The 144,179-nt window shown below is 38.8% G+C and overlaps 1 protein-coding gene across 2 annotated transcripts; it reads left to right on the top strand.

Annotated features, from left to right (window-relative positions):
- Window positions 1-44,683: 44,683 nt before the first annotated feature.
- Window positions 44,684-100,093, top strand: LOC149067958 (splicing factor 3B subunit 3-like). Of its 2 annotated transcripts, none has more exons than XM_089252000.1 (24): window positions 44,684-44,887; window positions 50,524-50,789; window positions 54,975-55,051; window positions 56,030-56,117; window positions 56,224-56,399; window positions 56,510-56,749; window positions 59,229-59,366; window positions 60,046-60,146; window positions 62,038-62,299; window positions 69,867-69,960; window positions 70,111-70,262; window positions 70,959-71,111; window positions 71,202-71,351; window positions 72,381-72,503; window positions 79,477-79,557; window positions 79,650-79,775; window positions 79,922-80,044; window positions 81,045-81,202; window positions 81,315-81,489; window positions 81,566-81,768; window positions 81,855-82,140; window positions 82,260-82,472; window positions 91,342-91,773; window positions 98,038-100,093. In XM_089252000.1, exons 2-24 carry the CDS (start codon window positions 50,564-50,566, stop codon window positions 98,080-98,082), a joined length of 3,822 nt encoding a protein of 1,273 aa, XP_089108126.1. In that variant the 5' UTR covers window positions 44,684-44,887; window positions 50,524-50,563; the 3' UTR covers window positions 98,083-100,093. The 2 variants fall into 2 exon arrangements, with proteins under 2 accessions (XP_089108126.1, XP_089108127.1); XM_089252001.1 differs by lacking the exon at window positions 44,684-44,887 and adding an exon at window positions 46,269-46,353 and having other exon boundaries at window positions 98,038-98,212.
- Window positions 100,094-144,179: the final 44,086 nt, after the last annotated feature.

Genomic DNA, 144,179 nt, shown 5'->3' with positions numbered 1-144,179 from the left:
AACAGGTGTTTGATCTATATAGGAATTAAAGTTCGATTTTTGCAGGCGGGAGAGGTTGTTACATCAAAATATTCTTCCTGGAAATCTGTCATTATACCAGTGGTAAGATCGATCTTGGTGAAGTCCAGATGAACTGTGTGGGCTCTTGGAAGACCATGGTGGAGGTGCCAAGTTTATTCGAGTAGGAGTCCAGATTTCATGTCCATAAGCCAGGGAGGACCATTGTTGTCTCCTCAGGTCCGGGAGCACAGTGATTCAGATAACCATCTCGTTTCTCAGGCTTGTAGATCCATTCGCATCCTCCAGACCAATATTCTTCATCCCAGAACGGATGACCTGACACGTGGGACTGGAATTAATTCATGGTATTATTTTTTGTTTTCTTACCATTTAACCCTTAAGCATGATTTTTAAGAGCAGAGGTGAAGCAGACCTCGCTCATTCGCAGCCGGAACCAGAAGAGACAAGAAAAAACTAGCGTCGCCCCAAGACAACTCCACAAACAGGTTTTTCCCTTCTCTCCTCAGCGAGCTTGACTTGTCTTGGCGAAGGTCCCTTGGCACCAATATCCATTTGGTGCTATGCTTTACAATAGCATCACTTTGAGGGACAGGCAAAGGATGATCCCCATAGAAATTAGTATTAAAATTGCCAATTTTACTGTAGAAATGCAGGAATTTAGTGGGGTTTCCTGCCACATCAATAATTTTAAAAATTGTATTGAATTCTCGATTTTTGATGTATTGAGTTCGCTTAGAGATATACGAAGCCCAGAAAATAGAATATGCAGTAATTAGCCGGACCTACTTTTGAGTTGGATATCCATGAAATAACATTGATTTCAATTTTTCATTTAAATTTTCTCAAGCATGAAAATTAATGTCTTCGTATTGCCTTTTGATATTCAATTGCATAAATTCATATAGTTTAGGATGTTTTAAAATTAGTTATGGGAAGTACATCGAAAAAATTCCACAGCTTTAATTAAGCATTTTTTGAAGCAGAAATAGGCAGGTGGATAACTTAAAAAAGTTTAGGGATCGAAATACCTAGCGCCACTTAAAAAAGGGGGAAAAAATATATTAATTTTTACATTTCTTTGAATCCAGATTTCTTTATTTCATGATTCGCACAGGTAGTCGCCATATTGTTTAACTTAGACACGGTTTGCATGTCCCTCAAAAAAAATGGGAGATATCACGTGATCTGAAAAGCCTCATTAAAGAAAACCCGGGCAGCGCCGGGTATTACAGCTAGTAATGTATAAAATAGGGTGAAACTATGTAAATTGTCGTTCATCTGTGCAATAATGAAAAAAAACCCTTTCAATTGCTGTTTCCAGCTATTTTTTAAGTACAAAAGTTGACTCCTAAAATTTATGTGTTCCTTATGCTAATTTTTTAAATTGCATTGATTTTCCCTGACTGGCTGTATTTGACGAAACATTCATGTATCCTTCAACAAAATGGAAAAGTTCATGAAAGAATGTATTATCACACTGGAAAAACAGCAATGACTAATGTCTTCACCATCAGGAGTTGCGACATAAAAGCTGTCAGTAAATTAAGTGTCTATGATCATGGAAAAGTGATGAAATCCCGGAAAAGTAACGAAATGAGTGAAAACAGATGTACTTGGATTGAATTTTCTGTGAAAATAGAATCATTTCATTCTATTAAATTCTAATAGTTTAATCATTATTTTATAGTTTTTATTTTTATAGTTAAAGTTAAAAATAATTAAAGTCTGTGGTTTTTAATCATTATTAAATTTCTTTGAATTTCTAATAAATATTCTAAGAATGATCCAGCAAAAGAAGTCATTTCAAAGTATGATGAATCAAACTAAGGCAATGATCAAGAGCGAACTCAGAAAGAAACTCATCATTTTTAATATGAAATTGGTAAATTCTGGTAAAAGAAAATCAAATATTCAAAAATGCTTGAAACTGAAGAAAACAAAAACACACTTTAGACTTGCGTCAACGGCAAAAACAAGAAAAATAATTACTTTTCTAATGAGCGTTTCATGTCTTCCATGTAGTGTTTTTTTTTTTTTAAATTTGTGATTACCAAGTTTACAAGGTAAATCTAAAAACACTTTTCAAATTATTTTTGAAATCTGAAATACCATGTTAAAATGTCTATGTTAAAAGTCTCACATTTGTTGATGTTGTAGAGAATGTAAAAATATAAATATCAAGAAGTCTCAAAGTTTTTGATTCAAAAATAATTTTCTTCTAGAGGAAATCTGTGCATTTTATGCCTTGGGGGGCACCCCTTTCTTTTGAGCTGAGATAACACTGTTTTTCAAAGTAAAAAGTAATCCGATGTATGCTACTACATACATTTTTGTATATAAAAAATATTTTATTTACTACCAAAATTTTGAAGTGCTACAAAACTGATAAATGCGGCTACAAAAATCCAATTTCCATTTTTCATACCTGGGATATGGCTTCTGTCTTGGAAGGTTGTGAGGTGTGCATATGCTTCATTGAGTTTTTCTGGTTATCTTGTGAAATTGTTGGAGATCCCACCAACATTTAGTGTCTAAAAGTCTTCCGCCCCCAAGCAGAGATGGACTTGCGTTATACTCTTATTTTCATGGCAATTATTTTCGTTCATTTTCCACGTATGTGGTCAGCATGATAACTTTTCTTCTCGCCAAACAATTGCCAGTTTCGTGCCGGTCAATGCAAGATGGCGACAAGGGTTATTACACAGAAAATAATTTATTACATTTATACAAAAAAACTAAATTAACACAATATGATAATTTTTACAGTAAAACTACAGAAAAGATAATGTGCAGAAAACATTCATGAAATACGCTGTTAATGAATGTGGAAAAATACGAAAAAATATGTACAAAAAATTAGAAAAAATGCAGAAAACACTAAACTAACGCACAAAAATATATACAAAAATTATATAGTGACTATCATTGAATCATCGAAAATGTCCTCAACAGCCCCATGTTCCGTTTTGATCCGAACTAAGCTTATGAGGTGCAGATGTTTCATCAAAACGTGAAAAGCCATCATCCATAGTGCCACCACATGCTGACGTTGGCAATTTAGGAGATTTCATGGATGCATGGCGATTTTCTTCATTTAAACTATAGAAAAATCTACGAGGCTCTGTAATAAGAGTCCTTCGCCATGCGAGACAGGACGCAGAGCAGATGGTATGTTAGGGTATTCAGCTGTCCACTTCTTTTTCTTGGTGATGCCTCTAAAAACTGGTGGTACCTTGCAGAAATAAGTCATCAACGTGAGATTGGTCGGCTCCCTCCAAATCATGGGCACAGCAAATGGCATTGCCTTTCTTTGGCTATTAAGCCACCGTGAAATATTTATTGCGCAAGTGCAACAACATTAGTGTGGGGCCCAGTCTTTGTCCTGGTCGCCTATCTTGCACCCAAAATACAAATGATGCGCTTTCTTAACTATTGCACTGATAGTCTTTCTCTGTGCAGCAAATGTCACTTCTCCGCAAATAAAACAATCTATTAGCACTATTAACGCAGTCACGAGGCATTACTACAATGGATTTTACACTGTCATAATCACGTGTATGTTAAGTATGGACAAAATGAAAGGAACTTATTCGAGCCGTGCCGTAGATGGTCCTTGCGCCAAAAAAGACCAAAATTCAATCAAACCGTGCCGTCTCGCGTTTACAAACTGTTGCTTACTCTTGCTCAATCACCGCGAAGCCACCGATAGAAACATGGTGAGGTGATGCAATAACTTATTTGTGTAATGGCATGATGACAATGCAGTGACAATTTCATCTCCATGTATTTATCGTACTAAATTGCATTATATTATGCGATAGCACCGATATAACGGACAAAACGTTTGTCTTTACGAGAGCCAATCAACTTTTTTTAAGGTGAATTCGTGTTCAGCAGGTTGAAATCATTCAGGATTGGGTTCTTTCATTTCAGGTGCAATTTCACTGTTGAGCCAGTGTAAGTATTCACACTGGAGAGAAGCCATATGAGTGAGATTGTCGTAATAAATTTTTTTCTAATGACGGCAATTTAAACAGGTACGAAAGTATTCACACTGGAGAGAAGCCATATGAGTGAGATTGTCGTAATAAATTTTTTTCTAATGACGGCAATTTAAACAGGTACGAAAGTATTCACACTGGGGAGAAACCATATGAGTGAGATTGTTGTGGCAAATTTTTCCTTACAAAATCGACAATTTGGAGAGTCACGAAAGTATTCATACTGGAGAGAAGCCGTATGAGTGAGATTGTTATTTTTTTAAATAAATTGGCAAATTAAGCAGTCACGAAAGTATTCACACTGGAGAGAAGCCATATGAGTGAGATTGTTATTTTTTTAATAAATCGGCAATTTAAGAAGTCACTAAAGTATTCACTATTCACACTCGAGAGAAGCCATTTGAGTGACATTGGCGTAATAAATGTTTTTTCTAATGACGGCAATTTGAACTGTCAGAAATTATTCACACTGCAGAGAAGCTGCATAGGTGAGATTATTTTTTTAATAAATCGGCGATTTAAAAGCAGTCACGAAAGTATTCACACTGAAGAGAAATCATATGAGTGAGATTGTTGTGGCAAAATTTTTATCAAATCAGCAATTTAAACGGTCAAAAAGTGTTCACACTGGGGAGAGGCCATATGAGAGATTGTTGTGGCAGTTTAACCCTCCGTCGGTCGCAAGTGTATCAGAATGATACAAGTAAAGTATTTTCCCTCACCATTTCTGCTGTTGGAGATGGAGAGGGTACACCTCGTCAGTACCTTCATTGTTCATCTTTATGCTGATTTTAGTGCAATTGGATTTTGAACTTATTGGCGCAAGGACCGATTGGTCAAACTGCGCCAAAAAGAGACACAAAAAATAAGAACTGTCATGTCAAAAAGAAACCACGCATGATAAAAAAGAACGTAAAACGCAAGACAGTGACGTAGATTGTAAACTATAATTTGTTATAAAAACCAAAGACTTTAATGAATTTAAAAATGCAAGATGCATCGCAATGGTCATTTAAAATGTCGCGAAGTGGAAGATGACTGACCAAAAGCGGTCGTAAAATGATGGCGATGTGAACAAGTAAAAGCATGAGCAATGGACTTTGACAATGTGTGCACTCTGGTTGACTTTCTCGTAATAACAAACATGATTGCGTGAGGCGACTGTGTCCTATGCGTAACTGGGCAAGCAAAACTTCCTTTCGAGTAATCCTGCAGTTCGAACGCCAATGTCCAAGTGCGGGCTTGATAGCATGTAGTTTATTTACTTGCTTATGTCAGTGCTCCTGCCAGCGGCGATGCATCACTTCCCGGAGGATTGAGAAGTGGTCACTGGCAGGTACCAAAAATCTATTATCATTGTTGGTTGTTAGTGCAATTTACGCTGTCTTACTGTGCGTGTGGACATAGCTGTGAGCATCTTGTATCAGTTTGATACATTCATGTTTCAGACAAAGTTCCTGTAAACAGCTGTGTATTGTTTTTTCACAGATAATATTTATTTAGTCATTAAGCATATAATACATGGTGGGCGAAAAGTCCGTAGAAACTTTAAAAACGAATGAAAACCGGAAAAATAACCGAAATAAAAAAGGGTTTGCAGGATTGGCGTTGGTAGGTCACGGGAAGTTTTAAATCAAAATAAAACAAAAAGCAGCCGATAGGTGGCGTGGACGTACACAAGTCAAAGAAAAGTGTATCGATCCGGTCCATCCAATCCATATGAGTGAAATTGTTTTGGTTATTTTTTTTAAATCCTCAATTCTAAATACCTAATTGAGATACTAATGCACCATAACAGAACAATTTTATTACTATCTCGAAGTACTTTTAGGAGCTTAAAAAAGCTCCTGCCTTTTTATTACGGTTGCTGTAATGTTGAAGTATATGACATCCACATTTTTTTTTTGTTATTGGCAACTTTTCCTCAGCCACCTTGTTGGACATTTTTGCCTGTTGTGGTACTGAATTTGTATAATATACTGTTCACACTGAAGAGAAGCCAATATTAATGCAATGCCTATTGTATAAAACGTTTTCTGAAATCTAAAGGCCCACAGAAAACATCACAGTGGGTTTGAGAAAACAAATATTCTCAAATCGGCAATTTGAATACTCGCAAAAGGGTGGATGCAAAAGGTTATTAACAATTACAAATGTGAAGTCGTGGAGGGCAAGCCAGATTTATATAAATACAAAGCTTCAGATCCGTTTGCACCAATAACACGTGAAGGTCAAAATTGACATATGCTAGCCAATGAAAGTTGCATTAGCCGGACCTTTAAACTTTTCGATCTTAGCTTGAATTTTTTTAAGTTCTCCCTTTTCCTTGTGAGATGCATTAATTTAAAGATATATACATGATGCGACGCTGATCCTTTTTGCAATGGGGGAAATCTGAATTGAAAGTTGTATACGTGGCTAAGCTGATGTAATTACAATCATGCGCATTTATAATCTCGCAGGCAGTGAAGTCATTTATTGATGGGTCTATATATTGTGACAATAGTTGTACGGACAGTCCATTGAACATTTTTTTTCCTTCATTTGGTGTGACTGCCAATTTCAATATGCTTAATTTCTTCTACAATAACTCAGTTATCGTATGTGTTAAGAATTGTTTGGAGATTCATTGGATGTTCATGTTTGATGGCAATCTTTTGCTTGTGCCAGTGTCTGTTTTGTGTCTTAACACCGTGAGTCGATTTACTACCTTACCAGGCTGTACTGAGAGATGTCACGGGATGTCTTAGTGTTATAACGTGACACGTACAAGAACAAACGAGACATCAGTTTATAAGCTGTTAATATTTCATCACGGAAAACAAACACATTCACACTAAATAGAACAGACAAACAACACATACACCAACTAACTTGACCAACCCTGCCAACTCTTTTTTCGGTCGACGCATCTCTATCGCACACCCAGATTCATTTATTAGAGTTTAAGCGTTTCAGCGTATTTATATACACCCAAAGACCAAAAAATGAGGAACACCCTGCTATACTCACCACTAATATAGTGTGAGACCTCGGGCTTTGATGACAGCAGATATTCTTCTAGCCATAGACTCTACAAGTTGCTGAAACAGTTAAGAAGTAATATTTGCCCATGCTAACGAAATGGCAGCTCTTAATTCCCTCAGATTAGAAGGTGGTGTTTCGGAGCCTTTAACAGACTTTTCAACGTCATCCCACAAATGCCCAATTGGGTTGAAATCGGGTGACTGAGGAAGCAATTATAACTATGAATCATGTCAAACCAATCCAAGATAATTCCAGTCCCGTGGGAGGGTGTATTGTCCTGCCGGAGATAGTCATCCTCATCAGGAAACATTATGGCTATAAACGGGTTGTACTGCGCTGCAGCTCTTTGGTTGCTGCATACAATGCTTGTCAGTCGTCTGGCAGCTCTTTCGTTCACAACAATTTACGCTCACCGCTCTAAGTCCTTTGGCTTAGCTGCGATTCTTTCATGACTCGAGATATTGTTGTATGAGAAAAGCCAAGAAGGTTAGCGGCTTCGGCGATATATGGAATCGCCCCTTCTGGTACCCACAATCATGCCGCGCTGATAGTGACTCAAATCTCTTGTTTTTCCCATGAAAAAGCAAATTGCAACGTTAACTGGTGCTTCTGACCAAGAGAGAGTTTATCAGCAAATCCGGTTTATTACGTCAGCGCACGTGCTGCACGGACAAGTCGAAGTTTGATTAAAGGGGTGTTCCTAATATTTTCGCCTCTGACTGTATGTACAAGAATTTCGAGAAAACGGTTGCGGCTCTCACGACATTCTGGATTTCATGTCATGTGTATATCGATGGCTTGATGTCTGGTGAACGTGTCTCTACTGAAAAAAAATAACAAATATCGTTAAAAGCCAAGAGAAACGGGCTTTCTGAGCACATTTACTCAAATGAAGAAAGGAATGTCCAGGAATACTAGGACAAATAGTCACGTAACGCTCTTTAATAGTTGATGAAAATAAATGAAGGATTTCAGCTTAAAGTGGAAAAACAGTCCCGTTTCAGAATTTTTTTTTTCAAAAAATGAAACTACTGAGAATTTTGTAACCAATTGTGTGCGAAAGGTCAGTACAGTTCATCCGTCCCGCTTGAACACATGGGATGTATGGTCGACGTACTTGCAAACGAATTTTTCGGATTTTGTTATCATTTGGTTATTGTTGTCAGGAACTCCGAGTTCCGATGTGATCACATAAAGCACAGTATACTGTATTTCTGATGTGTGGCAAAACGAATTTTCAACTGCTCATCACTTCCCCGTATATATAGAGCCTATAAACAAGCATATGAAAAAAAGAATAATTTTCGGTAGATTGATAATTGAATGTAATATACCCAACCGAGCTTAGTAGGAACAGACCGAGTACGACCACGCTCTGTCGCTTACGCGATTTTAGCTCATAGCCCGGAGGGCACGGTCGTGCGGAGAAAATTCTGGAAAACAAGAAGAGAGATCAGGGGCTCCCCTTTCGTAGGGTACAATATACACGCAATCGTTGCGACAATATACAAAAACACAATTCACAATGTGTAAATGCAAAATTACAAAAAGAAAAATCTAGAGCCGTATCATGGGACCCAAAGGAGGGAAACCTAACTCATGTCGTTAGTGGCTCTGCGCAAGTTTCAGGTCCTATCCTTCTGCTTCCGACTGGACCTCTGTGTACACTTGTGCCTTGCTGTCAGCCTATCTGATCTCCGGTGGACCACTGGGGTGTCCGAGTCCACCCTTTCTTCATCATTCGGGCTCCCGGTCAGCTTGGCTTTCTCTGGGTGGTCGCTCAGGAAGGTGATGAGGTTTACTAATTTGATTAGTTGCGGTCTTTTGAGTATCTATTTTATCCAGGCCGCTGTCCAGCGTTCAGCAGGGGTCCTAAAGTGCAGATGTGCTGTGTGTGGGCAGGTCGTCGCATAGTGCATCCTGGGTCCCAATCTGACCTGGTCGTTGGTACCACTTGGAACGACGAAGGGTCCGTGTCCGGTGATAAATATCTCTCTTCTCCACTTGTTATTCTTGACTTTCACCTTAATGATCACGTCGTGTGTCGTTCATCCGGATGCCTCCGGATTATCTCAAGTTGGATGCAAGCTTAGTAGGAGATGGAAGTCAATTTTTGTTATTCGCTAATACATGACAAATCGCTATTCATCTTCGATCAATTGTGGCATTAAACTATTGAATTCCCCAGACAGCTGTCGGGCTGCATTTATGGGATTGAAGCCATCCTCTTACCGGGCTGTATGGGATGCATCCACATTATTGTCGAGCAACTTGCTACAACCTTTAATGTAGCCTATTCCTCATTAAGATCATCCAAAACACGTTACACACATCCATGCGTGCTCAAAACAACCGACGTGGTATCACGTACGGGGGCTCTGTCGGTTGTGCCTAAATATGCTGTGAGGAAACATCTTTCAAACTTAGCTGACGCATTCTTTATTCGGTGGAACTGTATACTATCCTTCAGACGTCACGTTGACCATTACTCACGCTTTTATTTGTTCACATCATCGCCATCATTTTACACAGCTTTTGGTCAGTCATCTTTCACTTCGCGACATTTTAAATGACCATTGCGATGCATCTCGCATTTTTGAATTCATCAGGGCCATTGGTTTTTATAATAAAATATGGTTTACAATCCACGTCATTGTTTTGCGTTTCATGTTTCTTTTTATCATGCGTGGTTTTGCTTTTTTCACATGGCAAGGACAATGCTTCCTTTTTTATGTAGTCTTTTTTAGTGCAATTTCACCAAATTGGTTTTTGCGCCAATAAGTTCAAAATCAAATCCAATCCGTAGAGGGGCCGGACTTCGTTGAGGACTATTAGTGCTGTTTCACTTTGATCTTGAACGCGTCTGCTCGTGTGCTTTAGTTTTGTGTAGCGCTCACCTAGCCTGGCGTTGCTACTAATCTTCATTGTTACGTGTGCGCGTCCCCTCGTAGGCATCATGGAGCCTAAAATAAAGCAACAGCATTTGCTGCCTTCTTACTTAAGATAGTGAGATTTTTCCTATTCATATAAGGGAAAACATTAATAGAAAAATTTTTATTTTCAAAATTAGGAATTTTGTCAATTAACACAAGAAAAAATACGTTATTTGTATTTAAGAGTTTGATATACTTATACGAATTCACATCGTTTTATGAGAAGAAACAAACTGCTTCATTTACTGCATTTTAGCAAAGCTAAGATGATATTTTACGTTGAGTATGCATTTTTTACTTTGTAGTTTTTTTTGGCAATTTTACTTTATAGCATCCCCACTAGTACTATTATGTTTTCTTGTATGTATGTCAATATGTTTGGTAGTCTTTATAGCCCACCCACTCCAAAACCTTGCAAAGGAAACCTGGTTCTCGGAACTCGCCGGTTCCCTTCATGTCGGCGGCTCTATTATTTCGAAAGGCCGTCGAGGCGCCAGAAACTAACACCGTCTGCGTCTCGCGGTGTTACATAATATACACAGCTTATTTTTTCTATATTGTAAATATAATTGTAATTAATTTTTTTATTAATTATTAATCATTCTGTAACTCGCGCGGGGCGGTCTGCTGTCTTCCAGAAGCACTGAAATTGCCTTCGGGTAGCGAATGATTTGTGCTTTCACCAAAAGGGTCTAACGTGCTTCAAAATATTTCATGAAGCCAAAAAATAGACTGATTTGTAAATATTTTTGCTCATAGGACTTGTACGTATATACTGTGACTATGATTTCTTATGAAATAATGAGATAAATATAAGAATTTTTTGTGAGGGGAATGGGGTGTAAAGTAGCATGCCTCCCCGTGGTGCATCCTGGGTCACGCTAAATCTGCTACACAGGTATAATACAGTGTTTTTTATTCATATGCAAAAGCTTCTACTCATTTACGCCTTTTACTGCGATGCTCACTTAGACGCACTTTTCCAGCTTATGGAACAACCACAGAATCAAAACGGTAAGTGCAATCTTTACAAAATTATACCCGCGTACTCTCTCCTTTAGGCCTAACCAGACAGCCTACAACTTTAAAGGGTAGTGCGCCGTTATGCACCACACCGGGAGTCAGATGCTATGTCATCGATCTTTCAAATGATAAAAAATGGTGTAGATACTGTTTATCAAGAGCTGACTTGATACCTCGGAATACCATGTAGCTCGGAATTCTTTTACTTCAATTGGAATTCCCTTTCCGGAATACACAGCAAAAGGCATGAACAACTTTGGCTCATCATATGTCAGTGTTGGTTTCTTTTTTGAGGTTTTCTTCGGTTCTTCGCTCAAGGTTCTCTTTTTAGCTCCTGGTTATGAGGTTGTGGCGATGAGTTCCTCGCTCTCATTATCAGTCGGATTAGCTATACGTTTCTTTCGTAACTCTGCATCTAAGTCTGATTTGGAAAATTAGAAAAAAATTATATTCAGCTATATATTTTAACCAAATAAAAAAAACCATGAAATTTGAAGTAAATTGTATGGTACAGTAATATCGGAGTTAAACTTTCTGTGTAGAATTCAATCAAATACTAAGTTCACCGTGACTTTTGACAAAAAAAAGAACGAGTTTGATGTGATGTATATTGAAAAAAAATCAATCAGTCCAAACACTGAGGATTTTAAAGAAAAACTTAAAAAGTAGAAAACTGATGAATCTAACAAGAATAAAGACTACTGAAACCTCAAAAAGAAAATTAATATATGATATATTATAGAAAAAGAATAAGTGCGTATATGATCAAACATCCATATAACGATACTCCTTATATGGATGTTTCACCATTTTGAATTTTTTTGACTGCCCGATGGGTTGATTGAATTCACGGGCAATGCAGGAATCACAGAGAATATGGTTTCGCAACCCGACGTCGACCATTGTGCTGACCTTGTGACCAGCTGCATAATTTCAGCAGCCAATGAAACCAATACCCAAAGTCTTCTCGAAACTTCGGTGGAACCACAAATGCAATCTTACGATTAAAGCACAAAAGAAAGTAAGGAGAAGGTTCCGGTGGTATCGTACTCATGACAAGTTGACATTTTTAATAGCAAAGGCGATAGCAAGGTGAATCAAGTGCTAGGCTCAACGTGAGTCCGAAAAGTTTACCGTAGGGATCAACTTCATCTAAAATCATTTGGGACCGGGTTTCAAAAAAAACCAAAACAGTTATTTGTGATATCGTATCTAAAGTCTGAATGACTTGATTTTTAAATATTCATTATAAACCATGAAAAAACTGACTGTTGTCATAACATCAAAAATGCTTGTTCCTAAGAAATTAAAATCTTACCTAAGAGCAGGGGAACTTCATTAGGATGAATAATACATTTACCCCGTTTCAAATGCGCTTTTTGGATGCGATAGTAACATTTTTATCAAAAATTGCTAAAATGCTTGACTTTAAAAAAAATACCACAGGTGATTGCAAAATTTTTTCAAAGCAATTGACGAAATGCCCTTATTTCTTTTCATATTTCTTTAAATGGAGTACCGACTGTCGATGGCCTATCCAACCATGCTTTAACATACAAATGTTCTTCAGATAATTTTAAAGCCAATTGCTGTCTAAATAAAAACATTTTAAAGGAGTGGATTGCTTTTTGACATCCATCGAGCATGATATAAAGTCCCTGGTCTCCCGATTTTGATAGTAGTCCGAGTTTCTAAGAATAAAAACTATACAGGATTCAACGAGCCTCCGATTATCGTGCTCAAATAAGGTAATTCACATTACTCATTATTTATACCCGTCCATATAATTTATTTTTCCGAAATATTCCATTTTTCTCTGATCCTTTTTTAAGAAGAAACATTTTTACTACCAGTCACTTGAGGTAACTCATGTTTGAAAACACTTTGTAGCACTAATTCGTACATGTGGTGCCGACATGGAAAGTATGTCATCACTCGATTTGCAATCGCACCGTTAATACGACCAGTGTTGAAACTGGTTGTCAGAACAGAGAATTCAAGCCTTTATCTTCCAATCCCCCAATCTTTTAGAGCTCTGAATTCAGTGTGGTTCCTATTCTGGCCAGTGCAAGCTTCTGAAAAGACATGGATATGTTTTGCTGTTTGAGGAATATGATAATAAAAGATTATTATCCTAAAGCTGTCATTTTTTTTGTAAGGTTCTTTACATGGTAATTTAGTTTTAGAGCTTGGCATCGAAGAACGTTGTGAGAGTTCGTATGGAAAGAAGCTGTCCTTTGGTAGTAGGTTGCCTTGTATCTGTTCGGCGAAGACAGGTCGTGTGGCCTCTTTGTTGTTGATGGTGTGTATCCAAGGAGTGTGAGGTTCCACCATAGATCCTGCAGATCTGTTGTATAGGTTAGGCAGATGAAATGGTACCTTGTTGGTTTTCCACATGTCTTGGTAGTCGGAGAAGCCAACGAGATTAGGTCTGTTGGTGCAGAGGTTGAGAGGTGTGACGCTGAAGACGATTTTTCTGACGATGCATACCTGAGCTTCTGTTGTCATGAGAGCATTATTGGAATCAAAAAGAGGAATAAGTTTAATAAACATATTAGGTATAGGTTTATCATAAGTGTTAGTTTCTAAGCCACACATGCGATATTTTTCAGTGTTGGCTTCTTTCCAATTATTTCTCATCCATTGAAGGTTACGTTTGTTAGGTGTTACGTTTAAATCATTCATGCTTATATGGTGTTTCCATACGGTTTTAGTTTTGTATGAGGGATCACCATGTTGCACTGCGCAAGTGTTAAAAACAATGTTAGAATCTTGGTTAGCAACAGTCCAAGACATAGAAACAGAGTTCTTACCTGGACGGAGTTCCATAAGATCTTGGGCGGTAAAATATAACGATGGTAGGTGTCGCTTCCGACCACGTTTTGGCCTTCTCTATATTCGAGTAGAAGATTAGTGTTAGTGAACTCGAAAGGCATAGTTTCATAATTGTTATCGATATAAGCTAAAGCATATATAGTGTTATTAAATGCATTGAATGTCGTTGTACCTTGGATAGCTACTTGAGAAGTGATAGGTATCATATTTTGCACTGTATATACATCACTGAAATCAATGTTCGACAAACATTGATTTCGGAATTGGCGGTTACAGATTTTGGCGAGAATTTGATTTTTCAGAAACTCTCTTAAGGATGTATTGAAGGATCATCGAAATCTACAAGATAACATGATCGTTACTAAAGAGACCGTTGATCAGGGTAAACGAGGGTGCGTGAGCAAAAGATGCCATAAGACGCGGACATTTCTATTATTTCATTTATAATGATGCCCGAATGGCTAAAATATGCTCTAAAAGGAACTAGCCCAGTTCAAATGCGAATGAAGCAGGTATTAACAAGTGCAGAGTACATCGTTCTCTAAATATATGTCGCCGTCTGGTGTCTTGATGTCATTTACAAGCCATAGCTGGTTGCTGTTACCGACAATGCACGGTACCATTCAGCATATACACTGAAGAGCCAAAAAAACTGGTCACCTGCCTAATATCGTGTAGGGCCCCCGCGAGCACGCAGAAGTGCCGCAACACGACGTGGCATGGACTCGACTAATGTCTGAAGTAGTGCTGGAGGTAATTGACACCATGAATCCGTGGGAGTAAGAGGTGGTGGAGATCTCTTCTGAACAGCACGTTGCAAGGCATCCCAGATATGTTCAATAATGTTCATGTCTGGGGATTTTGGTGGCCAGCGGAAGTGTCTGAAGTCAGAAGAGTGTTCCTGGAGCCACTTTGTAGCAATTCTGGACGTGTGGTGTGTCGCATTGTCCTGCTGAAATTTTCCAAGTCCGTCGGAATGCACAATGGACATGAATGGGTGCAGGTGATCAGACAGGATGCTTACGTACCTGTCACCTTTGTCAGAGTCGTATCTAGACGTATCAGGGGTCCCATATCACGCCAACTGCACACGCCCCATACCATCACAGAGCCTTCACCGGCTTGAACAGTCCCCTGTTGACATGTAGGATCCATGGAATCATGAGGTTGTCTTCATACCCGTACACGTCCATCAGCTCGAAGCAATTAGAACCGAGACTCGTCAGATCAGGCAACGTGTTTCCAGTCCTCAACAGTCCAATGTCGGTGTTGTTGGGCCCAGGCGAGGCGTAAAGCTTTGTGTCGTGCGGTCATCAAGGGTACACGAGTGGGCCTTCGGCTTCGAAAGCCGATATCGATGATGTTTCGTTGAATGGTTCGCACGCTGACACTTGTTGATCGCCCAGCATTGAAATCTGCAGCAATTTGCGGAAGGGTAGCACGTCTGTCACGTTTAATGATTCTCGTCAGTCGTCGTTGGTCTCGTTCTTGCATGATCTTTTTCCGGCCGCAGCGATGTCGTAGATTTAATTTTTTACCGGATTCTCGATATTCACGGTACAGTCGTGAAAATCCAAATTTCATCGCTACCTCGGAGATGCTATGTCCCATCTCTAGTGCGCGGACTATAACACCACGTTCAAACTCATTGTAGCAGCAGTAACCGATCTAACAACTATGCCAGGCACTTGTGTTATATAGGCGTTGCCGACCGCAGCGCCGTACTCTGATTGGTTCCATATCTCTTTATTTGCATACGCATGCCTGTACCAGTTTTTTTTGGCTCTTCAGTTTATATACGCTCCATGGTTAAGTATTTTGTCACTTTAGCTTAGTTGGTAAAGCATTCGAGGGATCCGGATTCGATTCCCGGCTAGAGATGAAATTTTTTCCAAAAATCAGTATCTCATACAGAAAAACTGGCTAGTTTTTTAATCTTGTATTAGCAAGTAGAGAGTACATCTTTCTCTAAATAACTAACAGTGTACCAAAAATTGGTCCATTTTTCAAAAGTCACCCCTGAGTAGGGAAAGCAGTCGAGTTCATGCTAAAATTAATGATCCTTAAAAGAGATCCTTAAGAGATCTTGCAAATTTGAAAAATTGAGAATAATTATTTTGTTTATCTCTAGTGGACTTTGATGACGAAAGTGTTTTTTCGAACGTGAAGTGTGCTCAAAGTAAACACCCAAAATTTTAATAAAATGGACCTGTGGAATTAGAACATTATCATTAGCAAAGGAAGGAAAGTGAACTGTATGTTTTCTGGAGAGAATTTTGATTTAGTTAGTGAAATCTCCAAAGAGCTATTCTCGGGCCAACAAGTAATTTTAGAAATGGATTCTTTCGTATCTAATTCTGCGGTGGTACCATCTTGTGAAATTACATAAAGAAAAATATGATCAGCAAAAATAAAAATACTGTATGTAGAATACCGGTGGAAAAAGATTAAAACATCGAAAGAAAACATCTTTTATAGACTATTTCTGTAGTTTAAATGCTTTCTGAAAGTTGGTAACTCAAATTTTTCGAATGAAAATTTCTAAGCCTCCTTCAGAGGTCAGGGTCCTAACTAGAATTTTTGTCGCCCCACAACTTTGAAATTCGATAAATTTGTAACGGTGTTTGTTTCCACCTCTAGTTCCGGCCGTGTGCTGCGGTGGCATCTTTTTAGGAATCTTATTCTGAATGCCTATCCAAGAAAATATATGGATACAAAATATTTTTTTCAATTCATTAAATTAAGGTAAAAAATTTTCATGAATTTACAATAAAAATTCCAAAATGAGACTTTCCCAAAACTATGGAATAAATTCGAAATTAAATTTTGGTTAGAAAAATTACTAAAAGGGGAACACGTACGTTTGTGCAGAAATTCCCTTTGTACTTTGCCGTGGTTTTATCTTTCTTATAGCAGTTCTATAGTCATGGAAGTTGTCAGAGAGATCTGCTTTAAAAATCTATTATTTATTGAAGAAAAAAAAAGCATGTAATTATTCAAGGGTCAGAAAATACGTAGTGAATTCCATCACCTGTATCAATTACGGAATTATCCCGAAAAATGTCAAGCCCACTTCAGCATGGATCTTCGTACATTTGATTACATCCTGCAAAGAATAGAGAAAGAAGTTGGACTAATTTCAGTTAGAATCCAATCATTCCCTCCGAACGTCTTGTAGTAACTTTGAGGTAAGAATACGTATTTGTTTAAGATGTAAAGCAAGAGAAAAAGAAAGCAAAACGCTCACTCAGTTAAGGAAATTAAAAAATATTAATTTTTCAATGCGTTAAAAGCAATATGATCCGAGTTTTATCATTACACAAAGAATGCTATGAAAGAATATCTACGCCATATGAGATTTGAATCTCAGGATTCCTGGGCGTGATCGAAAGGGGTTTCACGATTTTTATAAATGGAGCTGGGAATAAGTTCCTGCATTTTTATTCTTAATATTTTCTGCTCTGGTGTCGGGGCAAACATGAGGGAAGGTTCTCGTGGTTTTTATGCCCTCAATTTTTAACAGTGCATCTCCAATGTCAGCGTCACTCTCACACTTCCGTTTTGTTCTTTTGCTTACAGGTGTGGGAGCACCACAAGATGTCGTTATTCCCACTTCTGAAAGCGATTGCACGACGCTGAAACTTCAGAATTCGATCCATTAAGATCATCAATAGAATAAGACATATCCTTGTCTGCATCACGTTCCACAGTATTGGAAGTAGTTCCCTCCTCAGGAATGTCTGGCAAATTTCCATCACTTGCCGTGGGAGTAAATTAGTCTTTTAGTCAGTGCAGACTGTTGAAATATTTCCACGAGGATGCGCCATCTCCAGATCTCTTAACATTTTTGATGGCTCTACTGTGCATTCAGTAATGTTACACATTTTTAAATAAACTTCCCGAAAATATATGAAATCAATGCTGAAGAGAGCCCTAAAAATGTCTGAGTTCCAGTCGTATCCGCTGATGTTGATCCCTATAACTCTAAAAATTCATTTGTTGCTGCGTCTAAAGACTAGGCGGATTTGTTTGACCTATATACACTATCTACCAATAAGTATTTGGACACCTGTGATAGAAAAGAAAAACTAACTTTATTCAAAATCAATAGTTGGTAGAGCCTCCACGAGAGGCAATTACAGCGTGAACCCTCCGGGGCATACTTTCCACAAGTCCTTGTGTGACGGCTAGTGGTATTTTCTTCCACTCGGCTTGGAGAAGACATGTCAGTTCCTTCACCGATTTTGGACGGGTAGGGCACCCCTTAATTCGGCGATCCAACTCGTCCCAGAGGTTCTCGAATCGATTTCTATATTGCCAAAAAAGAAAGGAAAATAACCGCAGCTTGATAAAATTCTTTCTATCCACTCCGACCGACGAAAAACAAGCATAAAAAATTAAACCAGTTGTGTTTTTATGCGTGTGACCGGTCCTATACAATCACCTATTCATTTTTGTGCAGTTCCTCTACCACTTTACGCAATTCCTGGCAACATTTTCCGTAAGCCTAAAAAGGTTCACGAATTCTTTATCCGACAGCTCGAATGCATTCATGACATATCTACTTCGAAACGGAGCACGTGCTGGCATTTGAGAATCGTAATAATCATTTAACAACACGTAAGTCGACGGCATTGCCATTGTTAGGCCTCCTGAAAAAATTGTCTTTCCCACGCGATCCGCGTTATCGTTCACGAAGAATATGGTCGCAAAAACTTACCTTTTATGAATTAGAATTTAGCTCAAAAGTTTTTTGGCCGATATGAAGTTCAGTTTTCGTCCGCACGATTGGCGAATATTTTCAAGAAATCTTTGGTCAATATCTCCGCTTCAATCTCTGTGTTGTAATTTGTTTCAATGACTGGGTATTCTCTTATTTTTTGTTTATAAATCTCCCACTTAACCACTTTAAGCGGTTGCGTTATTTTTTCTTCATACATGTCAAACGTTACTTCTAGCGGTAAATGATCTGAACTAAGTAAATCTAAAACTACTGGATTTATGTAGTGTTTCATATTTTTAACAAGTGTGATGTCAAGTACATCCGGTTTATGCTCAGTTATTTTTGGTATGTGTGTGGGCTTATTTGTACCTATGATTTGAATATTATTCTTGTCGCAAAAGTTCTTGAGAAGTTTCCCATTTTTATTTGTGAGTCTGGATTTCCAGTACTTATGTTTCCAATTCAAGTCAGCCATTAACATACAAGGTAAATTAGTGTTAAATATTATTTTTAACATCTCAAAGTCATGTTGAGCGTTCGGTGGTTTGCTACAGCTACTCTGATATTAAGCGATCTCGGGAATGTGATATCTGCCACCAGTCATTCTAGGTTATGAGGGGAGTCGGTCAACTGAACAATATTATATTTCAAGTTGTGTTTAATATACAGTGGCACTCCACTCTTAGCTGCATGCTATCTTTCGAATACACGTGTAATTGGCTATCTTTGCATGTTTTCCTGGTTTGAGAAAGGTTTCTCTTATTAGCCCTTTATCTATTTTACGATCGTGCATTGTCTTCCTCAATTCTGGCAAGTCTTTGATAATCCCGTCTGCATTCCAGTGTATTATTGTTATCTGTATAGTGTTGTCCATTATTTTGCGTGCTGTCTAATGTTTGTTATTTTATGTTTGGATGTGGTTATCAATTACTGCTTGAGTATATGTATGATATTGAGCAGGGCTTCCTTAAGCGCTTCAAGTTTGTCCTCCACTGTTTTATCAGTGTTAAATTCCAATAGGCAGTTACCTGCTATGTCGACAATTTTTTCTTTTTCAGTAATGCTGTCTGACGCTTTTTTTTCATTTGATGCTGTTTGTGTATTGCTCTGTGTTTCTTTTAGTGTTTCGTCTACTCGGCTCTCTGTTTGAGCAGCATCATATCCGTCTTCTTCCGCACTCATCTCAGAAACATCCGTGTATTCATTATTTTTCTGCTTTTTCCCAGCTGTTTTGGGTGCATTTGATTTTCTTACTTTTTTCTATTACCCTTGCAATTATTTGTGGCGTGATTGCACTCTGATCTGAAAAACGCCAATCTCTCTCTTCAAGAGTCAACTCCTCAGGGTGATCGTTACAATAATAGGAGTATTCTTTGTAAAGCTTATGAAAAGCAATAGCATTAGGGCATTTGGGATAGAATATCGGGATGCCATCTGGATGGGCAAATTCAGCTGCCGTTATGGCCTCCTGAATAGTTTCCCAAGTTCTGGCATGTTGCCAGCTCAGAAATGTAGTTTTGGGTCTCTTTGGACCAAGTATGCACTTAATTTCAGTAACTGCAGCCATATCCATTGCCCCCAAAAAAGGAGAAGCATGCAACGTAAAAAGGACTTACCACCGGCTTCGATATTGTCCCCAACAAAGGTAACGTTTCACAATTAAAATTTGGATTCGTGTGACTGAAGGCACGAATGCGACAAAAACGCGTAAATAGGGGTAAAACCTTTAACCAGGAAATGCCGGCCGGTGCTGTCTGCTGCGTGTCCGTGTTCCTCAGAAAAGGCTTAGCTTGGCCATGCCGAGTTTTCGAAGTTCTTTGGCGTTACAACTACGTTGGAGTGACCTGTAGCGACAAGGAGGGGAGGGGCCGTAACTTTTCCGTCTACTGCTGCCTTGTTGACAACATCATTTTCCCCTTTGATTTTTCTCCAAGAAACCGTTGGGTTGCCGAAAATCTACTCGGAGACGGAGAGCTATTCGGACAACCTGTTGCTCAAGTCGTTGGGGAGAGGTTGCGTTCGCTTCGTTAGCGGGCAAAAATCGACTACTTACGCCTTCACCCTGCTTGAGTCGCACTGCCTCGTCGGGATTGGTCTGTTGAACCAATCTGTTGTTCCTAAGGGCTCTGAATAATTCTTGGGTTACAATCTCATCATTTTTAAAATGGGAAACCAAGCACTGTTAATTAGATGGTCGAGCCCCAGGGTGGTTAACAAGCTCATTCTTAAGCCCCTTTCACACGTAACGATTTTGTGTCGTCCATTCGTAGCTTTCACACGCCCCTATTTCCTGCCAGACGGTTTATTTTTAGTTCTATCAATCTTACGAATGTAATTTATTATTTCAATTTGATGACTCGGAAGTACCAATCTTTTTATTTTTTGTAAATGAACATTCAGGTTAATACATCTAACATTGAAAATTACTTATATTTTGAATCTGATCTATGACAGGGGTCTTCAACCTTTCAGACACGGCGGGCCGAATTGAAACTTCCCACAAAGCCCGCGGGCCACCAACAGATGTAATTTAGTGAAATCTTTACAGCAGGGAAGTCTATGGAGCCCCGAGTCTAATAATAATTGAACTGTCAACTTTGATTAGTTAATGATCAAATTAATTCTGATATTAATTTTAATCTGAAATCACTGAATGATTGTTTAATTACTTATTTCGGTAATTGCGAAATTTTGTTTTTCAATAAACCACTCTTTTATTGATTGTAAAATAATTTCTCTTATTGATTTGTGAGTTATTTCTCCTATAGTTCTGAGTTTTCATCAATTTTCCAGAATCGTTTCTTGCATCAATTCGGAAATTATTTATTCCATTAATTGTAAAATTAACCATTTCCTGAAAATGATCCAAATGTGGCTCGCGGGCCATGCGTCTGTCCTATGGCATTAAAATTCTCTTTCAGTTCGCACAAACTTTTTTCCATGCTTTTCGTGGCATTATGGTCCTTATAAATATCTAGGAATTTATTCCATAGCACTGGTCTAACAATTTTGTCATCGTTCAGAGAAATCATGAATTCCAAATCGATATGTTCATTCTTTTCACGAGTAATTTGATCTCGAAAAAAAAGAATACTATGGATGACAGACGGTAACAAGTCGTGACATGTGAATGGAAACCAGCTTTACGCAACATAATACCCAAAACCTGTAGAGCAGTTCGCAGCTTTGAACAAAGAATATCTGAAGGTTAGTTAATTCCACTTTTGAATTGTACACAGATTTTGGTTTAATGTCTGGTGTTTGAAAACATAAGTGACGGAACCTGGGGCTGAGGCCATTAGAGGGCCCTCAATAAATTTTGTAAGATAGCTGAGTCTCCCTCCCAACAATTTCTGAAAAAAGAAAAGTGCAACGCGCACCTTCTCTCCAGCAACTTCAAGCGACTCTGTTTGAATGTGAACCTTCACTTATTACTTCATTCCAAACGAACTGTAAATATGAAAATCAAGGCTTGAGAAATCACTGCTGCTAGGTCGACTGTAAAACGAGTATCGGCGCCCAAAATTTTCCAAGAAAGTTTTTTTTTTTCATATCTTTGAATATTATATAAGAATTATTGAAAACATTGCGAAAGAAAAAAAAGGAAATGGATAGGATTCATGGAATTTCGCGACTATGCAAACCATAGTCTGTCAAAGACGAAGTTGCAGAAATGACCGCAAATGGTGGCGAAGAACGATATTGCGGAAAACGCAAATGTTCGAATGGTTGTGGCGGGAATGATTAATGGTGAAAGTAAGTAGTTCTGGTTTGTTTCATATCCAGATATAAGAGGGTTCTTTCTGCCCCCGTGCAAATGATTTTTTGCAGTGTATGCCCAGAGATCTGATTTCTCCTTCGAACATAGCGTCCCTTATTAATTTCTGGACGCGACCTGATGTTTTAGAGTCGATCAGCTACGTACTTTCCGATCCGATAAAAAGAATCCGGAGTTCAATGGCTCTAATTTTTTTTTTTGTCGCCATCGCCAGAACATCAACAATTTTGTCATCGTTTGCAGGTTCTTTCTTCTTCCTAGACAAGCGAAGAACTCTGGATGCTGAGGTTCTCCAGTTGGCTGACGTTGCTGCAGCAAGGATTTCTTGATAACTTTGGGCCTCCTGAAAAATATCACAAACAATAAAGTCTTGATAATTCAAGGTGAACAGGACCGAGACCATCTCGGATTTCTGAAAATGCGGAGTGTCCAAAAGTAAGAGAAAACGGCATTTTAAGAGGGAGGAATTACCTACTGTCTAACCTTAACCCGTTTCCCCTTGATATAACGGCTACGTAAATCATAAAAAAACTGGCAAGATTCATGGCCTCTGTATGGAAGAGACTGACGGGGGCTCCAGCTCTAGAAGTTGCTGTGAATTATTTTTGCCGTATTATAAATGTAGTTCAGAAGGACGTGTGAAAAATTCTGGCCCGGGGTTCCGCCGAAGACACCTTCAAACCAACCCAAATTACTCGCATTCGTGGAAGGAAGAGAAATTTAATCATTTCTGTTATGCATATGTTATATTTATGTATGACTTGGCAACAGCGCAGAGCGCGCTGTTCGATTGCTGGGGGTTCGAGTTCTAGCGACCATGGCGGTCGGTTGTGTTTCTCCGTAGCTATTGTACTAATGTTGGAATAAAGTGTATTTATGCTCCTTCAGTATGACTTTTATAAATGTGTAGGGAGAGGCGTTTCAGTGGCGACTAGGACGGGATCTATCGTCATTCTGCAGGAGTTGAAAATCGGCGTTTCAGCAGGACAAAGAAGATAGAAGCAAGCTGTAGTGAGTAGCTTAGTTTTTTCAAGCGATTTCCTCATACGCTGCGGATGGCGGGGTTCGGTGTAATCGGAAAATTCGACCGCGCGAAAGAACCGTTTTCAGAGTATGCCGAGCGGTTGTATCAATATTTTATTGCGAATGAAGTTACGGATGACGTCCGCAGGCGTGCGATATTCCTATCGCTGGTGGATGCACCGACGTATGGCTTGATAAGTAGTCTGGTGTCCCCAGCCTTACCCACGGAAAGAACGCTAACAGAATCGATAGACGTTCGCAGGAATCATTTTGAACCGGCTCCGTCGGAGATCGTAGAGCTGTTCAAATTCAACTGTCGCTGTAGGAAGCCGGGAGAGAGTGTGCCAACCTTCATAGCTGAACTTCGAACTCTCGCCAGGTTTTGCAGTTATGAGCGTACTTTAGCGGAAATGCTACGAGATCGGCTCGTATGTGGGATAAATGATGACGCTATTCAGAGAAGGCTGTTGGCGGAAAGAGATCTGTCGATCGCGATGTCGATGGAAGCGGCCTCGCAAAACGCCTCTAACCTGCGTGGTGACAACGCGTCTCCAGCGGAAGTGCTGTTTGTAAATCAAATTCAAGCGAAACAGCCACAGAAGAGCCTGCAAGTTTGCCAAGAGTACGTGCCATTCATGCGGGAAGACGGGACACTTAGCCAGAGTATGCAAGTCAGTGAAGAACAGGTGGAGTGTTGAAGTCAAAGGCCAAGGACGTTGTGCGAACAGAGTGAATCAAGTCGACCAGCTGGATAACTCGTCTCCGGCGTTCGATGGTTGAACTCGATGTCTGCTTTCCCACCACCTTGTACCGTGCAAGTCGTGATTCAAGGGCTACCTATGGTAATGCAGGTGGACACGGGAGCACCTTTTTCGGTGATGCCGTATTCGATGTTCAAGAAGCACTGATGTCGATTTCCACCTTTGAAAGAGACTCGTATCAAGCTCAGGTCTTTTACAAAGCATAGTCTGAAGATAGTGGGCGCGATGGATGTTTCTGTGAAGTACGAATCCAAATGTGAAATGCTTCTGATCCTGGTGGTGGATCAGTGTTCCGTGGTCTTAATGGGACGAAACTGGATCCGCGAACTGGGGGTGTTGAGCACTATTTATTTGGCTGGCTCTACAAACACGATCCAGGTTGACGTGCAATCTTCGTCACGGGACTTGCAGGCCATCTTGGATGAACATCAAGAACTGTTTTCGGGGGGCCTCGGGAAGGTTCGTCTGAAAAGAAAAGACTGTGCTTCACTGAAATTCTTCGAAGCTCGTTCCGTGCCTTACGCTTATAAGAAGAAATAAGTAGACTTTTGGATTTAGGCGTTTTGGAACGAGTGTCGTCATCGGAATGGGCGACACCTGTAGTACTAGTCCTGAAGACGAACGGTGGGATTCGCTTGTATGGTGACTTTAAGCTCACCGCCAACGTTACTACAGACCTCGAGAGGTATCCGTTACGCAAAGTCGAGGATTTGTTCGCTCGTCTTTCACGGGGAGTGACTTATCGGATGCGTACTGTCAATTGGAACTGGATGAATCTTCCAGGGACTTACTGGTAATTAACACTCATAAAGGTTTGTTCAGGTGCACGAGACTGCCTTTTGGGGTAGCGTCGGCTCCATCAATTTTTCAGAGAGAAATGGACAAGCTCTTGCAATGGCATGAAAATGCGTTGTGTTACCTAGACGACTTACTGATAACAGGCAGCTCTGTTTCGGATCATTTAAGGAATCTGAGCAAAGTGTTGTGCACTTTGCAGGAAGCTAATATCAAGCATCCCTCGAAGTGCTCGTTCATGCAGACGTCAGTAGAATATCTGAGGCATAGAATCGATGCAGAAGGACTACATCCAGTGCAAACGAAGTTGGAAGCCATTGAGAAAGCTCCTGAGCCAAGATGAACTGAGGTCTTTCATAGGTTTGCTGACGTATTGTGCAAAATTCCTTCCAAATATGTCCTCTATGCTAGCACCATTGTATAAGTTGTTGAATAAGAGTTCATGTTGGAAATGGACTGAGCAGGAGAGGAAGTCCTTCCAAGAAGCAAAGAGAAGATTGTCTACGTCTTCGTTGTTGGTCCACTTCGATGAAAGTAAGGAAGTTCGTCTCGAGTGTGACGCTAGTCCGTACGGAGTAGGAGCTGTGTTGTCTCATCCCTCAGCTGTGGGCGATCGTCCTATTGCTTTTGCGTCTAGATCCTTGACGAAAGCGGAAAGGAACTACAGCCAAATCGAAAGAGAAGCCTTGTCGTTGGTCCTCGGGGTTACACGGTATCGGAAATATCTTCTTGGAAGAACATTCTTTTTGGTAACCGATCATCAGCCCCTAGTAAGCCTGTTTTCTCAGACTAAACCAGTGGCTCCAATGGCTGCTTATACTATCAGGTACTCGTACAACATTGTGTATCGGAAAGGATCATCTCACGCGAATACTGATGCTTTCAGTAGACGTTTCAATTTCCATGCCTCAAACAATAGTTTCCTTGCAATACATCTATCCTTATGTTCACCTACACTCTTGCGCGATTGATCCGCACCTCCACGGGAGTCATTTTCCTCTAGTGGTTAAGTGCCTTGATCAACGCCATAGTCTTAGATCCAATTATGAAGATCTCAAGCATTTGATCAATCGTTATCATCCTGTTTGCGTGGCACTCCAGGAAACTTTTACGAAGCCCTCGGAGACATGGAACATCAGGCGACATTCCCTCTTTCGTATTGACTACGAGGACGGGAGTAGAGGCTGCCGCAGTGTTGCTCTGCTGGTTCCACATCACGTGAGTAGTATAGGCTGGTTCGACTCTGGACCACCATCGACATTAGGGAAATATATTTCGCGTTTTGATATTCAATTCTTCATCCTACTCCAATGTCGACGACTTTGTTTTCGAGTGAAGCAAGTAGACTCTCATCACAAGTTTGAGTACATTAAGTGTTAATGCCAAGAAGTATAATATTTTCTCTACATGAAGTTCATAGCGAAAGATGAATTATATGAATATGATGAAGATAAATTTAAACATTCGTCTATGGTTCTTTGTTATTGTTCACAATTTGTAAAACAACTCTATCATGATATTATAAGAATTGATGAAAGTATTGAAAAAAGAATTTATACCTGCAATTATGTTTTATTCAAATGATGACTGCATTTTATCTAATAAAAAATTAATTGTTGTGTATTATTAGTTATATCATTTTATATATATTTCTTGAATACATATATTTATTATTAATATATACTTTTTACTTACCATTCACCAAGAATAGTCAAAATCCATTAGCTTCGTAATCATGAGGATATGGAAAAGTCAATATGCATCAGTACGCTTACAAAATTGATTATAGTCACATTTTGCAAACGTAGTGACACAACTTTTTTTCCCTACAACTCCCATTTTCGAATTAGTCCTTCAAATTTATTTTATTTCAAATACAAACATGAAAAGCGCATACATTCAATCGTTTTTTTTTTATTTTTGAGTGACACAATCGGTTGAAAAATTATCAGGCTTTTCGTATACATAAAATCATAACAGAAAGTTATTTCAGATACAACTGATGTTAAAATACCAAAAATAGTAATATATTATATAAGAAAATGCAAGTTCCTGTGAGTATATACCTCATTATCTTTATTTCATATACATTTTTACGTAAGTTCTATACAAGTTTCACATGCATGCAATCGAAGTTTGTGAAAATCTTAAAAAATTACAAATTTCATGTCTAAATTGATTTTTTTGAAAATATCAAAATATGAAAAATAGCAATGTGAATGATACTCCGTGATAAAAATCAAAATATAAAAAATAACAGAGCAAAAATGATAGTCCATGATTATATACCTCCTCCTTTTCATTATTATATACAAAAATGTGTTAAGCAAAATGACAAATGTTCCAATAATGTATAATATGCATACAATATATATATTTATGTATAAAACTTTCTCATCAATTCATATATAAAAACTAAATCTCAGTGTGTTTGAACTCTATTATAATGTTTCATACTTTTCATTTAATTTTGCTGAAAAACATTTTATAAAATATTCAAATTAAAATATAAACGTCACTTTTGGACACATTTTTTCAGAAATTTAATCTATACATCAATGAGCATTTGCTACGCTATGAGCTGCATTCAAAAAAAAAAATCATTTGAAATTGTTTTTATCGCGGATCGCGCAATTCTTCGAAAATCCACACTGAACATAGTTGATTGGGAAACTTTTGTTATATTTAAATTGAATATGGTATTCTCAATACTTCTTCAAATGATAATTTTGTTGACAACATTACTTCATAAGATTTAGTCAAATTGTTATCAAATATCAAAAAATGTTAAAACGATTTACAGGTTCTACATAGGCTATCTACATTTTCCTTACATTCAAAAATGTAGCAAGACATTTCAGAAGCGTTTCTCAAGATTGATTTTACTTCACGCTCACCCAATGGACCAGGGAAATTTAGTTCTTCGAGTGTGTAGCTATCATTGAACTGAGTGAGGTAGATGAATGCTGTCGTAAAAGATGAAGTTTGAAATTATTTATTTCGGAAATGTCCTAAAGAGCTGACATCGATACCATTGACATGTATATATTTTTTATCATGAAAGCAACTCAGACTTAACTTATGTTGTTCTTGTGTAAAAACATTATGATTTTTGGAAATGATAGAATGCTGAATATCTCTTCGTATATTTTGATTTAAAAGAATCTGTTTGTAATCATTTATAGTGTATTTAGCAATTACTTCTTTCTTTATTCCTTTTGCACGTTTTTTGTCATTTTCACCAGGACAAGATAAACTGTACATTTTAGGCTTGAGCCCTACAAATTCATCAATCGGTTTACCACAAGTCTCATCTTTTAGGAGACCCGGTTGGTTTTTTTTTGCTTCGTTGTGCAGAGAATTTGTTATTTCATAATTACTAAAATCAATTATATCTGAAAAACATGTTTTCAGATCTTTATATACATCAGCTGTATGGACCTCCAGTACAAATGAGTCAGTATCCGTGTATAAAAGTTTCACTTTATCTTTATAAAAATTCACAAATTTATCATAAAACAATGTATACATCCAAAGCTTACTAAGTTCTAAAACCGAGAAACCAACATGGATTGGTTTGTTCAGTAACAGCGTGTTTTTTCTAATTTTGAATAAGGCTAAGTTTTCATTCAATCAGAAAAAATTTTCAAGATTAGGGCTTCCCAAATATCTTTTGCATTCTTCGCTTGAGGTCGCTATTCGCACATTTATTTTTTTTCGAGGGTTTTCACAAGTTTTACCAAAAAAACTATTATTCATTAGTTTATATAAATTCTTTTCACATTCACTGTTAGCATTTCGACGATAGCGGTTATTCAGTTCAATGTAACTTTTTATCCACGCTTCTTGTTTGAAAGATAATGTTTTGTAGATTTTTTTTATCACTAGACCATGACATAAGTAAAATTTGAGATTCCTATAGTGTACTACATAGTTATTTTTGTCATAGAAATTAGGAACGAGTTTTGTTGTAGAGCTTAATTTTATATTAAATTTTTTCATAAGATTAATCTGATAATCCGACGTCATGTCTTCTGAAAGTTTCAAATGTTCCACAGCAAGTGGATATTCATTATGGCAGTCATGAAGCTTAGATGGATAATGTAGATCCACCTCTAATATATATCCTTCATCCGAATCGTTTGAGATATCCATCAGATTGAAATTCTCTATTTCATAATCAGAGAGAAAGCGAAAGTTCGATATCGGTAGTTTTTCCATCAATGCTTTACTATAAACTCCATTTACATCTAACATAATCATGTAGACATTTGGTTTGTTTGAATCATAAGTGTTGGGAATATATTTATTGTTGGCCTTTGCATACCTACGTCCGTTAAAACAAACACCACCTCGTATCCCTCGTTCTATAAACGAATACATTTCATAGTCTGTAAAGAGTTCTAAATTAACTTTTGAATGCTTCAGTCCCGCTGTCCAGGAGAGTTGGGGGGATGATAGAAAGCTAACAACTTCGAGCTCGAATACGTCATAAACAGATTTCCTACAATTCTGAAATACTTCTAAAAGGACAACATGAGTAATTTGGTATAATAACAAGTAGTCATAAAAACTTTTACAAGAGAATGATGTCCACACGAGTTTGGCGTGATCGTATTCATCGTTTGTGATAGTTTCACCAGAAAGTATATTATAAAAACATTCTTTAGGAGGTAAGTTTTTCTCTTTTAATACCGACAGGTCAGAAAAATATGAGTATGGGAATATATCTTTCTTTTCAAAACTTCCGAAAATTTTGTTGAATATTTTGAATTCATGTCCATCGTTAATTAGATTTCTAGTTCGAGCATCCAATGAAGCGTTTAAAAATGAATAAGAATATATAAACTTTACCTCATCTAAAGTAAAGGATGAAAATTTTTCAAATGTGCTAGGAATTATTGTGATATTTTTGAACAAGTTAGAGCGAATTTCTTTTAAGATAAAATGAGTCATAATTTTTTAAATTATGGATTATTACTGGAATTGTGTACGTTGTTTGATAAGCAAGGTTACAGCTTTGATGGGCATAACCAATTATACCAAGAGGGAGAGTGTGATGGTGATTACGAACGCGATTGAAATACAACAAAGCGATTTTTTTACAAATATGACACATTTTTATTAATGGCTTCACTTATTTTATCTTCAAGCGGTAGTATGATTTTCATTCTTTCTATTAGTTTTTTAGAAATGTTTCTTATTGTATGGATGAAGTTGCTCACTGCGTCAACATCACAATAAAACTTTTGGTAAATTATCTTATCGTTTTCTAGAACTAATAAAATATGATATTACTTGGTGAAACTCTAGAGGTGTATTGTAAGATTTTTCAGGTGAGGGGATAACCGTTTTAAGTTTCGTTGTTAAACTTTCGAAATCAGCATAAATTACAAACGGATGCTTCACCATTAACTTGAATTCTTTAAAATTTAACTGCGGATTGTCAGGCATTTTTATTGCTTGAGGTTTTTGGTTCATACAAAAAAATTCATGCCTGTCAAGGCTATGTTTTCGGTGAAATCCGAGAAGACAGTTCCTACAGTAATGATGTACGCCTGGCTTTGAATATAAAAATCGATTTATGTTAAGAATTAAAAAGAAGTGATCTTTGAAAAGCAACAAATCTACAAACTTTTTAAATTTGTATTTGCTTATATATAAAGGGTAAACATTACTTTCAAATCCGAAAACATTTATAGAGATTTTGTTTAATTTTTCAAAGGTTGGGATTTTAGACATCGTCATAGGAAATTCAAGTTGTTTCATATTGAAATATTTCACATATTTTGTGTACTTTGTAACTCGTTGCTTGTGAGACCGGGAAGGAAAAAATTTTGCAATTACACAATAAATGAAACATAAATTATCACTACATTGAATATTTAGTACAGCTTTTTTGTTACTTAATTTCTCAGGTAGATTTGTATGACACCCACCTCTCCATTGATGATACACACCAATATGGATGTTAATTTTTTCTACTCTATATATTTTCCAACCCGAACCTTGAAATATATAAGATTCAATTGAGTTTAGAACCTTAGAAAATGCATCGAACTATTTGCGTAGATGAATTGAAATATGCATACCTGAAGTTAGTGTCGGTATCTAAATTCTTGATGAAAATTGTAGTCAGAATGATAAAAAATTTTATGCTTCGTTGCCTTAAATGAGACTTGATTATTTTCTTGATTTCGCTCTTATTGTTAATTAATGCCCCGAGCGGATCTACTGCATTTTGTAACAATTTTGTGTAGTTTACTATGTAGCCATTGAAGGATGATTTTTCGGTTGCAAACATTTTTTGGAAAGGGGACAGCTGTGACATGTAAATTCAAAATTTTACTTCCAAAAACTAGACTTTATAAGCTAGCAAATAAAGGAATCGAGTATATAATGAAATCACACTACAAATCACAATTACAATAGTAAATATTATAATGTCCATACCATGTTTCCCATTAATAAGCATTACGTAAAAATAATGCCAAGTTCTATAATACACCACTCCCTGTAAATCAATATGAAATAGACATTCTATAAGCTCTCCCGTCTAAATAACACAAATCATTCGTATAGTTTCACGAAGTCGGAGACACTTTGTAACCCCTTCATTAGGTTATCCAACATTTCCAGATTCACATTGAACCGATTTTTTATCAGACCATTTCCGAGTATGTAGAAATTGAAATAATTTGCCTTTTTATACTCAGTAGTTCCGAGGCAAATTCCTTTCCCAACATAAATTTTATAGTTGGGGATGTGCTTTGGTTTGTTGACGAAATTGTTCAACAAAATTAGATCAAAGTTCATCTCATTATTAGATTTTTTTTGCAGTAGATGATTCCCGATTGGAGGAGATGAGATATTCTCTTCAATGTCAAAATCTCTTCTCTTCTGTTTTTCTTTAACAGAGAGCTAGCTGAGAAAATGAAATTTTTTGAATAAACAGGTCTGAAGTATGATAAGAATCACCATTATTTTATATTTAAATTCCAAGATTAGTTAGAATTAAAATTCAAATTTTTTCCACTTACTACTCAAGTTTTTATTTCTCCTTTTCGATTTGGGATATGGTATCTGACCTCGCTATTATGAATGATGGTAGTTTCACTCATTTCCATGCCCCAAACAATAGTTTCACTGCAATAGATCTATCGTTATGTTCACCCACACTCTTGCCCAACTGGTCCTGGTCGGTTGATCCATAGCATACCTGAAGGACCTCCTCGGTGGAAGTTCCTGCCCGACGGGCTGAATTCACGGGCAAGGCAAAAATCACAGAGGATATGGTCTCGCAACCCGACGTCGACCTTGTGACCGGTTGCATAATTTCAACTGCCAATGAGACACTTCCTAAACCTCGGTGAAACCACGAATGTAATCTTACGATTAGAGCACAAAAGAAAGCATGGAGTGGGTTCCGGTGGTATCCTACCCATCACAACAAATTGGCATTTTTAAAAGCAAAGGCGATAGCGAGAAGACCCATGCGCCAGGTTCAACGCGAGTCCTGGCAAAAGTTTACCACGGGAATCAATTCATCTACTTCATCTAAAGTCATTTGGGACCGGATCCGAAAAATCAATGGTCAGTCTCATCCCATCACCATATTAAATACCAATGGCACTTTCATCAGCGATGTGAGGGATATTGCGGACACCACCGCCGCCCATTTCGCCACTGTCTCCAGTGATGCGAACTATCCCCCATCGTTTCATCCCATTAACCGTACACCTTCCGGCCTTTTACACCGGAGGGGTACAATTCATTGTTGACCCTTCATGAACTGACGACGGCATTGCAGCAAAGTCCTGACTCAGCTGTAGGGCCCGATGCCATTTCTCACGCGTTTACTCATCTTGTTCAATCGGATCTGGGTCAGTCATTCATTTCGCGAGCAGATCTACCAATCGGGCCGAAGGAATATGAGGCCAGTCGAGAGACGGTTACAAACCACTCTCAGCAAGTGGGCTCATGATAACGGCTTCTCTTTCTCCGCCGACAATACTGTCGCTGTGCAATTTTTTCGGCGTCGTGAGCTTCATGATGACCCACAATTATTTGTCTAAATAATAGTTAAATACAATAGGATTTTAAATTTGTTAGCGCAAGGACCAATTGGTATAAAAATAAAAATTGTCCTTTTGTCATGTCAAAATACTAAAACTATGCATGATAAAAAGCAACGTAAAGCATAAAACAATGACATGAATTGTAGAAAACTATAATTTGTCGTATAAACCAATGGCCTTGATGAATTTAAAAATGCGAGATGCTTCGTAATGGTCAATGCTCACACGGGAGAGTGCCGCTTAAAGAATTTTCCTTAGCATGTTCTTTATGACATGATGTTCTTACTCTTGTGAACAATTTTACTTCTTCACCATTCCTTATATACCCCCCTCTTACACTCTCGTCATTGTGACGTACTATCGGCATCATCTGGTGGCTTCCTGAAATTTGCATATCATTCTTGAAGATGTGTGAGATAATTCTACAGGTGAAATTTTTACTTTCGATTTCCGTGTGATTCTGAATTATCCTTAATTTATGGACATGAGTGTATATAAGGTACCTCATAAATTGTCTAGGATTTGTTGCTTCTCTTCAAGAGATGGTACTGCTAAGCTATTCCGCGCCGGCAACTTCTTTATAGAAAATCATCCTTTTTTAACATCAATTTTCGTGTTTGCATTCTCATTCATTTCTGCTGCAACAAGCAAGGATTTTTCTCCATCATATACAACGGGCAGAGCTTGTATCAATAAATCGCTTGCGCTATCTAAATTGTCTTTTGTACAATTTGCAGGATTCACTGAAGCAACTACATTAGCCAACGCTGAGAACCTATCAACTGAGGCATTGCTTTAGATTTGCTGATTATGATCCATGATAAAGGATATTACCTCTAACAACTCATCATGATTGTTCTTTGTTACATCAACACGTGGCATAGAAAGGGTTTTGCACACAAGCATGAATGTAATTGTCCAGACATTCACACTGAAGCATGTAGACAAATATTATGCAAGTCATTTCGCACAATCAATCCGTGCTCACAGGATGTGCTATTTTTAACTTTGTAAGAGACCTGATTATTGCTAGATATAACATACCATGAGTTTGGATGGACAGTTGGTAAGATTTTAGTACTCGCTTTGTGTGATTTGGTAATTTTTTCAGTTCTGTAATTAGGAACATTTTTTTTGTCAGTTTAATAATCCTTTTGTACAAAGCATCACGACAGAATTTCATCAGCACTTGCAATGCTGTATCTAGACGTTTCACCTTTGTACACCTCAAGTAAATGTACTTGAGCTGCTTATGCATTGACTCCAGGTACATATTGGAGTGTAATGTGATAGGCATCCTCGTGGTGCAACCTGGGTAACACCAAATCTATCGCATGTCATTGTCAAAATTGAAATCAATGTTATTGCATGAATATTCACCTCAAAAGTGGGTCTGGGGCTCATTATTTTATATTTTATTTTCTAGGCTTCATATCTCTAAGCGAGCTCAATATTTCAATTCAATTTTTAAAATTATTAATGTGGCGGAAAACCCCACTAAATTTCTGTATTTCTACGCTAACATTGATCTCTATGGGGATCATCCAGTGTACGTCCCTCAGGAGTGATGCTGATGATGATTATGATGTCTATTCAAAAAGCCTCATTGGATGATCTGGGAGGAATGAATCTCCAGTCAATTTTCTTGTTCGTTAGGGGATAATGCTTCGAAATTTTTCAGTTCCGTATTTTCACCCACAAAGTTTTTGGCGTTATCTGTGAATATTGTGGAGCATTTTCCTCTCCTGAAAAAACATTTCAAGCTGGCTATGAATGATCGGGACGTTAAATTAGTTACAAAATCTAAATAGATGGCTTTGGTGAAAAACACGAATACTGAAACGTACACTTTGTTCAGCACCCCCTTTCTTTGATTTTTGAATGTTACATAGAATGGCCCGTATTGTTTGGTCCTTAATTTTAATTTCTCATGCAAAAATGTTTTGACTCTGCTCTAGCAAGTGGACTGTATCTCAATAAGGTTTTTGTTGAAAACTTACGTTTTACTAGCATAAGTTAACTCAAGAGAGCGACGGAAGGCCCGTGCTTTTTCTCTCGTGCTGAAACCGGGTTTTCCTAGGAGCAGGTTTATTGCGGTGCGTGCAGCGTGAAAACGGTCAAAATACCTGAATTTCAGGTTTTTAACCAATCAAAAGCGTTTTCACGCTGCACCCAGCGCTGAAATTCTAGAGAAACCCGGCTTAAGAAGCAGCAACTCTCTTTTCCCACGCAGTGGAAGGGTTTTGGCGCAGTTTGGCGCTCTAAACAGTTATCTTTCACTTACGCGACATTTTAAATGACCATTGCGATGCATCTCGCATTTTTAAATTCATCAAAGCTATTGGTTTTTACAATCCACGACATTATTTTACGTACCTTCTTATCATGCGTAGCTGGTAGTATTCAGTATGCGATACTACGAATATTCATATATATGGGTTAAATTTCGTTCAATACATTTTACTGACGATTAAGTAAATATTAATAATTTTAGCAGTTGATTAGTTACAATACAAATGAAATAATTTTTTCGTGGATAATTTTCTCTTCGACAAAGTTTCGTGGAATGTTTTCACCTTACGCCGCCCCAATTATCTGCAATATGTAAGTCAGTTTTCATGAATTCAATGGATAGTACACGCGTATCAATGCGCAATACAGAAAAAAGACGTAAAAAAATTTGGAATTAAGCTTTAATTCTTTGAAAAGATGATTTAGGGCAACAATTTGGTTACATGTAAACAATAAAAAAAAATACTGTTTAGACATGATGCATGAGTTTTAATAGGGCGTGTGGTCTCCTCGAACAGCTAAGACTGCTGCACACCTGTTTGCCATGGATGCGGTGAGGTTATCGATCCGACTTTGGGGAATACTGTTCCACACCTTACGAAGTGCAATCTGCAAGTCTCGGACAGTAATAGGCACCCTTGGTTGCGCAGCAATGCGTCGTCCGAGCATGTCTTAAACATGCTCGATTGGATTCAGGTCAGGAGAGCACGCTGGCCATTCCACACGCTGTATTGTTTCAGCTTCAAGCATGTTCTCCACCAGACGAGCTCTATGCGGTCGGGCATTATCATCCTGGAAAACAAAGGAATCTGTAAGGGATGGCATGAGGTCGCAGTATCTCGTCTGCATTCCTTCGGGCCGTCAAAGTGCCATTCCGAATGATATGCAGGTCCCATACCATCCAACCAGCTCGTCTGTATTGTGACCTTTCACGAACGAATGCGGGGTTATTTCGAGTGCCCCTGTCCCTCCATACCAGAACACGTCGGGTGTCACACTCCAGACTGAATCGGGACTCGTCTGTAAACAGCACTTGGCTCCAATCATGTTGCTCCCAATCTCGAGGGGTGTAATGTGATAGGCCTTCTCGTGGTGCAGCCTGGGTAATGCTAAATCGATCACACGTCATTGTCATCGCTTATTTGTGCTCATATCCTTCACTTTCAGTAGCCCAGATTACATGTTTTTTTCCTACACATCTTGCAGAACTTGTCTTGCGTTTTGTTTTGTCCTGTACGTGTTTGTGTCCAACCCCTCATTGTGGACCCCGCTTAGGCGGGGAGGGGTCCTCCCAAACGGGGCGTTGCTTCTAGCGTATGCTCTGTCTGAGTCGCTGTCTACCTGCGTGTTTGCCATGCGTGGAGACCCGTAAGGCTGGAGATGGCTTTGGCCTCGGATTCAGCCGAAACGGGAGACCTGGATTGGCCCCGTCCAGGTCAATCGGCTGTGGTCGCCTCGGTGGCTGAAGGGGTTACACTACTGGGCAGGTAGAGGGGCCGGACGTCGTTGAGGTTTGTTGGTGCTGCTTCACAACGATCTTGGATCTTGAACGCGTCTGCTCGCCGGCTTTGGTGGTGTATAGCTCCCACCTAACCTGACGTTGCTACTAACCTTCACCGGTTACGTGTGCGCGTCCCCTTGTAGGGCTCCATGGTGGGTGGGAGTGGAACCATACCCATTCAAATATGGGAAAAAATCAAAATGCACCAAAACGTCAAAGAACTGCTTTAAACCAAACACATGTCAATGTAGCTGCTTCAAATTCATCAACTGTCTCATTTTTCTTTCTGCAATCTTCAGATGCCGAAAAACCACTGGCCAAAGTATCACCATTTGTAATAGATAAAGCTCTCTATGGCACAGTTGGTACCTTAAAATCAGTGAAGGCCCTTCGTTCAGGAGACCTTCTCATCGAAACTAACACATCACATCCAAACAAGCCGAACTCATTCAAAAGCTCACATCTCTCGCAGACATTCCAATAACAGTCAAAATCCATCCCACGTTGAATTATTCACGTGGTGTTATTTCAGATACTAACTTAATTAACATGGATGAAGAACTACTAACACAAGAGCTGGCGTCTCAAGGCGTAACATCTGCCAAACATATTATGAGCCGTGAAGATGGCAATCCAGCTCCAACACGTAATATAATTCTCACATTCTCTTCACCAACATTGCCGAAAGATATCAAAATAGGTTATTATAACCTCAAAATCCGGCCATACATTCCTAACCCTGTCGATGCTTTAACTGCCAAAAATACGGTCACTTACGAACGGCGTGCCGCAGTCAACCCACCTGCGTAAAATGCGGTGAGAAGGACCACATTTCGGACAACTGCACTAATTTACCATTCAAGTGCGTCAATTGCGGTGGCGACCACCTCGCATTTGACAGAAAGTGTCCGAAATGGAATGAAGAAAAAGAGATCCAGAAGATCAAGATAACATCTCATATATTGAAGTACGCCGTCGTATAATCCCTAACCAAACTCCAATAGCTAGTAGATCATACTCTAATATGGTAACAAATCCATCATCAGCTAATATGACTAACAATGTCACCAAAGCATCCGTAACAACTCAGACTGAACCTAGCTGATACCTCAACTCAAACATCATCTAACCAACCATGTAATAGTTGTGGCTGCTGTTGCTCTGCTGGATTCCGGAGGGAGTCCACTACCTCCGAAGAAGAGGCAGGAAAAGCAACAGTGCACACATTCAAAAAACCTACTGGTACTAAACCCAAGATTAATTCTGGAAATAAATCTAAAAAGACCGGATATTCAAGAAAAGCAATACAGAGAGCAATAAAATGTCCCACCCTCAAGAATGTGTCACTAATGGATGACAAGTCAATTGGTGACATGGATCTTGATAATCTATCAGAATCTGGTGGTACTCGCCGGAAACTAGACCGGAATAAATTTAAAGAACTCGAACCGTCTACTTCTACCTAATTGCCAACATAATCCAATGGAACATTCGTGGTCTTAGATCCAATTACGAAGATCTCAAGGATTTCATCAATCACTATCATCCTGCTTGCGTGCCACTCCAGGAAACTTTTACGAAGCCCTCGGAGACATGGAACATCAGGCGACATTCCCTGTTCCGTATCGATTACGATGACGGGAGTAGAGCTTGCCGCGGTGTTGCTCTGCTGGTTCCACATCACGTTTCGTCGCGCGTTCTAACGCTGCGCACGAACCTGCAAGTCATCGCGGTGGAAATCTCTACAGGCCTGAGAATTACCATCTGTTCCATTTATTTGCCACCAAATGACACCATCTTACAGAGAGATCTAGAAGATCTGATTGATCAATTGCCTCCACCATTTTTTCTTCTTGGAGACTTCAATGCTCATAACATAATATGGGGTTCTAACAGCAACACCCCTCGTGGGGAAATGGTTGAACGTCTGTTAGAAGACATGAACCTCGCCATCATGAATGATGGCAGTTTCACTCATTTCCATGCCCCAAACAATAGTTTCACTGCAATAGATTTATCGTTATGCTCACCCTCACTCTTGCCCAACTGGTCCTGGTCGGTTGATCCGGACCTCCACGGGAGCAATCATTTGCTCTAGTGGTTAAGTGCCTTGATCGAAGCCATAGCATACCTTAGGGTCCTCCTCGTTGTAAACTTGTGGCCGCCCGATGGGCAGACTTCACGGTCAAGGCAGAAATCACGGAGGATGTGGTTTCGCAACCCGACGTCGACCTTGTGACCAGTTGTATCATCTCTGCAGCAAATGAAACAATACCCAAAGTCTCCTCGAAACTTCCTAAATTTCCTAAACCTTGGTGGAACCACGAATGTAATCTTACTATTAAAGCACAAAAGAAAGCATGGAGTAGGTCCGGTATCCTACCAAGGACAACAAGTTGGCATTTTTAAAAGCAAAGGCGATAGCGAGAAGAGCCAGGCTCAACGCGAGTCCTGGCACAAGTTTACCACGGGAATCAATTAATCTACATCATCTAGGACCGGATCCGAAAAATCAGTGGTCATTATCAGTCTCATCCGATCACTATTTTAAACACCAATGGCACTATCATGAGCGATGTGAGGGATATTGCGGATACCATCGCCGCCCATTTCGCCACTGTCTCCAGTGACTCGAATTATCCCCCATCGTTTCATCCCATTAAATCATCAGCCGAACGTACATCGTACACCTTCCGACCTTTTACACCGGAGGGGTACAACTCATTGTTCACCCTTCATGAACTGACGACGGCCTTGCAGCGAAGTCCTGACTCAGCTGTAGGGCTTGATGCTATTCATTATTCCATGATTCGGCATCTCTCACCAGAATCACTGTCACATTTACTCATATTATTCAATCGGATCTGGGTAAGCCATTGATTTCCTGACACCTGGCGAGCAGCCATTGTTCTTGCATTCCCGAAGCCTGGCAAAAATCCTCAGCAACCTTACAGTTACAGACCTATTGCTTTGACCAGTTGTCTATGTAAGCTCATGGAACGCATGGTCAACTATCGCCTTGTGCACCTTGAGGTTAACAATATTTTATCTAAACATCAAAGCGGCTTTAGACGGTTCAGGTCCACAACATGCAATCTGTTACGCCTTGAGACATCAATAAGACAAGCATTTGTGAAGAGGGAGCATATGCTAGCCATATTTTTCGACATAGAGAAGGCCTACGACCGTACTTGGAGGCACGGAATTCTTTCTGACCTCTATAATTGCGGCTTGCGGGGTAATGCCCATTTTCATTAAGAACTTTTTTGCTCGCCGCATCTTTCAGGTACAGATCGGAAGCACGTTATCAGCTCCCCAAATTCAAGAACAAGGTGTACCTCAAGGTAGCATTTTAAGTGTAACACTTTTCATTTTAAGATTCAACGGGGTGTTGAACCAACTCCCGTTGTCTGTCACTGGCGCACTCTACGTGGATGATCTGTTGATATCGTATCAATCAGTGAATATCAGGTCAGCCGAGAGGCAGTTACAATTCGCTCTCAACAAGATCAGCAAGTGGGCTCATGATAACTGTTTCTCTTTCTCCGCCGTCAAAACCGTCGCTGTGCATTTTTGCCGCCGTCGTGAGCTTCATGATGACCCACAATTATTTTTAAATAATAGTCAAATACCTATTGTAGAGAAAACAAAATTCCTCGGCATTACATTTGACAAGAAACTTACATTTAAACCTCATATTTCACAGTTGAGAGCTCGTTGCATGAAGACGATGAACCTCTTGAAGGTCATCTCTTCTACATCGTGGGGAGCTGACCGTAAGTCACTCCTTCACTTATATAAATCTCTAATAAGATCAAAGCTCGACTACGGTTCCATTGTATACGGGTCAGTACCTCGGAGCTATCTGAGTGTGCTCGACCAATTCATCATCTCGCTCTCCGCATTTGCTCTGGAGCTTTCCGGACTTCTCCCATGGAAAGCCTCTATGTCGAATGCAACGAGCCATCACTGATATCAAGACGCAGCAACTTTCCTTGAAATATTTTATCAACATGAAGTCTTTGCCAGGTCATCCACTTGATAATGTCATTTTTAATCGCTCATTTCATAGTCTTTTTTGCTGCGTATGAGGTGCGCGATCTTCGTATGAGGGCACTTGTGGAAGAACTAGAATTAGACATCAGTCGCGTGGCCCCAATTGCTTGGCAACTGGCACCATGGGAGCAGTCTCTGCCAGATGTCTCTCTATCATTATCATCATACCCTAGAGCCACCACAGCAGATGTCATATATCGACAAATATTTTTTAGGCACAGGGGTAGGTACAACAGGTACTTCCCCATATACACCGACGGCTCCAAGAGCCCTGGGCATGTCGGTTGTGCCTACATCTGCTGTGAGGAGACATCTTTCAAACTTCACGACAGCCACCTCGTTGGGCATTTTGCCTGTTGTGGCGTTGTATTTTCTATTTATGCGGCAGAGCTGTACGCAATCCTTCAGGCTCTACGTCATATACGACGCAAACGCCACCGATGGTGCATCATTTATAGTGACTCTCTCAGCGCATTGCAAGCACTGTGTTCCTTTAGTTTTCACACTCATCCATTCATTCATGCCATTTTTCATGAACTACATTACCTCACTCATTATGGTACTACAGTAAAATTTTACTGGTCATGTTGGAATACCGGGCAACGAAAAAGCAGACAATGCAGCTCGAACCACAACTAACATTGATAATAGTCTTTTGATACCTGCCAGTGACCACTTTTCAATCCTTCGAGAAGTGATGCATCGCCGCTGGTAGGATCATTGGATTAACCAGGTAAATAATAAACTACAGTCCATTATGCCCACACTTGGCCATTAGCATTCGAGATGCAGGACCAACCGAAAGGAAGAGTTCTGCTTGGCCGGTTCCGCATAGCGCACAGTCACCTTACACAATCATATTTGTTATTACGAGAGAGTCAACCAGAGCCCCCTCATTGTAAAAGTCCATTGACCATTGCTCATGCTTTTACTTGTTCACATCATCGCCATCATTTTACGACCGCTTTTGGTCATAGTGATCTTTCACTTCATGACATTTTAAATGACAATAGCGATGCATCTCGCATTTTTAAATTCATTAAAGCCATTTGTTTTTATAACAAATTATAGATTTTTACAATTCATGTCATTGTTTTACGTTTCATGTTGCTTTTTATCATGCGCTTTTTAATTTTTTGAAATAGCAAAAGGACGATCTTCTTTTTTATAATCACTTGTTTTGGCGCAGTTTGACCGAATTGGTCCTTGCGCCAATAAATTTAAAATCCAATCCAAAAATATATGTGCAAGCAAGGAACAGGACCAGAAAGGACCAGATGATATGTATCCCAGGGTTCTCAGGGAAGGTGCTAATGAATTGTTGGGGCCAGTCGCACAGATATATAGGAGCATTGTTGCGGACGGTATGGTCCCAAGGGATTGGAAACTGGCTAATGTTGTTCCGATATTTACGGGTAGTAGAGAAGCGGTCTCAAATTATCGTCCAGTGAGTTTGACGAGCTCCCTGTCGAAAATTTTGGAAATTATCACCCAGTGAGTTTGACGAGCTCCCTGTCGAAAATTTTGGAAATTATCACCAATAGGCAGTTTGTGAAGTGGATAGACGAGAATAATGTATTGTCAGAAAATTAGCATGGGTTCAGGAAGGGAAGTCATGTGTAATTTAACCTCTTTTGCTTCTATCACGTGACTAAGGCTTTGGGTAAGAACGAAAATGTAGATGATGTCTACGTTGATTTCCAGAAAGGATTCGATCGGGTCCAACATGGTAAACTTTTGAAGCGTTTACATGAGATTGAGAGCGACTTGCTGAATTGGATAGAATCGTGGTTAAGAGATAGGTCGTAACGAGTTATGGTGAACGGGGAATTCTTTGGTTAGACAGGATTAACAAGTGGAGTTGGCCCCCATACTTTTTTCACTTTTTGTCGATAAACTCGATCAGGGCATCGATGGGATTGTTAGCGAATTCGCAGATGACGTGAAACTAATGGGGTTATCGGGAATCAAGATAGGCGTGTCCTTATTGGCACACGGGGCTTGAGTTATGCAAACACCAAACACGGCCCTCGCTCTGTCCCTTGTGGGATATAAGCAGGCTACCTTGCGGCTGGGCCATGCTGGAAAGGGCTTGAGTTATGAAGAAGAGACTTCATTTTCTGAATATGTTTACATTGGGTGAACGTAGGTGTCGAGGAGGTATTATCGAAGTGTTCAAAATTTTTAACGGGATGGATAAGATGGACCATGAACCGCCAATCGACTGCTTTTACAAGAGGACACCAGTGTCGATTGGTGAGGGATTTATCGTTGTAGGACTGTTGCTCTCTGTGGCGAGACTTTTTAACGGGGGGATCGGCTCGCATTTGCGCCTTGAAGTTGGGAACCACAGAAAACCCATGGTGTCGCAGGGAATTTTTCTCTAATAGGGTTGTTAATAAATGGAATAGCTTACCCCCGGAGGTAGTTAATTGTAACACACGTTTAAAAAGAAATACGATAAACAGGTTGGGGTAAATCGAGAAATTATCCATGCTTAAAATGAGACAACCATAAATACATTATGGGCATCGTATAGTATTTATCATATATATATATTGTTTATAATTTCTGTGATTGTGTTTTTAATTGGCTTGCTGTATTTTTGAAATATGTCCATATTTCTGTTATGGGCATCTTTTTCTTACCCACCTCGTTGGGCATTTTACCTGTTGTGGCGTTGTATTTGTATTTACCACCCGAAAATTTCAAAAAATCTAAAGAAAATCAAATATAGAAGTAATAATTTAGTAAAGAAAAAAAAGCGATAACTATTTTTGGACACGGAAAAAAAAACCACGTCAGACCAGCTGTATAGAGCGTCCTACAATGGTATGATCTTTCCTGAATATTGGAGGAGCAGCTCGCACGCGCGTCAACTGCATGATCAGGCCAGCCGGATACGCCCCACAGGTGGAGTCGACTGATCTAATGTATATGTGAATTGACATCATCATCGTGCCCCCAGACTTCTAAGTCTATCTCCGTCTATGTTTATGTGGAAGACAGTCGTTCACTTTACTCCCGCAATTTCCAGGAAATTATTCGTAATGCCCTTTTTTTTTATCTATTCCATACTTTTGCGCCTTCTATAACTGCTTCCAGAATTTCTCTCTTTTCGAGAAGGTTGGAATGTATTTTGTACAGACTTCTTCTTTTTTACAGACAGAGCCTCCTTGAATGATTACCTCCATCATAGTAGGAAAGTGGTTAACCACACACGCACATTCATCCAGAGTTTCTGCCATGGTATTCAAAAGTGGCTTAGCATCGCTCCCTAAGCCTGAAGACCTCCCTTTCATCTCTCATACATAGGGTGACCATACGTCCCGTATTTCCCGGGACAGTCCCGGTATTTTCTCTTTTTTTGGCCGTCCCGACTTTTTGGCAAAAGTGTCCCGGTTTTTCCCGTATTTTACACGAAGCCTACTTGAATTTTTATTCTTTATTGAAGTCAAAGATTTACATTATTTTTCAACTCAGAAATTATTTTATGATAATTACAACTATATATGAGAATATTAATGTCCCACATTAGCCATGGTGAACGTTTTTTTTTCGTGGAATACATTTTAATCCACTGCTATTTGTAGTAATGCATCATTTCCTGCCATTGTGATTTTCCGTAATTTCAACAATATTTAGCAACTTTGTTTGGTTTTGGCGATAATTGACGATGTCCCGTATTTTCTCGTATTTGGAATCCCGATGTCCCGTATTTCTCTCGAAGAAATATGGTCAGCATAGTGTTTACGTTTGATTTTTGCTAGTATTTTCATATGAAGCCCTATGTGTTTTGGTATATTTTTCTCAAACAGAGGATGGTCCGCAGGCATATAGCCCTGTATAATTGAAGAAGAAGTGGCCACGCATTCGGTGTTGTCGTCTGGATTACTGTTGGATTCCGTCGGGTTTTTTATTAATATCTGACGTGAAAATGGTACCCCCTGTTAGCTAGTGAAGCGCTAGGTTTCGCCGTTATTTTTCCTCATCAGGTACACATTCTTTAACATGAATCGAAACGGCTTTGTTTAGTAAAGGTAAGAATTTCGCTTGGATATTATAACGTGGTATAATTGAAAAAATTTAATTGTAATGCTTATAGCATAATTCCCCCTTCTTCCTTAGCGATTTCCTTTCTAACCTGTTGGCTATGCGGTGCCGGACGTTAATTCGGCGTACGACAGAAAGACTTGCCGGATGTTTTACAGACACGTGACACGCCAGACGTTGATATGATGTACCCATGGCCCCCATAAGGGTGAGGGGTGACAGGGCCCCGGGACGATTCTCATCATTTTTTTTTTTGCTTTTCCACGCCATGAATTCACTCTAAATGGGCCTGTGAAAAGTCTGGTGTGGTGTCCATGGATGAACGGGTTAGTTTGCCGTGCGCATACTTGAACAAAAGGCCCATTTACACGCGTCAAGTGATTAAAGGGCCGTTTACGCGGGTTCAGTTTTGGTACGTGAACCCACCAAATGACCAAATGACACCATCTTACAGGATCTGGAAGATCTGATCGATCAATTCCCTCCGCTTTTTTCCTTCTTGGAGATTTCAATGCACATAACATGATATGGGGTTCTAACCAGGGTTGTTAAATTTGCTCCCCAGGTAGATACACATTCCCCCCCCCCCCGGGCTGGGTTTTTTAGCCTAAAAAACCCGGGTTTTTTTTGGGAATATTGTTTGTTTTCGAAGAAAATGTGTTACTTTCAGGTTAAAATTTCAGTTTGAGCTTAGTTTATGTATTCCAAAAATTGCTGCATAGTGCAGTGTTTAGAATATGTATATTTTGAAATATTTTTTAATGATTTTTTAGGAACAAAAATGTGATAATAAATAATTTCTTGGAATGACAAACACCCCTTTTTATAATTTTTCTACCTGTTTATGTAAGCATTTAGGTACGAGATCCACATATTAAAATATTTTACAAGAAATCGCAAACAGAAAATTGTAACCATGGACCTTAGTTTAAAATATATGTCTGATATATGTGATAAGCATACCTGAATGAATGAACGCCAGGGTCTCTGCCACCGGACTTATCCCGTTGCCGAGATCTCTTCCAGCCCAGCTTCGTGGCAGAGTCTGGAACAAAGTGAGTGTGTACACCTAACAGTCTGAGTGTGTAGCTAGTGTTGTGTATAAGATTTCAGTGCTGCCATCTATACTTCTAATTGTGAGTGAAGTGTAATGATTGAATATTTGTAATGTTGTAGGCCTGTTGCTCTCTGTGGCGAGTCTTTTTAACGGGGAGATCGGCTCGCATTTGCGCCTTGAAGTTGGGAACCACAGAAAACCAACTTCAGCCGACCACCACTGTGGGGTTCGAACCCGGATCCTCGCATCGCGAGTCCGTCACTATAACCACTCGACCACCACAGCGGCTGATAAGCATACCTACAGAAATTTATTTATAATACACAATAATTTTTCACACACACACACAAATTTTTGTATAAATAAATTGAAGCATCTGTGAAGAAGTAAACCAATGTATGTAAACTGAATTTTCAGTCAAAAAATATTTACATGTTTTTGCAATACTTTTGCAATGCGTTGTATAAGTTTTATACAGGTACATCAGAGTTTCATAACTGAAATATCAAGAGACAAAAATAACATTATCATCTCATAATGAAAAGAAAATAACTGTGGGATTCTTGAATTGAACATTGGCAACGATCATCTTCAATTGAAACAGAATAAAAAGTATAGTTTTTCTTATGTGAAAATAACACCTAAGCAGAAAATAAGCCTTAGCTTGATTTTTCAAGATGCTGATAATACAAACCCGACCCAGAAAATTTGCCTGTTAAAATCGTCAGCCAGATGAAGGCATTCTGTAGGTCTGTTGCTATACATGACAGGTTTCTTGTATAAAGTGATATTAATATACAATAATGTTATTGACATATGTATTTAATGATAATTCAAGTTATTCTGTAGTTTCAAGTTCCCAAAATTGGCTAATTTGGGCAAGTGGAAAACACCTCCAGAATAATGAATATTCAGAATGACTGCTATCTCTATCTTAGCTAGATCATTTTTTAATTATTACTGTTCCTTTTGAAATATTTCAGAATTTAATTTAATGAAGTAGGGATATTTTTTAACAGTGAGGAATTTAAGAAAAAGAGAAGCATGAGATTTTTTAGCTCCTCAAAGTTTGGGTTCGATTATAAAAAAAAACTGTGGTTCGGGTTACATCTATGTAACCCGAACCACAGTTTTTTTTTATAATCAGCTATAGCTGAAAGGTTTTATTTTTTGATTTATCAAGACACTTTTGGTTACATTTTCTGCGGGGTCTGAAAAATTTAGAGAAAAAAAAAATTCAGGCACCATTCTGATTTCTCAGAATTTTCATTATCTCCAAATTCATTTATTTTACCACAAACAATTTTCTTGCCGCAGTTCTGCATACAACTCAAGGTTCAGATATAATTACACAGAAGTTGGTGTGTTTGTGTGTGAACAATTATTCCCTTACTTATAATCATGGTCAATTTTATTGATCAAATACATAGTTTAACATTCACCAAAAATGTATATTTAGACATAATATAAGATGTAGGCTTACACATAAAGGATGTGCATTATGGTGGATCGAAAAAAAATATTTTATTTGCAAATCGCTATAGTGCGTAGAAAAGTAGCTTCTTTCAATAAAAAGAAAAATGACGTAAAAAAAATTTGAAATCGATTGACAATGGTCATGCATCGTACTTGAAGTTTATGAAAATTGATAAAATTTAACATTTTTCGTAAATTTTTTTAATATTACTTAAAATTTGATTATCGATCTGCAAAAGTTTCTTATGTTTATTTTATGGTTCAATAAAGTAAAATAAATTAAAACATCATTGATGTTTCAATGTTTATCGGTCGCTTAATGTGTTCGAAAAACTGGAATTGACCAAATTTTTGCAAGTTTCATCGTGCAGCTCTTCGCATGCTTTGTTAGAACAAAATGACCCAGAATTTACCATGAAGAGGTAGCTGCACATTGAGTTTCACCTACACTCTATCCAATCAACCATCCAAAGTAGGAGAGTGTGTGTAATTTACATTATAGTTACCAAAATTGTGTGACTAGGATTTACTGGTTTACAGTTTCTTCTATTGTTTCTTTTCCAAGTGTTCACATTTAAAGTCAAACTTTTGCACAATGAAACTTGCAAAAATTTGGTCAATTCCACTTTTTCGGACACATTGCGCGACTGATAAACATTGAAATATCAATGATGTTTTAATTTATTTTACTTTATTGAACCATAAAATAAACATAACAAACTTTTGCATGTCGATCGTCAAATTTTAAGTAATATTAAAAAATTAAGAAAAATGTTCAATTTTGTCAATTTTCATAATCTTCAAGTACTATGCGCAACTGGAAGATAGCAACTGATCTTATAATTTTTTATGTTGTTTTTCTTCTTATTAAAAGAGGCAACTTTTCCGCACTATAGCAATTTGAAAATGAAACTTGCATTTTTTTTTCAACCCACCCTGTTGTACATACATGTTTAAGTTACATATTTTGAAGTTGTTGAAAAAGAAAATTCAATTTTCCTCCCATTTTGCCCAAAAATCCCGCCTGGGCTGTAAGTGAACAATTATTCTCTTATTTTATTAATCAAATACATAGTTTAGCATGCATTAAAAATATATATTTAGGCATAAAGTGTAAGATGTACACATGTTTAAATTAGATATTTTGTGGTTGTGGAAAAAGAAAATTCCATTTTGCCCAAAAAAAAACCGGATTTTCTACCCAAAAAACATGGGTTTTTTTAGAAAAACTCGCCCGGGCTGGGTTTTTTACAACCCTGCTGACGTGTTGTCCCCTCCCCTGCATTATATAGTCCCTTTGTATCAATAAAATTTGGAGAATTTTGGAGAAATCAATGAATTTTGCAGAATCTTTGTATTAATAAAACGGTTTCTTGCCCCTTGAATTGATAAAGTGAAGGCTGTTGACCCCTTTTGTCTATAAAATGAAGGTTGTCTAGCCATTATATCAATAAAAATATCGCTATTAAAATGAGTCAACCTCATCCTAACTCATGAAGCCTTCTCAGTGGCCCTGAGGGGCAAGGTTTGTCTTGAAAAAGCACCCCGCCCCGCATTATCACTAGAAATGTCTGCCTACCAATCTTTAAATGCCTATGTTGGTAAAAATGCAATTGGATTTCACCTAATTTTCATAAGGGGCTCCTCTGCACTCCAGGCTCATGAACCATGCCCGGGTTTGCCCATGTGTTAAGGCGACACTACCAAAGGAGGGGGGTCTATGGACTACTGGTTAAGAACCCCTGGTATAGATAAACATGTATGTTTGTTAATACACATCTATTTTTGTCAAAATCTAAACTTTGCCACAAATGAAATATTAATTTGTTGGCCGTTTTATAAGACGCATGTTTTTCATGAATGCCTTTTTTTTCTGTTTTTGATTTAAAGCACTTTAATTTCCAATGTTAATTATCACATGTTCTCTATTCAGGTTTGTGATTGGCCATCGAACGTGGTTCTTATTTCGAAAGGGAAATGTTTTTTTTTCTCGAGGACCAATGTAATAAATGATAGCTTTTTCGGAATTTTTTAAAAAGGGACATTTTTCTTATTTTTATGTCATGTTTTGGCGCAGTTTGGCCAAATTAGTCCTTGCGCCAATAAATTGAAAATCCAATCCGATCCGATGTATCTCACATTTTTAAATTCATTAAAGCCATTGGTTTATATGACAAATTATAGTTTTTACAATTTATGTCATTGTTTTACGTTTCACGTTGCTTTTTATCATGCACAGTTTTAGTATTTTGACATGACAAAAGGATGATTTTTCTTATTTTTATATAATTTGTTATGGTGCAGTTTGACCAAATTGGTCCTTGCGCCAATAAATTTAAAATCCAATCTCTTTATTGCTTTTAAATATTTTCACAATTTTTGCATTTTGCTACAGTTTTTACATCCACAGATAACTTATGAAATAACTCCCAAATGGGATCTTGTTTCCTTCCACCTTTTATACATTATTTTATGCAGTCAAGTTTAGAAGCTGGTGTCGAAACAAAATGGCCAAACTTACTCTTCAGACACTTTATATTTTCCTGGCTTTAAAACCATTTTTGCCACACCCGGCAAACATATTTTGTTGGGCGACAAAATGCCCAACCCTGCTTATAGCTAACTTCCATGTGTCCTGTTATGTTTGTGTGTGTAACGTTTCTGGGCTGGTGGCGAGTTCTTTGTTGCTATGATTTGATTTGCAGTAGTAATTTAACAGACTGGTTGGCAATGATTGGCCACTTAGTGCATGCTATTGCTGATTAGCACTGTGTTGTTTTTTTTTTTGCAAAGGGGGAACTATCCTTATACAATTTTACTATTTTAATGAAAAATCCCTGCATTGTTTTTTAAAAAATCTTTTTTACTTAAAAGTTGGCAGCTGTGGTATGATTTTTTTTTGCAAGAACTTTCACATACTCATATAATTTCTAAATTTTTTTTGTGGTACCTTATATTCGCCATTTAGACTTCTCTAATGTAGTTATATGTAAGCACCTGTGATGTTATTACTTGGTTGCTACAGCAACCTGGCTACTTTTTTACTCGTAATGCATGCAAGTTTCTAAAAGCATTTCTACACATTTCCAGGTTTTTGGGTGCTGAGATTCTTGAGAGTTGAATTTTCAATATGGGTGATGTATATTTGTACAACCTTACTCTCAAGAAAGCGACTGCGATCACTCATGCTGTGCATGGAAATTTCTCTGGAGCGGCTCCGCCTGAGATTGTAGTATCCCGGAAGAGAGTCCTCGAGCTCCTGAAGTTTGAGGTGAATAAGCTGCGGTCTGTGCTTGCCGTGGAGCTGTTCGATGTTCGCTCGATGGTAGCCTACAGGGCCCCTGGCGGATACAAAGGTAAGCAAATTTCCAATTATTTTTAAACCATTCTCGTTGCGGCATATGAAGGAGATGAAACTAACTCATTGTCACTCGAACCTTATTCTTGATTAAAACATGAAAAAAAAAATTGCTATCTTTTTATTTTTATCTTACACACACATATATATCACTATATTATATGTTGTCCATGTAACAACTGCAAAGATATATTTCATGAGTTATACATTACCTCACCTATAACAATAACAGTAAAATTTTACTGGGTACCAGGTCATGTTGGAATACTGGGCAATGAAAACCAGACATTGCAGCTTGAACAACAATTAACATTGACAAAAAGAGGTTTAGTATTTCTGATTTAAAAAAAATCTAATTGTTGATTTTGTATAAAAAATTGTAACAATCCATACTATGTAGCAGCACATTTATTGTGCATTGGATATGGGCGAAATTTTTTTTTTTTAAATAAATATTTTATTTGTTTCCAAAGTTAAATAATACATGAAACAGTGAAATCTCAATATTTGTTAAGAGGCCTGAGCCTGTACAGAGCAACTAATTAAAGATAAAGACAAAAGAAACAAAAAAATAACACAAAACTTATAATAAAAAAAAAAAAAATAGTTAAATAATGAAATGAATTTTCAAATAAATTTTTGTAATAATTATGCTGATATACAAGTTCACATTTGATATAATAACAATTGATATGAGGCAACTACAGGCGTATGGATAATAAATACATCAAGAATCTTGCATACCTATTAGCAACTTTACTTTTGAAACCCTTGGATGCATTTATGAAAGCACAGATGTAGCGGGACATCAAATCAACAGTAAACGGGTAAAATAATTGTAGAAAACAAGTTTTTGTCTCTGAAATTTCAAATTATGAATGTCATTTTTACTGATGTGATTTATACACTGGAGGGGGCGCCAAAAGGATATCTTGCAATTTTATTGTTTCACAGATTTTTTAAAGTTTTGGTTAAAAAAAGTATGCTCTGGAGCCAGGGTTGTTTGTTAAACCATGGTTTAAACCTTGGTTTTAACCAAGTGTTTTTTTTAAAAAAAACCACTTCGGTTTTTTTCAAAAATCAAATAAAAGTTGCCTAAATATCATTTTTTTTCCCTTGAAAAATATCATATTGGTTGATTATTAGCCAAAATGTTTCATTTTTACCACATCTTATATCCTTGGGGTACATTCTGATGGTATATCTTTAAATGACATAAGATTTTATAAGTGGTTTTTTTCAAAAAGTCTCATAAAAGTGGCCAGAATATATATATATTTTTCATATGAAGTATCTTAGTTATTTAAAGTTATATATAAAAGACATAATTTCTCATTCTTACAACATCTTCTAACCTTTGGCTACATTCTGATGCTCTATCTTTAGCAAATTCATGAATAAGGATTGCATCACACATCTAAATGTAATGGTGTATTATCTCACAGGGGTTTTTTTTTCCTTCACAAAGAAGCAGCTACAGTAGTGACACCATCATGCTAGGGGCAGGTGCAAGGGCGTAGCCAGGGGGGGGGGACTTGGGGGTCTGGTCCCCCCCCCCCCCGAAATGTAAGAAAATGACCGAAAAAAGGGAAAAAGATGGCCAAATCCATTGTTCTGTCACTTTGGTCCCCCCCCCCCGAACGAAATTTCTGGCTACGCCCCTGGGCAGGTGGTCCTATAATCCAATAAAGACACCAGCTGTCCTTAAAGGACAAAGACTAGTGTACTAGTTGTTACATTACCTCACATACATTTTCATTTTTTTTCCCATAAGAAGTAACACATCTCCTACTGTATATCTCCCAGTCTTAATATTCAATAGTTTTTTTTTTATACTTTCACTCACACACACACACACACACTGTTAAGCCCAGTTAATCAAGGCTCTACTGTATAGTAGTAACAGATTTTTGAAAAATAATCAGCTATATACAGGGTGATTATAATTAGTTTTGATTCCAAAACTATACAATAAGTACTGATCAGAATGACTTGAAAATTTGCATGGATACTCCTGAAGCAATGGAAGTTTCTTTCGCAAAAGAAAAAAAGTGCAAAATGTGCAAGTAGACGATGCTGTACTTGGTTTGCAGTATTATCTATTTTGTGCAACCACATCATTTCGGCACTTCCACAGCATCAGTGTGTGGATAGAACTTCTATCAAGATGCACATTGCAATACCAGCAAAGCAGCTGCTGAAGACCCATTTTGACAGGATGCACCTTTACCCTTGCAACTTCTGGCTGTGGGGGTACCTCAAAATGTTATAAACAGTGGGTCAGATTAAGTGGTTTAATAAAGCTGAATTGCAAGAATATCCACATTATGACCATGGCATACTCTGATTTCGTTGTTGAACAAGAATTTTTGTGCTTTCAGCCTCATAGCCAGAACACGCGGTGGACAACATATTTTACATTTCTTAAGTAAGTTGTAGTTATTTGTTCAATTACTTCGTTTTTTGTGATGTTTCCATGAATTATGAAATCGTGAAATGCTATAATTAAGTTATCATTTTGCCATGACTGGCTATCGTTTCCATTCTGCAAGCAAATTTCCCAAGTGGTGGATTATGTCATTAATTTTACATTTTTAATTATCTTTTTCCCCTTTACCAAATAAAATTCCATTTTTTCAGGAATATTCATGTTAATTTTCAAGTCATTCTGACAATCATTCTGTTTTTACAGTGTTTTGAAATCCAAACCTTAGTTATAATCACCCTTTATATAGTAAATCATCGCTAATTAATCTGCATTATTTATGTTTCATTAAATACATTATATTCACCTAATTTTTATTACTTTTTGCAAAATAGCTTCCTGATTAAGCATACTGAAAGTAACTGGAGAAAAACCTTTATATATTATATGATTAATAATAACATTAAAAGAATTTTCAAACACACATTAATCCATTGAGTTAAGCAAAAAATAATTAAATTGCAAAAGTTGGTTTTTGTTAAAATCTAATAAATATTTGTTGATTAATTAGCATGGGAATAGCGTTAATTACATTAATAAACATTTTATTTTAGTTAATTATTAGAAGTTTGAATGATTTTTCAGAAATTTTATTGTTTTTAATATTAATACTATTTAAAACAAAAAAACCGGTTTAAACCAAAAAACACCTGTTTTTTGGTTTTTTTAAAAAAAACCGGGTTTTTTACCAACCCGGTCTGGAGCAGTGTTTCTCAACCGCCGGGCCCTGGCAAGAGTCAAACCGGGCCGTCAATGATTCATCATTTCATATATATCCCCGTTCGTTTTTCATTAGTTGTGTTTATGACCGAGCCCTACACTCAAAAAAAGAATCCTACCGGGTCGCGATCTTTTAAAGGTTGAGAACAGTGGTTCTCAACCTTTAAAAGAAGGGGGCGATGGGACAAAAAAGGTTGGGAAACTATGCTCTTGAGGTTTGTGTTCCAAAAAGGTTGAGAACGGAAAATTTTCCCCCAATGCAATCTAACCCATAGGATCTTATGTTATACCTGTAGCTTCTGCTTCCCCCTGGAATTTTTCAAGGCCCCCCAAGGGGGGCCGTTAACGCCTGGGGAATCACTTCTCTAGTGCATAGTTTCTCGAACTTTGATGTTCCCTCGTCAGAATTTTTTTCCTCTCATCACCCCTAAACATTTGTTATCGTGCAAAGATAAACAAATATTATTACCATAGGGTGGAAAATGTATGTTTCAAAATTAGTACTAAATTTTTTTTGTCGCTGTTGCCAGAAAAAAACAACAGTGAATTAGCTTGACCATGGACTGAACCAACACCTCCCTTACAAAACCGGCTGAGAAATGCTGCTTTGCTCCACCCTCTAACTATACGGGTGTAGTCTGGGCTTCTTTTGTTAAAAACAGAAATTCTTCACCGAATGTTATTACCATAATGTGTGGCTGTGAAGATGGATTGATGGATGGATGTCTGCTTGTTTCATACCTCCTGTATGCATTTTTGTGAAAGTAGCTACTACTACTTTTGCATTTTGCAAAAATGCAACCATAGCTACAATCCTGCTATGAAGGCTTTCTAATGTTTAGTTAGCTTTGATTGCATGAAATTGTTGACATTGATTTATTATGATTGCGTGTGTACGACCTGCTGCCTGCAGAAGGGTTCTATCTAGCCTGCAATATATATATGTTGTATTAATTAAAATATTTTCTTTTTCCCTAGATTATCTTGTTATTTGTTCTGATACCGGGAAGATGGTGGTATTGGACTACAATCCTGAGAAGAATGTTTTCGAAAAGGTAAGCTTTGAGAGAGATCACAAATTCTTTTGTTGAAATGGTGCAGTCACTCGTTTTTTCAAAATTACGTACAGACTTGATAATTACAAAGGTTGTCAACAGTTGGACGGTCGTCCCTAACTCAGGCTAGAGCTCACAATACTGCCATTGCCACCAGATCACAACTTATCCAAGGATAATGTCACTCTCTGCTATCCATACGAAGATTTTCAGCAGGTGGCTGATGTGAAGATGAATTTAGGAAAGAAGGAAAATTCACCTGCCCTTGCAAGGAAACGAACCCAGATCCTCTCACTTGCCGGGTGAGCGCACTAGACTACACAGGCAACAAATTATTAATCTTTCCTTAGAGGTCATCTTCGCATCAGCCAGCTGTTTAAAATCTTTGTATGAAAAGCAGGGAGTGACAAACGCTGAGGCAGCTGGGAGATGAAAAAGTAGAGTTATTTAAAGTACAGTTAATGTTCTATTTTTATGAACTCTCATTTCTATTATCTCTATGGTATGCTGCTTGGGACAGAAGACCAGTTCATAAAAAGAGTGTTCGTAAAATCGAGTGTGACTGCACATATTCTCATTTACCTTTTTTTTTTTTTTTTGTGATATTGTCGAGTGTGGTAATATTGGAAGCTGATACTACTACTAAACCACACATGTACCTTGTCCATATTCCTCTGCGGAATTTCTAATGAATTGGTACATGTTGTAATATGCATGTCTGTGTTATAAACCTAACGTGAAGTTTGTTTCTGTGTAATGCTTGTTATAGTGCTGCTCTACCACATATTTTTGAACTATGAGTAAAGTGTAATGTTTGAAGATTTTATCGTTGTACGCCTGTTGATCTCTGCTGCAAGACTTTTTAATGGAGAGATCGGCTTGCTTTCAGGCCTCGAAGTTGGGAACCACATAAAACCGGCTTCAGCAGTGGAAGCTGACCCGTCATTTTGAATAACTGATTTTTGTTTTACTTTTCAGGTCCATGAAGAAGATCTTGGCAGATGTGGTCGAACTATACCGGGTCAATTCTTAGCGGTTGATCCTAAAGGTCAATCTATCATGATCGGTAAGAAGTTTATATTTCTGTACAATTAGTGAATGAATTAAATAAATTTAATCAGTTGATCGAGTCTGTAAATGTTCTGATTCTTGTTTCTTTATTTCAAAATTAGCCGCACTGGAGGCACAGAAGTTCGTGTACATCTTCAAAGAGACTCTTCCTGGCAGTTTGTCATTCTGTCCTGCATTGAAATCTGACAATCCAAACTACGTAGTCTACGATATTGTCGGAATTGACAGGGGTGCTGGAAATCCTATGTATGCTTGTCTGGAGAAAGAACGAGCTGTTGTAAGACTAATTTATGGTTGATAATTTTTTGTTGGTATTTCAAATTCTTATTGGGTGATTTGTAAATGGTTTTTGTTTTGTTACTTCATTCTGGTTTCAAATGGATTCAGAATTCAAATGGATCTTGCGAGGATGTGCCGCAGAAACTGACCCTCTATGAGGCTGATGACGAGATGATGATCATGGTGAAGAAACTGGAGGAACCTCTGGCGATGAGTGGGAATCTTCTCATCGCTGTTCCTGGAGGTGATTGTGGTCCCGGTGGTGTCCTCGTGTGCTCAGAGAACTATGTTACGTATAAGAGTTTCACAGATCAGACTGAAGCAAGATGTTTCATACCTCGGAGAAATGTAAGTTGCATGTTAATGCAGTCAAACTTTGTTCTAACCAGGGTTGTAAAAAACCCAGCCCGGGCGGGTTTTTTTTGGGCAAACTGGGGAAAATTTAATTTTCCTTTTCCACAACCACAAAATATCTAATTTAAACATGTGTACATCTTACACATTATGCCTAAATATATATTTTTGGTGCATGTTGAACTATGGATTTGATTAATAAAATTGGGAATAATAAAATAAGAGAATAATTGTTCACTTACAGCCCAGGCGGGATTTTTGGGCAAAATGGGAGGAAAATTTAATTTTCTTTTTCAACAACTTCAAAATATGTAACTTAAACATGTATGTACAACAGGGTGGGTTGAAAAAAAAATGCAAGTTTCATTTTCAAATTGCTATAGTGCGGAAAAGTTGCCTCTTTTAATAAGAAGAAAAACAACATAAAAAATTTTAAGATCAGTTGATATCTTTCGGTCGTGCATGGTACTTGAAGATTATGAAAATTGACAAAATTGAACATTTTTCTTAATTTTTTAATATTACTTAAAATTTGAGGATTGACATGCAAAAGTTTGTTATGTTTATTTTATGGTTCAATAAAGTAAAATAAATTAAAACATCATTGATATTTCAATGTTTATCAGTCGCGCAATGTGTCCGAAAAACTGGAATTGACCAAATTTTTGCAAGTTTCATTGTGCAAAAGTTTGACTTTAAATGTGAACACTTGGAAAAGAAACAATAGAAGAAACTGTAAACCAGTAAATCCTAGTCACACAATTTTGGTAACTATATAGTAAAGTACATACTCTCCTACTTTGGATGGTTGATTGGATAGAGTGTAGGTGGAACTCGGTGGGGTGTAATGTGATAGGCCTCCTCGTGGTGCACTCTGGGTAACGCCAAATCTACCACATGTCATTGTCTTCGCTTATTTGTGCTCATATCATTCACCTTCAATAGCCCAGATTACATATTTATTTCTACACATTTTACAGTACTTATCTTGCGTCTGTTTGTCCTGTACATGTCCTTGTCTTTTGTGTCCAACCCCTCATTGTAGGCCCCGCTCAAGCAGGGAGGGGTCCTCCCAAAGACAGGGCATCTGGTGTGCTGTCTACCCGTGTGTTTGCCGTGCATGAAGACCCGTAAGGCTGGAGATGGGGATCCTGGTTAGCCTGATGCACTAGCTTTGGCCTCGGATTCAGCCGAAATCGGAGGCTTGGATTAGCCCTGTCTGGTTGCCTCGGTGTCTGAAGGGGTTACTCTACTGGGCAGGTAGAAGGACCGGTCGTGCCGGATGTCGTGAGGTTTGTTGGTGCTGCTTCACGTCACTCTTGGATCTGGAACGAGCCTGCTTTGGTGGTGTATAGCTCTCACCTAACCTGGCGTTGCTACTAACCATCATTGGTTATGTGTGCATGTCGCCTCATAGGGCTCCATGGTGGGCACAATAGGTTGGTACCACAGTAAAATTACCAGGTCATGTGGGACTACTGGGCAATGAAAGAGCAAACACAGCAGCTCAAACAACAACCAACATTAATAATAGCCTTTTGGTATTGCAGGTGACCACTTCTCAATCCTCTGAGAAGTGATGCATCACTGCTGACCAGAGCACTGGAATAGTCAAGTAAATAATAAACTACATGCCATTAAGCCCATACTTGGCCATTGATGTTTGGGCTGCAGGACTAATCGAAAGGAGAAAATTCTGCTTGCCCGATTGCGCATAGGACACGGTCGCCTCAAGCATTCTTACCTTTTATTACAAGCGAGTTAACTGGAGTGTTCACATTGTCAAAATCCATTGACCATCGCTCATGCTTTTACTTATTCACATTATCGGTCATTATTTTACCATTGCTTTTAGTGAAAGTCAACCTTCACTTCATGACATTTTAAATGACCATTGTGATGCATCTCGAATTTTTAAATTCATCAAAGCCATTGGTTTTTATAACAAACAAATAACAAATTATAGTTATTTATATAAAAAAAAAAGGACAAAAAAAAGAATTTCACCTTTCTCTTAATTAGTCATTTGTTTTGACGTGTTTTGTCCTTAATAGGCCTTGTGCCAATAAACCCAAAATCCAATCCAATTAAGTGATAGAAGTGCAGTTGCCACTTGTTGCAATGATGCCCATTGTTGATGAAAAATAGATGTTATATTGGAAGGTCATTATATCAAAAGTTAAAACATATAGGTTATTTGTTATAAGAAAACGTGTAGGACTTACTCTGCAGGTTGTTGTAATGAAATTGTTGCTATAACATGGGGGTCATTATAACGAGCATTGACTGTATCTTCATATAGGATTTATCATTATTGATCAAATATATTTATACTATAGGAAGGCTGGAGGAGACCAGGAAATGACATTGTTATCAAAGATTTTTACTGTATATGTTTTATTTTTACATTTGTTTATTATATAATTTTTTTTTTGCTTTGTCGTTGAAGTTAATGTTTTATTATTTTTTTCAGTGTGATATAAGCAATAATGAGATCGGGTTGATATACTCTTGCTGCGCCACTCATCAGAAGGAGAGTATATTTTTTGCTCTGCTACAGACAGAACAAGGAGATGTTCTGAAATTGACTCTGGACATCTCTGATGACATGGTAAGAATTAATTAATTGAATAGTATTAGAATTAATGTCTAGTCTAGCATTTTCCAACCAGTGCTCCGCGTGCACTTGCCTTAGCCTCTGCAGCCACTCAAGAAAAATTAAATAAATTTGATTGGAAAAAGATGCCTTTGGGCCTCTGCCATAGAAATTATACTTAAATAAGACTCTGTGAATCAATAAAAGTTGAAAACCACTGGTCTAGTCTTATAGCTATGTGAGCTGGTTTTGAGACATAACTATATTATTTGAAGCAGTAGATTAAACAATAAAACAATTATTTATTTACAAATATAAACGAAGGTAAAATAATACGCGATTCGTACGAGAGCAGGGACATGTACAAAGATGCGACCGGTGAATATAAACAACAAAAACTCTCTAGCCAGACGGCCTTGACATTAGATTTTTTGTGGTGTTGCCACAAAGAGGAAAATAATTTTTTTAAGTGCTGGGAAGACACTACAGTCTGTGTTAGAACTTGTACAGGTAGTACTTGCGATTGAAACAGTTACAGTCTTGTAAGAAGTAAGATAATTTCTTGTCAGTAGTTTGTGCCTTTTTATTTACTGGATGGTCAGCATTTCTTAATAATTTAATTCTAACCTGTGAATGATGCAAAGTGATCATGGTTATGATTCTCTCTGTATTTTAATTTTTTTTCCTTGCATAGGTTGAAATAAAGCTGAAGTATTTCGATACTGTCCCGCTCGCTACAGCCATGTGCATCTTGAAAACTGGTTTGCTTTTTGTTGCTTCAGAGTTCGGAAACCAGTAAGTAAAATTCATTATCTTTTTATTACTAGAACGACCAGAAACCAAAAGCAAATTGGCCATATTGATAGATAAGTAGTCACTTTGCATAGCAGCAAATGCTTCCGACTTTTTTGTACATTGAAAAATCCCTAGAAATCGACAAATTTTGCTTTGCAGAATTTTAAAATCTCCAAAGAAAATCCCTCAGTATTTTAAATCTTGTGACTATTGTTTCGTTGGAAAAAATATGAAAAATTGTCAGTTGTGTTAACAAAGATGATGCCAAAACCGAGCAAAGGTTCCAATGGCCGAAAATGAAGTGCTACTGCAAAATCACAAACAATTGAAATGAATTCCACAAAAAATATAATGTGACAAATATGGGGAATGAATATCCATAGTCATAATAACAACTTGATTTAAGTGAAGAATGAAAACTCAAGTAGGCTTTGTTGAAAATTTGCTGAGAAACAAGACAATTTTTATGAAGGTTTAGACGGCTGGCTGATGCGAAGATAAGTCCAGGTTTAAAAGGCTTTGCGGGCAATTGAACCCATCTCCTCTCACTTTGCTGGGTAGACTACAAAGCCAATGAATCCTCTTTCCTTAGAGCTTGCGTGTGCTGAACGGGGCTGTACATGGACAGCCAGACCTAACTCAGGTCAAAGCTCTTCCCACAAGGCCAGTTGAATTTTCTTTCCTGGATTTATGTTCGCATCAGCCAGCTGTTGAAAACCTTCATAGGAATAGCGAAGAGTGACATCATCTTTGAAAGCAATTTTTATTTTAAAAAGGGGTGGAAAGGCCAAAATTATAAAACATAGAAAATGTCCCCGGAAAATATGTCATGGTCACCCCAAAAAATCCCAGATTTCACTCTTTATTTGTATGATATGCATACTTGCCAACCACTACAGATTTCTGACATTAAATATGGAATTATGCTGAATTGCAAAAAACTACGGAAGTCTGTTTTTTACTTACAATTCCTGTTTTAAAGAATACTGTTATAGCAAAAATCGCATTAAAACAAAAACGTTTCTAATCCCTCAGATAAGTTTACATAGGAACCAAAGATGGCACTGCCGTGCTATAGTGCATCAAACACCCGGAATTTCAAAAAGCCTGCATAAATATTTATGCATCCGGTAGAATGGGGTTTTTCCTATTTCTAAGAAGGACAACGGTTGGGGGGGGGGGGGGTTGCAGAGAGGGAAAAAAATTTTCTTCCTTAATTTCCATGATCGTGCAACCTTAAAAAGTAGTTTCTCTACTTTTAAGTACAAATGATGCATTTCACTGTAATTGTTTGATTAGATGACAAGATATTTCCTAAATTCAGTACAAATATAAAACCTAATTGACATCTATGCACTTGTTGTCAACCTTATCATTTATGACTTCTATATTTAGTTTGAATGATCTCACTGCTATATGCAGTTCTGTGGGCATTGTTAGGACCTGGTTTCAATTTCTTGTTTGTCCGTTTGATGTTTCCCTGTAGTTTTCTAACTTAACGTGTATGAATGAGAGCTGATCTTCAAATTTGAGTTCCTCTGTAGAGATCGAGCAGACCTGGAATGTCTATGATACTTGTGTAACATGAAAGTTAAAACACCCCCTTGCCATTTGCATTTTGGAAGATTGGCACTTTGAATCCACAAAATGCATGCCTCAGCAGTCTTAGTTGCATACAACTCTTTCCACTGTGTATCAATTCAAATTGATAACTCTAACCTTAGGCTTCATGCCATTAATTAGTTATTATCTGCTGATAATGAATGTTTGAATAGATCAATTCATCACTCCTTAACACAGTTAACTGGGACTATTTGACCTTAAGCATTTCCAATTGACACTAGAAACCACTATAAATTTTATGACCAATGTATGTTTTTTAATCTTGCAGCCACTTATACAAGATTGTCCGTCTTGGTGTTGGTGACAACGAACCAGAATTCAGCAGCAAGATGCCTCAAGACGAATGGACCTCTTTCGTTTACACTCCACGGAAATTGAAGAACCTGATGCTTGTGGACCAGCTTGAGAGTATCTCTCCTCTGATGTGTTGCGGCCTGATAGATGTCACAAAGGAAGGTAAGCCACAGCTCTGCATGGCTTGCGGAAAAGGTCCAAATTCCACGCTGCAGTTCTATTCTCGGGGAGTAGAGGTGAGTTTTTTGAATGAAGTCAATGTTCCCATGTTGATTTGTTTAAGGATTTGATCGTGTATATTCCTGTATCTTATATATAAATGTGAAAGTATGTAGGGTCATTCCACGCGATTAATGTAACATTCACAGCCAAAATGAGCTCTGCTTTTCACTTTTAAGTAATGGAATTTTATAAAAAGATAATTTTAAATGTTATAAAACTTTTATGCACCACCTCAGGAAATGGTATGAAAATTGTTGAATGCATAATTTTTACTGAATCTATTAAATTTTTTTCATAAATAGTGGCTGTGAGCAATTTAAAAGCTTTTATACCCCTTTAAAAAATTTGTGAATATACATGAAACTTCATTTCATGTAGCAATTCCTGTGAATCTACGTTTTCCGAATTTATCAGAAAAGACATATTTTCACAATAAGGGCAACAACAAGCTTCTTGATCTTTAGAACTGACAATATTTACTTCCACTGGTCTGAATTGACAGAATTTAGAAATACTGCTGAAACATCAGGATTTTCAGCTTTGAATAATTCATACACCACCTTCAAATTGAACATTAGAAGGCGTCTTGCCAAAATCCCTTTTTTTTTCCCCCCCAGAAGCTGACGAGAAATATCATCTCTATGATAGAATTCTTCTACCTTACTTTTAATTTCAGCTGATATTCCTTTCTTACCAATTTCTATTATACTTTTACCAGAAATTAGAATCCCTAAATCAGTAGCCATTTTTTTTTTTAACAAGTGCAACTTTTTTTCTTGGACTGTGGTAGTGTATTTTTGGTTTTTATTTTGGAGTGCCTTTCCAAAGCTCTGAGGACTTCCGAAAAGATTTGCTTTGGGTATCTGTGAAGATAACTTTCTTTTTTGACGCATTTTTTGCATTCTCAATTTTGATGCATGCCGCTCTTTCTCTATCCATTTTGCATTGTTTTTCTCTTTAGTCGCAATAACTTCATATCAACTCTAGCCTTTTCTCTTTCTTCAATTTTTTGCTCTGTGGTTTGGTTAGCACGACTTTTTCTTATTTTAGCACTCGTTAGCGTCATTTTTCCTTAAAAAAATTGAAAAAAAACAATTTTCTCAGCTGTTCATCATATCATAACTTAAAATTGAAGGATAAAATTTTAAATAAAAAATGTGAACATGAAAACTCATAAAAGCAAAACTTTATTCAGTTACATTGGTCACACAAATATTGTTCGTTAGTCACAGCTATAAAAATTGGAACAATTGTACTAAAATGTTTTTTAAATATTTTTCCAGTAGACCAGAGCTTAGAAAAAGAGAAAATGAAAGTGGAAATTTCTATTCATAAAATTGATCGACTCAGAAACAAAAAAAACATAATTTATGTGACCAACATAACATGTAAAACAACAAAGAGAAATAAAATAACATAAATTACATACCTTTAGTATTCTTCTAAGCCAGTAATGAATTATAGTTTACTTTTGTCTACTGCTGAAAATAAGACAATATTCAAGGTAATTTTATTTTTAAATATTTGCGAAAACGACTGATTCTGCAGCATCAAATTCAAGAGATGAAACTCCCATAAACTAACCATGTGCATTTCAAGTCTGAACTGTAGCCAGATTCAGAGTATTTCTAATCTGTTGCCAGATTTTGATACTATAATATATGGGAAATAAAATGGTATGCCACCGTGTGTGAACGTGGACACACACGTCATGTATGTCATGCATGCATGCACCCACCCACTCTAACAATACATTTCAGACATGTGCATGCCTTATAATGGTTTGCCTCTTCTTTGATGATGCTGCCAGTAGTATGTTCCTTCATAATGGTTTGTCACTTTTTCAATTCTACCAGCAATTGAAAACCCGGGAAGCGCCGGGTATTTGTGCTAGTATTTCATAAAAGGCAGTAGTTCTGTGGCTTTTTTTTTAAAGATGGGATGGATCATAAGCTTGTATACCAAATATTAGTGGGGGGAACACTACATAACTTAAAATGATATTATGACATTCTTGTTCAAACCATTTGTTTTCTGATTTTGACCTACTTTTTCAATCCATAAGGCAGAAATCTTGCTTTACAGAAGTTCAGAATAATATCTGGTTTTAGTTTCACTCAAATGCCACGGACGATGCATCATTTATAGTGACTCTCTCAGCGTCACTCTCAGCAAGCACTGTGTTCTTTTACTTTTCACATTCATCCATTCATGTCATTTTCAAGGAGCTGCATCACCTCATCCATCACGGTACCTCAGTAAAATTTTACTGGGTACCAGGTCATGTTGGAATACCAGGCGATGAAAGCAGACAATGCAGCTCGGACAACTAACATTTACAATAGCCTTTTGGTACGTGCGAGTGACCACTTCTCAATCCTCCGAGAAGTGATGCATCGTTGCTGGCAGGGTCATTGGAATAATCAAATAAATAATAAACTTCATGCCATCAAGCCCACACTTGGTCATTGGCGTTCGAGCTGCAGAACTAACAGAAAGGAGGAAGTTCTGCTTGCCCGGTTGCGCATAGGACAAAGTCGCCTCACGCAATCGTATTTATTATTATGGGAAAGTCAACCGCAGTGCCCTCATTGTCAAAGTCCATTGCTCATGCTTTTACTTGTTAATTTATCATCATCATTTTAAGACTCGTCACTTTCAGGATCATTAGAACAATCAGATAAATAATAAACTTCATGCCATCAACCCCACACTTGGCCATTGGCGTTCTAGCTGCACAACTAACCGAAGGGAGGAAGTTCTGCTTGCCCGGTTACGCATAGGACACAGTCGCCTCACGCAATTGTATTTGTTATTACAGGAGAGTCAACCAGAGTGCCCCCATTGTCAAAGTCCATTGACCATTGTTCATGCTTTTACTTGTTCGCATCATCATTTTACGACCGCGTTTGGTCAAAGTCATCTTTCACTTCGTAATATTTTATCTGACCATTGTGATGCATCTCACATTTTTAAATTCATCAAAGCCATTGGTTTTTACAAAAAATTAGTTTTTACAAGCCACGTCATTGTTTTACGTTTCATGAATACTTTTACTTTTTGACATGACAAGAAGTCTTGTGTCAATTTTATATGGACATTTGTTTTGGTGCAGCTTGACCTAGTCCTTGCGCCAAAAAATCAAAAGCCAATCCTTCTTTCATTTTGCCATATTTTAAATGACCATTGAGATGCATCTCTCATTTTTTAATTCATCAAAGCCATTGATTTTTACAAAAACATTTAGTTGAAAATTATATTAACATATAATTTTCTTTTTTTTATAATGTCATTGTTTTGGCGCAGTTTGACCAAATTGGTCCTTGCGCCAATATGTTCAAAATCTAATCATAAGCTATTTATCCTCAGTATTTACAAATATTTTCATCTTGAGCACAGTCCAATGTTAACTTTTGCTGGGCATACAAGGAGAGGTCCTAAAGCTTGCCTCCAGCGGTGTCCAGAACCAGATGCAGGATTTGATAATTAAGGTAAAAGATAATAAAAAGTCTGTTTGATATGAACCGCAAAATGCTTCTGGCTACCACAGAAGGCGGGAAGAAAATCTCGTGCTTGTTCAGAAATTTCGAAGGAAGACACTTTGTTGGGTGGAAAAATTTGGGGGAGTGTCTAATAGGTTTAGTATATTTAGCTGGAGGACAATCTCTTTTCTACTCTCCACTATTCATTTCGAAATGTCTGAATGTTCCCTGTTGTTGACTTGGTGTATTCTCCTGACCCATTATTATTCCTTTGTTCATTATGAGCTTTGTATTAAATGCCATAAAAATGATTGCTTCCCTAAGGCTCAAAGATGGCCGGACATCATCTGCCAGGGAGATTAATTTATCCATGAGCTTTGTTAATAGGCTGCCTTTGTGTTTTTCATATCTGATGTTTTTGACCAGGGGTGCACAACCTTTGGAGTCCACAAGCCAGATATGTGCTAATTCTGCTGCTTGTGGGCCAAAACTTATAGGATAATCATACAGGGTGGGCAAAAAGTCTGTAGAAACTTTTTGATTAAAATCAGAAAAATAACTGAAATAAAAAACGGTTTGCAGGATTAGCATCGCTAGGTCACTGGAATTTTTTAAGACAGGAAAAAATAACTCAAAAAACAGCCGATAGGTAGCGCTGATGTACACAAGTCGAATAAAAGATATGCAAATAACTGACAGAATGTCTCCAAATCGTTTGTTACAGCATCATGTGTTCCAAATGACCACCACCACAGGGGATAACACATTGCAGGCGAGTCACAAATCCAGCAACAGCAGAGTGCAGCAGGTCCATATACACAGTTTACAACTGTGAACTGGTTGTGGATCAGGAGCGTGGAAGTTCTTATAATCATCTCATTAACATATTTCCACCGAAGTCACTCATACCAACGCCACCTATTGGCTGTTTTTTTTCCCTGTCTTGAAAAAATTATTGTGACCTAGTGATGTTAACCCTGCAAACCGTTTTTTATTTTGGTTATTTTTCTGGTTTTTATTCATTTTTATTGTTTCTACAGACTTTATGCCTACACTGTATAACCAGTATTCTATGAGAGGTTTTTCCCCTCATTTCCAAAGAGGCTTACTTGTAATTTTTGAAATCAAGAATTATATTTTCATGAATCATAAATTAACACCTTTGATAATTTCTTTTGCTGTAATTTGGCAACATTAAATTAAACTTTGACAATTTGTTTCGACCATAATTGGCTACTTGCCATTAACAATTTTTTTGACAGTAATTGTTAACTTTGATTGCATTTGACTATAATTTGCAATAAATAATGACATCCCATATTTTTATGAAGGAAATATGGTTAGCTTAGGCTTTTGTGTATTGATATTTTACTACTGGAATAACTTTTGTGGGCTGGATGGAAACCCTTGGTCCCCAAAGTAGAATGCTTTGCATTGTTCTGTAACAAGCCCTCTGTTGAGTGGAAATGTTCTGCGCCCGCATAATAGTGTTTTCTGCATTTTTTTCCTTAAAATTCTTCCAAATTCTTCTGCAGTTGTGCTGATTGTTTTGCTACGTACATTGAAGATTTCAGCATATTCTGCTTGGTGGGCAGCATCTGGCCTGTGAGTTAGAGGTTGTGCACCCGTGGTTTTGAATCTCTGGCCACTGCTAGCCAATGAACTCTCTAGGTAAGTTTTTGTAACAGTTGCAGTCTCTCACCCATGTCTGTGCAGGTGAGTAGTTAGTGGTTTCATTGTATACAGTGAATGCTCGTAATGACCATTCCATTGCATATGTTGAATGCAACGAGCCATCTATTACAACAAGATGCCAACAGCTTTTTTTGAAATATTATATTAAAATGAAGTCTTTACCAGGCCATCCACTTCATAATGTCATTTTCAATCCCTCATTTTATAGACTTTTTGCTGCTCTGCCTTCATGTGTTCCGTCTTACAGTCTTTGTATGAGGGCACTTGTGGAAGAACTACACTTAGACATCAGTCGTGTGGCCCCAGTTGCTTGGCAACTGGCACCATGGGAGCAGTCTCTGCCAGATGTCTATCATTATCATCATACTCTAGAGCCACCACAGCAGATGTGATATATAGACAGATATTCTTTAGGCACAGGGGTAGGTACAACAGGTACTTCCCCATATATACCAATGGCTCTAAGAGCCATGGTTGGTTGTGCCTACATCTGCTGTGAGGAGACACCTTTCAAACTTCCCGACACATTCTCTATTTATTCGGTAGAACTGTATGCAATCCTTCAGGCTCTATGTCATATACGACGCAAACACCACCGACAATGCATCATTTATAGTGACTCTCTCAGCGCATTGCAAGCACTGTGTCCTTTCACTTTTCACACTCATCCTTTCATTCATGCTTTTTTTCATGAATTACATTACCTCATCCATCACGGTACCACAGTAAAATTTTACTGGGTACCAGGTCGTGTTGGAATACCGGGCAACGAGAAAGCAGACACCGCAGCTTGAACAAAAAATAACATTGGCAATAGCCTTTTGGTTCCTGCCAGTGACCACTTCTCAATCCTCCGGGAAGTGATGCATCACTGCTGGCAGGAGCAGTGGAATAATCAAGTTAATAATAAATTGCATGCCATCAAGCCCACACTTGGCCATTGGCGTTCGAGCTGCAGAACTAGTTATACATAGGACACAGTCGCCTCACACAATCATATCTATTATTACGAGAGAGTCAACCAGAGTGCCCACATTGTCAAAGTTCATTGACCATTGCTATCGCCGCTGGCAGGAGCACTGGAACAATCAAGTAAATAATAAACTGCATGCCATCAAGCCCACACTTGGCCATTGGCGTTCGAGCTGCAGAACTAACCGAAAGGAGGAAGTTCTGCTTGCCCGGTTACGCATAGGACACAGTCGTATCACACAATCATATCTTTTATTACGAGAGAGTCAGCCACAGTGCCCACATTGTCAAAGTCCATTTACCATTGCTCATGCTTTTACTTGTTCATATCATCGTCATCATTTTACGACCGCTTTTGGTCAAAGTCATCTTTCACTTCATGACATTTTAAATGACCATAGCGATGCATCTCGCATTTTTAAATTCATTAAAGTCATTGGTTTTTATAACAAATTATAGATTTTTACAATTCATGTCATTGTTTTATGCTTTACGTTGCTTTTTATCATGCATAATTTTAGTATTTTGACATGACAAAAGGATGATTTTTCTTATTTTTATAATTCGTTTTGGCGCAGTTTGACCAAATTGGTCCTTGCGCCAGAAAATTTAAAATCCAATCCAATCCATTGACCATTGCTCATGCTTTTACTTGTTTACATCATCGTCATCATTTTATGACTGCTTTTTTTTACGACCGCTTCATGACATTTTAAATGACCATAGCAATGCATCTCACATTTTTAAATTCATTAAAGGCATTGGTTTTTATAACAAATTATAGATTTTTACAATTCATGTCATTGTTTTATGTTTTACGTTGCTTTTTATCATGCATACTTTTAGTATTTTGACATGACAAAAAGATGATTTTTCTTATTTTTATGTAATCATTTGTTTTGCCGCAGTTTGACCAAATTGGTCCTTGCGTCAATAAGTCCTAAATCCAATCCATTCCATTGCAACAACCAGTATAAGTTCCAAATGTTTTTATAGAACAACTATCATATATGTTTTTCTTTGGATTCAACGACACTCCCAATATAATGCCCGTTTCCGACGGGACAAAGTAGGGTCATTATATCGAGTGCCAGAAGTAATTCATTTGAATAGTGAGGAATATGATCGTTAGAGCGGATTAGCATTTTTTGAAGAAGAGTTGGGAATTCAGTTTTTTATAGATAAATGTTCAGATTCTATTTTTCAATTTATTAGCTTTTGCTTTTTTTTGTTGCAATGTTCACGAAATATGCAAAGTTTGATTTTGCATTTTTCTTTTGATTTTTATAATCGCTTTGATAATAGTGACTTGCACTAATTAAATACTAACCCCCCCCCCTTCCCGCGCCCCGCGCCCCCCCCCCCCCCACACACATATATATATTATCATTAACTTTGTATATAAATATATATATATTTTTAACCTGAATAGGTAACTGAGATGGTTGTGTCAGATTTCAGTCCATTGATCAAGAACCTTGGTGAAATTCCTAATGCAATATGGGCTATCAAACGCAAATCAGAAGGTGGATATAGTATATTTCCGTAATATTTCCCAGTTCATTTGATTTTATAAAGCTCTCGCGTCTGCTGTTATTTTATGAATTAAAAAAAAAAAGAAAAGAAATTGCATCCCAACCCAGGAAAACTGAATTTTTTTCCCTCTCTGTTTTCAGATATATATGACACTTATGTGATACTCTCGTTCCAGTCTTACTTGCTGGTCTTTTCAAATGGCCAGTCGATAGAAGAAGCAAAAGATACAGATTTCCAAAAGGACAGCACGACTTTGGCTTGTGCCCAAATTGCTGGCAATTCAATGGTTCAGGTAAAGTTTTTCTAATAACTGTATAAAGCAGAGCTTGATGAATCTCAGTCAACAGGTTGCTATGGCGACTAAGGGTGCAATCATAGGGGAGGGAAGAGATATGAGATCCAAAAATAGTAACTAGCAAGAAAAAATGCATAGGGTTGGAGAGGATAGAAAAAATAGCCAGAGGGGATTTTTGAAATATAAGGATGTGAGGATGATTCCCTTCACAGAAGAGGGAAAGAAACAAAAGGACCAATCAGCAGACCAAGGTGAAAACAAACCAGATTGTTCAAGTCACCCACCTTGTTGAGTCACCTTTTTCTCTTTGTCTCGCTCTTCGAGTATGTGCGGTGCAGAACAATACCATGGCTTTTTGTGTCTATTATGTACTCCTGCACCTTATGGTCGACTCACTATGTGTTTCGCCCAAGAGACCGGGTTCGACCCCTAAAAGTTTTGTGTGTGATGACTAAATTGGTGGCTGATGACAACACAAAATTTTCAACATTTGCACTAACGTGGGAAAAAGTCACCAAGGCTCAGAAAAGCCCAAAGAAAAGAAAAATGTTTTTAACATTTTTCCTCAGATTTACTCCTAGGAATTTTGGCTTGCGTCTAATTGTTTATTCGATTTCTGAAAAGCTCTGGTATGAAATAGTTCTTCTTTCTCTCTTCGTCTAGACCTCATGGTATGCTTGATACTTTCTCCAGGTTTTGTCGATGAAAGTCCGCCAGATCAAAGATGATAAGCGTGTGGATTGGAGGACACCAGATGGAACATGCGTCACGAAATGCTCCATTGGTCACAAGAAGGTTGTTATATCATTGACTGCTGGTGAGCTCGTCTACTTCGAACTCGATGATGTATGGAGTATATTTCATTCATTCATTGTTATTTATTTATTGTTCTCGTTTCGTGAGGTGTTGCTTATATTTGCATTATTATTTTCCCAGAGTGGACAGTTGAACATGTGTCCACTGGCTGACGATTCTGAGGAGATGAATGTGGCGGTCACATGCTTGGCGTTTATACCAGAGTCAAAGTTTCTTGTTGTTGGCCTGGAGAACAACACGATGCGGATTGTATCTTTTGAACGTTGCTGTGTAAAGTATCTTATTTTTCAAGTCAAAACTCTATAAATTAATTGATTGAATTAAATGCATAGGTGCTAATGTTTCCAATTTACCCGGAAGCCTTCCGATTTTTCAGCCTTATTAAAATCTTCTAGTTGGAAATCAGATTCTTCTGATTTTTTTGTATCTTCATAGAAAAATCCCTAAAAGTCCTAACATTGTGTTTTGTTTGAATAGGAAATCCCTAAAGAAAATATCCCTTTGGTCCTTATAAATCTAGGCTGACCGCATTTTCTCAGGAAAAATATGGGGAAATCTCAGGATTTCAAGTACGAAAAACTGGTAATTGCTGCCAAATATAATGCCAAAAGCAAGCTAAGTAGACAATTATTGATAAAAAATCAGGTCTGCGAAAATGGGATTTATATATGATCACCTGTTGCAATCCCCCCAAAAAAATCCCTGGATTTTTCCTTTTCTTTGTGTGACATGTTTCCTTTGATGCGAAGTATGTCATCATGTGATAAACGTTTGACCCACCCCCGTCTTTCTAGATATATCAGGCTGTATCTCTGTTGCTAAAAAAAAGAACATGTGCAAAAAAAGCTCTGGTGCACAACAAAAACATAACTAAAAAAAAGTTGGGAAATTTTTAAGCCTTTATTTTCTTATTTGAGATATGGGAGCAGAAGTGATCCAATCCGTCCTTCTAGTGTTAAACTGCCCTCAGGTTTCCCAAAATACTAGCCAATAAATTTGAATGTGTCTTTAATAATAGTACAGTGAAATCCAAGACGGACACTTATATGAAGCAGAAACACATTGTTTAATGCTTTGATTGAGCCCCTTCATAAAATGGAAACGTGTTTAAAATGCAGTATTATTTTAGTTTCTTGACGTGCTGTGTTCCACTGTAATATTTGATTTGCACTAACTTGAATCTGCAATAGGGATCTGTAGTGTATTAACCAGGAACATGAATACATGCAAAATTGTTATTTTCTGACAGATTTGACCCCAATTTTCTCTTTTGAGATTTTGTTTTTTATTGCATTTCAGAACACTACAAAATTTTATGCTGGAAATCTTATTGAAACAGCTAAAGTTGAAGAGCTGAGGCGGATATTCAAACAGTTCGGCGAAATCAAAGAATGTGACATCGAGGGAAACTATGCTTTTGTGGTATGTTTCATATGCATATAATTTTAAAATATTGATTTATGCAGTAGATGTCATGTAAGAGCTAAGATAGGCATCATTAAATTTTTAAAAAAAAATTCAATTGCCGGCAATAGTTAATTTTTGAAAATGCATTGTGTGACACGCTCATGCAAGACTTGCTAAAGTAGGAAAATTTATCAGTATTGGAATGGCGGGGGGTTCGAAGAATTTGCTTACGTTTGATGGCAAGAGGGATTTGAATGATTACGTTACCAACCACCCTTTATGAAAATATGAAGTACACAGTGTGTGTGCATCGGGAAAGGTGACTGATGAGAAATAAAATAAAAGACTTTATTTTAAATATAAAAGCTAGCATAAGTGAACAATAGACTCCTTGGGAGTCAATACAGCACTGGAAGCGGTTGTAAAAAAATTGTATTGAAACGCTTTCCTTTATTGCCAGTTTTTATTTTAGAAATAGCCAGAAGTCGCTAAGTCAGGTGATTGCGGTGGGTGATCAAGCACCACAAATATTTTTTGGCCAAGAAATTGCATTTATGGGGCTGTGCGTTGTCATACAACAATGATCATGTCCCTTGTTTCCGATATTCAGGTTGAATTCAAACAATTCTGGCCCATAAGTGATTTAAAACACCCACATAATTTTCACCATTTACAGTTTGCCGTTCAGGTAAGAATTCCTTATGAATAATTCCATTAGAATTAAAGAAAACAGTGAGCAATGTCTTGATTCAGTTCTTCAATGTCTTTTCTGCGAGCACACTTTTTTCAATTCTGGAGATCCAGGACCCTTCTATATTGAAAACAACACCATGTCCCATCATCTGTTACAATCCTTGTTGTGAAGTCTGGATCCATATTAGCAGCTCTTTGCTTGCTGCTATGCTCCCCTGTAATCTTTTTGATCTTTCGTCAATGTGTGCGGTACAAAGCAAGACCAGGCCATCTGTTTGCCAAAATTTTCCATTAAAATCAGATGAACAGTGGATTTAGGAATTTCTGAGAACTCTTCGATTAGCCTAGTAGATGCACAATGATCATTTCAAAGAATTTCTGCCACTTTTTCAAAATTTTCTTCAGTTTGGACTGTCAATGATAGTTCTTGCTGCTGATCATCTTTGGTACTCTCGCTAAAAAATCACAAAATCTTGGATACCACTTTAAAAAATGTTCTTCCGACTCATTGCTTCATGGAAGAGATGATCAACTTTGCCCAAGAATATTAATAAAACCTCAACAAATAAGCAAATACACGAAAATACAAAAATCTTAATGCATTTCAACACCAATGGGTGTCGTCTTCAGGGGAAAAATATTTAACCACTAGTCACGCTGACCAAGTTTCCCACTTGGGTTGAATACCAAATCTTAATGCTCTGTTGCTCAGTGAAAAAAGTATGTCTGTTCACTTCAAACGTCATGGTCAGATTTCACTCAATCATTCTGACCACGATGTTTAAAGTGAACAGACATACTTTATCCGCGGGTAGTACCGGATTCTGTAGGATTGTCAAGATCCATGTCACCAATCGATGTGTCATCGATAAGTGACACATTTTTAACGGTGGGATGTGTCAAAGCTCTCTGTATGGCTTTTTTGGAATACCACGTCTTGAAAGGTTTCTTTTTTGTTTTATTTCCAGAACTAATTTTCGGTTTTGTACCAGTAGATATTTTGAATGTGTTCGCTGTTGCTTTTCCCGCTTCTTCTTCGGAGGTAGTGGACTCCCTCCAGAATCCAGCGGAGCAACAGCAGCCACAACTATTGCATGGTTGATTGGATGAAGTTTGAGTGGATGTGTTAGCAATTGGTTCGGTCTGAGTTGTAATAGAAACTTTTGTTACACTGTTAATCTTGTTAGTAGTCGGTGATTGTGAAGTCGTATTGGCGTATGATTTACCAACTATTGGAGCTTGGTTAGATGTTATGCGACGACGTGCTTCGATATACAAGATGTTATTAAGGACCTTGATCTTCTGGATCTCTTTTTCTTCGTTCCATTTTGGACATTTCCTGTCAAATGCGGGGTGGTCGCCACCGCAATTGACGCACTTGAATGGTGAATTAGTGCAGTTGTCCGAAATGTGGTTCTTCTCACCGCAGATGGGTTGACTACTGCACGCCGTTCGTGAGTGACCAAATTTCTGGCAGTTAAAGCATCTAACAGGGTTAGGAATGTATGGGCTGATTTTGAGGCTGTAATAGCCAATCTTTATCTTTCGGCAATGTTGGTGATGAAAATGTCAGGATTATGTTACGTGATGGAGCTGGATTGCCATTTTTGTGGCTCATGATATGCTTGGCAGATGTTACGTCTTGAGACGCCAGCTCTTCTGTTAGTAGTTGTTCATCTATGTTAACCAAGTTAGTATCTGAAATGACACCACGTGAATAATTCAACGGGGGATGGATTTTGACTGTTATGGGCATATTTGCAAGAGATGTGAGCTTTTGAATGAGTTCGGATTGTTTAGGTGTGTTAGTTTCAATGAGAAGGTCTCCTGAACGAAGAGCCTTTACTGATTTCAATGTGCCTATTGCACCATAGAGAGCTTTGTCTATTACGAATGGTGACACTTTTGCCAGCGGTTTATCAGTATCTGAAGAATGCAAAAAGAAAAATGAAATGATAGGATCCGGTTCAGTAACAATTGTTTCACTCATGGCAGTTCTTTGACGTTTTGGTGCATTTGAATTTTTCCCCATTTTGGAGGTACTTTGTTCGGCCCCTACCGACCATGCCCACCATGGAGCCCTACAAGGGGACGCGCACACTAAACCAGTGAAGGTTAGTAGCAACATCAGGTAAGGTGGGAGCTATACACCACCAAAGCAGGCGAGCAGACGCGTTCAAGATCCAAGATCGTCGTGAAGCAGCACCAACAAACCTCAACAACGTCCGGCAGGCCCGGCCCCTCTACCTGCCCAGTAGTGTAACCCCTTCAGCCACCGAGGCGACCACAGCCAATTGACCTGGGCGGGGCTGATCCAAGCCTCCTGTTTCGGCTGAATCCGAGGCCAAAGCTAGCATATCAGGCTAACCGGGATCCCCATCTCCAGCCTTACGGGTCTCCATGCACGGCAAACACGCAGGTAGACAGCATCCCAGATAGGGCATACGCTGGAAGCAATGCCCCGTCTGGGAGGACCCCTCCCCGCCTGAGCGAGGCCCACAATGAGGGGTTGCACACAAAAGACAAGGACATAAACAAAACAAAGGATTTGATCAATCGTAATCATCCTGTTTGCGTGGCACTCCAGGAAACTTTTACGAAGCCCTCGGAGACATGGAACATCGGGCGACATTCCCTCTTCCGTATTGATTACGATGACGGGAGTAAAGCCTGCCGCGGTGTTGCTGTGCTGGTTCCACATCACGTGTCGTCGAGCGTTCTAACGCTGCACACGAACCTGCAAGCCATCGCGGTGGAAATCTCTACAGGCCTAAGAATTACCATCTGTTCCATTTATTTCTCACCAAATGATACCATCTTACAGAGAGATCTAGAAGATCTGATTGATCAATTACCTCCACCATTTTTTCTTCTTGGAGACTTCAATGCTCATAACATGATATGGGGTTCTAACAGCAACACCCCTCGTGGGGAAATGGTTGAACGGCTGTTAGACGACATGGACCTCGCCATCATGAATGATGGCAGTTTCACTCATTTCCATGCCCCAAACAATAGTTTCTCTGCAATAGATCTATCCTTATGTTCACCCACACTCTTGCCCAACTGGTCCTGGTCCGTTGAACCAGACCTCCACGGGAGCAATCATTTTCCTCTAGTGGTTAAGTGCCTTGACTGACGCCATAGCATACCTGAGGGACCTCCTCGGTGGAAGTTTGTGGCCTCCCGATGGGCAGACTTCACTGTCAAGGCAGAAATCACGGAGGATATGGTCTCGCAACCCGACGTCGACCACTGTGTCGACCTTGTGACCAGTTGCATGATCTCTGCAGCAAATGAAACAATTCTGAAAATCTCCTCGAAACTTCCGAAATTTCCTAAACCTTGGGGGAACCATGAATGTAATCTCACTATTAAAGCACAAAAGAAAGCATGGAGTAGGTTCTGGTGGTATCCTACCCATGACAACAAGTTGGCATTTTTAAAAGCAAAGGCGATAACGAGAAGAACCAAGCGCCAGGCTCAGTTCACGGCGTCCTGGCAAAAGTTCATGGCGGGAATCAATTCATCAACTTCATCCAAAATTATTTGGGACCGGATCCGAAAAATCAATGGTCATTATCAGTCTCATCCTCTCACCATTTTGAATACCAATGGCACTATCATTAGCAATGTGAGGGATATTGCGGACACCATCGTTTCATCCCATTAAATCATCAGCCGAAACGTACATCGTACACCTTCCGGCCTTTTACACCGGAGGGGTACAATTCATTGTTCACCCTTCATGAACTGACGACGGCCTTGCAGCGAAGTCCTGACTCAGCTGTAGGGCCCGATGCCATTCATTATTCCATGATTCGGCATCTCTCACCAGAATCACTGTCACATTTACTCATATTATTTAATCGGATCTGGGTTAGTCATTCATTTCCTGACACCTGGCGAGCAGCAATTGTTCTTGCATTCCCGAAGCCTGGCAAAAATCCTCAACAACCGAACAGTTACAGATCTATTGCTTTGACCAGTTGTTTATGTAAGCTCATGGAACGCATGGTCAACTATCGCCTTATGCACTACCTTGAGGTTAACAATATTTTATCAAAACATCAAAGCGGCTTTAGACGGTTCAGGTCCACAACATGCAATCTGTTACGCCTTAAGACATCAATAAGGCAAGCATTTGTGAAGAGGGAGCATATTTTTCGACATAGAAAAGGCCTACGACCGTACTTGGAGGCACGGAATTCTTTCTGACCTCTACAATAGCGGCTTGCGGGGCAACTTGCCCATTTTCATTAAGAACTTTCTCGCTCGCTGCATCTTCCAGGTACGAATCGGAAGCACATTGTCAGTTCCCCAAATTTAAGAACAAGGTGTACCTCAAGGTATCATTTTAAGTGTAACGCTTTTTATTTTAAGACTCAACAGGGTGTTGAACCAACTCCTGTTGTCTATCACTGGCTCACTCTACGTGGATGATCTGTTGATATCGTATCAATCAGTGAATATGAGGTCAGCCGAGAGAAAATTGCAAACTGCTCTCAACAAGATCAGCAAGTGGGCTCATGATAATGGCTTCTCTTTCTCCGCCGAAAAGACTGTTGCTGTGCACTTTTGTCGGCGTCAAGACCTTCATGATGACCCACAATTGTTCCTAAAATATAATCAAATACCAATAGTAGAAAATAATAAATTCCTCGGCATTACATTTGACAATAAACTCACTTTCAAACCTCAAATTGCGCAACTAAGAGCTCGTTGCATGAAGACGATGAACCTCTTGTAGGTCATCTCTTCTACATCGTGGGGAGCTGACCGTAAGTCGCTCCTTCACTTATATAAAGGTTTAATAAGATCGACTACGGCTCCATTGTATACGGGTCGGCACCTCGGAGCTATCTGAGTGTGCTCGAGCCAGTCCACCATCTCGCCCTGCGGATTTGTTCTGGAGCTTTCCGGACGTCTCCAATAGAGAGCCTGTATGTCGAATGCAACGAGCTATCTCTGACATCAAGTCTCCAACAACTTTCTTTGAAATATCATATCAAAATGAAGTCTTTGTCAGGTCATCCACTTCATCGTGTCATTTTTAATCCCTCATTTGATAGACTTTTTGCTGCTCGACCTTCATGTGTTCCAATCTTACGGTCTTCGTATGAGGGCACTCGTACAAGAACTACAAATAGACATCAGTCGTGTGGCCCCTGTTGCCAAGCAACTGGCACCATGGGAATAGTCTCTGCCAGATGTCTTTCTTTCATTATCATTATACCCAAGAGCCACCACAGCAGATGTCATATATCGACAGATATTCTTTAGGCACAGGGGTAGGTACAATAGGTACTTTCCCATGTATACCGACGGCTCTAAGAGCCCTGGGCATGTCGGTTGTGCCTACATCTGCTGTGAGGAGACATCTTTCAAACTTCCCGATATATTTTCTATTTATTCGGCAGAACTGTACGCAATCCTTCAGTACGCATCCTCCGGGAAGTGATGCATCGCCGCTGGCAGGAGCACTGGAACAATCAAATAAATAATAAGTTACATGCTATCAAGCCCAAACTTTGCCATTGGTGTTCGAGTTGCAGGACTAACCAAAAGGAGGAAGTTCTGCTTGCACGGTTACGCATAGGATGCAGTCGCATCAGACAATCATATCTATTACTATGAGAGAGTCAATCGCAGTGCCCTCATTGTCAAAGTCCATTGACCATGCTTTTACTTGTTCACATCATCTTCATCATTTTACGACCACTTTTGGTCATAGTCATCTTTCACTTCATGACATTTTAAATTACAATAGCGATGCATCTCACATTTTTAAATTCATCAAAGCCATTGGTTTGTATGACAAATTATAGTTTTACGTTTCATGTGGCTTTTTATCATGCGCTTTTTCAATTTTTGTAATGACAAAAAGACAATCTTGTTTTTTATAACCATTTGTTTTTGCGCAGTTTGACCGAATTGGTCCTTGCGCCAATAAACCCAAAATCCAATCCAATCCAACTGCACACCAACTACGGTCATATATCACTATACAGCAATGTCTCAACAGGGAAAAACTAGACTTTTATTTGATAGGAACTGTGTGTTCATTTAGGTTTCTATCTGGATCTCCTTAAAATTAAACTTTGCATATGGTATTTTCTCATATCTAATACTAATTATTTTTCAACTGAGGAAATAAATATTTTTTTTGTGATACTCATTGGTAATCATCAGTGATTCTAATATTAGCTCAGACAAAATAAGTTCTGTATCAAAAAAGTTAATGAATTGAATGTTTTAAAAACGTTCTGCCATAAGTCTGTTTTTCATATGTAAGGTCATGTCAACTGAAGAAGAAGCAGACAGAGCTGTTAAAGGCACCAACAGCACTCAGTTCATGGGACAAAACCTTGTAGTGGTGAGTTTTGGGTCTTTTGAAGGTTCAGTGAAGGAATTGTTGGAAGAGGTTTCTCTATATGTAAGGGTTTTCAATTTATTTCTTTTGCATAGGACCGATTGGTGACAATCCATACTGTCAGTGAAGAGTCTCTCTGCGGTAGAAAGTCCCACACTATGTCTGTGTTGAAGGTTGTGGAAGAGGACTGTGAGAACCTGTACCTGTTTGTTGGACTTGAGGTAGTGTAAGGAACATGACGCTATATGTCTTGTGAGTTTGTGAGTTACAGGGCATCCTGTTAACTGAACTTTAAAATTTTCATCTTGCAGGTTTTTATTTTTATTTTAACCAAATTTGTTTGTAATTCATTTTTATATACTTTAAGGATGGCTGTCTGTTAAAATACTACGTTAACAATAAAGATGGAACTATAATACATCAGAAAGAGTATTACATCGGAAAAAAGCCAGTGGAACTCTACAAGATCACTCTGCGAAAGAAAGAAGCTGTAAGATAAATTTCTGAATCAGCATTTATCACTAGAGCACGCAATATTCAACCGCATAAGTTCATATTTTAGTACATTTTACAGTTACTGCATATAAATGCATAAAATCACAAATTTTAGAACGAGTATATTTCTAGCATATTTTCTATTATAATTTGCATTTTACTATAATGTTTTCATTATTTTTATCTTTTTATTCCTGAAGTTTAATCAATTTTTTTTAATTTTATGAAGAGAATGTTTTACTATTGAGTTCATTTTATGGCACATTTTTAAATGTATACCGTTGCACCGCTAAATACCCGTTTTCTTCTCATATTCCATTTCTCCATTTCTTTCTCATATTTTCCAGTTTTACTGTTTTTTTTTTTTTCTCTTAAGGCATGCTTCAGTGCTTTGATATGCATTTTGTTTTTTACATTTTCTGTTAATTTTGCTGCAATTCTTTTTGTAGGTATTTTTAATTTTTAAGTCAAATTTCCGCGTTTTCAAACATCCACATTTTTTTCCATATATTTTCCCTCTTTAAAGAAGCTTCAGCATTTTTAAATGCATTTTTTTCACTTAATATATACATATATTTTTCAATATTTCAATGGGGCATATTAAAAAATTTTAGGAGCATATTTTTTATTTTATACATATTTCAGCATTCTTATATGCATATTTTACTTACAATTTTATGAACATTTTCATTTTTTGGCATTTTTAAATGCATAATATTAATTGTTGCATATATTTTTTAAAATTTTTAGTCACTTCAGCATTATTAGATGGATTTGTGTTTCAGTTTTTTGCGTATATTTTTGATTTTGTCATATCTCAGCATTTTTAAATGCAGATTTATTTTAAATTTTTGTGTATATTCAAGCGTTTTTAATGTATATTTTGCCATTTTTAGCATATATAATCTGGGCTCTGTGTATCACTTACATTTCAGAAATAATGTGTTCATAATTGATTCAGTGATGTTTAAAATCATTGTTTTTGCTCTTTCCAGCTAATTGCAGTATCGCAGCATTCCTATTTGATCTGCTATGAGGATAATTGCTTCCATGTGGCACCATTGCTTTATGATGTTCCTCTTAATTATATCTCGAGCTACTCATCAGAGTTGTGTCCTGAAGGAGTTGTAGCCATCTCGGGTAATACACTCAGGTAAGTTGTTTAGATCCTTTCACAAAGTATTGTTGTGAGAAACTAATTTTTAATGAATGTCTTGAATGTGTTTTGGTAACAGTTGATAAATTTTTTTCATCCTCTGTCATAGGATCTTAACACTTCCGAAATTTGGTGGGTATGGGCATTCGCTCACGGTTCCTCTAGACTATACACCTCATCAATTTGTAGTTGATCCCGAGGGAAGATTCCTGTTTGTCATCCAGAGTGATCGCAGTGCTTATTCAGAGTCCAAGAAGCTAGAACTGAAGAACAAATTTATTGAGGTGGGCACCGTTCCAATGGCTATTTTCCATCCTCAAACCATTGCTGAAATGATTTTCTTTATTTTTCTGTTCTTAGAAAATTCGAAGATCTTCCAGAAAAGCGGGTTCTGGTGGTCTCACAGTAGAAGAAGCGAAACTTGTGCTGAACGATCTTCCAGAAAGCATATTTGGAGCACCCAAAGCTGGTCCTGGTTCCTGGGGTTCTAATTTTGCTGTGTTCGATGTCACTACCAGGAAGATAACTACATTTCCTTTAGAACAGGATGAAACAACTCTCAGGTAATTACTTACATATATCACTGTCAAATTACAGAACAATTATTATGAACACGAGTGGATTATCAATCCTTCAATTTCATTTCTAGCATATGTTTGATGAGATTCCCAGACAAGAGAGAGATGCTGTTTTTACTGATTGGAATTGCAAAAGATCTCAAACTCTATCCAACAACTCACTGCAGTCAAGGCGTCATCTACTCTTGTATCGTCTCCAAGAGAGAAACATGTCTCAAGTTATATCACAAGACATATGTCGAAGAAGCGCCAACTTCGATGTGCTATTTCCGAGGGCGTGCCATTATTGGCGTGGGGCAGGTTCTTCGCATGTATGAAATGGGACAAGAGAAGCTGTTGAAGAAATGTGAAAATAGGGTGGGTGATGTGCGACTTCATGTTTTAAACAAGGTGTGAAAAAATGGAAATGGTTATGAGAATGAATATCGGCTTTGAGTAAGGTTTCCTCTCAATTTTATTTTTTTCTCTCCGCGTAGGAGATTCCAGGACGAATCATGAGTGTCTTCGCACAGGGCCAATATATAGCTGTGGTTTCTGAAGGAGAGGGTTTCTTCTTTGGCATCTATGACGATGAAGAAAATAGGATAGTTTTCTATGCCAAGTATTCGTATCCTAGACATATAATAGCAGCCTGCTTGGTCGACTGTCTAACCTTGGTAGCTACCGATGTTGTTGGTAACATAAGTGTGGTAAGTGTGAGACTTCATTTTTATGTTTAGCTATCGTAAGTGTGCAAATTATTATGTTTCTAAGTGTTTTTTCTTCTTAAATTGTTTCTAATATATTCTAATATATAAATTCTGTGTTCCATTGCTGTGTGTTGCATTGCTCTTGAGGGATAAATTTATTTAGGTCATACAAAAATGATTGACACAAATGCAATCACAGGGTGGAAAACATTTCATTTGCAAAAACAATACAGTAAAACCTTGGTAAGTCGTCACTCTGGTTAGGTCTAAGTCGTCAGTTTCTTCTGTCCCATCCAGCTTTCATAGATAACAATGTTGTTAATTAGTTCTCAAAATAGCTTTGCCCAGCCCAGTGCCCCCTCGAGAATGTCTTATGAATGTATATGTAAAATTAACATGCATCAAGATTGTATTATAGAGAAACGCTAACTATTCTAACAGTTGCTTTGCTTTTGTCTAAATTAAAAACTGCTGGTATAAATATCCCTTAACTACAGCGAGGACCCGGGTTCGATTTCCGGAGGAGGCAAATCACTATTCCTTCCAAATATCAGTTTCGGCATTAACATCCATAAAATTCAATTTTTCAGTATATTTCAGGCCGAAAAAAATACCATCTCTTCATACAAAAACGCCAACTGGGGCAAAAATTGCTGTAGTTAAGGGAGGTTGCTCCGACTCCACTCAGCGCTTCATGCTACTAATGTGTGTTAAAAGGAATTGAAAAGTGTGTCTCTGGTGTATTGGTTAGCACACTTGTCCGGTATGCAAGGGGGCCAAGGTTCGATTCCCGGAGGAGGCAATTCACTTTTCTCTCCAAATATCAGTTTCGGCATTAACATCCAGAAAATTCAATTTTTCAGTGCATTTCAGGCCGAAAAAATATATCTTCATACAATAGGGGAAATCTTAGTTCAGTTGCCCAATAACTACGAAAGGTTTTCCATTTTTGGCACACTGAATAAGATGTCATTAAGAATGTTTCATATCTTAATAAAGGGTGGTTGGTGACGTTAGTATCATCCAAACCCCCCCCCCCCCCCTTGTCATCAAAAGCCAGCAATTTTAAGAGGCAGAAATGCAGTGGTTTAAAGTAATTTTATTCAATGAAACTCAACATAACTAAACAGTTAAAATTAAAACATCTCTCACAAGCACACAGCGCCGTGATAATGAACTAAAAGATAGGATTAAGTGTGTGTGTGCACAAAGGAAATCTTCCTTTATATAGGCGGATCGCACATGATCGATGACATTATGGCGGATTGATATCAGCAGCATCCGATTTATATATCGGATCGCAACACCCCTTGCCTCCGGCTACAGCGGTACGAAGTCCTTGAACCTAGAGGGTTTTCTGTTAGTTTGTTTAGGTCGTAGCACTGGTTCAGGAATCTGTGACTTCTGAAGATCGGGTGGCATATCAGCAAGCTTGGATTGCTCAGGTAATTCACAGGATGGCGATGACTCTGGTTGAGCCAGTATAACGTCCTCATCGGGTTGCACTATTGGTAGGTTCGGTGGTGTGTCAAGCTTGAATAGGTGATCTATGGGACGTCTTATCACTTCTCCCGATTCTGTAGTAGCCTGGTAAGAAACCGGACCAGTTTCTTTGGCGATTGTTGCTGGAACCCATTTCGGACCACTGGAATAGTTCCTAGCGTACACTTGATCGTCAACGTCGAATTTTCGAAGAGATCGCTGTTCGACCGGAGCTTCCTGTTTCTCCTGTCGATCTCTAACAAAGTCCAGATGCAATCTGTCCTGACAGCTTCTTAGCCTTCTCCCCATTAGGAGTTCGGCTGAACTGAGGATGGCATAATGTGTTACTGTAGGAGGAACTGAGCTAAATGTTTACGAAACGACCCAGCCACAATACATCGCAAGGCATCCTTAGTCGTCTGAACTGCACGTTCGGCTTGGCCATTTCCTGCCATTCTGCCATTTCCTGCCGGTCTTCGAGGAGCCATGAGCACTCTGCATATGGCATTTCTGTGCAGGAACTCTCCATACTCTTCAGATTTGAAGGGCCGGCCATTGTCAGATACAATAGCATCAGGAATTCCGTGAACGGCAAATATGTCTCTGAGTTCATCTATAGTAGATGCAGCAGTAGTGGACGGCATTTCTTTCACCTCAGTCCACTTGGAGTAGGAATCGATGAGAATCAGGAATTTCTGTCCTTGAAACGGTCCAGCAAAGTCGATATCTATCCGTGACCAGGGGACCCTAGTCACCTCCCAAGGGTGCATAGGAGAACGTGGAGGATCATGTCTCGTCTCTTGACAAGGCGAACAACCAGCAATGTGATTTTTTTTATATCAAAGTCCATTTGAGGCCACTATACGTAGCAGCGTGCCGAGCTTTTCATGCATTCCACTCCTGGATGAGCGAGATGAAGCTCACGTAGAACCATCGAACGCCCCGGCGCAGGCACCACCACTCGATTTCCCCACAGCAGACAGTTCTTGTGAACTGACAACTCGTTTTGCTTTGAGGAAAATGCTCTGAATTCCGAACCCAATTCCGCGTCTGGCCATCCCCTCAAAACAAAATTTAGGACCCTAGAAAGAACAGGATCGCGCAAGGTAATTTTTTCTATGTCCCATGCACTAACCAGAGGACATGCCAGATCTTCCATAAAAAGAACCTCAATGGATGGCGGAACCTTAAACTTGGGACTCGGCTGTGGTAGCCTACTCAAGGCATCCGCATGACCTATATTTTTTCCTGAATGATGTAGGAGATCAAAATCGTTTGCATTTAGCATCAACGACCATTGCAACATTCGCGGAGATATTATATCAGGGGTTGGTTTTGTTCTACTAAACAATCCCAACAATGGCTGGTGGTCAGTAATAATCATGAAACTATGGCCGTATAGGAAGTGATGAAATTTTTTGATACCTGATATAATCACTAGGGCCTCCTTATCGATTTGCGCATAATTACACTCAGCAGAACTCAGCGCCCACCCTAAATGGGGACGCATCACAAGTAAGTATTATGGGTAGCGAGCCATCAAAGGGTACCAAAACACTGGAAGAGGAGATTAAATTTTTTAACGCATTTAGAGCGTCAGTGTGAATTTTTTCCATTCCCACGGCACGTTACTATCTAATAATCGGTGCAATGGTTCCGCGATCATAGCTTTATTATGAAGGAATCCATGATAAAAATTGGTTAATCCCGAAAACGCCTGTAACTGTTGCTTATTAGTAGGAATGGGGGCGGCCTGAATCGCCTCAACCTTTTTATCTACACGGAACCCCAAAAAATCCACCTCTGTAACACCAAATAGGCATTTTTCTTTTTTGGCACGAAGTCTGAAATTTCGCAGACGAGTTAACACACTTTTCAAACAGGAAGCCAACTCTTCGCGCAACCCGGCTCTTATGAGAAGGTCATCGAAATGAAGGACTACCCATTCAAGCCCTGCAAATATGTCTTCAATAATTCTCTGGAAGAAACCTGGAACCCTATTTACACCGAATTGTAACCTTTTCACCTTAAAGGCTCCTTTGTGAGTGATGATTGTCTGTGCCATGGCAGACTCCTCATCCACGGGCAGTTGCAAGTACGCCTGTGCGAGATCAGTTTTAGCGTAAAATCTGCCTCCATTCAAGTTTGACAACAAACTATTTATGGAAGGGATCGGATACAGAAAAGCAGCCATTGCTTTATTAAGCGCAATTTTGTAATCTCCGCACATTATTTTGTTTGAGAGAATTAATTTGAATTACTGTATTTAAGGAATAATCATTATTCTGAGGAACTATATCAACATCATTTAATTTTTTGAAACTTCGTTTTTGAAATTTACGAGAACTCAATTTTTTACGACATACTTTTTCAATGTGACCCTTGACCCCGCACAATCTACAATTTACGTTTCTGAAATGGCAAACGGCTCGATCATGCATTTCGCTGCAACCAAAACAAGCCTTTTCGGAATTTGGAATGTTTCCCCTTTTTTCCTGCATTTCCACCTTATCCACAATACTCGCGTTGCAACCACGAGCGCCTGTTTGGGAATGCATCCGTATAGCTTGCGATGAGGCGGATTCATTAGCCAAGGCCCTAGACACAGTGGTCTCAAGAGTTAATTCCGATTCGGCTAACAACCGCTTCTGAATAGCCCCATCTGCAATCCCACAAACGAATTTATCACGCAATCTCTCTTCCAAGGTGGCGTCAAAATCACAATTCCCGGCAAGGCGTCGCAGTTCCGCAACATAGTCATTTATCTCTTTTCTGGGTCGTTGCATACGTTTATGAAACATAAACCTACAATAAATGACAGATTCTTTCGGATTGAAATGATTTTTTAGGGCAGTAATGAGGTCATCGTAAGATTTATCGGCAACTGTAGCCGGCGCGATCAGTGAACGAATTATACTCAAGGTTCTTGTGCAGCATACTGTAACGTCCCTTATGGGAGTTGCTTGCCCGGTTCGAAATATCCAGTAATAAAGTGGCAAACGACAAGTGGAAAATGATTGCAAACAAACTTTCGCATGAAATATTATTATTTATTCAAATTAATTATAGGGTTAGTCAATTTTAACTATGGATTAGTATAACGTGGAGCCCTCTATTTGACATTAACAGTAAAGATACTGGCTCACCAATTGATGATCATCAACAGTCAACTTGTACAGTGATCGGACATCCGATGTTGTTAGCCTTTCCCGTAAATATCAGAGGAGTTTTCTCGGTTGAGAACCGGAACACCTTGATCAGTTCCTGGGGGCCTCTCGGTTGAGGGCCGAACCACCTTGCTCAGCTCCGGGGGGCCTCTCGGTTGAGGGCCGAACCACCTTGATCAGCTCCGGGGGGGGGGCCTCTCGGTTGAGGGCCGGACCACCTTGATCAGCTCCGGGGGGGGGGGCCTCTCGGTTGAGGGCCGGACCACCTCGATCAGCAATGAAGAACTTTGACTGTGAAGATTATTTTATATTTTTGATTCTGGACCTACCGGAAAACGGATGCAAACAATGTAAATTATTGCATTTTAACAAATCAGCTTAAGGCCAATGGATACGGTAGCAAGACGGTGAACCGTCCTACTAGAGGGCTTCAGTTGAATAGAACAAGATTAGATGAACGCAATGTGAGAGACAAAGAGGGAGGAATTTATACTCCCATTTTACAAGAAGTTTGGGACCGCATGTCCTCGCAAGGCCTTTTCGCCTCAACAAAAATATCGGATTTACATATTCATGCGTCACTATTATAAACATTACAATTTAATTATTACATTGGAATCTGGAAACATGACACAATCCGGAGAGCTGATCAGACTCTCCCAATTATGTAAACATTACCAACAAGACAATAAGAAATGAATTGTTCCGACGGAGGTCTGCAGCCCCCCGCCGAAAATAAGTGAGTACAACACTATATTTTCCGTATCCGCACAACGAGACTTGCAACAACTCCCCCGGGAGGTTCTTCAATGAAAATAAATTAACCGGGCAAACCCTTAAGCCTCGCCCAACTATACATATTCTGGATCAAACCCCTCCACGAAAATAGCGACATCGTCGTCATGAGGGAAATTAATTTATGTGGGACATCAGTAGCCAGACCTCTGGCCCGTTCTCGTTCGACAGCCGAAAGACCCCACCCGCCGACTGCCGAACTAAGCGAACATTCTGGCCCTTACCGGTTTGCCAGCGGGTCCTCGGGTGGTTTCCGGTAACTGAGAGGTCCCTGGGGTCTAAAATAAGAAGGAATTTCCCACATAACGACAAGATCACCATTAACGTAGAGGGATCGGATCCCGATACGTTACAATACCGCGATCAAAGCTGCACGTTTTAACTCGGATGTATCAATGCAATTAGCCTCCAAAAAATGTTAACTTTTCCCTGTAAAGGTCCCACAAGGAAGGATCCGAAATATTGAATTCACACATTGATCCTATACATGCCATAATTATTTTCTCCCTTTTCTTTGGAGCAGAAAGGAAGGGGGGCAAAGAAAAGAATTAATAATTCCCGAATGGCCAGAACACGAAACCGGACGATCGAGATATCAGAAATATCCTCTCACCTCCATCGAGCAGCAACAACCACGCTGGAACAGACGAAAAAGTCCACGGAAACGAGCAGCACTATAGGAATAAGTCCACAATTTCAAGCAGCATCACGGAACGAAAGTTCACAGGATCAAGCAGCATCACCGGAACAAGTCACAAAATCGAGTATCATCACCGGAAAAACGAAGTCGCTGGGATCAAATCACTATCTCGTCACCATGTTTTAAGAAGCGGAAATGCAGTGGTTAAAAGTAATTTTATTTAATGAAACTCAACATAACTAAACAGTTAAAATTAAAACATCTCTCATGAGCGCACAGCGCCATGATACTGAACTAAAAGACAGGATTAGGTGTGTGTGTGCGCACAGAGGAAATCTTCCTTTATATAGGCGGATCACACATGATCGATGACGTCATGGCGGATTGATATTGACAGCATCCGATTTATATATCGGATCGCAACAAGCAAATCGGAAACCCATCCCCCCATCGATGCTGATGTAATACTTGAATGACCCCTTACTAATTGAGAGATGGAATATTAAAAAAACGCTTGAGGATGCAGCCTTGCAAAGCATGGCAAAGATAATGGTAATAATAACCTTCGATCTCTCTCTTGAATTACAATTGTTCAACTCCATCTAGTGGTGGGATTATGAAGTAGAAGGGTTGCTTCTGCAGGTAGTGGCGGCTGTATGACACATTATTCCTCCATATCCATGCAATAGAGACTGAAAACTTGCATGACAGGGTATGGCGTCAGAGATACCACCATCAGGTATAGCCACGATGGCAAATGTCGTAGCCAGATGGCTGGTTAAAGGTCACCCAGGGTATTGGCAGATCAGGTAATAAGATGGTAGTCTCAAGGGAAAATTGTAAGGCTAGAGCATCTTTACAGCAGCACTTCAGGATGCTGGAGGCTTGTAACCCAGCTATTACAAAACAAGGTTTTATTAATGTAAAGTAATAACATAATATAAAATTACAATATGATTGGTTACTTTGGTAGCTGGTGGATCAGCGAGCGACAAGAATTTGTGGCGAAAAGATTGGAATTTACGTAAGACGTGTGGCTTAAGTTTTCCTTGAACATAGAGCAGTATATAATAAGGACGGGAGATCTCAGATTTAAATCATGGGGAAAACATGTAAAAATGATGAGATCAGCATCTTTAAATTCTGAAAAACAACTACCCTGCATTTTCTCGAATTATTGATATGGCGCTAGTGCGCTTCATCATCTTCGCATCACTGTCATTCATGTCATCTTTTAGGTTTATGTAGTAGTATCTCTTGTGTTCAGTGTGATACTTGAAATATATTCTGTTATTCACACATTCGGATACAATTTCAAAAAATAAACTGATGTCTGAAGGTTTCTTAACAGCTGGCTGATGCGAAGATGAATTTAGTAAAAAGAAGGAAAATTCAACTGCCCTTGTAGGGAATTGCTTCTACATCCGAATATCCATGTACGGTCCTGTTCATTGCACACAAGCTCTAAGGCCGGTATTACACTATAGAAGTTTGATAAAAGTCCTATTATAAAACTTGAAAAATGCAGCCAATAAGGTCAAACGTTTGCATTTTCTAGAATGTAACCAATAACCTTATTGGTTAGATTTTTCAAGTTTTATAAAATGGATTTTATCAAACTTTTATAGTGTAATACCGACCTAAGGAAAGATTGAAATTTGTTGCCTTTTGTTGCCTAGTGGTCTAGGGCACTCGCTTCGCAAGTGAAAGGATATGGGTTCAATTCCCCACAAGGGAGGTTGAATTTTCATTCTTTCCTAAATTCATCTTTGCATCAGCCAGCTGTTAAAAACCTTTATGTGGATATAAAAGAGTGATGCCATGTCATCCTTGGATGACACTGATGTCCTCGTGTACATATGTAGCCTTGTGTGTGTGTGTGTTTGAATAGATCTCAAAAGAATTTTTTGCAGCTTTATCTAGTTTTCTGTTCATTGCAATTTTCTTATTGTGCTTAAACTTTTGAAACAGACGGTATAGTTCACATTAAAACACAACTTATAAACACAAAGGAAAACAAAGATGTCAAATCCTCTGCTATCCGTTGCTAGGTTACAAAATGCTAGAAAGTGAACCAGCAAGGGGTGGAGTGTGACATCACTGCACATCCATCTGCAGAAGTGTTTGGAAAAGGAAGATGATACTAACACATTAGATCAGTGATTCTCTACCTTTTTGACTCGCAAAGCTTTTTATGGTGTGTAATTTCTATGGCGGAGCCCCGTAGGCCTTTTTTTTTATTAATTCATCAAAGTTACTCTGATCTATATTTATTATTTAAAAATATTTACAATTATTTTTAATTTACTGGTGTTTTTTTTATATTTTCCTAAAGTGGCGCGAAGCTCCTGGGGAGTGCACACAGAGTCCCAAGACCTCTGCGGAGCACTGGTTGATAACCATTGCATTAAATGAACAATTATGTGTTACTTAGTCATCATAGACAGGTATAAGAGACACTGAAAATTAAAGAGTGAGCACAGCAGCATGCTGTTCGTTTATCATAACACAACATAACTGTTGCCAGATTCCAAAAAAATTCAAAAATGTATATAGGGATGTTTTTAGATATAGTAGTGTCTTCGCGCACCATCTGTTAGGATAATTTCGAAACACTGCTTTTGTCCTTACAAGTTCACTACAGCGGCAACATTATAAAGACTTCTTTTATGAACGAAACGTTCTACATTAATGTCATTAGTTGTTTAAAATTTTGCATGTCATTCGAAAGTACTTTCTCTGGCTTGATTTTTCATGTGTATTTGTTTTTCTTGTGGGTTGCCAGGTATGTGCCCCAAAAGCACCACCGAAGAATACGAATCACAACCCACATTTGGTGTGGTTTAACGGTAGGAGCGATAAATACATGACAGTTGACCGCATAGCCAATTTCAATGTTGGGGAAAGAGTCATGTCGGTGCATAGAGCTATATTCTCTAGCTACTCGTCCAGGCAAAACTCATGTGCATTGATGTACACGACGGCATCTGGGGTACTCGGAGTCTTACTGTCATTCCGGTCCTACGATGACTATTGCCACCTGAAACGGCTGGAGCATCTGATGCGTTCTAAAAACCACATACTCTTCGGGAAAGACCACAAATCACTCAGAGAATCCCTGAACGTTTTGGATGGTGACCTCTGCGAGCTGTTCAACTTGCTGGACCAGGAAAGGAGAGAGGGTGTCGCAACTTGGGTTGGAAAAAGTCCATCTGATGTAAGTATGCTCAGGCCATTTTGAAATTTCTAATCGGTCATGTGGTGCATCAAAATATAACTGCTTTTTTTTCCTGAGAAATTTTTAAATACACTATCTATTATGTTACTGTATTAATGGAAATCATGGGTTTCTCACAGGCTGGAGTATAGACGACTCGATAAGATGCATATGTGAATTTCTAAAAAATTCTGAAGGCCTTTGCGGGCAACAGACCTCTGCTCTACTGAAGAACCCTGTGTTCAGTGTATGTATGCTATAAGGAAGGAAAGAATCTGCTCTTCTGTAGCATAGTGGTCTAGTGTACTGTTTCTTAGCCATTTTTTTTTCATTTATTGGGTCCCCTTAGGGTCATATTCTATTTTTGTGGGGCCACCATCATCCAGGAGCACGCCACTGGCAGGATCATTGGAACATTCAAATAAATTTTTAACTACATGCAGTGAACCGCATACTTGGCTATTGCTGTTCGAGCTGCAGGATCAGGAAAGAGGAAGTCTTGCCCGCCTGGTTGCGAAAGGACACAATTACCTCACACAATCATACCTTCTATTAAAAGAGAGTCAACCTGAGTGCCCACATTGTCAAAGTCCATTCACCATTGTTCATGCCTTTACTTGTTTGCATCATCGTCATCATTTTACGACCGCTCTTGATCATAGTCATCTTTCACTTCGCAGTATTTTAAATGATCATTTCGATGCATCTTGCATTTGTAAATTCATCAAAGCCATTGGTTTTTATAACAAATTTACAATCTACATCATTGTTTTACATTTCATGCAACATTTTTTATCATGCATAGTACTTTCTTGACAAGATAAGTTTTATCTTATTTTAAATTGGTCATTTGTTTTGAGGCAGTTTGACCTAATTAATCTTTGCACCAGTGAAACTAAAATCTAGTCTAATTATTTAGGAGCGAGACTCCTAATTCTTTATTCTCTCTTCTATTCATTGAATTTAGTTTCTCAGCATAGTTATTGCAGCGAAAAATTTTGTAAGGCATTAAAACTTGCTATTTAAACTTGCATAATTACCAAAATAAGAGAAAACGTGTGACCAACTTGTACAATTACAAAAATAAAGGAGAGAACGTGTTGTGAACTTGCATAATTATAAAAGTAGAGGAGAAAACACCGGGCTCCCCCGACTTTTTAGCAGTTGTAGCAATTTGGTTAATCAGATGGAAAAAGTTGTAGCCAAATGGGAAAGAACTTCAGCCAAATTGACGCATCATAAAATACGGATTTGAAAACAAATTACTGTATTTTAATGTGTATGAGGAAACCCCCCCCCCCCCCTGATTTCTCTGTAGACTTAAGATTTGGGAAAAAGTTGAAAAGATCTATATATAATACATGCTACCCATATATAAGAAAACCCCTCTTATATGTATGTATATTTTTTTTTGGGACCCGATTTTTGGCAAACAAGGGTTCTTTATACACCTTAAAAAATAAGGTATATGAAATTCAAGGTAGAAAAAATAAATCAAAATGCAAATCATATACAAATAAAAACTTTAATTGTCGAGAATTGTGAGATTTTTTTTCTGCCCACAATACAGAAGCAGTCTCAAAATGAAATTGTTCCCTGCTGGGACCATTAACCGAAATGCTGTAATATGTGTATTTTTAACATCCATTCTCTGTTTCGCAATAGTGTTTTAATAATGTTCATAATCAGCAACCGATTTATTCCATTTTATCACTGGAATTATGAGAGGTGATGACAAACTGATGATCTTTGGTTTTTTCATGTTTTTCCAAGGAGTCTGCTTTAATGCCAACATTTCCTTGTGAAGAAATTTTACTTCATTTGTGTGATCACAAAAAAGTGAGAAAAATACAGCTATTTAACAGTAGAGCATCGATTATCCACATACCGATCAACCGAAACATTGGTTAACAGGAAACATTCCAGTCGGCAAATTCAAATTTGTGAGCCATGTAGAAGTTCCACCAGCAGCCGCTAGTGTTTTGCTACTCCTGGAATAATTTCCTTTCGTCAATGGTCTATCACTGCACTTGAAGAACCACCAAACAGCAAATTTGTATCGAAACTGGCTGGGCTGATGAAAGAATCTTAAGGATTTGGAGAATGCGACCAGGAAAACATTCAAGATTGACTCAAATGTGTGATGTTGATGACCCTAGTTATCAAGTATTGACGAACGAAATCATTGCCAGTGTCATCATGATGAGGAATAAGCCTAGCGACGATGACTGGGCTGAAAAAGGACCATCCAGTGAGGAAGCTTTTCACTGCCTTGAGATGGTTATGAAGTGGTTAGCACTACAAGAAGAATGTGATGCTGACCAATTGCTGTCTTTAAAACGTTTGCAAGATTTAACAGCAAAAGATAGCTCTTAAAGCAAAAGAAAATTTTAGACTTCTTTTCCTAAACTGTAGACTATGACACCAGTACAATTCGTTTCAATGAATTATCGGTTATCCAAAACAATTGGGGACTGGGGGGTGTTTGGATAATTGATGCTATACTGTATTTAGAGTTAGTTACTGTATCATAAGTCTGGCCTACAGACCGGTGTTACAGTGAAAAATTCTAATTGAAAGAATGTGGTGCTCGATAGAAGTTACAGAACGACTAATAAACCACGGCACCAAATGTCAAAGTTAGATCTTACGACACCAAATGTCAAAGATCTTACGACACCAAATGTGATGGTTGATCATCACCAACATTTAAAAAAAAATATTTTCTTGAATGAAGCAAACTCTTGAACCACAGTTTTATCCCACTTAACAAGAGCGTATTCAAACAACTAGGCCGGTGTTCAGTATAGTTTATACTGAGCGTGGTTACTTTGACTGTAACAACCATTTATTACGGGGAGTGATTTTGTTGAAACATTATTCAAATCTTTTTACCTCATGAGACAACAAAAGAAATAATTCACCAGAATGAAAATTAAATTCTTGTCACACACAGTTAAATTTGAGTTTCTTTATTTAACCTAATTACTTTTTCATTTATTGGAACTTTTGTGAAAAAGCAGTATAAGCACCCTTCTTGGCGCCATTGGCCGAGTCTAATGTAACCCCGCGAAAGGGAAATAAAGCTTTTTTTCATCGCTCACCGTTTTTTCCCATTCACCACTACACAGTAATAATCCCATAATAACCCCATAGAAATTAGAATAATCCTTAGGGGGCACACATATGAAATTATCCAAAATGCACGTAATAAATTGAAATAATCCTCGCGGAATTCGAATGGGCGGTAAACTCATACTACCGAATTTTAAAAAGAATCATGACAATAAGAAATTAAAATCACTAGAAAAATAAATTACTTTTTCATTTATAGGAACTTTGGTAAAAAAACAGTATAAGCACCCTTCTTGGCGCCATTGGCCGAGTCTAATGTAATCCCGCGAAAGGGAAATAAAGCTTTTTTTTCATCACTCACCGTTTTTTCCCATCTACCACTGCACAGCAATAATCCCATAGAAATTTGAATAATTCTTAAGGCACAAACACGTGAGATAATCCTTAGGGCACACACATATGAAATAATCCAAAATTCACGTAATAAATTGAAATAATACTCGCGGAATCAAATGGGCGGTAAACTCATACTACCGAATTTTAAAAAGAATCATGACAATAAGAAATTAAAATCACTAGAAAAATAAATTTCAAAGAGTTTGAAGTTAGGAGGCCTCGGCCCAACAGAAGCTATTTAACACCGTCAAGAATTTTTAAAAAAATCGGTGCTGAAACGTAACTGTGAGCAGAATATCCTGCAACTACGCACAATGGAAGTGAAATGACACATAGTTCAACAATGCATTAGCGCAGAAAATGTTTTGTCCAATCGCTAACATAGGTGCATGCAAATATGCAAAGCAGTGGCTGCACCTGTAGGCCGAACTTTGTTTGGGCTCGGACATCACTTCACTCCTCCAGCCCTTAAAGGGGGCCCCTGACTGAAATTATCAACTCCGTTTTCACCACAACCAGAAACATGACAATATTATTTCACTAAGCAGGATTAAAGCCCTAGCAGACCATTCATCACACTTCATCACTATGAGTTGAGGAAAAACTCATAGTTTAAAAAAATTCATTGCAAATGGCAGCACTACACATAACAAGCATTACACAGAAGCAAACTTCACGGGAGGTTCACTGTACATACACACATTCCAGCATGTACCAATTCGTTAGAAGTTCCGCAGAGGAATATGGATGAGGTGCATGTCTGGTTTAGTAGTAGTAGTAGTCCCGGGATTAGCATTCAATGATGAACAGCACACACACTGTTGGATGATAACCGGAAGAGGACATCCACACTCAACTAGAGTATCTTATATCTACGTACCTGGTAGCCGGAAGAGGCTTATCTACATAACCATTGTAGTCAGGATCTGAACTTGTGGTTTGATATCTACATTAAGGTTTTACTAAACATTCATTATTATTTTAGGAACAAAAACTAAGTTCTCTTACTGCTTAAAACAGATGAAAGATGAGATGACTTTTACTTGTTGTTATATCAAGTTAGAGTACACAAGTGAGAGACTAGCACTTAGAAATTCTAAGTTTTTATACTTAGCACATTATCAGTCAATCAGAATCTGGCTACTGTGACGTTATCAAAACATCATCCTATGTGTAAAGTGTACCTCTTGCTGTTACATTTGACAACTTATCGCTAAACACCAGCATCTATTAACGATTTCACTATTATTTTGTCATTATGTCTCGTTTGCTCACACGATAATATTACAATGATATAATATAACAATACTATAGTATAACGATCATAATAATTATATTGACATGCAATAAATACAGTGGCTTGCTGAAACACAAGTTCTGTTTGGTTTGCTAATGAATCTATTATCATTATGAACCAATAACAAAGGAATGGGTTGGCACCCTATGAATCAATAAATGATGGCAAGGCCCAGCTTCGCGAGCTGTTATTATTGTAAACTTGATGCAACTGAACCACATTTGGATTAAATCATAAAAAAAATGAAAACATTTTTTAGTGATTCAATAAACGATAACTTATTGTACGGGGGTGGCCCCCCATTCCCCTATATCGCCAAGTTCGCTGTTTGGAAAAACAACCCCTCCCACCCACCTATTTCCGTGCATCTGACAATTTGTGGTGAATTATAATATTATAAATCATATTTATCCTGTGCAACTGTTAAAAGAAATTAAATGTAATAAGAAATTACATTTTTCAAAAGAAGATGTTAGGGAAAAAAATTGGATGGGTTCGAAGGGACTCGAACTCACAACCTTTGTTTTAAGCGTCCCATGAACTTCCCACTGTACCAATCGTGGTTGCTGAACTAAAGTTGAATTTAGTATATCCATTATTAAATGTCGCCAGGAAATATGGTGGCGCCAGATGGATCAAAAGTTGCAGTAGCCTCGCGGTCTACTGTGACGTCACAGTTGCTTGACTCTGATTGGCTGGTAATGTGCAGAGCTCAGAATTTCTAAGTGTTACAAAGTGTGAGAGAGCACAGATACACAGCTCTATTTATACTAGAAATAGGTGAGGACCACTAGTTGTGCATGGACCACCCACCTTAACATTGAAACAATTATTTCTTTATATACATCCAAACAAACTGAAAATGAAAAATACAAATTTTCATATTGATCAATGATTGTACAAATGAAAAATTAAATTAATGAAAAAGAAGATGGCAACACTATAGAACTGGTTGGGTTGCTTGGTCAGAGCAACATAAGACAATAACGCTAAAGCTGTGTTATGTTTTCTAGATTTGACTATTTTTATTCCCAATGAAAGGTAAGAATTGTTAAAATATATATCTCAAAAGTTGTACACCCAATATACATATAACAATATACATATAACCAAATATATTAACAAAAAAGGAAGTTTATTGGTAGGATTGACTTGGCCTTTCTCCCAAGGGTCCCGCTTGTTACACTAGCCTAGCACACTTTCCCAGATCCCAAGGGAATGATGGTTCGATTCCCCACAGAATCATATATAGCCTGTCGAATTTTGCTTCCAAAATTCATCTCTGCATCATATCCAGTTTTTTCCAATGCTTTATATGAAATAGCTGAGAGAGACATTCTGTGTGAGCGCACACACATCTGGGTAAAGAGTTATTGGTAATTATCAAGATCCTATCAATTATAATTACTTAGGTTTATGCTTCTTTGTGCCAGACTTTGTACCAAAAAAATATCATTGACTGTTGATACAAAATTTACTTTTTTTTTCTTTGGTAGATCTTGAAGTTGCTGGAAGATATGCGAGATTTGTATTCAATGTGAAATTGCAAGAAAGAGCTGCCATACCTAGTTCTAACAGCTAGGTAACACTCATTAGAATTAGGTTCGTATTTATATGGACTTGCATCATGAAAGAAAATAAAAGACAAGACCATGTGTGCCTGAGCTTGGAAAAAGCTTCAGTTTCTAGAACTATGTTTTATCAACTGATACCAATCACGCACAAAATAATATAAATATGTATATTGTAATCGCCATCTGAGGCCTTCATTCTTCTGATACTAATAAGGGCCTCCCGTTTGTTGGATACCTTGACAAAGCAGGTTGCAGTAGCTAAGGTCAATAAAATGCTTCTGAATTGTACCAAATATGTTGCTGCAAGTTTGATACCCACTCAGCACACAGAATTTGGTCACAAAGCAGTTGGTGCTGGAGTCTCTTGGGGAAGAACGTGGTTACGAAAGGCTATTCATATAATCAGCTACAAATTGAAGATGCTGTTTTCCGAGAGAACTTAGCCAGTGCAGCGGTATCCAAGTGTTTCGATTTTCAGTTTCATATTGTAGTGCAGTTCATTGCTGTCAATCCAGGTATTATGAGAACAAATTTAATATCATTTGGTCATTTGTTCTATTGCAGTGTGACCAAATTGGTCTTTGTGCCAATAAAACCAAAATCCAATCTAAGTGTGAAGGTGTTGCGGCTTCACACATTCTACACCTTCCGATTCTTGAAGGCTAACCTTGTAGTCACTTGTAATTATCATACTATACCTTTTTACATAAAATCAATAGGCTTTTTGGATATTACGTCCAGGTGAACAGGAAAAAGTGTTTCCCCTACACCAATCAAACCCATGACCTCTTGCATACCATGGAAGCACACTTACCATTATACCGTAGAGAGAGAATCTTTTTTTCATTACACAGTAGCACGATTTTTGCTGAGTAGAGACATTGTAACCTCTTTTTTAACTTCAGCCAATGGCCCTCATCCATCCATCTCTACTGCCGCGACATAGAGGCCATTGGCTGAAGTTAAAAAAGAGACTGCAATATCTCTCAGCAAAAATCATGTTACTGTACGTGGAACTGTTTTAAGGGGAAAAAAATTGTTTCTCTATAGTTTAATAGTAAGTGCACTTGCCCAGCATGCAAGAGGTACAATTCCTGGTGGAGAGAAACAGCACTTTTTTCCTGTTTACCTCGGCATAATATCCAGAAAGCTTATCAATTTCATGCATCTTAGCTGAGCAAAAAAAAAAATCATCATCCAATTACACAAAAATTGTGAGCAAACTATGGCACGACTTTTAATGAACAAAGCAGAATTTTTGGCTGACTGTTGCCATTCATGCCTTGCAAAAAATAAATAGTGAGAAAAGGGAGAAACAAAGTAATCTTATTGAGACGGATATCTAAGTACAACATCAGTAGCTGGCTTCACATAAGTCGCTTAGAAAAGGAAAGTTTGAAGTTTGAGCGGCAAACTAAGTTTTTTCGTTATAAGTGATTTGTCTGATAGTTTAAAAAAAAAGTGATAGGGGACATCATTTAGCTATTGTGATAATACTGATGTCACATTTTGACTCAAAGACTGTGGATGAGTTCGCCTAGTATTTCAAGGACATCTTTGTCAGGTCATGTGAGGAATTTAATCTTTTGTTGTATACACACAGCCTACCCAGGGCGAGATCCAAGATCGAATGTCATGCCTCGGAAACACAGCTATTGTTAATAGACTACTAAGCTTTTGGTGTTAATAGAGGCTGAATTACTGGATTGCTTTCTGACCTCTCATACTTATGCAGCAGCTGTTTGCATCAGTGCTTTCAGTTTCATTGAGTGCACTCATCTATAAACCATGGAATCGAGAGTTTTGAAAAGTTTTGCTGATGTTCATTGTGATCTACAATGCCAAATATTCCAATGTTCTCATTTTGGAAACCAAACTCTTTATCTATAAGTTACTGTGTTGATGTCTAAGATTGTATTTATCATGTGTTGTAAGTTCTATTTCTGTCATAAAGGTGTGATCATTAAAATTTGCCATGAAATAAGCTATTCTTTTGTTAAATTCTACAGTTTGGATTTTTTTGTGCATGTTTTTTTCTCAAATGACTAATTTAACTGAAATGATTTGGTAATCTATTTTTTCATGATTAATGAAATGAAATTTTTAACAGTCTAGGTTTATATGGCAGGATCATTGGAACAATAAAATTAATAATAAACTACATGCTATCAAGCCTACACTTGGCCATTGGCGTTCGAGCTGCAGGACTAACCGAAAGGAAGTTCTGCGTACCCGGTTGCGCATAGGACACAGTCGGCTCACGCAATCATATTTTTTATTATGAGAGTCAACCAGAGTGCCCACATTGTCAGAGTCCATTGACCATGCTTTTACTTGTTCGCATCATCGCCATCATTTAATGCATCTTGTATTTTGAAATTCATCAAAGCCATTGGTTTTTATCGCAAATTATAGTTATTTACAATCTATGTAATTGTTTTACGTAACATTGTTTTTATCATGCATGTTCTGGACATGACAAGAATTATTTTCATCTAATCATTTGTTTTGCCGCATTTTGACCTTATTGGTCCTTGCTCCATTAAATACAAAATCCAACCCAATCTAGGTTTATATATATCTTTTTTTCAGTTGACAACGTGCACCTGGATAAATAATTAACCCCTCCTTTGTTAGTAGAATGTCCATTGTCACTTCTCTTCGGAATTTCAAATGCGAAATACGATCCGATTCTCGCAACTCTGAATGAATTATCCAACGTGCTATAATGGTCATATGGCAAATCTTTTCCAATGGAATCCAGAGTCGAGGTTTCGATCGGATTCTAAAAAGAGCTGTTTTTTTTTTTTATCCCATGCAATAATTTTTTTTCGGATTGCTCAAAACTATTTTGCCTTTTCTTGAAACTTGAGTGTTACACTTACGTTTTGGTTCTTTTTTTCTGCCCGACATCTTTTGAAGAAAACGTTTTAGGAGTTTTCTAACACCCCATCATCGTTGTTGAAAAATTACCTAGTATTTCACATACATCAGTTGCAACTGTTGATGCTAGATCATTTTCAGCAATATCTTCATCCATCATGTTAATTTTCATTAGCACATAACTGGTATATATCTACATCCTCTAATTCGGAATCTGAAAGAGTTTCTAAATATCTTACAGCTTCTTCTAATGTGAGATATCTTTTTTTTGATATGGTTACACTCAGCTGAACACAACAAGGCTATCTAGGATTGTCGAACTCGGTTTGATTAGTCTGCAGTTTGCAAAAATATACATTTCTAAGAATGCAAGAATAAAAATTACTCACCCAATATAAACAATCCGCCACAGAGAGCACATTCCTCTGTGTCATATTACCCAGAATTAGCCCCTATACACATGTCGAACGAGAAAATCGAAGCAGCGCACTACACATTTAGATATCCCTAGAATCCCGCTCTCTTGAAAGGCCAATGTTCCATAAATGGAACATACATTTTTGAACGCGTGTAGCTCTTTAATGTTTAACAGTACAAGGAAACTAATTGATTTACTTTGATTGATATATTAAGTGGTAGAAATACACAAAATAATTTTCAATTTACTTCAAAATTGAAATTTTTGCAAATTTTAATCGAAATGGGGAAAAAATGGCCAAAAAATGTCAAATTTCAAAATTCCGTCAAAAATGTTTATATCAACTTAAAGTTTCTGAATTTATTTCAAAAAGTACTTTGAACTCTCCTCTATATACGATAAAAAACCGGAAATGTTTGAATCAATTTTTATCTGATATTTTTGTAAATAAAAACTATGCTCCATTTATGGAACATTGGCCTTTAAACGGTTAATGCTGATGAAACGGTTTTTCGGCATTTAACACTATTCTTTCCCAAATTTCTTTCATTTTATAAATTTGAATATCTCTGTGCACATAGAACATGGATGCTTTTGGGGTTTTTTTTGGCATCAGGAGAGATGAGGCGGCAACTTTCTAATTGGAAGTTTGAGCACAAAGGAGGGAACGTATAAAAATTTAGATTTTTTTATTTTGTTACATTGTATTTTCACTCTCAAAAATTTTAGAGTAATTTTTTGATTTATGTTAAGAATTTTTTAAATTGAATCGTAGCTCAATTGATGGTTGATGAGATAAAGGCTGTGCTATCACTTACATGACACTCTCTATATAGATGTCTGGTTTTTTGTCCAATCTGTGAGTGAAATTTGAACTTCTACTTATCAAAAATAACTCCAGGCCATGATAAGTTAAGATCTTGGTGCAAACCGCACCTTTTTATGTCTATCGGTTATTTGTTATTAATTTGATATTTATTCTTGACTTTGATGTCATTTCGGACTCGATAGGGTAATGGAATTAATTCAAAGAAATTTTTGAACAAAAAACTGTAGATTTTACGATTTGCAGTTATTTTGTATTTTATGGTAGAAATCACCTTTTATGGTAGAAATAAATGTATTATATGGTATTTTATGGAAAGAAACTACACAAATTCTGTAGTAGTTGAAAAGAGTAAGCCTATATACATGGTGTTTAAAAAGAATCACTCGATTTAAAATGTGTATATTATGAAAAATATTGAATATAGGTACTTGAAATTAATTTTATATTACATGGCTAATCATAAGTTTTTTTACAAACCTAAGGTGCTCAATATGTCCACCTTGGGATGCACAGCGTATGTCTAATACGGTAGTCAAATTTGTATCAAACTTTTGCAAACATGTTTAAATTCACTGCTTCCACAGCTGCTGTTATGCATATCTTCAGTTCGGCTAATGTAGTTGGAATAGGTGGCACATAAACGTAGACTTTTATAAACCCCACAAGAAGAAATTGCACGCTGTGAGATCCGGTAATCTTGGAGGCCAGTGATGTATTTAACTGAATCGTCAGGTCCCGTATTTGCTGATCCATCGTTTAGGATTGTGACTGTTCAAAAATTCTTGAGCGACCAAGCTCCAGTGTTGTGGTACCTTGTCCTGCTAGAAAATGAAGTCATATGAATCGGTTTCTAACTGGGAAAGCCAGGCTTCACAAACACTGAAGTGGCGGCCAAAGAAAGAGCGTTAGTGCTACCTGTCGGCAACTGCATGAAACTTGATATTTCCCTCTTTCTATCAATACATTATTTGATCAAAACACATTAAAACCTGAATAGTTATAATTTTTGTGAATCAGATAATTCTTTTTGAAACACCTTGTATATATACAGTGAAACCTGTTTAAGATGGAATGCCAAGAGAGGAATTATTTTCCGTTTTATGAAGGTGCACACAAAAACATATATACAGTGATTTATTTTTATTTTGTAAAACTTAGATTTTAAGTATATCATCCTAAGGCCGGGATTACGCTATAAAAGTCCTTTTATAAAACTTGAAAAATGCTACGAATAAGATCATCGGTTGCATGTTCTAGAATGTAACAATCTTATTGGTAGCATTTCTCAAGTTTTATAAAAAATCTTTTACAAAACTTGAAAGTATAACAAATAAGTGTATCGGTTACATCCAAGCGAATGTAATCAATATGCTCATTGGTTGTTTTTTTTTTAAGTTTTGTAAAATATTTTTTGTCTAACTTTCATAGTGTAATCCTAGCCTACTACTATAAACCAGCGAGCATTAAACAGAGACATCCATATTATTGTTTTGAATTTTTTTTTGTGTTTAAAATTTCATATTTAAATTGCTAATTGCCAAAATTCAGAATGAAACTTCCTCCCGAATAGCAGCAATAGAATGAACTTTTGTAAAAAGTGAAAATTGTTTAATATCTAAATAAAAAAATAGTGAAATTGCATAACTTTTTTAAAATCGTCACAATGAGACTAACAAGCGCGCAATAGCGTTTATGAAAGAAAGATTCTACATCTCTGTAACACTTAAATTTTTGTTTTTCTTCAACCTCTATGACTCCCGCACTTTTGTGTTTCAAATCAAACTTGTGTTCATTGCAGTTGGTGGCCATCTCATTTGATTTGATTTTGAATTTATTGGCGAAGGACAAATTTGGTCAAACTGCGCCAAAACAAATTATTATAAAAAAGGTTGTCCTTTTGTCATGTCAAAAAATTTAAAAAATGCATCGTAAAAAGCAACATGAATTGTAAAACTATAATTTGTCATACAAACCAATGGCTTTGATGAATTTAAAAATGTGAGATGCATCGCTATTGTCATTTAAAATGTCATGAAGTGAAAGATGACTCTGAACAAAAGCGGTCGTAAAATGATGACGATGATGTGAATAAGTAAAAGCGTGATCAATGGACTTTGACAATGAGGGCACTCTGGTTGGCTCTCTCGTAATAACAAATATGATTGTGTGAGGCGACTGTGTCCTATGCGTAACCGGGCAAGCAGAACTTCCTCCATGAAGTTGAATTGATTCCCGTAGTAAATTTTCGCCAGGATTCGCGTTGAGCCTGGCGCATGGTTATACCGCCGGAACCTGCTCCACGCTTTCTTTTGTGATTTAATTGTAAGAATGGTTCCACCAAGGTTTAGGAAGTTTCGAGGAGACTTTGGGTATTGTTTTATTGTCTGCTGAGATCATACAACTGGTCACAGGGTCAGTGCCGTCTTAAGGCATGGTCCTCAAGAGAAAAGGGGGCCTCACAAGAATAGAATCTGGTTGAGATTTTCGAAAATTTGCCTGGTAGGGCCTCAAAAAAACTTTTGGCCCGGGAACCCATGATGTTCTTAAGACGGCCCTGCAAAAGGTTGACATCGGGTTGCGAGACCATATCCTCAGTGATTTCTGCCTTGACCGTGAAATCAGCCCATCGGGCGGGCACAAGCTTCCACCGTGGAGGTCCCTCAGATAAGCTATGGTGTCGATCAAGGCACTTAACCACTAGAGGGAAATGATTGCTCCCGTGGAGGTCTGGATCAACCGACCAGGACCAGCTGGGCAAGAGTGAAAGTAGTATAGAATTGAGAGAATGAGAACAGGGGCGCACCTGTGTTTCGGAAGGGGTTTACCCCCTCCACCCCTTCGGCTGGCGACGGACTTCTTTTTTCGCGAGTGGGTGATGAACTTCCGTTTCCCCCCGTTAAGAAAATTGTCTGAAAGAGAAAGTGTTTATTAAAATAGATATAAATAAAATATTGAGTTATGTGGGGGGAAAAAAAAAGTTTTATTCTTTTTGAACCTACCGTGTTTTGCCTGAATAGGACATGAGGTGATTAGCCAGACCGCCACGTCTACTACCGACCTGAGCGTTGACAGACCCCAACCATCGGCATTAAAAGATGGGTGGAATACAGTCCGGACGCAGCCTCTTCAGATCGCCGCTGTGGTGGTCGAGTGGTCATAGTGACGGACTCGCATCGCGGGGACCCGGGTTCGAGCCCCACCGTCACCACAGTGGTGGTCGGCTGAAGTTGGTTTCCTGTGGTTCCGAACTTCGAGGCGCAAATGCGAGCCGGTGTCGCAACAAAGAGCAACAGTCCTACAAACAGTACAAATATTCAGTCACTACACATCACTCACTTCACTTCTGAGATATAGATGGCAGCGCTGAAAAATCATACACAACACTAGATACGCACTCAGACTGTTAGGTACACACACTTAACTTCCGGCACAACTCACTAGGTAGTAAATTGCCTATTGGCGATAGACCTGAGTTGTGCTCGGTTTGAAAAAAAAAAAAGCCTCTTCAGATCATCCCATTTTTTTTAAGGTGGAAAATGGGTCCCCTCCATAAAACCACCGCACCGAGAATTCACTGGTATATGGGTCTTCTACCTGCTTCGTAAAAAAAAACCGGAGGTTAAGTGAGAGGGGGGAAGAGTCGTTGATTCGCCAATGTCCATATGCCAACATGGAGATACCGTCATCGAGGATATATCTCTTATTGTCCAAAGGGCAAAGACTAATTTTTCTCGTCGATGTGGTGAAAAGCTGATGGTTTCGGTGCGAAATTTTTACCATGTCATGCCGATACCTCACGAGGTCATCTATGGAAGAACGATACATATGATGTATTGACGGCTTTGCACACCCCCTTCGCAGTTCTTTTCTCTTCTTCCGTCAACATACTGTACATTTTTTACCTTAGACCCACAAATGGAAGTATCGGGGCATTTGGAGATTCAGTCGTCCTCTGGAAAATGAAAGATTTGTTCTGTACAGGGGGTGGTTCACCGGGAAATTTGAAGTTTCGAACTCGTCCATATTCTGGAGGATATGACGATTCAAATCATCGGTTTCGATCAGATATGCCAACGAATCAGTGTCGGTGAACAATAGCTTGGCTTTGGTACCGAAACGCTTCTTCACCCACCGGTAATCAGGGTCTTACTGTTATCTAGTATCGTAAAGCCCACGTACATCGGATGTACCAGTTTCAGGGTGATCATCTTTAGGGGTGTAATGTGATAGGCCTTTTCGTGGTGCACCCTGGGTAACGCTAAATCTATCACACGTGATTGTCTTCGCATATTTGTGCTCATATCATTCACATTTCAATAGCCCAGATTACATGTATATTTCCATACACCTTACAATACTTGTCTTGCGTCTGTCTGTCCTATACATGTCCTTGTCTTTTGTGTCCAACCCCTCATTGTGGGCCCCGCTCAAGCGGCGAGGGGTCCTCCCGGATTGGACATTGCTTCTAGCGTATGCCCCATCCGGGACGCTGTCTACATGCGTGTTTGCTGTGCGTGCAGACCCGTAAGGCTGGAGATGGGGATCCTGGTAAGCCTGATGCGTTAGCTTTGGCCTCGGATTAGCCCCGTCTGGGTCAATCGGCTGTGGTCGCCTCGGTGGCTGAAGGGGTTACACTACTGGGCAGGTAGAGAGGCCGGACGTCGTTGGGGTTTGTTGGTGCTGCTTCCCGACGATCTTGGATCTTGAACGCTTCTGCTCGCCTGTTTCGGTGGTGTATAGCTCCTACCTAACCTGGCGTTGCTACTAACCTTCATCGGTTACGTGTGCGCGTCTCCTTGTAGGGCTCCATGGTGGGCATGGTCGGTAGGGGCCGAATACATTATCTCCAAAATGGGGAAAAATCAAAATGCACCAAAACGTCAACGTATAGCTATGAGCGAAACAATTGTCACTGAACCTGCTCCTACTGTTGCATTCTTCTGACACTGATAAACCTCTGGCCAAAGCATCACCATTCTTAATAGACAAAGCTCTCTATGGCGCAATAGCCACATTAAAATCAGTGAAGGCTCTTCGTTCAGGAGACCTTCTCATTTAAACTAACACACCGAAAGAATCCGAACTCATTCAAAAGCTCACATCTCTTGGGAATATTCCCATAACAGTAAAAATTCATCCCACGTCGAATTATTCACGTGGTGTCATTTCAGATACTAACTTGATTAATATGGATGAAGAACTACTAACAGAAGAGCTGGCGTCTCAAGGCGTAACATTTGCCAAGCATATCATGAGCCGCAAAGATGGCAATCCAGCTCCATCACGTAACATAATCCTGACATTCTAATCACCGATATTGCCGAAAGATATTAAGATAGGCTATTATAGCCTCAAAATCCGCCCATACATTCCTAACCCTGTTAGATGCTTTAACTGAAAGAAATTCGGTCTCTCACGAACGGCGTGCTGTAGTCAACCAACCTGCGCAAAGTGCGGTGAAAAGGATCACATTTCGGACAACTGCACTAATTCACCATTCAAGTGCGTCAATTGCGGTGGCGACCACCCCGCATATGACAGGAAATGTCCGAAATGGAATGAAGAAAAAGAGATCCAGAAGATCAAGGTCCTTAATAACATCTCATATATCTAAGCACGCCGTCGTACAACCTCTAACCAAACTCCAATAGGTACTAGATCATACTCTAATATGGTAGCATCCATCGTCAGCTAATAAGACTAACACTGTCACCAAAGCATCTATAACAACTCAGACTGAACCAATAGCTGACACATCATCATCTAACCAACCGTGTAATAGTTGTGGCTGCTGTTGCCCAGCTGGATTACGGAAGGAGTCTACCACCTCCGAAGAAGCGGGAAAAGCAACAGCGAACACATTCAAAGTAACTACAGCTACTAAGCCAAAAATCAATGCTGGAAATAAATCTAAAATAAAACTATTCAAGATCGGATATTCGAGAAAAGCCATTCAGAGAGCAAAGAAGAACACTACAGTACAAAACATGTCACTGCTTGATGACAAATCAATTGGTGACATGGATCTCGATAATCCGCCAGAATCCGGTGGTACTCGCCGGAAATTAGACCGAAATAAGTTCAAGGACCTTGAACCGTCTACATCCATTTAAAATTTATGGCCAACATTATTCAATGGAACATTCGTGGTCTTAGATCCAATTACGAAGATCTAAAGGATTTGATCAATCGTTATCATCCTGTTTGCGTGGCAGTCCAGGAAACTTTTACGAAGCCCTCGGAGACATGGAACATCAGGCGACATTCCCTGTTCCGTATTGACTACGGAACAGGGAATGTCGCCTGATGACGGGAGTAGAGCCTGCCGCGGTGTTGCTCTGCTGGTTCCACATCACGTGTCGTCGCGCGTTTTAACGCTGCGCACGAACCTGCAAGCCATCGCGGTGGAAATATGTACAGGCCTAAGGATTACCATCTGTTCCATTTATTTGCCACCAAATGACACCATCTCACAGAGAGATCTAGAAGATCTGATTGATCAATTTCCTCCACCATTTTTTCTTCTTGGAGACTTCAATGCACATAACATGATTTGGGGTTCTAACACCAATACCCCTCGTGGGGAAATGGTTGAACGACTGTTAGATGACATGGACCTTACCATCATGAATGATGGCAGTTTCACTCATTTCCATGCCCTAAACAATAGTTTCACTGCAATAGATTTATCATTATGCTCTCCTTCACTCTTGCCGAACTGGTCGGTTGATCCAGACCTCCACGGGAGCAATCATTTCCCTCTAGTGGTTAAGTGCCTTGATCGAAGCAATAGCATACCTGAGGGTCTTCCTCGGTGGAAGCTCGTGGCCGCCCGATGGGCAGACTTCACGGAGGATATGGTTTCGCAACCCGACGTCGACCATGTGACCAGTTGTATCATCTCTTCAGCAAATGAAACAATACCCAAAGTCTCCTCGAAACTTCCTAAACCTTGGTGGAACCACGAATGTAATCTTATGATTAAAGCACAAAAGAAAGCATGGAGTAGGTTCCGGCGGTAACCTACCCATGACAACAAGTTGACATTTTTAAAAGCAAAGGCGATAGCGAGAAGAACCAGGCGCCAGGCTCAACGCGAGTCCTGGCACAAGTTTACCACGGGAATCAATTCATCTAAAGTCATTTGGGACCGGATCCGAAAAATCAATGGTCATTATCAGTCTCATCCGATCACTATTTTAAACACCAATGGCGCTATCATCAGCGATGTGAGGGATATTGCGGATACCATCGCCGCCCATTTCGCCACTGTCTCCAGTGATGCGAACTATCCCCCATCGTTTCATCCCATTAAATCATCGGCCGAACGTACATCGTATACCTTCCGGCCTTTTACACCGGAGCGGTACAATTCATTGTTCACCCTTCATGAACTGACGACGGCCTTGCAGCGAAGTCCTGACTCAGCTGTAGGGCCCGACGCCATTCATTATTCCATGATTCGGCATCTCTCACCAGAATCACTGTCACATTTACTCATATTATTTAATCGGATCTGGGTTAGTCATTCATTTCCTGACACCTGGCGAGCAGCAATTGTTCTTGCATTCCCGAAGCCTGGCAAAAATCCTCAACAACCGAACAGTTACAGATCTATTGCTTTGACCAGTTGTTTATGCAGGCTCATTGGACGCATGGTCAACTATCGCCTTATCCACTACCTTGAGGTTAACAATATTTTATCTAAACATCAGAGCGGCTTTAGACGGTTCAGGTCCACAACATGCAATTTGTTACGCCTTGAGACATCAATAAGACAAGCATTCGTAAAGAGGGAGCATATGCTAGCTATATTTTTCGATGTAGAAAAGGCCTACGATGGTACATGGAGGCACGGAATTCTTTCCGACCTCTATAATTGCGGCTTGCGGGGCAACTTGCCCATTTTCATAAAGAAATTTCTTGCTCGCCGCATCTTCCAGGTACGGATCGGAAGCACGTTATCTGCTCCCCAAATTCAAGAACAAGGTGTACCTCTAGGTAGCATTTTAAGTGTAACACTTTTTATTTTAAGACTCAACGGGGTGTTGAACCAACTCCCGTTGTCAGTCACTGGCGCACTATACGTGGATGATCTGTTGATATCTTACCAATCAGTGAATATGAGGTCAGCCGAGAGACAATTACAAACCGCACTCAACAAGATCAGCAAGTGGGCTCACGGTTTCCTCTTTCTCCGCTGACAAAACCGTCGCTGTGCATTTTTGCCGGCGTCGTGAGCTTCATGATGACCCACAATTATTTTTAAATAATAGTCAAATACCTATTGTACAGAATACAAAATTCCTCAGCATTACATTTGACAAAAAAGTTACATTTAAACCTCATATTTCACAGTTGAGAGCTCGTTGCATGAAGACGATGAACCTCTTGAAGTTCATCTCTTCTAAATCGTGGGGAGCTGACCGTAAGTCACTCCTTCACTTATATAAAGCTCTAATAAGATCAAAGCTCGACTACGGTTCCATTGTATACGGGTCAGCACCTCGGAGCTATCTGAGTGTGCTCGACCCAGTTCATCATCTTGCTCTCCGCATTTGCTCTGGAGCTTTCCGAACTTCTCCCATGGAAAGCCTCTATGTCGAATGCAACGAGCCATCACTGACATCAAGACGCCAACAACTTTCTTTGAAATATCATATCAAAATGAAGTCTTTACCAGGTCATCCATTTCATAATGTCATTTTCAATCCGTCATTTCATAGACTTTTTGCTGCTCGACCTTCATGTGTTCCATCTTACGGTCTTCGTATGAGGGCACTTGTAGAAGAAATACAAATAGGCCCCAGTTGCTATGTATTACACGTCATTGTCTTCACTTGCCATAGCGTGGTGGGGTTCGCTTTTGGTGGAGTGATCACCATGAATTGCTCGAGGCAATCACGGAACAAACACCCGAAATTTGTTGCGTCCGTTCATTGCTAGATCCAACATGTCGGGAAATCTGCAACTGGCACATGGGAGCAGTCTCTGCCAGATGTCTCTCTTTCATTATCATTATACCCTAGAGCCACCACAGCAGATGTCATATATCGACAGATATTCTTTAGGCACAGGGGTAGGTACAATGGCTCCAAGAGCCCTGGGCATGTCGGTTGCGCCTACATCTGCTGTGAGGAGACATTTTTCAAACTTCCCGATATATTTTCTATTTATTCGGCAGAACTGTACGCAATCCTTCAGGTTCTACGTCATATACGACGCAAACGCCACCGACGATGCATCATTTATAGCGACTCTCTCAGCGCATTGCAAGCACTGTGTTCCTTCACTTTCCACACTCATCCATTCATTCATGCCATTTTTCATGAACTGCATCACCTCATTCATCACGGTACCACAGTAAAATTACATTTTAAATGACCATAGCGATGCATTTCGCATTTTCAAATTCATTAAAGTCATTGGTTTTTATAACAAATTATAGATTTTTACAATTCATATCATTGTTTTATGCTTTACGTTGCTTTTTATCATGCATAATTTTAGTATTTTGACATGACAAAAGGATGATTTTTCTTATTTTTATAATTTGTTTTGGCGCAGTTTGACCAAATTGGTCCTTGCGCCAGAAAATTTAAAATCCAATCCACAGTAAAATTTTACTGTGGTACCAAGTCATGTAGGAATACCGGGCAACGAAAAAGCAGAGAACGCAGCTCGTACAACAACTAACATTGATAATAGCTTTTTGGTACCTGCCAGTGACCACTTCTCAATCCTCCGGGAAGTGATGCATCGCCGCTGGGATCACTGGAACAATCAGATAAATAATAAACTTCATGCCATCAAGCCCACACTTGGCCGCTGGCGTTCGAGCTGCAGAACTAACCGAAAGGAGGAAGTTCTGCTTGCCCGGTTACGCATAGGACACAGTCGCATCACACAATCATATTTGTTATTACGAGAGAGTCAACCAGAGTGCCCTCATTGTCAAAGTCCATTTACCATTGCCCATGCTTTTACTTGTTCGCACCGTTGTCATCATTTTACGACCGCTTTTGGTCGGCAGCATCTTTCACTTCGTGACTATTTATCTGACCATTGCGATGCATCTCACATTTTTAAATTCATCAAAGCCATTGGTTTGTATGACAAATTATAGTTTTTACAATTTATGTCATAGGTCTTCAAAATTCCATCTTCTCCATGAACATAAACGAACATTTTAGTAAATACGGTGATTGTAACTCGGTTCCCGATTTTTATAGGTATTTATTATAGTAAACTGTTGCAATCTTGTATGGCTCCGATGTGTAAGATATTTGGAGACATAAGAGCAGACTATTTTTTCATTTACATTTTCATTTGAAGTTAATTCATGCAGTTTTTTCCTTCTAACAATGTGTGATAAGAAATATAAACAGTACAGAGCACACGATCTTGAGAAGGGAGAATGATAAACGATGTCATTCCACTCGATAGAAGTAAAATTTATTTTGATAAATTTTAATATGTGTCTGCTTCTACATTTCATTCCATAATTATCAAAATAGTAGCATTTTTTGTTATCGAAGTACATCGCCACCCAATGGGACCCACGTTTATCTGCCTCGAGCTCAACATCGCTCGCTACCAACCGATGGCGCCAGCGAGCTACATTCCACTCCCATAGTGAATAGCTCGCAAAAAAACTGTCCTCATTTTCAAAAGTGTTTTCTCAGGAAACATCTCATTTCGGAACACCAGACTTTTTTCCAGCACCACTGCGCACAAAGAAACTTGTCTGCAGAGGTTTTCTTCTGTTGAGATCAATGCAAACATCTCACCCAGTGTAGAGAGCATGGTTCACAAAATGTGAAGAGCTTCAAGAATGCTTCCTTTCAATTGCCTGTGCCCTACGTAATATATGCTGATTTTGAGGCCATCTTGCCAAAAGTGGAGTCATGCTCATTTCCCAATCCAGGGCGACATCGCTTTACCGTCCATGCGGTTTCGCATATGTAGTTGTTGGTCCCGATGGTGTGGCTCTCAGGAGACCCACTGTATATAGGGGAGAGGATAGTGTCCATGTATTTCTGGAAAGCATGCCGGACAAAGAAAAGCTCATTTTGGAAAAACTCAACAACCCGGTGCCCTTGAAGATGACCATCGAGGAAGAGAGGTGGTCATGTTAGCGGTACATACAGATCAGCGTTACACTCCAAGTGTAACCTGCAGCTAAAGATGGCAAAGCACAATCTACAGAATTATGATGCTCACTTCATCATGTACGGACTTGGTCGGATCAAAGAGACGGATAGAGGTCATTGAAAGATAAATTTCTCCATGTTTTTACCGATTTGGGTCACCTCTGATTCCTGGATTCGTTCCAGTTTTATCCGATTCTAAATCTATGAATCCCGGTGACTTTATAAATATGAAAAGAGCTTTCGGTGAGAAGACACCGTTTCTCCTTCGTAAGGGAGTTTATCCTTACGAATATTATGATCACCATGGATAAGTTTATGGGGGTGGGAAGCACCGGTTCGTCAGAGGCCTTTTACACCTCCTTGGGCGGGGAAAACATATCCATAGATGACTATCAGCATGCGCAACTGGTGTGGGACACCTTCCATATGCAGTCCTTAGGTGACTGGCGTGTTGTTGCTAGCAGACGTCTTTCAGAAAGTTGTGTCTGAAAAACTATAAAATCGATCCCGCCCACGTGTATACGTCGCCTGGAACGCTTGTCTCAAGATGACGGGCGAAAAATTGGAACTCCAGATTGAAAAGATCCAGACATCTACCTGTTGAGAAAGGCATCAGAGGAGGGGGTTTCATGCATCACTTGAAGACACAGTCAACCCAATGGTTCCAGGATTCAACCCCGGTGAGAATAAAAAATGTATCATATAATGGGACGTCAACAACTTGTATGGCAAATGTATGATGGAACCCCTTCCGGTGGATGACGTCCAGTGAAGTGGAGTCAACAGACTTCAACATCACCCCCGATGATAGCGCCAAGGGGTACATTTTGGAGGTTGATCTTGAATATCCGGTGAACGTTCACGACCTCCATAACGATTTCCCTTTGCCGGCTGAAAACGTGAAAATATCCGGTGATATGTACTCCGAGTAAATGAGTAAAAACGGTGGGCCATCGAATCCGTGTGTCAAACTAGCCCTAAATTTGAATGATAAGGTCGCGTACGTCATCCATTACAAAAATCTGAAACTCTATACAGCGCTGGGGATGCGAGTTACATCGATTCGTCGTGTTCCTCCGCCCGTACATTGCATTCAACACGAGAAGAGAAAGGGAGCTACCTGTGACTTTGAAAAAGACTTTTACAAGTTGATGAACAATGCAGTGTATGGGAAGTCGCTGGAAACATAACATCCACTCGGTACACAAGGAGAAGAGAGCGAAAAAATTAATCGCATCCCAAGCCTTCGAAAGCTTCAAGATCATTAACAAAGACCTGGTTGTGCTATAAAATGAAGACTGCCATCAGGTTGGATTGTGTCCGACATACACCGGTGTGACTATTTTAGATTTATCAAAGCATCTGAGGCGGACTTTCACTATAATTATGTCAAGAAAAAGTACGGCCAGGATGCGACCTTATTGTTCACTGACACGGATTCCTTGTGCTAAGAAATTTATACCGAGAGATTCCCACAAAGTCGACACATCTAACTACCCCGGTGACCACAAATTGTACAGTGTGATGAAGGATGAGAACGGCGGGGAAACCAGTGAACGAATTTGTGGGACTGCGTCCAAAAATGTATAGTTTTATTACCGGTGACTGTGAGAAAAAGTCTGCGTGATGGATTTTCTTCTTGATGACTGAGCGTACGACACCCTTCACTGTCTGCGTGAAAATTTTTTATGAGGCACGACATGCCTAAAATTTAATCCCGGTCACATATGCTGCGAACAATTCAGCAACGAAAAATCAGTTTGTCGGCGCATGATAATAAAATATATATTTTAGACGATGGCATAAGCACTTAGCTTATGGTCATTATAGCAACCGGTGATTTTTTTTTTTTCACACACCCATTTATACATTTTTTCACTCTCTCGTTATGTTCACCTTCACTAGTAGAATAGAATTGAGAGAATGAGAACAGGGGCGCACCTGTGTTCCGGAAGTAGTTTACTCCCTCCACCTGGCGACGGACTTCCGGTATATAAATGTCTTCTTTTCTATTTTTTAGAGATGGAGAACGTTTACGATAATTTTCGTAGTGCAGCAAGCTATGGTGGTATAGAAGCGCTGTATAAAGCCTTGAAAGGGAAAGTTTCTCGTGAAAAAATAAAAGAATGGTTTGAAGGTGAGAAGTCGTATTTCATAGGAAAATAAATAAATTCGTTCGTAATCGGATAATAGTAGGGCGTATAGATCAACAGTTTCAGGCGGACCTGGTTGATATGCGAAATTTAGCTCTGTATAATTATGACTATCGATATCTATTAACATGTATAGACGTGTTATCGAAATACGCATGGGCCGTGCCGTTAAAAGATAAAACGGGAAAGAGTGTTGTTGAAGCGTTCCGAAATATATTTAATGAGAGACAGCCAATGGCTCGGAATTCAAAAACAGAATTTTTCAAAAAAAAGAAAAGTCAAATTTTTCACCACTGAGAATGATACTATTAAAGCGGCTATAGCGGAAAGATTCAACAGAACACTGAAATCTAAGATGTGGAAGTATTTCGTGACGAAAAACACCTACAGATATGTGGAGGTTCTTCCGGATTTGATGCACAGCTATAATAACACATACCATCGGAGTATAAAGATGTGCCCAGTGGATGTTAACAAAGAGAACGAGAAGCAGGTGTGGAGTAACCTGTATGGAAAAAAATGAAACAAATTTCAAGTAGGCGATTACGTGCGTATTTTACGCTTTAAACACACCTTCGAAAAAGGTTACGAAACAAATTTTTCGCACGAAGTGTTCGTGGTGGATCATCGTGTGGACAGAGTGATCCCGGTGAGATAAAAGGACCAATTGTGGAAGGTGCGTTCGCAGCTGATCCGAAACTGGATTTCCATCTACGTATACTTTGACATAGTTGGAAACGTATACGCGCCTCTGCTTCGTATAGTTAAAGTGCACGGCCATGACGGTGAGATAGTGAACGCCACTTTCGAAAGAGGTCATTACACCCTTCATATTTATATAAGGACGCACACGGGTCGTCAAGTTCATTCAAACGTGGGAAGGTAATCGTGAAACTTCACTTCCGATTGAAACACTTGTGAAGATGCCATACAAAAAGTACTGTTGCTGCATTGACGACATAGCTGGTTATTATGTTAGTCAATTAGGTGGTGGCAGCAATTATCCATATCAAGGAGTGCCGCTGCAGCGTGGATCGGGAAGTTTCGGATCGATTTTTTCTGCCCTTTTTCGTTCAGCAATAGCGTTCGGGCGTTGACATCGGAAAAGACTTTAAATCTGCAGCAAAAGATAGAGCGAAAACTCACAGACAAAGCATCGTCTAAAATTAAAACCATGCTAGGTGGGAAACATAAAAGGAAGCGTCTGGGTAAGAAAGCGAGGACGGCGTCAACACCCGATATATTCGACTGATGGCATTCATTATGAAAAACTCCCCCAAATGTTTGAAAAGTGAAGTGGATTTGTTCACGTTGCCCCCAAAGCAAACGGGAATAGAAGGTGGTGAATGGATAGAGTTTCTCCCTCTCTCCAGTATCAGAGATGGCAATGGACCCTTGGAATTCAATGTCAGTGGAAGCGGAGACGATTACATCGACAGACGCTTTATCTGACAAAGACGCCATTTCTACAGCGAATCTATTCCTACATTCCCTTTTTTCACGGGTCGACGTCTCGTTGAACGGTAGAAACATCACTAATTCTTCTCACACTTATCCCTATTGCGTGCATAGAGACTTCACTGAACTATGGACGTAATGCAAAGACCAGCCCTTCATCTAAAGTCATTTGGGACCGGATCCGAAAAATCAATGGTCATTATCAGTCTCATCCACTTACCATTTTAAATACCAATGGAACTATTATCAGCGATGTGAGGGATATTGCGGACACCATCGCCGCCCATTTCGCCGCTGTTTCCAGTGATGCGAACTATCCCCCATCGTTTCATCCCATTAAATAATCAGCCGAACGTACATCGTACACCTTCCGGCCTTTTACACCGGAGGGGTACAATTCATTGTTCACCCTTCATGAACTGACGACGGCATTGCAGCGAAGTCCTGACTCAGCTGTAGGGCCCGATGCCATTCATTATTCCATGATTCGGCATCTCTCACCAGAGTCACTGTCACATTTACTCATATTATTTAATCGGATCTGGGTTAGTCATTCATTTTCTGACACCTGGCGAGCAGCCATTGCTCTTGCATTCCCGAAGCCTGGCACAAATCCTCAGCAACCTAATAGTTAGACCTATTGCTTTGACCAGTTGTCTATGTAAGCTTATTTATTTAAATACAAACTACAGGCAAAAGCACAGTTACAGTTTGCATATATGTATACAAGAAAAACATATATATATATATATATATACAAAATTCAAAGTTTAAAAATATACATCATCACTATTACTGCATCTCAGAAATCGGTACAATGGAGAATTTTTCAAAATATCAGAACGATATGGAGGAACATAAAAAAGATTACGACATCTAAGATTGATTCGTGGGCAATAAAAAGTAATAAGGTTTAGAATATCATGTGCATCAATATCAGTGTGAATAATTTTTACAAAAAACCTAGTAAGGGCCCTGAGACGGCGAGTTTCAAGGGAATCATAACAGAACGATGAGCGAAGTATTTCGTTTGGTAAGTAGTGATTATATGACTGATGTTTCTTAAAATATATATTCCAAAACAGATCGAACATAGGAATTGAAAAGTAACAAAATAGTTTAACATTGTGAAAAAGCTGACTATTACGAATCATAAACCCAAGACACTTAGATGCTTTAGACACTATATAATTAATATGTTGGTTAAACCAAAAAGAACTGTGAAATATAACACCTAAATCCTTCACACAATCAACCCTTAGAAGTAATTGACCATCAATACTGTAATCGTATATAAGTGGAGAATGCCTCCTACTATAGGTAATACATTTACACTTATCAGTGTTTAAATACAACTCATTATTTACACACCATAAATTCAGTTTGTTAATAGATTCTTGTAATTTAGCAGCGTCATCAGCATTATTAATAACATGAAAAATTTTTACATCATCAGCAAACATTAAGCATTTAAGGTAACAGTTATTTTCCGGATATTATGCTGAGGTGAGCTCGGAAAGAAAAGTCATCACGTCTCCGCCGGGACTCGAACCCAGGCCCTCTTGCATACCGGGCAAGCATGCTACCATCTACACCACTGGAGACACATGAATCTGCCTTCCAAATTTCACGCACTGTGTCGTGAGGCGGTGAAGTAGAGGCATTAGTAGCCTCTCTTAACTTCAGGAAATGGCCCCCGGGTGGGACGGTTTTAGAGAGATATAGATATCTCTCTAACTTGATATCTCTCTATACTTGATATCTCTGGCTGAGGAAAAAAGCCATCTATATTAAGCATTTAGTATCGATACAATCAGGTAAATCATTTATAAATAAAATAAAAAGTAAGGGACCCAATGGAACGCATGGTCAACTATTGCCTTATGCACTACCTTGAGGTTAACAATATTTTATCGAAACATCAAAGCGGCCTTAGACGGTTCTGGTCAACAACATGCAATCTATTACGCCTTGAGACATCAATAAGACAAGCATTCGTAAAGAGGGAGCATATGCTAGCCATATTTTTCGACATCGAAAAGGCCTACGACCGTACTTGGAGGCACGGAATTCTTTCCCACCTCTATAACTGAGGCCTGCGGGGCAACTTGCCTATTTTCATTAAGAACTTTCTTGCTCGCCGGATCGGAAGCACATTATCAGCTCCCCAAATTCAAGAACAAGGTGTACTTCAAGGTAGCATTTTAAGTGTAACACTTTTTATTTTAAGACTCAACGGGGTGTTGAACCAACTCCCGTTGTCTGTCACTGGCGCACTCTACGTGGATGATCTGTTGATATCGTATCAATCAGTGAATATGAGGTCAGCCCTCAGCAAGTGGGCTCATGATAATGGCTTCTCTTTCTCCGACGACGAGACTGTCGCTGTGCACTTTTGTCGGCGTCGAGACATTCATGATGACCCACAATTGTTCCTAAACAATAGTCAAATACCAATAGTAGAAAATACTAAATTCCTCGGCATCACATTTGACAATAATCTGACTTCATCGTGTCATTTTTAATCCCTCATTTCATAGACTTTTTGCTCTTTTTGCTGCTCGCCCTTCATGTGTTCCATCTTACGGTCTTCGTATGAGGGCACTTGTAGAAGAACTAGAATTAGACATCAGTCGTGTGGCCCCAGTTGCCATGGGAGCAGTCTCGGCCAGATGTCTTTCATTATCATTATACCCTAGAGCCACCACAGCAGATGTCATATATCGACAGATATTCTTCAGGCACGGTAGGTACAACAGGTACTTCCCCGGCTCCAAGAGCCCTGGGCATGTCTCCTCACAGCAGATGTAGGCACAACCGATCAAACTTCGCGACACATTCTCTATTTATTCGGCAGAACTGTACGCAATTCTTCATGCTCTACGTCATATACGACGCAAACGCCACCGACGATGCATCATTTATAGCGATCTCAGCGCATTGCAAGCACTGTGTTTCTTCACTTTTCACACTCATCCATGCTATTTTTCATGAACTACATTACCTCACTCATCATGGTACTGCAATAAATGTAGGAATACCGGGCAACGAAAAAGCAGACAACGTAGCTCGAACAACAACGAACATTGACAATAACCTTTTGGTACCTGCCAGTGACCACTTCTCAATCCTCCGGGAAGTGATGCATCATCGCTGGCAGGATCATTGGAACAATCAAACTAATAATAAACTTCATGCCATCAAGCCCACACTTGGCCACTGGCGTTCGAGCTGCAGAACTAACCGAAAGGAGGAAGTTCTGCTTGCCCGGTTGCGCATAGGACACAGTCGTATCACACTATCATATCTTTTACTACGAGAGAGTCAACCGCAGTGCCCTCATTGTCAAAGTCCATTTACCATTGCTCATGCTTTTACTGGTTCGCACCATCGTCATCATTTTACGACCGCTTTTGGTCATTTTATCTGACCATTGCGATGCATCTCGCATTTTTAAATTCATCAAAGCCATTGGTTTTTATGACAAATTATAGTTTTTACAATTTATGTCATTGTTTTATGTTGCTTTTTTATCAGATATTTGCTTTGGCGCAGTTTGACCAAATTGGTCCTTGCGCCAATAAACCCAAAATCCAATCCAATCCGACATGGGGAAAATATTGAAAAGCAAACAACCTGATTACATTAAAATAAAATTGTATCAGCTAATGAAAACAATCTGCCTCAAATGGAAGAAAAGGAGGATGAGAACAAAGAAGAGCCCAAGCCGGTGACGAATCCCGAAGAGAAGAAAAAGCCTAAGACAATGATGGAAAAGAAACCGGATCTCGAAGATGTGATTCTTCTTGGAACTCCAAAATCCAACTGACCGGCGGTAGAAAAAATACTTTTTTACATGAAGTTCATCCGCGAATCGTGAGATGGATAATTTGTATATAAAGGGCGAAAAATTGTAACGTAATCGATCCTTCAACGTTGATGAGACAGGAAAAGCCTTTATATCGGTCATCATTGTGCTCATAATTATTATAGTAACTTTATCCAGCCTGGCATTGCTCGCGTACGACGAGAGAGGTAAAGAGTTCACGTTCCAAATCTCTTGGTGATGGCGTGTTTTTCACGAAATGCAATACGGTTTATGATATTCGAGTTTTTGCGAATAATACACCAACGATTAAAGGAATCGATTTAAATTCTAAGCAGATGTATAAATTAATTGAACATGCAATTGATATTTTAATCTAAAGAAATAAAAAATTTATTTGAAAATAACTTGTATGCTACATTACTGTGCGTATTTTACTCATTTATTTTCATAAGGGGGAAAAAAAAGGTTTCTTTTTTGAAACGGTGAATGAAATGAGGGGGGAGGGGGCTTAGCCTGGACGCCACTCCAGTTACCGAACTCAGGTGAACTGATTCCAACCATCGGCATTAAAAGATGGATGGAATACAGTCTCGGACCTGCCCCATGAATTCATCACGCAAACCTTTCACACACACACATACAGGCACCCTAGAAGGGTATTCATTCGACGTCGCTCCAATCCTCGAAATCAACCTGATCGAGGTCATCATCATTCCCATGGCTGGGGAAGAGTTCTTGCGAGAATTCAAAATCATTGCTCTGCGTCGGCATCTATTAAGAAAGAAGACATTCTGATAATTGTATCGAAAACATAATTACTTTTAAGTTTTCTGTAATGGAAGAATTATAATGGCAGATGAATATCCATCGCCTTCGCTCTGTGTCGGCTCAATCTACAAAGAAAAGCGATTATGAAATTTTCAAAAGTGATGAAAAAAAAAAATTATTCGAATTTTCTCTAATGTAGAAATTACTGCGTCAACGGATCCCAGATGATGTCGACTGAGATGGAATGATATGTCTTCCGATGAAGATTCTATTACTTCCTCCTCGGGGACATTGTAGAAATACCAAGTCCTCCAAATCAATAAACTCAGGCTCCCTAGAACGGTCGGCTGCGGTCTAACCGTCGGGAAGGCAACGGGTATGGGAGCGTCGCTAAGTTTTTTCGCTGATGGTACCCGAGACGAAGTTTTGGCTCCCCCCGCATATCTCTATATACATCACCGGTTTTAATCTCGGATAAGAACGAGTCCGTATTTGTGAATAAAACTTCAACATTGGATCCATACTTTCTTTTCATAAAATTATAATGGAAATCTGCCATGATGGATTTGGATAGGTCTAGAATAGTCACACCGGTATAGATTGGTCTATCCAAATGAATTTTGATTTTGTTCATCCTTACCACAGCTAGATCACCGGTGATTATACGAAAATCTTCGAACGCTGGGGATGATGTGAGCTTCCTCAAGCTCTTCTGGTTGTTGGCCAAACGGATGTCAACGTGCTTTCGCAGGTTTTCTAGGGACTTCCCATACACAGCGTTGTTGAGAAGTTTGTAAAAGTCCTTCTCAAACTCACACCGAGCTTGCTTTCGCTTCTCGGTGTTGAACGCTATGTATGGTCGAATCCACGGCTCCTGAGTAAACTCGATAGCACGTTGAACACCCGTCAGCTTCATCCCCAGCGAGGTGTATAATTTTAAACAACGGTAGTGGATGACGTATGAAGTTTTATTCATCAGATTCGGAGCGAGCTTTTTAGATGGTTTGCCACCGAGTCTCTGCACATATGGTGACAACATTTCTGGGGTTATCTCTGTTCTCAGCTGCTAGGGGGTGACTATCGTACAGATTCACCGGGTATTCCATCTAAAATCGCTCACCGGGAGAGACTCCGTCATACATTTACCATATAAATTATTTACATCGAAATACATAATATAAGAAGTTGTTCACTGGGATTATAACCGGATACGAGAGGATTATTTGCCCGCGCATATCGTTTGGAGATAACTGACACACCACCCCTCACAGCTTTCTCCAAAAAGAGGTGCTTGTCCGGGTCAGTGATCAGCTCAAGCTTGGCACCGGTCATCCTCAGGCATGCATACGTGTGCACAGGGTCTATCTTGAAGTTGCCTCCTGCAACGCCCGAACACATCCCCCTTTACATACAGATCGTGGTATTCACCGAGATTAGCAAGTGCGTACTCATAATCCTCATCGGAAATATGTTGATCCCCAAGAGAGGTGTAAAAGGCCTCTTTTGGGAGCAGCACTAGGTCATTAAATTTACTGAACGAGTTCAAATACTCATATGGATATATACCTTTTCTTCGAAGGTAATGACTTTTACCCCCGAAGCATTTGGACAAGTTTAGAAAATCACTGGGCTCCATAGTCTTCACAAGGGATTCTAATGACGCATTGAGGAACTGGTTTGAGTCCAAGAATCGCAAGCGCTTGAGAGAAAAGGAGATAAACTTCTCCATGTTCCTCCCGATCACTTCGATCCTTCGGTTTGGATATTCGCTCAAACCTTTCACCAGAAAGTGAGCATCATAGTTTTGCAGATTGTGAAAATCACCGGTATGAATCTCCTAAGCCGTCATCCGCATAGGCACCGGGTTATCTAACTGGCTCATGACAAACCACTCTTCATTGATGATGCACCGGAAAAATTCACTGATGCAATCCTCACCCCTATAAACTATGGGTTCTTTCACATACAACCCATCGGGTCCCACAAGTGTATATGCAAAACCGCAGGGGCGGTGATGCATGATGTTATCCCCCTCACTAGGATAAGTGACGCGCTGCGGACCATGCTCGCGACAATGCGATGTGTGTGCATTGTGTTTTTCACGGGTGGAGAAGAGAATTTCTGAAGGCAGTAATTACAGAAATAAGAAGCACCTTTATGCTTCGTGGTGTATGATAGCAAACCAGACATATTTTTGATTAAACAATAATGGGCCGTTGTCTCGTTGCTGATGAGTAGCAGATTAATGATGGTCTGCGATGACGCCTCGCTTATCCTAAGAGGGAAAACTTCATTTATACGCAGAGAGTTCGACACTTCGAATTTACCAATCTGGTTTAGGGTCACCGGGTATTTGAGAGCTGTGGTATCAAGCGCGTTCTCAAACTGCGTGTATTGGTTCACCCTTTCGGGATGTACTTGCACTGGGTGTAGGGCAGCCAACACCGACCAGAGGAAGCATTTCTCGATGGCTCCCCTGTTGGCTACCCCATTTAACAATGTGATGTAACTAGCTGCACCCAGTGGTTGATACCTACTTGTGTTCAGCTCAAGCAAGAACACCCGCTCGAGCACCCACCCACTCCCACAGCCCTCGAAATCCTCTGCCGCCTGCTTTACCTTATCGAAGGCTTCCTGCAGCTGTTCATCGATTTGCTCGATATCTAAAGTGGTGAGCATCTTGCTGCGGAGATAGCAGCTGCAGAACTCGTCTTCCCCGTCACTACCCCTCCTCGAAAACACAGCAGTCGCAACTAAATTCCACTTTAATGATCTATGAGTGATCATATCTTCCCCCAAGCGCTGTGCCAATTCCCCTTTCACGCTGTCGAGGAAGGTAGTCATGTCCATCTCTGTGTCTGGTGTGGGGGCAGTTCGTGAGTGGATAACATGCCTAAAGCACGCCTGACTTGCCTTCCTAGCTGTGCCCCAGACTGGGGCGCTTCTCCGCCTTGCTGGGGTGGCGCTCCATACGGCCACTGTGCTCCTCCTCCATGCGGTGGCCCATGAGGTGACTGTTGCGGTGGAACGATTTCTCGCAGATCCAACATCTATGTCTGCGCTCCCCATGCGTCAGCTTATGGCGATTCAAGTTGTGACGCAGAGAAAACTCCTTGCCACAGGTCTCGCATAGATGTCGATTCTGAAAAAATAAATAAAAAGGCAATGTAACACACAAGTCTAACACAAGCAATGGAGGAGAGGTACAGAAACCCACGTCTTCCAGCGAGTTTCGGTGGCGTTTCCGCCCTCAAGCGCGTGTTAAATAAACCTAAAAAAGAAATTAAAGATTGGTTGGCTGGCGAGAGAGCGTACACGTTACACAGATCGATTAAAAAAGTGTTTCCCCGCAACAGAACTATGGTGAAAGGGCTGAACAGTTAATTTCACATCGATTTGGTGGAGTGGACATGCGTAATCTAGCCATTCACAACGACGGTTTTTTTTTTTTTTTAATTCAACATTCTAGCGATGAGCTTGCAGATGAAGATTTTAAGCAAATGCTTTGGGTTAGTAAAAATATCCATAATATTGGATGGGTAGGTCTTTTCGACTATAAATTGATGAAAATTAATCTCGTAAGCGTAAATAATAAGTATAGTCAAATTTATGTTAGTTGCATGCAGAAAAAAAAAATTTCTAGAGCAGCGATTTAATTTGGAAACGGTACAAGTCTTGAACTTTCCTAAATCGCTAGCAACAAACAGCGATTCTTGCAGCTTTCACCCTCTGCAAAAGGGTCATTGTGCACGCTGAATGGTTAGAAAATAAATTTCTAATTTTTTTTTTTTAATAATGAGTTACAAATTTTTTTAATTGTTTATGCGTAACAGAAAAAAAATATTTCATTGGTTTGGGGAATAATTTTCATCTATTTTTTTCTTATCGTGAGATTTGCGGATTGAATGTGTTGTCACTCTTCTCGTTTAGAAAAAAAAAAAAAAGACAAGTCTTTGCTTTGAATACGCACAAAACGTTCTGGAACAACCCAATGCTGTGCTACGACCACTTGAAAGGGAAATCGTATACCGTCCGGCCGAGGAATGCATCTTCAAGTTCGGTGATAGGACTTATCCACTGCTCCGATTTATTCTACAAATTTTCTGGAATGAAGCTCCAAGCCCAACCGTGGACGCCTCTCCTACTGGATTTGAAAGCTGTGGTCGAGAGCATCACAGGTTACGACTACAACTTCGTTGTCATCAACCGATACTCTGATGGACAGAAGAGCATCTCCCCTCACTCTGATGATGAGGCGCAGCTCGTGAAAGATCATCCCATCGCTTGCCTCTCCCTGGGCGTTGAAAGAAACATCATCGTCGGTAGCACAAGTCCGTGGACCGAATCCTCGGGCACAACAGCCTCTTCACAATGCTACCTCCAGCTAACCAGCTGTGGCGTCACGCGATTCCAAAGGACTCGAAAGTCAAAGACGTTCGCGTTAGTCTCACGTTCCGGAAAATAGTCCAGACAAAGAGGAAAGCCGTGGCAGAATCACCACCAGCTAAGAGATCTCGAAGCAGTGGCTTCGATAAAAGCCAACTACCAACCAACATATTCCACATCGAAGAGAACTTTTATGTTAGTGTAGCGATCTTCAACGGGGAAGTGAAAGTTCACATACGCGAATACTACGAAGAAGAGGGACTCGTGAAGCCAGGTATTAGGCTTTGGTATAATGGTATTGATTTTACATTGGTTCGCTATAGAATTAGTTTTACCAGGCTTCCCGCCAACGGAATAGGTAAATAAGAGTTGTTTGTTAAGTCATTCTTCGGAGGTGATACCACACCGAAGTTATTATATGACAGATGAGGCATCTTCCCGATAATTAAAAGGGGGTATTCATGCGAGATTTGCGGGAAGGTTTTTTCGAAGAAATTTAATTTGAATCGGCATTCCACAACGCACACGCATGAAAGACCTTATGAATGCACGAAATGTGGGGTTCGTTTCACAAGGCGGGATAAAAGAGTCTCTCATGAAAGAAGATGCACAATCAATCAGCGCGGGGAAGGGTCGACTCATCCGACCATTGTCAATGACTCGCAAATGGCAGCGAGAGACTCAGCTGTCAATCAACACGGGGAAGGATCAACTCATCCTGGAGCGATCGATCAGTCTAAGCTCGACCGCGAGCTGTCAATCAACCAGTCTGCCGACATGCCTTGAATGCCTTTGCAATCACAGTCCCATCCGAGAGAAATGAGGGCGATTTGATGTTTTTTTTAAATGACGTTCGAGAACAACTTCAACGCATTTTACTGCATGAAACCCAAGTGAGAGAATGGGGGGGGGGGGGATTAAATGGTACATTGCCGTTAACGTTCTTTTCTCTAGGACCAATGAATCGGGGGAAACGTAATTTATCCAACCGTTTTTCCGCTCCAGATGTGAAACGGTACTTTCTGCACAAGATCTAGATGATAGCACCGATGCACAGTACGAAAAAATCTTGTCGTCGTCGTGTGAAGATTTCAAAAATCTGGGAAGTGGATGGGAATTTGAGGTGTTGAAGATGGATGTGAGCATTGCCACTAGCGGCCGCATCATATTTCCCCCTTCCCCCATCCATTGCGTGCAAGATAGGCGTGATTAACGTACAGAACACTGACGAGAAACGTTTTCTCTGGAGTGTGCTGGCTGCGCTTCACCCGCAAGCGAAAAACGCACATCGCGTTACAAAATACGTGCAATTCGAGCAGGAGCTACACATGCATGGGATATCCTGTTTTGAACAGCAGAACAATATATCCATTAACGTGTATGGCATCGATGATGGCCATGTCGTCCCAATGAGGGTGACGAAAAATACCCGGTGCTCCAAACATGTGGATTTGTTATTTTTAACTAATGGGACTGCATGCTATTATGCGTGGATAAAGAGTATGACTCGTCTGTTGTGCTCATTCACCAAACATAATGGCCCATACTGTTTACACAGATACAGTAGTGAGCGTTTACTGACCGAGCACAAGGTTCATTGTGAACCGCATGGTGATGCCAGCATAAAATGAGAAGTGGCTTTGGTTCACGCAACGTCAGTTTCAGCTGCGTGTACCTTTCGTGGTGTATGCCGACTTCGAGTCGGTGTTAATGAATTGACGGCTGCTCATCCGACCCGGCATGTTTTTCCAGCACCGACATGCAACATCACGTCCCCAGTGGTTTCAGTTACGTGGTCGTTGGACCAGATGGGTCTCTTCATAAATCCCCGGTGGTGTATAGGGGCAAAAACTGTGTTCCGGTGTTTATGGATATGCTCATGAAAGAAGACGAGGAGATACAGAAGTTGTTGGGCGCCATTGAAGATGTCACCCGGTGATGAACTGAAGTTTGAGCAGACGTCCGTCTGTGAAGCTTGCGGTAAACTTCTTGGTGTCGATAAGGAGCGTCACCACGACCACCTATCGGGAAAGTTCATTGCCGCAATTCACAATGCTTGTAATCTGCAGTTGAAGTGACATTCAAACCATGTACCGGTGATTATGCACAATCTGCGCGGCTATGATAGCCATTTGATTATGCAAGCCGCCGAATCATTCAAGGATAAAAATATTTCATTGATTCCAAACAATATGGAGAAATACATATCTGGTATATCTACCATACCTATACATACAGACTCTCTGGAGAAATTGACAGCGAACCTATCCCGGTGTGAGTTTAGACTCATGGACGATGTTTTCCCGGTGAGATATGTCGACCTACGTGTTCGAAAGGGGGTCTACCCATATGAATATATCAACACCTTCGCCCGGTTCGATGAAACGGTTTTGCCACCCCGCAAAGAATTTTCCAGTGTATTAAGCGATGAAGAGTTCAGCAAAGAGGAAACTTTTAACATAAAAGATTTAGGGGAGTACCACGACCTATATGTGAAGTGCGATACCATATTACTCGCCGACGTGTTCGTAAACTTCAGAGATCTGAGTTTACGATACTATAAAATTGATCCCGCCCACGTGTATACATCCCCAGGATTAGCATCGCTGAGGATGACCGGTGTGAATTTGGAACTCTTGACGGATTAAGATATGTACCTGATGTTTGAGGAAGGTATCAGAGGTGGCGTTTCAACCATCACGCACCGTGTTGCAGAGGCCAACAGCCGCTATTCCTTCAACTACGAGTGGGGAGCTGACCGTAAGTCGCTCCTCCACTTATTAAAGCTTTGTATAAGATCGAAGCTCGACTACGGCTCCATTGTATACGGGTCGGCACCTCGGAGCTATCTGAGTGTGCTCGACCCAGTCCACCATCTCGCCCTACGGATTTGTTCTGGAGCTTTCCGGACGTCTCCAATGGAGAGCCTGTATGTCGAATGCAACGAGCCATCACTGACATCAAGACGCCAACAACTTTCCTTGAAATATTTTATCAAGATGAAGTCTTTTCCAGATCATCCACTTCATCGTGTCACTTTTAAACCCTCATTTCATAGACTATTTGCTGCTCGCCCTTCATGTGTTCCACCTTACGGTCTTCGTATGAGGGCACTTGTGGAGGAACTAGAATTAGACATCAGTCGTGTGGCCCCAGTTGCCAAGCAACTGGGGCCAGCAGGGAGCAGTCTCTGCCAGATGTCTCTCTTTCATTATCATTATACCCTAGAGCCACCACAGCAGATGTCATATATCGACAGATATTCTTTAGGCACAACAGGTACTTCCCCATATACACCGACGGCTCCAAGAGCCCTGGGCATGTCGGTTGTGCCTACATCTGCTGTGAGGAGACATCTTTCAAACTTCCAGACACATTCACTATATATTCGGCAGAACTGTACGCAATCCTTCAGGCTCTACGTCATATACGACGCAAACGCCACCGACGATGCATCATCTATAGCGACTCTCTCAGCGCATTGCAAGCACTGTGTTCCTTCACTTTTCACACTCATCCATTCATTCATGCCATTTTTCATGAACTGCATTACCTCATTCATCATGGTACCACAGTAAAATTTTACTGGGTACCAGGTCATGTAGGAATACCGGGCAACGGAAAAGCAGACACCGCAGCTCGAACAACAACCAACATTGATAATAGCCTTTTGGTACCTGCCAGTGACCACTTCTCAATCCTCCGTGAAGTGATGCATCGCCGCTGGCAGGATCATTGGAACAATCAAATTAATAACAAATTACATGCCATCAAGCCCACACTTGGCCATTGGCGTTCGAGCTGCAGAACTAACAGAAAGGAGGAAGTTCTGCTTGCCCGGTTACGCATAGGACACAGTCGCCTAACACAATCATATTTGTTATTACGAGAGAGTCAGCCACAGTGCCCACATTGTCAAAGTCCATTAACCATTGCTCATGCTTTTACTTGTTCATATCATCGTCATCATTTTACGACGCTTTTGGTCAGAGTCATCTTTCACTTCATGACATTTTAAATGACCATAGCGATGCATCTCGCATTTTTAAATTCATTAAAGTCATTGGTTTTTATAACAAATTATAGAATTTTACAATTCATGTCACTGTTTTATGCTTTACATCATGCATAATTTTAGTATTTTGACATGACAAAAGGATGATTTTTCTTATTTTTATAATTTGTTTTGGCGCAGTTTGACCAAATTGGTCCTTGCGCCAGAAAATTTAAAATCCAATCCAACTACGATCCCGGTGAACCAACTCGTGAAATTGTTTACTGGGATGCGAACAATTTGTATGGATACGAGATGTGCCAGTATCTACAAGTGTCAAGATTCCGGTGGCTCTGCAAAGATGAAATTGAAGGAATCAACTTTCGAAATATCCCCGGTGATTCGCCGAAAGGTTATGTATTGGAGGTGGATGTGTTGTACCCCAGTGAATTACGTGACCATCATTCTGAGTATCCTCTCGCACCCGAAAATATCGAGATAACGCCAGAAATGTTTTCACCGCACATGTGGAGTGCATGAAGAAAAATGAACCCTGTGACTAAACTGGTGAAATCAAAGAAACTTGTCCCTAATCTCTACGATAAACAAAATTATATCATTCACTACAGAAACCTTCAACAAGATCTGGGCATGAAGCTAACCAACATCAAACGAGTGATTGAGTTCGATCAAAGTCCATAGCTCGAACCGTACATAATGTTCAACACCCGGTGCCGTCAAGCAGCGAGAAATGATTTCGAAAAATCTTTTTTTAAATTAATGAACAACTCTGGTTTTGGCAAAACCATGGAGAACTGCGGAAACAGGCTAAGAAACTCATCGCCTCACCAGCTTTCGAAGCCTTCAGAATATTCAATCCAGATCTTGTTGCCGTAAAGATGAAGAATTGGATTGGATTTTGGCGCAAGGACCAATTTGGTCAAACTGCGCCAAAACAAATATAAGAAAAATGTCCTTTTGCCATGTCATGTCAAAAATTAAAACTGTGCATGATGAAAAAAGCAACATGAAAACTCGAAAAATGATGGATTGTATTACTGCTGCAGCAAGTTTCAATTTTGACTATCCAGATTCGTTTGTAATATTTAGGGTCGAGGGAACCAAAGTCATAACTAACGAGGAAATATTGGAGGAAGTTCATAAACTTGTTACATCGAATCGTTCGCATTATGGATTTGGGTAAATGGTTGAAAATACGGAATGTGGAAACTCGTACATACTTTGCTTCATGTTGTCATAGAGCTTTTCACTGTCTCACAGACGCTATTGAAAACAGTGTCATTGTTTTTCTTCAAAATCATGAATAGTGATCATATTATACAAGAACTGTTTGTTGGATCGAAGCTTGGAATAAAAAGCCGTTCAATGTACACACATCTAGATATTGTATCTGACAATGTGCAACCCCGTCATTGTTTTTGTCCACTTCTGTGTTCTTAATTTATGCTACTTATGAATAAATATATTATTTTTAGATTGATTTTAAAAACACTACACAATGAACACAAAAGATCTTCTCAGACTCAAGTAGAATCTGAATCGTTTTTGGTCATGACAACACATTAATAACTTCCCATAAGAAATTAAACGCACTCATAAATTACTAGTAGAAAGAAATAACCACAGCATGAAAACAATAACAGCTACTTACTCGTATAATACGAAACATTAAGTGTACGCGCAATAGTAGCCTTGAAAAACCGTATAAATACTCATCGACCCACAATTTCATAGTCCACAATCGAATCTATCAGTTAGTTGTTCATCAAAGTTAGGATGGCTACCAACAACGGTAAGTCTCGTTCCGATATTTTTTTAGTTACTGCTCCAGATACCTACTTTACAAATAAATAAAGTTAGGATTTGTCTGATAATTTTTTTAGATAAAAAAAGACCCATTTCTGTTTCCTATGAAGATGAGGTTATCGTGATAAAAGAAGAAAAAAAAACATCCAACACTGATTAAGATCCGACCAAAAAAAGCTCGACATATGACTTAGACCTTAGTGATCAGCCTCCTCATCACAAAATAGAAAGCTACAAAATTCACATAGGTGAAGGCTTTCAGCTTGAAAATAGGGAATTCCGTAAAATTATGTACCTAAACTTATCCCGTATTATTGAGGGGGATGTTAAAAACCGCTTCAACTTACCCATAACTTTGCTCGATACGCTAAAAAAGGCTATTGAGTGCATGCAGCAATACCTAAAACAATAAAGATTGTATTTACAAAAATCATAGTTCCACAATGTATATAAGACATAGGTTTTCTTGTAGACTGAGCGCTGATGCAGAAAGCTATTGTAGACTTAGAATGCTAATTCTTTCTGTATCATCGTACATATGATGAAGAGGAGGTTATCATGATTCCGATAAAAGAAAAAAAAAGCCATCCTCTACTAATAAAAACCCGACCAAAAAAAAGCCTTTACATATGACTTAGACCTTAGTGATCAACCTCCTCATTAGAAAATAGAAACATATAGGAGACGGTTTTCAGCTTGAAAATAGGGAATTCCGTAAAATTATGTACCAAAACTTATCCCGTATCATTGAATGTATACGGAAAAAAATTATTTCTAGAGAGTGAACTAGTTGATCGAATCTTATAAAACAATGTTCATACAGAGAAAAAAAAAGTTTCGGGGGTTTCATTAAAACATATCGAAAGTATTTGCAGGAAAAAGATCCATATAATTTATTTACGAGATTAAAAAACGAAATACGTAAGTTATTTACCATTTTCAACTTTATCAAATTTATACTCTGTGTAGAACTTACTTTCACAAAAAAACAGGATGACGAAATATGTCGTCAAAAATTCTATAGTTGTTCAAAGGTAGAAAAAATATTAACTGCGAATAACTATGAAGACGCTCTTTCGAGAGCCTTCGAAAAGATCATTGATAATGTTGAAAGTTTCATAAGGAATGGATCCGGGTGGGTTATAGAATCCCTAAATTTTATTGACGTAACCATTGGGAGATATAAGCCTCTATCAGGTGCTTGCAGTGACGCCAAGTTACCAAGTGATTTAAAAAAAAAAAAAATGTCTCCTAAACATAAAAACTAATCAAAAAGATTGTTTTTTACTTGCGGTGTTAGCTGCTCTTTTTCCAGTAAAACATAACAAATGCTTTGGGTACTCGTACACCAAGTTTAAAAAATATTTGAATTTTAACCATCTCACTTTTCCAGTCAATTTAGATGATGATATAAGACAATTCGAAGAAAAGAACAGTATCGGTATAAATGTTTACATCTACGAACGGAAAAGCATTCACCCTTGTTATATTTCTAAGATGAAAAAAAACAAGAAACACATCAATTTGTTGTTACACAATAATCATTATTTTGTAATAACTAAAATTAATAGATTATTAGGTAGTGCAAAACAAGGAATCCACCACTTTTGTCCATTGGTTTTAAACGGAAAATAACTTTTGAAAAACACAGAAATTTATGTACTAATAACTACCCAGTATGTTTACCCAAAAAATTAACTTTAGAATTTAAAGCCATAGAAAAAAACCTTTAAACATCCAATTTCCATGTACGCGGATTTTGAAGCCCTGACGTGTAAAATATCGGAACAAAAAACTTGTAACACCGTTAGAACTGAGACCAAAACCAATAAGTTTTTCTATCGTTGTAGTTAAAAATGAAGAATTGTTTCTAACAGTATATTATTGCGGTGAAGATGCCATTAACGTGTTCTTAAATACAGTAAAATCGCTCAGTGAAAGTCTCATTCAGGATTTGAAAAATATTGTACCCTTAAAAGCGAACACGATTGATTTCAGTAAGAATGTTAAATGCCGCATATGTGATATTAATCTTACAATAGATGACCATATTGTCATAGATCACTGTCATGTTACAGGAAATTTTCGAGGATATGCTCATAACTCATGCAACTTAAATTATAAAAAAAAATACTTCATTCCACTTTATATTCATAATCTAGAGGGATATGATGGGCTGAAAAAATTAAAAATTGTGCCGCACAACAGCGAACGAATAATGTGCATAAAAATAGACAATGTAATTATGCTTGACTCCTTCAAATTTTTACAATCTTCTCTTGCAAATTTAGCAATCAATTTAATAAAATCGAACTACAATTTCCCGCTTTTTAATAAATTTTTCCAATCTAAAAACAGATACCTCTTAAACAGCAAATGTATTTTCCCGTATGAATATTTTGACGATATTAAAAAGCTCCAAGAAACATCCTTACAATACTTTAACAAATAGTAATATATCTGAAGGAGAATATGATTATGCTCAGTTTGTGTGGAAGACGTTCGATTGCAAAACATTCGCAGATAACAGATACATTATTACTAGCGGACGTATTTGAGAACTTTCGCATGCTCATTCTCAAAAAGTACATCCTCGATCCTGTTTATTTCTTTTCCACGTCTCATTTGACTTTTCAATCAGGATTAAAATTCACGAAAGCAAAAATACATCTTTCTGAAATAGATATGTACACATACATAGAAGAAGGTATGAGGAGGAAGAATTTGTTTTAATAATACACGCCACATCATTGCAAATAACCCTAATTTATAAGAAATTTATATTATTTCTCTTGATGTCAATAACTTATATGGCTTTTGTCAAACGCAATATTGACCCATTTCAAACTTTCGATGGTTAAATGAAAGTGAAATTCAAGAAATAGATATTTTAAAACTTAAAAAAGACGATAACATTGGTTACATATTTCAAGTAGATTTGTCATACCCTTACTATTTACATGATAAACATAGTACTTTCCCCTTGGCACCGGAGCATAGAATAATAACTGCTGATATGCTATCCCCATATCAAAAATCTCTTGTTCAATAATTGAAATTAAGATATCCTCTAGTAAAAACAAAAAGTTATTGAACACTTTACATGATAAAGAAAACTATATCTGTCACTACAGGTTACTGAAATATTACCTTAAGATGGGGCTAAAACTAAAAAAATTCATAAAGTCTTATCTTTTCATCAGACTCCATTTTTAAAACCATATGTTGATTTCAATAATCATCTAAGGAAGCAATCACTCAACGATTTTGATAAAGGATTCTTCAAGTTAATGAACAATGCTTTTTATGGGAAGACATGTCAAAGTGTTAGGAATAAAATGGACATAAAGTGTGCCCTCAACAGGAAAATACTTGTCGTTACCAAATATTGAGTATTGTTTTATTCAAAAGCACGAAAAAAAGTTATATTAGATAAACCTATTTTCAATATTAGAACTTGCTAAAGAAAAATTATATAAATTGTATTACAAACAATTTCAAAAGTTTTTCGGAGCAGAAAAATGTAAACTTTTATACACTGATACCGATAATATGGTGTTGAAAATATAAACACTTGTAACTTGTATAGATTCTAGTAATCACCCGTTGTATGATAGGGAAAACCAAAATAAACTAGGTCTATTTAAAGATGAAACAAAGGGTACCCCGATAAGAGAGTTTTACTCTTTAAAACCGAAAATGTGCGTACACTTTCGGCAATGAAATAAAAAAGACTGGGAAGGGTGTAAAAAAAATATTTTAAAAGATCTAACTTTAGACATGTACAAAGAATGTCTCTATCAAGAAAAAATGCTAAGAAATATAACTTCCAGAAAACACAAAGTCTACACTACCAAAAATGAAAAAATAACTTTGAATTCTTTCACAGATAAAAATTATTTACTTGATCCTGTGAATGTCTTATCATATGGACATCATGAGATTAATCACGATGATACAGAATGAATGCGTTAGCGCTTAATTTTGTTTATTGAAGCCAAAATATTGATTCATATGAACTCTAGAACTGATGTATGTGATTGCACAAAAATGCTGTAAAAATATTGCATGTCAACCATAAGTATAGCCTTTTTTTTAGAATATATAATTTATAGCAAATAAATAATTCTAAAATCTTACATGTACTCGACAAAAAATATTTTATTTCTTTAAGATTGCATATATTTTGCAGTTAAAAAATTTTGAAAAAAAAAAAAAAATTTCATGTAGGAAAAGACTTGAGTGTATATTGAAAAAAAATGTTGCTTTAACCTTTTTTGCTATAAAACTGTAATTTTCAATTTGTATAATCAATCAAAAACCCATACATATATTTGTTTGATTATACAATATATTATTTAATGTAATACGTGTGTAGTGTATCCTTTTGAAAAATTTTTCTTTGGCAAATATAAACAAAAATACACTACTACTAAATAGTCCACCATTTTCTTCAAAATTTGAAAAAAATTGTTGGCTGGTACGTAATTTAATATTTGAGGTTTTTTTATCCAATCTAGACTCACAATATACCTCCTCTTTTTTCGGTGTTCCTTGGTTGCTGTGGGGGGGGGGGGGAAAGGCTCGTTTTTTGGGGAGCTCGAACTATTCAACCGAGTGGCGCAGTGGTAAGATGCTCGTCTTCCACTTGCGCGGGACTTATGGTTCTCGAACCATTTCTGTTCAGCCGATTATGCCCGAGTGGCGATTAGCATCAGTTCAGCAGAGCATCACAACTTCAAACTCCTGGCATGCATTTGAACTCCAAAAAAACAAAAGCTAACCAGGATAATGATATTGTGATAAAAACACAAATCAACCAGGTAAGACTTGATTCACTTCTCAAAACGATGACGTGAAAGCAGCCGTTATCGAACTTTTTAATAGATCGCTTAAAGCACGAATGTGGAAATACTTTACTGCCAAGAACACATAGAAGTATCAAGATACAACCCGTTCAATTCGGTAAACATAACAAGGACGCTGTTTGGAGAACGTTGTAAGCGAAAACAATGAAAAAAACATTGATAAAATTTCAAGTGGGTGACCACGTCCGCATCGCTCGCTCGAAACATCTGTTTGAAAAAGGATATGAATCAAACTTCTCTCACGAAATCTTTGTGGGTGACGAGTGCGTGGCGAGAGAAATACCGGTCTATAGATTGAAGGATTTGATTAACGAGAAAATCAAGGGTACATTTTACGCAGAAGAAATAGTTAAAGTGAAACCTGAAGAGACTTATCCATCGAGAAAGTGCTCAGAAAGACGGAATTCTTGGTGAAGTGGCAAAATTATAGCGATAAATTTAATTCGTGGGTCGAGCTATAAATATCGGAACTCGAGCGAAAGCAGCTCATTATGTGAAAGATGTCTTCCTTCTACATCACCCTCCCCTATTTTTTCCAAGTTTCACCCTCTACAAAAGGGACATTGCGCGAGAAGTAAGGTTTTAGCATGCGCTGAATGGTTAGAGGAATAATTTTTTTTTTAAATCTGTAAATAAATATATAAATTTTTTCATAATAGTTAAACAATTAAAATCATGTTATGAAATATATTTTATAACATGATTTTAATTGTTTGTATCTAAGGGAAAAAAATTTTCCAAAATCCTTGACTAGAAACAACGAATAATTTTAAATAAATTAATTTGTGAGAGTTGCGGGATCTGGGTATTTCGTTATCCGGATCATTATCGTAATATGGTATGCAGGGCCAATAGAGTCGCATATATGATACGTACGGCGTACAGCCAGTGCGATATGCATACTCTGTCTTCCGATTCTTGAATACTGCTCGCAGGTGTGGTGTCCATACAAAATTACTCAACGACTTCCAGGTATTGGTGGAAGATCATACCAAGAGAGGCTCTAGATCCTTGGAGTGGAGGAGGGCTCGATCTGATCTAATTATGTGCTATAAACTGGTACACAATATGGTATATTTACCTTCCGATAATCCTTTTTTCGAAATCTTGGACAGACGACCTAACCTCCGTAGACACAGTCTTCAACTTAAAATTCCAGAGGCGACCGCTACTTCTATGGCTTCAGATGCCGTTCATCTAGACTGTGGAACAATCTGCCTCGCGACCTTGTTTCTGCCTTGGACGATTTTAACTTTTCTCCTTACATCAGCGATTCTCAACCTTGGGGGGGGGGGCGATAGTACTGAAAGGGGGGCGCTAGCATATCGAAAGAAATATGTATTATTTAAAAAAATGATTATTTTACTCTGAAAGGGAAGCAAAACAAAATGCATTATAAGATAATAAAAAATAAAATTCGCATTTACACTGATATAATGCACTTCAAATAGGACTTCATCAGTACTGCACAATGTATTTAATAATTAGAATACCAATATAAATTAAAAACAAGTTCAATTATTTTTAGTGACTCCCTTGTGCTTGTCTTGAAGAGCAAAGTTTTTCGAAGGAAGGTTTAATATTAGAAATGGACACTCTGAGTTGTTTTTCTATATTTAGTTGAGATCTATATTTTGTCTTCAAAGCAGCCACTGCAGAAAATCCGGTTTCGCAAAGGTAGGATGTTGGAAATGGTAATAGTATACGAAATGCTCTTTCTTTCAGTGCAGAAAACTCATCATCCACCCCTGCCCAAAATTCAAAGAGCGTTTTATTTCGCCACTTGCCGTGAAGTCTATGAAGATTTCTTCTTCAGCAGTTGAGAGACCATGGGGAGTATTTCGAAATGGATCCCTAACCCACTCGTAACTTGCTACCAAGTTGTCGTCAGCAAGAAAATACTTTTTGAAATTCTTTGCCAGCATGGATAAACGATTTTCAATGGTTAGAAAAACCACTTTCACATGTTGTTCTTCAGCTTTGTAAGTTTTAACACATTCATCCACATTTGCAAACATTTTTAAGTTTTTTTGCTTTAAATTTTTGCTCCACAATTCTAATTTTCTACAAAAAGCATTAACTTTATCACTTGTATCCAACATATGTGTATTTGCTCCTTGGAGTTGAAGATTCAATTTATTTAATTTATCAAATATGTCTACCAAGTAGCTCAATTTCATCACAAATAAACGATCTCGAAACATCTCGGCTTCCGGTCGGTTTTCCTCTTATAGAAAAATTGCGATTTCATCTCTTAATTCATAAACACGTTGCAAAAATTTCCCACGTGATAACCATCGCGACTCGCAATAAAATAGTAACGCTGAATGTACTGCACCCATATCTTTACAAAGTGCAGAAAAAATTCTTCATTTTAGGGGTATCATTTTTATATAATTTACTACAGTCACAACCGTTGTCAGCACGTTATTAAGACCAGGGCTCATTTCTTTGGATCATGCAATGTGTCCAGACACACTGTGGGGATTTTTGTTTCACAAGTGCTTGTATACTTTGAAATTTTCCAGACATCGAACGAGCACCATCGGTGCATATTCCAACGCAATTTTTCCACTCTATGTTTGCGTCGTTTATAAAATCATTTAAGATAGCAAATAATGAGAGTGCTGTTGCTTTGAGTTCTATTTGTTTGCAGAAAAGTAGTTCTTCTACTGCTGACGTACCATCACAAAATCGAACATAAGCAATGAGATGAGCATCTTTATTGCTATCATCAAGCTGAATTGAAAACAATTTGTCACGTAACTTCCCGAAAAGCTGATGCTGTACATCTTCAGCTATATCACCAATTCGACGGGCAACAGTATCATTTGATAAAGGTATGGACTGTAATTGTTTGGCAAAATTATCCCAAAACATAGTTTCTACAATCTCGATTGCAGCTGGCAAAATAAGCTCTTCACCTATGGTGTGAGGCTTTTTACATCTGGCTATTTTATATTAAACTTTGTAAGAGGCAAGTAAAGCTTTTTCCATTCACAAAGTTCTTATAAAAAATGATTTTTGCTTTTCATGCGATTTTAATTTCAATTCAAAGAATTCTCGGGGTTTGTTAACCATGAAGCGTTTCCAAATGCCGTTTAAGTTTATTAGGTTTCATGCTGTCTGCTGCCAAAATTTTTGAGCAAATGACACATAAAGGTCTTTGAGAGAAATGGATTACCTTTTGGGTTTGATAATACGATTAAATACTCGACGTTTGGGTTTACCCAAACATCGAGTATTTAATCGTATAAAGGTCTTTTTTCATTTACTTCAGTGCTGGTAAAACCGAAATTTAACTATTCTTGAGAATATTTTCTTGATTTCATTTTTGGAACCACGCTACTCTGTGCACTTGTCGATGCTTCGTCTACTGCTCGCTTGCGCCCACTTAAAAATTTATCCATGTTTCTGTACAAATCTACTGCGGTAATATGTATTTAATACCGTTGTACACCTCCTCTAGAATAAAATCACTTGAAATCCATTGTTTTTTTTTCTTTTAATTTTAAATAATTTAATATTAACTTGAATACGACAGTGCAAAAAAAAAAAAACGATTTCCTATCAAATATACACACAAACTTTTTCTTCTTTTCCCGTGATCTCGTCTCCACAAGCATCTCCCTTCTCTTCTTTACTCCTTTTTTTTTCTTTCCGCAGTCCCCCCCCCCCCAGCCGAAACTAAAACTAATGTCGTTAACTCCCACGAATAAAGGGGGTCCTTTACTGCAGTTTTTTTTTGTCTCGATCAGCTAACACGCAGATTATAACATACACATTCACGATAGATGCGATAGGGAACGGGGGGGGGGGGATACAGAGCTCCCTGTTGGGAGGGATTATTTTTCTAATTGTTGTGAATGGGTTGACATACATCCCATATTGTTCAGTATTTTCGTGACTTTCTCAGAGGAAAGATTGTTTTATTTTCGTTTAAAATAAGTTGATAAAAGTAATTTTCAGCAAATTATTTGAATGTAATATTCCATATGAAAGTTCCAAAAATTTCATGGGAGGGGGGTGCGATGAAAATTATGATTGAAAATTGGGTAGCAAATACTGAAAGATTGAGAAACGCTGCCTTACATGAAGTGTTTTTCCATTTTATTTATGTTTTCTTTTTTTTACGCTTCCTGTTTAATCTTACCAGTGTAAGTGCATCTGCCCACTGGGTTGTGTGATAAATCAATTCTAATTAGTGGAAAGGTGATCCTGGTCTGAGTTATAAGTTCTCCGGTCTAGAGCATCAAGCAGATCATCGAGAAATTAACATCTTCATCTTACAATTACTGTCTTATCAATAAATATGTGGATGGCACCCGATCCATCAGCGCTCACTTTGACGACGAAAAACAGCTGGCGAAAGACCACCCCATCGCTTGCCTCTCCCTCGGTGCTGAAAGAAGTCTGGTCTTCACCCGTAATGGTTACGAACCCGTGACATAAGTTGCAGGACAATTCGGTCATCGCGATGAAATCGCCCATCAATAAAGTGTGGAAACTTGCTATTCCCAAAGATCCAAACGCGAAAAAACCACGCATCAGTCTGACGTTTCGTAGAATGGTGCAGAAGCGAAAGTCTGAAGATGACAGTGAATCTTCTTTTTCTTGAAAAAAAACTCAACTTTTTCTGCAAGATCCACAAACGCTATGAATGCAACACCACGACAAATAAGCCAGCTGACAAACATAAAAGACGAAATACAGATACCAAACCAAAACGCCATACCCAGCATGACCCACTGGCTGAAGTATTTTTTTTTTATCATCTAAAAAATTTTTATACTTTCAATCAATTTAATAATCACGTGCTCTTTCTTTTATTTTTATAGCGTAAACAAAGGTATGACCTAGATTCAACAAACTCAGAGATAAGCTAATAGGCAAGCAAAGACGGATCAAAGAACACCTAGACCAGCAAAGAACCCCAGGTCAGATTGGATTGGATTTTGATTTTTTTGGCGCAAGGACCATCTAGGTCAAGCTGCGCCAGAACAAACGTCCATATAAAATCAATACAAGAATTGTTTTTTTCATGTCAAAAGGTAAAAGTATGCATAAAACGTGAAGCAATGACATGAATTGTAAAAACTATAATTTGTCATAAAAACCAATGGCTTTGATGAATTTAAAAATGCGAGATGCATCGCAATTGTCAGACACAATGTAGCGACTAGAAAGATGATTCTGACCAAAAGCAGTCGTAAAATGATGACGGTGATGTGAACAAGTAAAAGCATGGGCAATGGTAAATGAACTTTGACAATGAGGGCACTGCGGTTGACTCTCTCGTAGTAAAAGATATGATAGTGTGATGCGACTGTGTCCTATGCGTAACTGGGCAAGCAGAACTTCCTCGTTTCGGTTAGTCCTGCAGCTCGAACGCCAATTGTGGGCTTAATGGAATGTAGTTTATTATTTACCTGGTTATTCCAATGATCCTGCCAGCGGCGATGCATCACTTCTCGGAGGATTGGGAAATGGTCACTGGCAGGTACCAAAAGGTTGAAAAAAGATAAGAATCCTACATCATGAAGCTCAATTGGAGATCACAAGGAAGCGAGACGGGGCACAGAATGAAAAGAAACAATAAAGTTTTGGATCTTTGGAGGAAGACCCCTTCATAAAATCCACATGTAGGTTTTGAGTTTCGTGAGTACCAATTCCCAGGAAGTCTTCTTTTAAATATTGCTTCAGGTGACAGTCATAAGAAACTTTTTGATGCTATCAGGGTTCCGAGATTTTTGGGGTTCCGTCACTTTTGAGTCTGCGGAACCATAAAAAAAAGTCTTGCGGAAACCTAGGGTTCCGCGGAACACCAGTTGGAAAACCCTGCTCTATGTAGCCAGCGCAGGTGTTGTTGGTTAGATGGCTCTGGTTGGCCAGCCCGGATTTGGTTGAGTGACCTGGGCTGGCCCACTTCTTCACCGTCGCCCTTTTGTCTTCTGGCATTCCCTGTATTTCGATGATCACAATTCCATGTCATCCAATATCTTTTACTCATTGGTTTTCAAATCCTTTGCGACGAAGAGAAATGGTCGCCAAATAAGTTACTTAGTATCCAAATGTGGTAGGATTTTTAAAGTAACCCCACTTATAAAGAAAACAAAGATTCCGTTCGCTAGCACACCTCGGCGAATTTCTTGGTGTTATTTTGCAGCAATCGGTTAATTTCAAATTGTAACAGTAAAAATGAGTAACCACCAACGTTTAGATGATGATGGAATGAGGTGGCGAATTGTGGGGAGGCTAGAAGCAGGCCAATCTCAAGTCCAGATTTGTAGAGAGTTCAATGTAATGCCCAGCGTCGTGTGTAACTTATAGAAACAGTTCCAGGATACCGGATCCATCGAGAGAATGCATGGGCAAGGTCGTCCAAGAGCCACGACGGCCAAAGAAGATCGCCATTTGTCGATTATAGCGAGGCGTAACAGGAGTGCTACAGCTTCTCAGCTCTCTCGTGACTTGTATGCAGCCACAGGAACCCGTGTATCAAGGGTGACTGTTTCCAAAAGACTTCATTAGAGAGGGTTGTTTGCAAGAAGACCTGCTGTTTGCGTACTTTTACGGACAGGAGAATCCGTTTATCATGGTGCAGAGAGCATAGAGATTGGAGTATGGATCAATGGGCGACCGTTCTCTTCACTGATGAGTCCCGGTTCAGCCTAAGCACCGATTCTCACCGTACGTTCATATTTAGAGAAACAGGGACCCGCTACCTACCCTCCAATGTCCGCGAAATCGACCATTATGGCGGAGGAGGTTTAATGGTCTGGGCAGGCATCATGTTGGATGGCCGCACACCTCTCCATGTCTTTGAAAGAGGCACTGTGACTGGTGTGAGGTATAGGGATGAGGTCATGGATCCCTATTTTTGCCTTTTCAGGGGTGCAGTTGGCCCTGAGTTCATTTTAATGGACGATAACGCGAGGCCACATAGAGCTCTTGTGCTCGACGATTTTCTAGAGAGTGAGGATATTCGCCGGATGGATTGGGCAGCCAGATCTCCAGACCTTAACCCTGTAGAGCATGTCTGGGACGCTCTGGGGATGGCTCCGGGAACCATCCAGGGAATGAAAACAGCGTTGCTGAACGAGTGGGACAAATTGCCACAGGAAATGATAAACTGCCTTATTTCAAGTATGAAATCACGCTGCGAGACCTGTATATCTGTCTCTTAATTTCTTACACCAGTCTATTGGAATGGATAAAAACCACTCAAACTGAATACATTGAAACAGATTTTTATAGTAGTAGTTCGGATGAGGAACCACCCGTTGAACACATGGTAATATATTTAGTGTCAGACTCTACTGAATTTTTATCGAATCATGGTGATAAAATTTTTAAGAATGTGTGTGATATCAAGTATCAACAGTGATGATATCTGGGACCCAACAGCTGAGGAAGTAATTCCTTTTAATATCATATAAAAAATTAATTTTATGCTTATAATCAATTTAATAATTACGTGCTCTTTCTTTTTTTAACA

The sequence above is a fragment of the Pholcus phalangioides genome, unplaced genomic scaffold (assembly GCF_987345545.1).
Source record: "Pholcus phalangioides strain wild (caught in Gottingen) unplaced genomic scaffold, Ppha-v1.0 ptg000028l_1, whole genome shotgun sequence".
NCBI lineage: Eukaryota > Metazoa > Arthropoda > Arachnida > Araneae > Pholcidae > Pholcus > Pholcus phalangioides.
This window is presented reverse-complemented; position numbering and strand designations above follow the sequence as displayed.

Bases quoted from the DNA above. Each gene is read 5' to 3' on its own strand.
- LOC149067958 (XM_089252000.1), top strand. From the start codon at position 50,564: ATGGGTGATGTATATTTGTACAACCTTACTCTCAAGAAAGCGACTGCG. The intron at 62,300-69,866 runs GTGAGTTTTTTG...TAACCTGAATAG, and splicing joins TCTATTCTCGGGGAGTAGAG to GTAACTGAGATGGTTGTGTC. The intron at 80,045-81,044 runs GTAAGATAAATT...TGCTCTTTCCAG, and splicing joins CTCTGCGAAAGAAAGAAGCT to CTAATTGCAGTATCGCAGCA.